This window comes from Haemaphysalis longicornis, unplaced genomic scaffold, assembly GCF_048455015.1.
Source record: "Haemaphysalis longicornis isolate Haplotype H1 unplaced genomic scaffold, Haemaphysalis longicornis Haplotype H1 scaffold_9, whole genome shotgun sequence".
NCBI lineage: Eukaryota > Metazoa > Arthropoda > Arachnida > Ixodida > Ixodidae > Haemaphysalis > Haemaphysalis longicornis.
Genome location: NW_027526460.1, coordinates 82,101,977 through 82,246,155, shown reverse-complemented (window position 1 = coordinate 82,246,155; position 144,179 = coordinate 82,101,977). Strand labels below are relative to the sequence as shown.

The window sequence follows — 144,179 nt, the reverse complement described above, 5'->3', positions numbered from 1 at the left end:
TCAATCCTCAATGGCATTTAGGAGTGGCGTGTTCGGATCAGCCAAGTAGCAACTCCTGTCAGTCGGCAGGTATATTACTTTTTCTCTACGTGTTATCCGCAAGGAATGTATCCGTGATTCTATATGATTTTCAGAATTTCCGTGATATGTTTCACCACTTGAACCATGGAAGCGTAGATTTTGTTGCAGCTCCTACAACTGTTTCAAATGTCGCCTTGGCATTACTTGACTTTCCAGACACTGAAATTGCTTACGAAAATATCTATGGTAGAGAAGGTGACCTTCAGAGTATTTCTCTCGTAGCCGCAATTGTGAGTTCTGGGAAAATTGTGACCGGTGTACTTATTTCTCTTCTATTTGTCACTGGCGCCCTTGTTTTAACGAGACGGAAGAGGTTCCGCTGTAAGCATCTTGCCGACGAGATCATCTCCCTTGTAGCGGTGTTCTTATCAACTTCGGTGAACCTTCCAAAACAACGTCGATTTCTGTTTGTTCGAAGGGTGCTTTACGCAGCGTGGTTGTTAGGCATCCTTCCCCTGTCGGTCTACTTCCGTGGAGAGCTGAGCTCTAGGCTGACAGTAAGGCGTCCTGGACATTCTGTACACACCGTGGAAGAACTGGAACATGAGTTAGATGCTCAGAGAATCGCACCCTGCGTAATCAGATACACGGGCCTTTGTGATGTCCTTGAGAAGCAATTATATGAAGAAGGGTCTTTAATGAAAAAACTGCGAACTGCATACCATCGACACAAAACCGAAGGACTTGTCCAGATGTCTACTGAAGGCTGTATTGAGTGCGCAAAAAGAAGAGACCGCGTCTGCTTGGCTATAAAAATGCACCACACGCAGGCGTTTTCACGCCAATCACATGTTCTGGAATTCAAAGAGCACATGAATTTGCAGCTTTGGGGACTCGCTGCGCGGAAGTTTTGGCCCCACTTAAAGACCCTCAGAAAAATATGGCATGACCTTCGCGAAAGTGGGTTGTATAGCAACTATGTTGCATTTACCCACGATGGACAGAAAAATGCGCCAGAAGAGGATGAACGTGATGTACTTAGCTTTTGTGTTCAGTACGCGATATTGCTTTCCTGGACTATTTTAGTTCTAATCGGAGAAATATTGTTTTTTCGGCGATCCACCTCCAATCCCTAAAGTAGATTTCCTTCAAAGAGCGTGGTTAATTGACGACATCGAAAAACTGTAACAGTGAATCGCCTGTGGGGTAGAAATTGATTGCTGAGTGATAACTGCGTCGCAAAGGCTTCGCGGCAGGAGTTATGACCACTTCTTCAAAAACAAAATTACACCATCTTCCCGTAGGGAACCCTGAGTAGTATGAGAAACAGGCATGGGGTCGATTGAAGTGCGCATTAGTTTTCAGTTCGTCGTTTCCGTGAGGTTGAGGTGCGTAGCTACCGTTATATTTACCGTTTTCTTTCCATGGTAACTGCCACACTTTTCACTTACCGGAATTACGAAATGGGAAATTGGGTTGACCTCGCGGCTGTTTAGCATACTACTGAGGGTTCCCCTACGGGAAGATGGTGTAATTTTTTGGAGGGTGGTGGGGGTGTTAGAGTGGAAGGCATTAAAGAGAGAGAGAGAGAGAGAGAGAGAGAGAGAGAGGTAGACGTTGCACGTGGTATGAGTTTGTCTTTATTTACACATTATCATCATCATGAACAGCGTAGGTAACGTCGAGCTGTAGTTCGCATTCCGCTTTGATTATGACCGCATTATGGTCTGTGAAATGTAAAGTCAAGGGTTGTTGTAGTGCATGAACCCTAAAGTTGCTGAAGATGAGGGCGATGCACGTTCCCGGGATGGTTGTGGGCTGTTTGTAATCACGGCCTGCCGAGACTCGCCGGCGCACGCGGCAGGACGATGAAACGTTGAAGGCGCGTGAAGCGTGCTCGTCTCGTGCCGGCCGAGGAAGACACCGGCATCACTGTCGCTCCAGGAGCCCTTAAAGGGTAAGCGTGCTCGTCTCGTGCCGGCCCAGGAAGACACCAGCAACACTGTCGCTCCAGGAGCCATCGAATAACCGGGCGTTCAGCAAGCCGAGCATGCGCAGTGGGGGTGTGGAGGGCGCAACAACGACAACGACAAGGGAGGGACATAGCCCAAGCCATGAGATGCTTCGCATCTAAAAGATGCTCGAAAGGTTTGCAATGAGGGTTTACCTTGACGTTGTCTGCTGCCATTGCGGTTTCTGTGATCAGTGAATTTTTGAAGCGAGAAAATAAATGGCTTTTTCATATGGTAAACAGTGTCTTCTTTTCTTTAAAGCTACGACTGAGGTAAGAGGGGTGACGTGGTGACCGGGAGGAATTGGGTTTCGGGTTTCTTTTGGCTCCATAAAAACCGGCAGGACGGATGCCGCGTTCATGTGCTCAGGAGCTCGGTAGCTATCGCCTCAAAGCCACAGAAAGTGTACTTTTAAATACCGTATTTTTTCAGTTGTTTACGAAGTAGCACATAGCCGTTAGTTGCTTGAAGTTTTTTTAAGTGTCCCGAAGAATTCTGTTTTATTTTGCACGCGCAACTCTATTCGAATAGACTCCTGTTTTTTACGAGTAGCAAACTACCAAATCAACGCTGCTATAGGCTTTATGCACGAGAATTGAATGCAAAATTTGCATAAGTAATAGCTGCGTGTGAGCTTGAACGTTTCGTTGGGAAATTAAAGTTCAATATGACGCGTGTTTGCCAGACCGAGAAATTGGAAATGTTTTGTTTCTGGTCGAGTTAGTGCATGGAAGATGAAAGTCCTCCAATACTAAAACCAAAATTTGGTGCCTTTGAGTAGACATCAGAACAAATCGACCATCGAACACCAAGACGTAAAAATAAAGGGGACCCTTTCGGGTGTGCAAGTGGGCCATCGAAGCCCGCAGTGTGAAATGTTAAATGTATGGGGCGAACATGCTTTAAAAGAAGAGGATTTCAACCATTGCCCAACGAAGCAAGACTGGATGACCGGGGAAGTACGTTTAATGTAGCTAGGGAGAGGACGGTGTAAAGGAGTAATAACTTGACATTTCACTTCTTGCTGCAGACATGTGTGGTGACATGATATTGACGAGACATAGAATACGTAGTGGAATCTGCTAGTGAGAAAAATAATGACGAGTTTGCACATGCAGTGTAAAAGGCGTCCTGGGGAGACCACATATCAGTTCGCCCACACGTTTTGCTCTCTGTGGGGAGCGTCCCCCTACCCGAGTGTCCACCAAAAGTCGGGAAACGTGCACTCTATAGGTTTTGTCACAGCGACGATTGTTAGTGAGTACCTTGTGGGGCGACTCAATAGTTGACTTCTGGTTCTCTTTGTCTACGACGTATGGGCATAGAAAACAGCGCAGGAACTTCTCGCAGAGGTCGTGAACTCGAACGGAGAAAAATCATGCCAGTGGGTTTGAAACAAAAACGAGGGTGAGTTGCATGATAGTAACTTTAGGGGTCTTGTTGGCTACTTTCCGCACGAATCTTAGCAAGTCGGCAAGAGTTCTTGGAAGGGGACACGAATAATCCTGATTGGAATTAAAGGGTGTGATCTCGTAAGCAAGCAATGTGAAACATAAAAAAGGCTGCCGGCTGAAGAAAAAAAAAACGTATTGAATTCATGAGGTGTTGCATTGCCGTGTTGCAGGCAAGCGTGGCCAAAAAAAGAATTGTGTCTTATTTGCGTGCTTAGGCTTTACGCACAGTGATATGATGTCTTATAAAGGGCAACAAATGCGTTGAGTTCGTTCGTCTGAGTGTGATAACAGAATGTCATTTTCTTAAGTGTATGTGGTGGGCGAAGTACGTGTCCTAAAAGGCTACTGGGCGGGAAAGTCTCCGCAGGGTAACTAAATACTCGGGGCACCGTGTCGCAGAAGCATTATGACCAAACGTCAGCAAACGTTGCAGCGGAGCCCATAGAAAGGCGAGCCGTATCAGCATATTGCCGCACTAGACACTTGTATTTGCGGCATTACCGTGTGGGCCTACTCTACGACGTAAAAGGTGCAGGTGGCTGAGGCCTGCGCGGGCTCTGTCATGGAAGTCTTGCAAGCGCTTTAAATACATGTGTCGTCATTGTTAACCATTTTTTCTGCCCTGCGGCAACGAAACAATATCGCCTAAATGGTCGGCCGCAATAAGATTCCAGTTGCAACCGGAAGCATTTGGCGGCAGCGGCCTTTAAAGGAGCCATGAAGAGAAAACAAAAGTTTGTTTTATTCGAAAGATTAGGTGTTTCATAGTACCCCAAGCGCTTTCCCGGAAGCAAATGATGCTTTATTCACTGAGAAATACGGCAATTTAAGCCAAAATTTTAAATCTCCCGCTAAAATTGCACATTTGGTGACGTGAACAATTGCGTCATACGAGCCGGTCTATGGAACAGATACTTAGTATGTCGACTCCATATAGCACCTACCCGCGGGAGTCAGACAGGAACCGAAACTCGTGCCGAAACCGAGACGGCGGCCATTTTAAAAATACTAGTAAAACCTAGTGCACCCGCAGCCCTAGTCATGGAATCGCCTGATCCGGGGAACAAAACTCTCGCCGAGGAGCTAGGGCTTGCATTTAACAACCTCACACCACTTGAACTCTCAATGCTTCTAAGTGCACGAGCGGCAGGAGTTGTGGGATACGCGGTGGACGGGAAAGCGACCATTCCGCGATAGCCACAACAGACGAACGCCCTGCCGTCGGCACCGCTGCCTCGTCAGCCCCGTCGCGACGGACGAATACAGACTGGTACGTATGTGCCGTATTTTTATTACGGTTAATAATAGTTCAATTTCAGTAGCAGTATTGCTTATGCCAGTTGGCCGGTGTCGTGTATGGAAAGCCGTTCGCGCGAGCTCTCTGCTCCGACCAGAAAGATACGAGCGTCAATGCGCGGTGTGTACGGCATTTGTTTCCCCCAAGGTCAGAGCGCTTTGACGGCGATTTGACGAAGTCGGCGACGAGCGCCAGCCTGTCCCAGGAGTGAGCTAACGTAAGGGCCCCTGCCGTAATTACTTCGTCGGAAATGAAGCGAGCACGCTCGTACTTCCTTTAGCTCCCTTTCACCTCCGTTTGCAAAGTTCACAAAACGTAGCCACTTGCTTCGCCGCGGTTCGTCGTTTGGCAGCACATGAGAGGAGATCTCTTCACCGGCGGGGATGTCGCACTCCCTCGACGATTTGCCCATACTACATGGGCATTTCAAAACGCAGCAACGAAATTTCATTGTAAAGTACTCGAACAAACTGAAGTTTTCAGTGGTTGTAAACTAGAAACGAGCTCGTAACGACAGCAGCAAGCCAACACCATTCGAAACTTATGCGACGACTGGCACTATCTCGTCGCTTCTTGCTGTTCCTTACTCCCCTCGTTTCTATTTTTACCTTTGCTGGTTGGCGATATGACTGCCAACCTCCTGTCAAGGGATTAAGATACCAAGTAAGGTCGCGGCTGTACGTGCTGGAACGGTTCGTTGGCCCCTAAGAGCCTCGAACCCGAAAATTCGTCTGCGCGACGGCGAGATGTCGAGCTCGGCCGGCGGTAGTTTCGTACGCATTGGCGCACACGCTTGCGTGTTCGTTCGGAACTTCAACCGTTTACTCCACCGTTCTTTGTCATAAAAAGAATGTGCAGTATGTTTCACGGGCATATAGCTCGCTATGCAAACTGTAAGTCCTGCCTAACATGCGTTTGCTTTTGCCGGCCTCCGCCAATCGCAGAGCATTCTCGAGTGACATCATAGGTTCTGTTGCGGAAAATGAGCTGGTGGGTCGCATGGTCATTTCCTTTTTCCCTAATTATTTAGCTTATTTGAGCGAAGTTTGCGTTATAAGTGGTGTCGTCATGGTTCTCACGAGGCAACCTTTCGAATGAACCAAACTTGTGTTTTCTCTTCATGGCTCCTTTAAAAGTCGATGCCAAGAACTTACAACGACAAGTATAGGTGTGGTTGTGGCTACCGTACGCACTAACTTCTTTTACACCCTTTTTGGACAAAAAGGTTGTAGCATAAGCGGAAAAAAGGTGTTGAGAGGCCACTATACCCTATTTCCTGAATCTCAACACCCTTTTCGTAGCTCTACACTCTTTTTGTGGGAAAAATGGTGCTAACTTCAATAACCTTGTTTTTTCGTACGGTGTTGAAAGGGTGTAGAAAAGGTGTTCATCTTCTGATTGAATAACGCCATTCATGCAAGTGTAATTCCACTGAGAAGTACGTAATATCATTTATAGCCTCCTCTCCACCTCGTAAGAAATGCTAAAAAAAGATTGTTCCTCTGCAATGATCGCTCGTTTCCATACACGGTGTGCCTCATTGTCAAAGTTATGCTTTGGCACTTCAAAAATCAATTTGAACCTTTAAAAATAAAAAAAGGCTATATTTGTGCAGTGAAAAAGGTGTTGACTGACTGCAACATGCTTGGCTTTCTGTAGGTTGTTGAAAGGGTGTGAAATAGGTGTTCAGTCGCAAAAAAAAAAACAGTGGAGCTGGGGGTTGACCTCGCTTCTTCCAGTGCTGCTAAGTTTTGCTACGGTTTGCTAGGCTGTGCTAAGTTTTCTTATGTTTTTCGATGTTCTTGCTACCCGAGGCTTAGGGCTAAGGGGTGAGGCCAAGATTAGCCGGATATTACAAGGCTGTTCACGGTATCCCCCACACTGGTAGCGAATCCAAGGGAGAAACAAGCTAGGTCGACCCCTGCTCTGCTGTTTCTCCAGCCTTGCACCACCAGTGCAAGATAAGGCAATTTTTTTTACGTTTGAGAATCTCCCAAAAATAGTACACTTGAAAAGGTATAGACCATGTGCGCATACGCATGCGCCCCCTTGTGCGCACACTCGAACAGCATCGATAGCCGGCTTCACTGTCATAATAACTTTCTACGGAGGTGCACCTATTACGGGGGCGCAGTTCTTCTTGGTATTTTTTGCAAACGCCACCAAAAATACCTCAAACCTAAACGTCGTCACTGATAATAAACTATGCCAATTCCAAAATTATAACGAATAAAACCGAAACTACCTCAGTACAAAACGTCACTGATAATAAATTATGCCAATTCAATTGTTTCAAACATCGTGATGTACAAAACATCCCCCCGCTTCTAGAAAATGTTCAGTACACCCGTATAAATGGGTATAAAATACTGCAAAATTTGGAGTCTCCTACACCCTTTTTTTCAGTTGGCGGTCTTCTCTTGCACCCTTTTTGTTACTTCATTTTAAAAGCGAAGCTGTTTAGCAAATCGTAACTTTTTTGCGTCCGCAGGTAAAAAAAGAAAGAAAATGCGCAAACATGCGCACGTGCGGGCCTCGAGGGGACCGCCCGGCAATTATTAAAACAAATAAATGACTACCTCTCGTACGAGCGTGCTTTACGACGACCGCTCAGCGTTCGCTGCGCACGTTTGTCAAGCCAAGCATATTAACTCAGGAAGATTGGGCAAGATTAAGGTCACGGGACGGCAGTTAAAAAAACCAAGAAAATGTTGTTGTTCCTGTTCTTGTTGTTGTTGTTGTTGCTGCTGTTAACTTTATTAGAAAGGAAGGCCAAAGGCCGGGATGGGGGGAGGAATGGTATGGGAAGCGAGGAGCACAGTCCTTATGACGCCGTCTTCAAGGGATCTCTTCAGAAGTCGTGCAGACAACTGGTAAATTGCCCGTACTAGGCCGTTTTTTGAGGCATAAATGATGATTTCGAGGAGTCGGTCGTGTGGGAGGGATATTGGGTCGATGTAAGTTGAGGTGTCGTGGTGAGGGTGAGTGAATGTACGAAAGCGAGAAAACTTGGGACAGCGCCAAGGGAGGTGGTGGAGATCGGCTGCGATGGAGCGGTGGCAATAGGGACATTGGGGTGTGTGCTGTGGATAATATTATTGTCGAATGGTCTCTGGTGCCGTATAGGTGCTGGTCAGGAACTTTTTCAAGATTTTTTGTGCTCGGGTCAGGGTGGAGAAGGAATTTAAGTGGCCTGGAGGGGTGAGTGCCTTGGCGCGTTGTTGTTTCAGTTGCCTGAATCTACGGAGCCTGATTGCGGGAGCGAAAGCGGGGTAATCGTGAGGGCAGTTGGGCCGAGGTGGTCCCAAAAAGGCGGCGCCGGGGGTCCATCGGAGGCTATTGTGACAAGGGCCTCCTGTGAAGCAACGTGAGCTGCTTGGTTCCCAGGAGCGGCTGGTTTATGACCGGGGGTCCAGTTGATTCGAACTTGGCAGCCTGGTTTTTGATAGCAGTGATTTCATGAATAGTGTGGTGGACAGAAGGGTGGGTGGACTTGGGATGACAAAGTTTGGAGTGCTTCATATGAGTCCGTTATGGTACGAATGTTGGGGGAATGGGGAGATGGTAATCGTACATGAAGTAGTATTGAATTCCGTTGAAGAAATATTGGGAATACGGTGATATGGGTCTTCCATGATGGATAAATTGTCCGCGCTGATTGATTTGATTGATCGATCGATTGATTGATTGATTGATTGATTGACTGATTGATTGATTGATTGATTGATTGATTGATTGATTGATTGATTGATTGATTGATTGATTGATTGATTGATTGATTGATTGATTGATTGATTGATTGATTGATTGATTGTAGGGTTTAACGCGCCGACGCAACGCAGGCGATGAGGCGCGCCGTAGTGGAGGGCTCCGGATTAATTTTGACCACCTGGGGATATTTAACGTGCGCCGAAATATCGTACACACGGGCATTTTTGCTTTTCGCCTCCATCAGAAAAGCGACCGCCGCGGCCGGGAATCGAACCCGTGACCTCGTGCTCAGCAGCGCAACGCCCTAGCCACTGAGAAATTGTCCGCGCTGCTCCATGCTGTGCCGACGTATGGGTTTATGTGACTAGCGTCTGTGTAAACGTAAATTTCACCCGGTCGTTTAGTTGAGGCAAGGCGTCGGCAGCGTTGCTGTCAAAGCTTGGGCTTCCTGCGTGCGACGGGTTGCGATGTGACGGATTGAGTAAAGTGGGGCCTCTGCCAGGGGGGTGTTGGGGCTGTAAAATTAGGTAAGGGAATGTGACTTCGTTGATTCCATGCGGTAAGGAGCACGCTTTGGTGGGTGAGCTGTTTCAAATTGTATTGATCCGTTTGTTCCTGAATGATGCGGTCGACTGGTGGGAGGGTCGCTGCTTGTTGAAGGTTTGCAATTTTTGGATGACGTGGGAGGCGAGTGATGGTGCGTTGGGTGAAATTGTGTAGAACTTGTAGCGTGCGTCGTTGGGTGTGGTTGAGGTCATAATGTGTGGCTCCGTACGAAAGGATGCCCACCGCTACTGGTCTGCGGAGGGCGGTGATAGCCTTTTGTTTGGCTCCCCCATGTCCGTTTGAGAGCCATCGGATGGTGTGCTGCACGAAGTTCCATTTTTGCTTAATGCGATTAGACCATATTGTGCGGCTGCTCCTGGTTTTAATGTAGACTGGGAGGAGTGTAATTGGTTCCAGTCTGGCTGAGACAGAAATGGTGGCGACACTGACTTGAGGTGTAACGTAATCGGGGGGGGGGGTGACGGCCGAAGATGGCGAGGAATTTTGTTTTGTGAGGTGCGAGGGACAGGCCAAAAACGGTCCCAATATGCTGACCCGGGGAACGCCGCGACCAAAGTGTAAAAGCTCTGAAGTAATTCCGTTAATGTCAACATATTGGCAGCGATGAGACAAGTAAGACTGTATAAGATCTAATGCTTGACCTCTTACCCCGTACCTGTTCATTTTGGCTAGAAGAATTTTGTGGTTAATACAGTCAAATGCTTTTATAAGGTCGACAAACAGGGCAAGTGCTACGTTTTTATTTTCAAAGTTGCAAAGAATGAAATGTTTTTGGGCAAACAAAGCTGTTTCGGTGGAACGATTTTTCATAAATCCATGTTGAAAAGGAGTTATAATTTTATGTTTATTTGCGAAGTTGATTAGGCGTGTTAGAATTACTTTCTCGAGACCTTTACAAAAAACAGGGAGTAAAGATACGGGGCGGTAATTAAGGACATTGTTCTTATCGGCTTTTTTAACAACCGGTACAATTTTAGCGATTTGCATACGCGAGGGAAACGTGCCCCATGTTAGGGACAGGTTAAAAATATGTGTTAATACAGGGGCTATCAAATCAATGGCGTATTTGATGGGTGTGATTTGAAAGCCATTAGGATCAGAAGAAAAACTCTTGTTAAAGCTGGAAAATATCGAAACAACTTCCTCTGCACTAACGGTGGAAAGAAAAATACTTGACGAGTTATTGTAATCAAGATACTGTAGTGCGTCTGGGCTACTGTGTGGAAGGGGAACATCAAGAAAGGATCTATTAAACATGTCTGCCAGTGCCGAGCCGCTAAGTGTTTTGTCCTTCAAAGTGATGCTGTGAGTTCTAGTTCGAGAAGATGGATTCATAACTGCTGATAACTTTTTCCATAAGACATCGGTACGAGAACTGCAGCTCTCAAACATTTTGGCATGGTAACGAATCTTAACGGACCTAATGTCACTATTCAATTTATTCCTGAACTTCGTGTATTCTACAAAATCCGAACGGTCTCTCGAGAAAATGAATGCTTTGTAAAGCCTGCCTTTTTTCTTGATGCGACGGTACAGTGATGGACTAATCCATGGTTTTCTTATTTTTTTTCGTTGGCTTGCTTTTTTAGTGGGAAAATGCTGCTTATATACTTTGGAAAATTTCTCAATAAAAACACCGTAGGCCATGTTATGGTCATTAAGACAAAATACTTCACCCCAGCCGACATATTGCAAGTCATTGCGAAAACTATCCAAATGGCCTTGCGTTATTAATTGGTAGTAGTAATAGTGATCTGCAGATCGTTTCTTATTGTGTTTCAGTAGCGATATAAAAATACCTAAATGATCACTCAGGTCGCAGCAAACAGCACCTGACTTCACAAGTGACGGCTCAAAATTAGTAATGGAAAGGTCAAGAAGTGTAGCAGAGTGCGCTGTAATGCGAGTCGGTGCTGTGATTGTATTAAAGCATGCGTTTGTAAGAACGATGGTGTCAAAACTATGCTTTAGTGGCGTGTCGTACGACATATCAATATAAAGTCACCGCCACAGATAAACGTATATTTGTCGTCGATGATGTACTGAAGAAAACTGTCTAACCACGAAAGAAAAGCCCGTTCATCACCATTAGGAGGGTGATATATTACCTAATATATAGTGTTGCTACTAAGAACAGATAAAACCTCACCGTAATCAGATGTGAACGTAAAAGGCGAAAGCGGCTCACACTTGATAGCAGAATGAGCAAATAAGGACACACCTCCCCCTCTACGCCCGCCTTCACGATTAACAAAAAATGTTTCATACATGGGCAGCTGAAAAACATTGTCGTTTACATACCAAGTTTCTGATATCATGAGTACGTCAAAATCAACACAGAAGTTATTGATTAACACAGTGAACTCGTCCAATGTATTGCATATTGACCGAGCATTTATGTGGAAGCGTTTCCCACCTGTACAAGACAGAAACTGATAGCCGAGGTACGATTTTACGTCATTGGGATTTATGTGATTATAGCTACTTGTAACTGGCATGGAAAAAAAGCAATCCTTGACATCATTTGCTCAGCTTAGGTTGAAGGTGTCATTCGATCTACGTCAGTGAGCAATGCGATTCGAATGACGGGTGTTGATTCCGCTCGGCGTGCAAGAATTTTTCTATTACTGCTCCAGACAAATTTTCACTGAACCACTTTCTTGCGTGCAATAGCTGCGCGCAACAGTTGTTTTTTTTGCGTCAGATGTTCGTTGACAAACACAGGCTTTGAAGTATCCTGGAATTCTAGCGATTGCGTACTGAGTCGCGCTTTTCGTGCTTTGGCAAGAATCTCCTTCCGCTTTGAGCGGCGCGTGAACCGTACAAGCACATTTTTGACCGTCGAGTTTGGGGTATCAATCTTATGGAAAATGTCGATATCTGACTCGTCAATGACCTCATTCAGCTTTCTACCAATTTCTTTAACAGCCTGCAGCTCATCGCAGTCATTGGGCAGACCTTTGATTTTAAGATTGTTGAGCCTTTGATACTGCTCCAACTCGTCCACTCTAGTCTGTAGTCTGGTTTTTTCGCTCAAGTTCAACGTTTTTGACGATCAGTTCTTTCATGTCCCCCATCAGTTCCTTCTAGTCTTTCTGGATCTCCAGGATGCTATCAGTTGTGTCCGAGCAAAACTTTACACTCTCCCTAAGAGAGTTCATTTCTACGCGCAGTTCCGTACAGAGCATTTCTACGCGCAGTTCCCTCAGTTCCTTGAAGTCTTTCTGGATCTCCAGGATGCTATCACTTGTGTCGGAGCAAAACTTTACGCTCTCCCTAAGAGAGCACATTTCTGCGCGTAGCTCTCTCCGGAATTCATCTAGTTGCTTCGCCACTTCTTTGACGTCTTTATCCATGGTCAAGTTTCGTGCAGTCAGCAACGTTCAACAAGAACAGCAACGTCAACAACCCGAAAAAACACGTTTGCTGTGTTTGGAAGCAGTGCACATAAGTCCAGCAATATTTTATACAGAAGTATGCTCACCTGCAAAAAATGCAAGGCTGGGTTTAGACGGGCTCTTCGTGCACCGCTGCCGAACTGATCATCCAGAGACACGTTGCGTCCCTTTTGTAGGCCGGAGCAGATCCGTGGATGCGCTGTTGACGCAGACGATCGGATTGCGCAGACAGCCAACACGCAGTCGCAGTCGGTGTTCACTCTGGCATCTTCTTGCGGCGAATTACTGGAAAAAATGCAAAGCTGGGTTTAGACGGACTCTTCGTGCACCGCTGCCGAAAAAGTTCCGCTGAGGGAAATAGTTTAGTCACCACTCAGTGAACTAAATTTTTAACCTGTGCATTCATGTTTTTAATACGTAGGATGTTGATAAAGCTACAGGCGATTCTGTAGCACTACAGATTAAGTACATCGGGTGGATAAGCTGGGGAGCTGGTTACCAGAGAATATTTTGCAGTTTGCGCCATATCAAGCCAGCGGAAAGAGGAGGATCCCCATAGATATGTGAGACCCACAATCTGTAACTTGCGCACCGGGCTAACCCCCCCCCCCCCCCTTCTTTGCGCCACTGAGGAGTGAAGACGCATAAGCCGTGTGTGGAATAGGCATGTCGGAGATAACAATACATGATAACGCAATGTTGCTTCCTGCGAGCTAAGAGAAAATGGTGGGACGACACGTTGCAGGAAATCCAAGTCGGTAACACACATCAATAGAACGGCGTAATCCATTGGCACCTTCGTTATTCTGAATTACAGTTATTGAAGACTGCCACAATTTCCGCAAAATTATAGTAACGCTACTTAACATCTTGAAAACCTATGGATGTTGCTCGTTGAGAACGCACCAAACTAATTGTTGACACAGTTCCCTGCTATAACTGGATTTACCAGCTTAATACTCAAATAGCCGAAATAAAATTTAGTGTTCAGTGCGCCCCAGACTGGTGGATTTAGAGCCATTCAAAATTACACTAAAAATTGGAGCCCACCAGAGTATCATATGCTAGTCCTTCATCATTGGACATCATCTTGTCCTTTATCTTGTGCTGGTACGAGTGGGGCTTGCTTGACGACTTGCAGATAGTTTAGGGTTCATGTACCCCTCACCCCACCAGATGTAACGAAGCCAAAGACGACGCAGTTGTTTAAAAAAAACAGGTTTATTGGAGCGATCTTGTGCTTCCCTAACAACTCAAAGAATACAGTCGTCGAATCAGCAGTCCACAAAGTGACGTCCGAAGGCGAGCGTCGACGATTCGAATGCAGCGGCGTCTGCTCTGCAGGCTTTTATCTTTTGGCGCGAGTGTATCTGGAACCATCGATTTACATGCAGAAAATTGTAGATCAAAGAAGATCATTCTGGGCGAGTGACCTGAGGGCGAAACAGTCTGCTTTTCTCAATGACATAGCACCTGCGGCATAAAAATAAAGAATGAAAGACCCGCTTCGCTTGGGACACAGATAACAGAGCCGAGCGTAACCGGCCAGTAAACAAACAATAAATAAAGAAACGCATACATGGTTTGCGGCAATATAAATCGCAACAGGTGAAGGCCGCTGTTCAGTTTACTTAACGCTGTTTCGTTAACCTAACGCGATATAAATGGTAAAATGGCACTTCAATAAAATGAAAGTTCCTTAATGGCAACAAGCAGGCAATTCATCAGCACAAAAGCTTCCGCTAATCTGCTCATTAAAATGTCATCGAAAGACGATAGTCTTCTATAGGCCCTGCCACGTAACGCTCCTAACGAGGCGCACGCGATCGTGCGCCTCGTGAAGAGCGCCGGGCATCATCCAGAAGCGCGCGGCATCGACGGAAAAAATACAAAGAAAAATAACGAGTGCACTTGAGCTTGCGCCTCGTCAGGAGCGCCCCACGTCGGCCAGATCGACCTTCGGGAACAGTCCAGCGTTCGTGGGGTCATCTGTCGCGTGCTGTTCTCTTCACCAGTTCACGCGCGTTCAAGCCTGAAGTGGGGACCACAGACGCGGAGTTCGGTCTACAAACTCCGTGTTCTCGAAGCCGGTTTGCGTGGGTGCTAGCGCGTGCTAACGCGTTCCACTTTGCGAGAGATGTGAAAGGCTGTTACAAAACGGTCCGAGCCTGCCAGCCACAGAAAACTTTCTGCGGCAAGTTCTAAAATCTTTGTGAGGTGCAACACCCGGGCCTCCAACGAAGGGAGAGGGGACGCCAGCTGTGCTATTTCTCCAACCTTGCGCCACTACTGCTAAGTGAGGTAATTTTTTGTGTTTGTGGTTATACTATATTTTTTATTGTGTTTTTTTTTGCGCTCGCAAAAATTACACCCCCGTCTATTCCTCATCAGAGGAACAGTGCCAATATCACTTTCGTATTTATGTTTGGGTTCAAATATCCCCAATGTTATATATTTATTGATCACCGCTCATAAATAGGAAGCATGGTACCAGCTTAGTAGCTAGGGAATATTTTGACACAATGAAGCTCTCGATGAAGGTTCTTTTAACTTTTGGCCGAGCGGCTGAATCGCGGAGCAGTTGGCCAGCTGTAGAGAGGGCACATTTTGTACATAAAGCTACTTAACGGCGACCCCTGTAGCTCCCATGTATAGAGCGCGGCGTGATATTAAGTTGCAATAATAATTTATCTTTATGACGGACACAGACAGAAAGGCTGACTGACAGGCCAACATTGGCGCGCTCAAGTGGCCAAAGAAAAGCTATCTATTGTGTTTAAAACTAGCTGGAAAGAGACGCTTCCGCCACTGTTGCGCATTATGAGAACATTGCGCAATCGTACCCCTCACCACCACCGTCAGCCCGCACAGTAAGAGACAAGCAGAAAGACGAAAACCGGCTAGCGCGCGAAAAGCCAAAGGGGGATGTCCCGCCGCGAGAAAGGGACAGGACAGGGGCGCTACGCGTCATTGTGTTTATTTCCGCTACAGCACGGGCAAAACCCACACGGGTCTGACTTAATCACTAATATTTGTATGCGTGTGTGTGTGGTTAACCAGACCACCGGACCCAAATTTGCTGCACCTGGCGACGCGCCGACGGTGGGCCGGATTCGCGCCCCGGTCAAACAGCCGGCGGCAGACGTTCCGCAACTTGGCGGCACACGGCGCCGCTGAGTGTACTCTCCTTGTCCCATCGAGACGGCCGCACCAAATCATGCCTGGGACGAACGGCCCACATAAGGCACGCAGCGAGTAGAGCCTGGAGGCAGCGCCGCTGAGTTCCCTTCCCTTTCCAGTCGTGGCGGCTTGGCTGACGCAATCACTTTGCCTCGATTCGCCGGATTAAAACTACGGTCAGTGATAGTCCTGATTGAAAAGACTCGAACTGCATGCGGATGCGACGAAACCACAGGGGTGTAAAACCAGCCCTGAAGCAGCGGCTGTGCGGCGGCATCTCACTGGAGGCAGTGAGTTGAGAAGTGCTATCGCCTTTGTGCGAGCCGTGTAACGCTCTTGCTGCCTTTGTATATATTGTATATAAATGCAGCTTAAAATCACTGTCGGCTCGACAACTTCATCGCTCTGCTCTGCGCCGCGTCGATGATGGACTGAGCAGGGCAACTTCGCAACAGTGGTGACTGACCTGAAATGGCCCAGTCCCAACAGTGTGTGTGTGTGTTTTGGGGGGGGGGGGGGTGCGGTGGCGTGGACCGGGTATCGCTCGCATTCGAGGCCCGCAGTGCGCCGAGTTGCTGCCGGTGCTTGTCAGCCTTTACAGAACTGTCCAACTGCTCTGCCGTGCTTTGTGTACTCGAAAACTAAATTTGCAGACGCATTTCTCGGAGGCGGGATCGCTTGCACTCACGTCAATGTATTGCCGTGTTGGTGGGTTGGTTGCACAGGGAAAATCTGCAGCTCTTATCTCGAGCATCGCGGCTGGAGATGACAGCAATCGATCAAAAAGTGCGGTGGGGTCATTATGTGCAAGCCACATGTTTTACGACACGTTCGAAGACGCGAGCTTAAGCGACAAACCCGGCGTTTGGTGTTGCGTTCATCAATTCAAAACGACCCCTTCACGAGGCCTCCGACACTGCGAGCTTAAACTCGGCAGTAGTTGATAGCGAGGGGTGGTCGCCCGGCCACTAAAGAGCAGTGAAGGTAGGGGAATAACAACCACCGAAATTCACCGTCATCATCAATGGCCTCATTAAACGGTGGCATAAACGAGAAGCGGCGAATGGGGTTGCCACTCGAAAGTAGAGCCATTCGAAAGCAAAACGCTTCTCCAGCGGCAAGATGGCAAACCTCTTCGACAAACTATGCGAGGCTAAACAAAGCGTCGCAAGCATTCAACTGGATATTATGATGTCCGATTCACAGCTCACAAACGTGCATAGGTGTAGTCGGATATTTCATTTCCATTGCTGGGGCAAATTCCACCCCCGCGCCTGCACGGTGGAGCTATATGCTCCCTTGTAAATTGCACTACACGAAACCTCAGAACCTGAGCAAAATGTTTCAAAACGGGAGCCTAAGAAAACCATATGGGCGCACGTACATCTGCCAAATTGTCGCTTGAATACATGCTGCGGAATGGTGCGGACAATTGCGGTGGTTGTTCCGAGGTCCACATCGCCTGCGCCGAAGACGAACTGAAAAAAATTCCCCCGCATTTCCCCGAGGGGGAGAATGTGAAAGTGCGAATGCACGGTTGTCGGCCCGCTTGCGGCGCTTGCGCTCGGCCCCCGCAGCCCACCGCCTCGCCGCCTTCTCTTCCATCTCTTCCATCGGGTTTGTAGTATCACGTGTACACCACGCAGTTATCAAGCCGCTATAACGCCGCTGAGTCGCCAACGCACGCCGCTGACGACGTAGTTTGAATGCGTTAAAGATATAAGGCGCGTTACTGACACCGATATCAGCGTCGCGTCCGTGGCTTATTCGGTAGAGCGTCGGGCTGCGGCCGCAAAGTCCTCGGATCGAAACCTGGCGCCGGATGCTGTTTCTTTTTTAAATATAGAGGAGCACTGCGGACGCCGCCGCCGCCGCCGGCGGTGGATGGTTTGGGGTCGCTTATAAAGTGCATTCGCACTTAAAATGTACACGAACTGGCAATTTGTGAGGGAAGATTGGAAGCTAGCTGGAGCGAGGCTGTTGAAAGGGAAGGAGAGAGGGTCAACGGCTGCTTACAGGGAGCAAAATTGTGAAAGAGAAACGGAGGTATATATATATATATATATATATATATATATATATATATATATATATATATATATATATATATATATATATATATATATATATATATATATATATATATATATATATATATAGTCTATTTTTCAATCACTAGACATAACCGTTCCTCTTGTGCTGGTGATCGTAATTGAAACTGCCACGTATTCTGCTTCTCCAGGCCCGCTGGCATAAACAGACGCTGCGGTGATTTGCTCGAGTTTGTTATCAACGGTTGCTATGGTAAAAGGCAGTCGTACATTTTATTTAGTTATCTAAATTTCTTTTTGAGCACTTTGACTCTCCTTCTATGCCTCCTGTCAATGTGATGAATATGGTGCATGCTTAAGTGATTGCCACACTTTTATAGTAAATGTACGTGTAGAAATTAGGTTCTCCTTGCTTTATGCTTCAAGATAAGATATATTGAACACTCTTAGGAGGTACCGTTCTTCCGGCGCCCTGCAGAATCTTTTAAACCGAGCGATCCCACACGCTTCTATGTTTCTTCAGTAGCTTTGCTGATGACGATTTTTAGGAATTATCGGTCGGTGTACACCTCTTTGTGTGCAAAGTTGGTAGAAAAGATTTTCTGATTAGACAGCCGACTTTCTTCTTCTCCGACTTGTGTTAACTGGGACCAATTTGTGTTAGGTGGGCCAGGAGCATTGACCTTCTGCTCCGGGGGGAGTATTAGGAGTTGGCGTACACTCCCCCCTGCCTGCACCCGCCTCCATCTGGTGGCCCCCGGGCAACGTCGGCGCTCACGAGCCCGACGGCTAAAGGTGTGCGTGGCAACCGGCCTAAGCGGCCGTGTGGTGGAAACAAGGGTTTCAATATGTCAGGAGCACCGGGCTAACTCAGCCCGGCGTCCAACCACCACACACCCGGGGTGCGGGTAATCCCGGACTTGACATCCACTTCGGCCTAGACGGGGTGGCCACGGACTCGACCTACCCACCTAGCGGCTCATGCACAAACTGTGTCAGGGCTGACCTCTACCCCATCCGGGATCCCGGTGAGCAATCGGCCAGAAGTCTCCGTTCGGGGGAATGTCCCCCTAGACCAGTTGCTCGTCTGATATGATTGAGTTCGCGAGTGGTTTTACTTGGCCCTGAGCACTACGTGCGTGTATGAATAGGCACCATGCGGGGACGCGTCAGGTGTCTGGGTACTACCGCGTGCGCACTGGGAACTCTGCTGGAGGCTAGTCTTCAACTGCTAGTCGCACTTGGCGCAGACATACAGGGATCGCGTTCCATCTTGCGTGTCCATAGTAAGAGACGATGGGTTCGCCCTGTCACTGTGATTCGGCAGGTGGGATTCTGGTGGACAGTGCTGGCCCTTCGGGCAGTCCCAACCTCCACGATTTTGACCCCCGCACCCAAAACAACGAACAACGATGTTGGCAGTGAGGTTTCCACCCACTTTCATTCGGGTGAGCGTATCTCTTTCCCGAGAGTCTTGTGCTCCCGCCTTACTCATCCCAAATGACCGGTACATGGCATCTGGTTGGGCAGACCGGTCTCGTGGTTCCTCCTCGAGCCGGATTCGTTGTCATGGCGGGTGGTCTCCGCATAAGCAGCAGCAGCTTGCGGCGCAAAGAAGCCAGAATTAGGCATCTATTTTTATCATACAGATTCCTCGCCTGGTTGGATCCGCCATTGGCGTTGTACCCCTCTGCGCCTGCGTGGTGGAGCAGCTGCCCATATCACCAAGACGCAGGAGATCCACTGCGCATCGAGAAGTGAACCCAGGAATCGACACCGGCTATAAAAGGAGCAGCAGTGCCGTCGGCTTGCCACTTAGCAGCAGCAACTTGCAGCGCAAAGAACCCCGAATTAGGCATCTATTTTCATCATACAGGTGCGAAACCTTCGATTTTTTTCCACTTACGTACATTTTGCACCACCGCTTTGGCTGCTGCTGCTGATCTGTGCTTGAATTCTGTCATGGACACTAACGCCGAGCTGTGTAAGTGAGTTGAGCTTCTTGAAAGCGCGTTTGAAGAAAAATTGATTGAGGTTGTTGACAAGGTCGCGTCAGCTGTTCGGGAGAGGATTACCGGTGAAGCACGTTCGGAAGACACAGACATAAAAACAGAAATTGAGGAATTCCTTCGTAGACTCTCTTTCATGAATGAAATGATCGAAAATCTGAAAAAAGAAAATGACGCCCTCAAAGCAACTAACCAATCCCTTACTTCACAAATCTCTGTACTAGAAAAACGACTCTCTGAAATGGAGCAGTATTCGCGCAAGAACAATGTCGAGATAAAGGGTGTTCCGTCAACAAAGGGCCAATGCTGTGTTGCATTAGTGCAAACTATAGGCGACAAGATCGAATGTCCCGTGAGCGAGAGTAATCTCGACATTGTTCACCGCGTACCATCCAAGGCTGACACACCACACACCATCGTTCGGTTCTGTTCACGTGCCAAAAAGGCCGAGTTCCTGAGCAAGGCTCGAAAAGCCCACCTTCAAACAAAAGACCTGGGTATGCACGAAGTTGACCCCCGCCCCGTCTACATCAATAAGCATCTTACGCCTGAAAACAAAAGGTTGTTCGCAAAAGCACTGAAACTGAAAAAGGAAAACGAATGGCAGTTCTTTTGAAATTACGACTGCTTAATCAAGGCAAGAAAACACCAGGACAGCAAAGTGCTGCGGATTCGAGATGAGGCAGACCTCGGAATATTCAGCAACTGAAATTACATGCCCTGAAATCGGCAATGGCGTACATCGACACTAATCAACTTCAATCATTGACTTCATCTATCAATTGTGCTGTTGCTCTTTTCAACGCACGAATTCATCGAAAGCATCATGACAAGTTCTATTCCCTTTTAACATCCATTCCCCATCCATTCGTAGCTATCTGTGTTTCCGAAACGTCGCTGAACGCGTCCGACAAGAACTTGTTCTCGTTTCCATCATATTGTCCTGAATGCTGTCACCGACTTCATCTAGTTACAGAGGATCCGAAATATTCGTTTTATCAATCATCAAGTACAAGCGAAGGGATGACATGAATTTAAACGTAATAGATTGATTCCGTATGGGTAGAATTAGGCCGCGGTAGTTTTAGTGTCAATGATAAACACACAATAGTAGGTAGTATCTACCGCTCTCCAAGTTCTTCGGTTTCTAATTTTTGCTCCGAACTAGAAAGGATTCTTCATTAAATCTCTCTTGAAAACAAAAACGGGATAATAATGGGCGATATTAACATTATTCTCTTATATGACACATGTTCGCAATTTAAAGAATACATTAACTGCTTTAACGGGTATGGGTTGGGTTTGAACAACTGATTAACAAACCAACTCGTTGTGTAAACAATACAGGAACTATTATTGATCATGCCGTAACGAACATGCCGTACCAACCCGATGCTTGCATTATACGCGCAGACATCACTGACCACTACCCTATTGCACTCCGCTTTAATTGCCCTACGTCATATCGTAATAATAGATTCACCAAAACCGTCTTTAACAAAGCGCAAATTTTGGACCTAATAGCTAACTGTGACTGGTCGTCTATAATGTCAATTAAGGACGCCGAGGTAGCGTGCACCATGTTTTATCCATTATTACCACATGTTTATCCCCCTCTACATCAGTCGTATCATGCCGAAAAAAATATTCCCCGCCACAGAACTCTTGGTTAACACAATCTCTGCTAAATAGCATGCGTAAGAAGGATAAACTGTACAGAAAAACGAAAAAACAGCCATTTGATGTTACCCTTAAAGCTCGCTACGAAAAATACTGCTACGTGCTTGGCGTACTCCTGAAAAAAGGCAAACGTGAGTACTACAAGAAACAAATAGCGCAAACTGGTATTAATGTTGGGAAGCAATGGCACATAATAAGTTCTTTCTTGAATAATAACACAAATAAAAGCGCTATTACTGAAATACGTTACAATGAAGATACTTTTATCAACTCTGCCGATATTGCAGATGCCTTCGGCATATTCTTTTCTGTTCATCCTAACCTATCACCAACCCGTCGCCTTGATAACAATCATCACATTTCGCAGTTTGTTTGTATCTTCCCCACGTCACCAATTGAAGTGCGCAGCACAATTCTAAATATCAAAACAATACTCCTGGTCTCGATAACATTTCATCGTTTTATATAAAAAAAATACTTGACTACATAGTCGATGCTTTCGCGCACATTATAAACTTAGTTTTCAAGAACGGAGTCTTTCCAAAAGAACTAAAAAGAAGTAAAATTGTTCCGGGTTTTAAAAAGGGCAATAAGACAATAATAACCAACTACCGACCGATCTCCATTATGCCTTTTTTCAGTAGAGTCCCAGAAAAGTTATTAGAAAAGCGTCTTTCCAGTTACCTTCAAAAATTAACCTACTATCCCCGCGACAGTTTGGGTTCCGACCAGGATATTCAACTAACCTTGTTTTAATTGCTTTAGCAGACATGATAAAATCTAAAATTGACGAGGGAAAATTTGTTGGGTCAGTATTTATTGATTTCACTAAAGCATTTGATAGCATTGACTACAACATACTTTTCAGAAATTAACATTTTATGGCATTACTGGACCTCCATTACAGTTACTTCGCAGTTACTTATTTGATTGGGAGCAAGCAGTTAGTATTCCGGGAGTGCTTTGACCTACAACAGTTAATAACATTGGCGCTCCGCAAGGATCTATTTCGGGGCCAATTTTATTTCTTCTTTATATTAATGATCTTCCCAACTGTTTATCATCGATCAATAATTGCCTCTTATATGCTGACGAGACCACTGTTTTCGATTCTGATGTAATCCTAGATATACTAACCTCACAGCTCGATACTGACGTTAAAAATATAATCGACTGGTGCGAAGAAAACAAATTATGCATTAATCCACGGAAAACACATTATAAGGTATTTAGCTCCCCCAACAGAGCGCGGTGTACCCTTTCTCCTGTTTACGTTAACACACATGCCATCTACCCATCACAACACTGCAGCTTTTTAGGTGTTGAGTTAGACCAGTTCCTCAAATTCACTTTTCACATTAACTCGCTAAAAAACAAGGCTGCATATGGTATCAGAGCTGTAATAAAAGCCCGCCATCACTTTTCACCACAAACTCTCATCACTCTGTACTGCGCCTTCATGCACAGTCACTTCAATTACAGTATGGTGTCCTGGGGATTAACTTACCGCTCTCATGTAACTCCTGTGCAGCATCTACATAATCAAGCTGTCAGAATCATCACACGCAGTTCCTACAGTGCTCACGTTACACACCTTTTCTTGCAGCTGAATCTTTTACGCATAGACGAACTCATCAAGTACAACTTGGGAATCACTGCATATCGCCAAATTATAACTCCTAGTTTCTTAATGTGATTGGCATCGATCATTTAACTAATCCAAACGTTACGCGGTTTTCACTGCAGAATAACGTCTTGCTGCAAAAAGTGCGCACAAATTACGGCTTACAGACTGTGCGATTCGCTATCATAAAATTTTCGAACACTTTACCCGACACTGCAAAAACTGCGCTATCGCTTCCACGCTTCAAACCATTACTACGGTTATACTTATCTGAGCAATCATACGCCAGTTAACTTTCTCTCTACATTTTGAAGTGTTAGAGTTCTAGGCATTCATTTACATCGGTGTATGCAGTATGTTTTGTATTGAAATGCTTTCCCACTGTATTCCCAGTGTTTGGTGATGTTCATGTGTATTAAATGTGAGTTTACCGCTAACTATTGTATACAATGTTTTACTGTAACTTTCTCTGTTATTTTTCTTGTATAATTTTTGTTCTAATAATTTACTGCGTTTTCAGAATAACACTGTTCGTAGCTTTTGCTACTGCTAAGTTTTTTTTCTTCTACTCGTTAACTTCCAAGGGGTCCCATTACAGTGCTAAACTCGGGGACCCCTTTCTGTATAATATTTTTTTACACATTGTACAATTTGTTAGGAATAATAAACTGAAACTGAAACTCAAACTAAGGTACGGAAGGAACTAGAACAAGCGAATCATAAGAAATGATTGAACCAGTCTTCTGAAATATTTTTTTTTCATCATATGTATTGGATCACTATACGGTGAATTAGAAAATTCTTCCGACACACCTGCGTTGGCAGTTTATTCGACATCTTAGTGTTTGTGTATTGGTCTGGAAGTACACTCCCGGTATGCTGATCGCTTGGATTTCGTGTGTTATTTGTGTGAATTTCTATAGGGACTGTTGTATCTTTGGTGAGTTTCCTTGGTGCATAAAGCATTACCAGGAGCCCTCACATTTTGGGAGACCAACAGAGGCGTACAGTCTTGACCTGTTGTGAGGCAATTTGACCTGCTCTCTGCAGAGTTTATTTTGTTTCTCGGTCACAACCCTTCATTGTCTACGAAGCAACAACGTCAGCAGATGAGCGTGGGACCAATTATATATATTCGCAGTAGCCGAGTAATGAGGGCGAGTTGGACAATAAATAATATGGGGGTGAGCACTGAGTCATGCGGCGTTACATCGCTGCATCGGGCGAGAGTGTCTACCTTTCGCGGCTCCAAGTACAGACTTGAGAATTAAAGGAACGTCGTAGCGCTCGGCTGTCCTGTAGGACAGGAAAGGTATATTTTAGCAATGGGTTATTTCAACGATACTTAAAGCTGATGGAGCAGCTGCCATCGCTACATTTTGAATATTGTCAAAGGCTTTGGATAAATTTAAATCGAAGTTTCACTATTGCGTTTTCAAGAAAATTGGTTTTATATGTTCCGATATACTGAGCATGATGTCCGCGTCGATAGGAGGGATGTGAAGCGTATGAAGTGTTTGAGAAGAAATAGTGTTTCTCTTTGCGTGTTAGAAACCTGTAAACGATGACATGCTTCAAAACCATGATGTGTTGTGGACGAGTGGGAGATGTTGAATCTGCATTCCTTTACCTGGATTAGGAATAAAAGTGACTTGCATGTCTTAATTTACGTGAGAAGTTAGTTTTTCCAGTATTTCTTGAAATGATTAGTGATTCCTGCAACTGAGCTCTTATCTTGTTTTTCAGTGTTATTACTGTAACTATGTCTGCTGTTGGGGCAAATGGGACGGAGTTTGTGCCTTACAGCTCTAACGTCCTTCGCGGAGGTCTCATCTATTTCTTCATTTTGTTAACCCGTGTGCTCTGGAAGTTCAGTAGAACTGGGATTTTTTATGAGAAACTGTAGGAACTCTAAGTAAGGTAGCTGCTTGGGCAAGTTGGTATGGATTAATTATATAACTGCAGCGCGAAGAACAAGGTACAGTGTAAGAAAAGGTAGATACTGTGTATTTTAACTTCGTCTTTTGTTCTTATCGCTGTAGCTATACCATGTAGTAAGTTCATACTTCCCTGCGTATGATTGTGTATGGCCCAGGCAATATTGTTGTTATGTTCGGAATTGCAATAACGCGTATCGAAGAGAAATCTAAAAGGATGTTACGCGAATGTGAAATGTAGTTTTCCGACTCATCTGATCGTAAATTTGCCCAAATCGCTGCTGTAGCAGTTTTTTCGGATACAAATTAGTCGTTTTAACTGACGTGTGATTTTGATTTGACTGTTCTTATTCTGTTTCTCCTTACGCCACCTTTGTTGCAGCGTTTCAAGTGCCGCAAAAATTCACAATACTGTGTTAACTGCACTGCTTCATCAAGGTATCCGTGACTAACTCACTTACGGGTTCGAAATACTTCACTACCGGTTGAGTCCAGTGTGGAGATTCTCTATTATTTGGAAAATTTGTGACCGTAGTGCTGGCGGCGCACTGTTGCCTATTCGGGTGGGTCGCAGCGTGCTTTATGTAGAAATCGACCGTCGTCTTGGATATAAATCCAAAACGTAGTTCCACGTTTGCCCTTTTTTCTGTACCCCAACTCATGTTGAAATTACTAAAATCCCCCGCCTGTTACTAGCGGTTTACTTTAGCTGATTTTTATACTTCTGCTTAAGGCTTATATGATTTGGAGTGCGACACATTTGGCGAGCCACATATGTTTCGTACGAATAAACTGCAACCCCTTGTTTGGCGTATGATCTCCCGAGCAGGCAGTATACGAAAATATACCGATGTTTGGTTAAATTGTGTGTGCGTGCGAAGATCATTCCGGAGTGCCCGAAGTTCACGAGTTTCATTATACATTCATTGAAGCTATTGTCGTCAGCGCTGAAGGGATTGCGAATCTTATTGGAAAACGTAAATTATCACCTTCTTCAGGCATTGATAACATTATTTCTAAGGTGCTCAAAAACACGTCATTATGCTGAAGTAAAATCCTGTACCATATGTTCACGCAATCTTTATCAACAGGACAACTGCCAGCTGATTGGAAAATAGGTAAAGTAGTTCCCTTATTTAAAAGTGGCAATAGATATTCACCAGAAAATTATCGCCCCATATCACTAACATGCATTTGCTGCAAGATGCTTGAGCATATAATTTCTTCGCACATTTATTGTCATTTAGAAACCAATGACTTCTTTTTTGAGAATCGGCATGGATTTAGGCGAGGTTTTTCATGCGACACCCAGTTACTCGAATTTACCACGGATCTTCAGTTCAATATGCATAATAATTTACAAACTGAATGCATTTTCCTGGAAGTTTCTAAAGCATTCGACCGCGTACCTCATTTCCGTCTGATTTCAAAATTAACAGAGCTTCGTTTAGATTCGCTAACCTTATCGTGGATCCGTACCTTTTTGTCTTTTCGACAGCAGTTCAATCTGGACCCGGCGCGGTGGCTCAGTGGCTAAGGCGTTGCGCTGCTGAGCACGAGGTCGCGGGTTCGATTCCCGGCCGCGGCGGCCGCTTTTCTGATGGAGGCGAAAAGCAAAAACGCCCGTGTGTACGAGATTTCGGTGCACGTTAAAGATCCCCAGGTGGTCAAAATTAATCCGGAGCCCTCCACTACGGCGCGCCTCATCGCCTGCGTTGCGTCGGCGCGTTAAACCTCACAATCAATCAGTTCAATCTGCTTAATAACTCTTTCTCTCCAATTTCCAATGTCACCTCCGGAGTGCCTCAGGGTAGCGTCTTGGGGCCACTACGTTTTCTACATTACTACATTAATTACAATAATTAATTACTACAATAATTATATATTTACTAATTATTACTACATTAATTATTTACTACATTTCTACATTACTACTTTCTAAACTACATTAATGATATTCCAACTAATATTCCTTCGTCAATACGGCTTTTTGCTGATGATTGCATTCTATAACTACCACCCATGACCACATTGCTCTCCAGAAAGACCTTAATCTCATTAATTACTGCTGTGGTGCATGGCAAATGACTTTAAATGTATCTAAATGTAAAGTAATTACCTTTAGTCAAAAAACATTAACTGTTGCATTTGATTGCTACATAAATAATTCCAACGTGTCACGGTCATCTTCGTATAAATACCTCGGCGCCCATCTCACTTCTAATCTTCCTTGGGCAGCACATGTAACCTATATATCTGCAAACGCATCGAGAACACCAGGATACTTACGTCGAAACCTACGAAACGCGCCAAATACCGTCCGCAAAGAAGCCTACTTAACCTTTTTTCGCCCAGAGCTGCAATTCGCATCACATATATGGTCCCCCTTCCAAGCCTATCTAATTACCCAGCTAGAAGTGTGCAAAACAGAGCGTCACGGTTCATTTCACGCATTTACAGTCGCCCTTACAGCGTCACACAAATAAAACACGACCTTTCATTACAGCATCTAAATATACGGTGCACAGTTGCCCTTCTGTCTTTGCTTGATAAATATATTCACGCGTCCAGGCCACCGCCCTTCCCACTAACGGCACCATTGCGCATGTATAAACTACTACACAATCAGCGAAGCGTCACACGTATCTTTGGAAAAACAAATTCATTTATTCATCAGCTTTGCTTTGTGTTATAGCACACTGGAATGGCCTACCCGACGTCATTGTCAATTTAACTAATCACAAAAATGTTCGCCAGCAATTAATGATACATCTACCTCAATAGCATTGTATAACCTCCTTTAATTCTGTTTTAGATGCAGAGCATCTGATTCACTCGCCTTGTCCCTCCGGCGTCGTCGTCGTTGTCGGCGTTGTCCACCCCTCCCCCATTATCCTCGCCGCGCCAGCTGCGCTCTCTGCCGCTCACCCCCTCTCCTCTCCGATAGCGAACACTCTCTCGCGAGGGGCATTGGATTGGATCCGATTCGATTGGATTGGATGGGATTGGCTTGGCTTGGTTTAAATTGGATTGGATTTGGATTGGATTGGATTAAAGTGGATTGTGTTGGATTGTGTTGCGTCATAGCCGCGGCACGTTGCGTCATAGCCGCGGCACGTTGCGTCATAGCCGTGGCAGACGCGCTGGGGCCGGCGCACGTGCAGTACTCTCTCTTCCGCGGTTTCCTCTCCTTCGGGCGCGCTGCGCAAATAACCAGTGCGCCGTTCTCCGACGAAGCAACATATACCCTTGGCTCAAACACCTAGAGTCCACGCCGCTTTACAAGTACGCCAACGTCGTCATCGACTGGGACCGGCTTACGCAGTCCCCACAACGTTATGCCCGTTATAAAACGCGGTTCCTTCGCCGCTCCGCCTATGCGTCGCATCTACACAGGGGTTCCCGCAAGGGGAGGTGGGAGTTTTTTGTTCTTTGTGCTTTTTTTGCGACTGTGAAATTCTGGCTGTTGCTTGAAACCCCTCCTTGTCATTTGTGCAACCACTGTTATTAGTTCCAGTGTATTGATTTGTATTGTGGCAGAAGTGTCACCCACTAGCATTCTTTCCTATGTACTCCCTTACTCTATGCTCGGTAATGGAGCCTGTAAGGTATTTTTAAATAAATAAATAACTAAATAGCTCTGAGATTTCTGATTACGAAAATGGCCTGGCGTGGATTTTTTAGTCCTATTTGTCCGAATGTTTAGGGTTTTTTTTGTTTGACTGGCTCGAGTTTTTCGCTGAGGATAATATCTAGGGCCCCGCAGCTGTCAGACCTGTTGATATGGAGCTGCAATTTCTCCCACTTAGGGGAAAACGTCAGCAGTGCTACTGCCATATGATTCCCTTTATGATTTCCTTTATGATTCACTTTATGATTCCCTTCAATGATGAATTACTGTGCGTACTTGATTTTTTACGGCGGTGGGCTAGAAGAATCTGCCAGCGTCTCAGGGGGTTTTGTGTCTTGTTTCAGCAGATTTAAATTGTGCTAGAGATATTGCATTACTTCCAATTGAATAAACAAGAAAATTGCCTTTGTTTTTGAGCTTTATTTCCTCGTTCCCAACGTTCGAAGCCAGCAAGTTTGGTGATCTCAAGAACCACACTTCAAAAGAAAGCCTTGAAGGCAAGAGTAAGGTGGAAAATTCTTTGCTTCAATATTCATGGCTTTTGCAGTGTTCATTGTAAACACTGTACTCCGTTTTGCAGATCTTGGAGTATTCTGATTTACACTTGGTCAATGAACTTGTAGTGTAGCTATTCCATACACGCATTTCACAACGAAAAGCATCTGAAAAAAAAAACATGTTTAATGTAGACTCTCAAACATTGGCAGGAACATTTGCGCGAGATGTATTTGGTGAGTGCTATAGTCAAACGCCCGATTCTACGAGACGTTCTTTCGTGACGAGAAAGGATAAATAATGTGGGGGCGGCTGTAATTAAAATAAATGAGCAATGAAAGGAAAATAAGAAGAGTGCTAGGTAGTTGTCAGAGCTGCACTGGCTACCTCCTCAAATACTCATTCAAGTATTCGACAAAGTAAATGTTACCCCTTTTTCCCCATGAACCGAGTTAAGTGCTACATTCCGTTTCCAAGTCAGCGGTCGAGTGCAATTCCTGTGCGATACGTGACGGTAACTAAAGGTGGTAATAGGCTCTCCTCCGCTACTAAGCCAGTAGAATAAGAGGACCAAGGGCATAGACGTCCCGGTGATGCGGTGGAGTTCTATTTTACGAGATGGCGACTGAACGAAGACGAAGGAGGTAGGGTGAGAGCTGCTCCCGCGTGATCACAGGCACCGATGAGACCATCATCATCTGTGCAGTCCATAACGTTTCATCTTCCCCGGCCCCAAAGTAGCGGTGGCTAGTCCTCGTCCTGTCTGTACATCAAGTTCGGTCAGGTCAATCCGGTGAGGCCGTAATACAGGAAAAAATTCCCCAGGTGCCGTATTTTAAACCCAAGCATACAACGTCGGCGCAGTCCAACTAGCCAGGTTAAATTTCCCTTGTTGTCCCCGGCGCATTTGAATTCTGGTGCGGATTCAGGCATGTTTAGTGGGGCTTGATATAACTGCCTTGTAGGTTTCCGCTTCTGTCGCGAACGCTGTACTCTTGTAATCCGGCTGGCGTAGCAAGATGTATCCTGGTTGTTAGAACGGTGCCTGCCAAGCGCTTCCTTCGTTCGAGTGCGTTCTCGGGTGCGTGCCGCAACAATCTCCTTTGAACATCTTGCAGGTGGAAGCGCTTGCAAAACAGGTACGAAAGTAGAAAAAACGTAGACGACACGGCGCTAAATATATATATATATATATATATATATATATATATATATATATATATATATATATATATATATATATATTTGTTTTTTCTACTTTCGTCCCTGTGTTGCGGGCGCTTCCACAGTCAAGGTGAACAGCTACCACCACCCCAATTGTCCATTCTACTGCAGTAAATCTCGTTTGAACGACTTACAGAACAACACAGGTCCGGTTCTTTAGATTCCTGCGTCGCTTGGTTCTTCGTTAGGAACAGTGGTATGCCGTCTTTCTGGCCTTTCAAATTTTCACAAGAAGCGTGTGTGTCTTCATTCTTGAGCGATGCGGTATACGTAGTTTCTGCCAGCGTTACGGCATCCTATGAGCAGCATCTTTATTTCTCGGCCACATGGGAAAATGTTTTAAACGAACAAGATAATAAGAATCTTCACATTGGAAGTCGGGTGTTGCCAAAAAGCGAGTCTGGCGCTACCACTCTGGCGCTACTGCGTTACGTCTTTTTCAACATGGCGCCGATTACACAGCAGTTGTTAGCAAAGGCAGAGGCTCTTCAGGCCCACAATGAGCTTATTATCGTCTACGCGCTAAACCGGCCGAGACGCAAGCGTCGTAATGTGGGGTCGTCAAATCTTCCTCGATAGAACCGTTCAGGGAGATTTCCACAATCTTTTAGCGAAGCTAAAAACAGGCAATGATGCGTTGTTCTACAACGTTGCATCGGCGGAAGCCTACGATGGCGGTCACGGGATGCAAAACAATCTCGGGAGAATGGGAGGCCTGTCACCGGAATCTGAAAACCAGAACTGCTCTGCCCATTGGCCCCTGCGCGACATATGTGGTGCAGGCTGGGAACGTCTTTCCCTCTCACAGTCACATCTCTGCCCATTGGCTGTGCCGGAACAGTCGCATCTGTGCTTGTCGTAAAAGTTGCGGTACCTCTAATATTTACGCCCCTTGTTGGGGCCAAGCCTCTCCAATCGCGGCGAGGAGGCGCTTACGACGTCCTCCTCCTTGGCGGGCCGAGGGCGATCCTCGCGCGACTCCCTCCTCTCCCTACGAGGCGAGGGGGGATGCGCGCAGGAGACTCACCAGAGAGACCGCCCTTGGGACGCGCACCGATCGTACTGTACGTAAATGCCTTTCGGCCACTTTTGGCCGTTTCTTGCATAGGCCGTTGTTTCCCACTCCCGTGGGTCACGGTACCCGCACATGCCTTGATTTGCGTCAGTGCGTTTATCTAGGATGTCCGGCGAGTCTCCACGGGCATATTCCACTCCTTGGTGGGTTGCCCGCGTCCGCGCTGTGACGGCTGTACTATAAACCCTGTACTATACAAGGTATTACTTCTCTGTGAAGTGACTGACAAAGGACACGCGCGGCGAGAGTCGTGGCTCGCTCTCGAACCCGTTGTGGGTAGGGTCTCTCGGCAGGGCAGTTCCGTGGTGCGCGAGAGCCGCGAGAATAACGACGGCGCGCTATTCTATTCTATTCTATTCTATTCTTTATTGGCAAGAATTAAGGATAGGATAATGCCCAGATTTCTGGCGCCCAACGTGGGTCAGCGTTGGATTGTTCATTTGCTGCCATACCGTAGCGAGCTTTGCTTGTGCAATCGGCTGGCCACGGCAGTCGCGCTAGTTGCGTGCAGTGTACGCTCCGGTGAGAGCCCGCATTCGGGCAGCCGGCCGGACCGGCTCCACGTTTTGTGAATGCCTGCGGAGCTCTAGAGGGCGAGGTTTTCCTTGCTTCGAGCATCAGAACTTTGGGCTTTTGTGCTGTGTTGGATTTTAGGGTTGATTTTTACGCAACCCACGCTCGGGTGCTAAAGGAGATGCTTGAATTCGAGTAACCTCATTCCACAACGCAGAGTATTCAAGGTAGTGATTGATCTCGTATCTATACGAATTAATGCTCCTGGTTTCCTCTGTGGGGATGTCATGTATTGTAGGTATTCACCCCGAAGAGCTAGCCACAGTTTTGGCGAAACTATTCCTTTTTCCGAGCAGTTTCTCGGCCACGTTTGGTAGGCGGAGCGCCGTGACGTTGACTTGCTTTGCAACGGGCGCTGGGGACAGGGACCAGTTTGAATTGCTGGTGGTCCCGGGGATGAGGGCTTATCCGCCACCTTAATGAGTATGAACGGTTAAAGGCGGAAGTCGCGAAATTCAGATATGCGCATGTTTGCGTTGTTGTCTTGGCTCGCGTTGGCCATACAGTCTGGTAGGCTGAAATGTCTTTTAAATGAGCAGCCGCAGTTTCACTGGCAGGTGCGAAGTGGGAGGCTTTAGTTTTTTTGCAGTTGGGTTTCCCATTGTTGGGAGACACCTGGACTATGATGACCTTAGTTATGTGCCGCCAGCATAGCGTGGAAATTGTGCACTTGGATTATTCCTAGAGCACTTCGCAATACAGCACCGGGCTTATCCGTGCCGCAGAACGAGCACCTTCGGTACGTGCGACCGTTTTGGGCGGTTACATTGTACCGTTTCCGCCGATATCACCTTTGTGGAGTCGCCTGGTCTGTTATAGCCGACTGATGACCCCGCACGCGCACACCAGCCTGTCAACAATCCTCCAAGATTCCTGGTGAGCCAGTTGACCCTTTCTCCAGCCCGCTATGTGAGTGAGAGTACGCATGTTTCTTATTGTGAATTCTTTGCTCTGTTTTGTTAATGTTAGCACGTTGTGTACATGCGAGAAGCTGTTCGTATTGCTGTTCGTAACTTTGTTTTAGGAATTGTGCATTTCTTTGTCTATAGTGACGAACATCCTGTCCACAGTAGTGTAAAAAAATTAGTTTTGAAATCGAAAAAAAGAACGAGGCATGCCTGTTCCCTTGGACGTAGAGGGGGGAACTCTGGGCCGTTGCTAGGCCGCCCCTGTCCCCTCCTTCGCTTCTTGGAAATTCCGAGGGTGGTTTATATTGTCTTTTGTTTTGGACTTCTCCGCGGCAGAGAGACGCGGGTTACAGCACTAACGTGTGGTTAGACAGGGTGATGTCCCCATTGCTTGGGCGAGTCTGTACTCTGGTTTCCCTAAGCCCCTCGCTTCTTGTCGCCGCCGTTATCTGGCTCGTCCTTGCGTGGACGAAAGAGGGAGTTAGGTTTTTTCGGCATTTTGCATGGGTAAGCGGTGTCTCCTGGTGTGCCATCTCCATTTTGTGTGTGTGTTCATTTTGTGTGCGGGATGAGTGAGTTATCCGTCGGTTCGTTCGCCGCGCTCTCTCTGCCGTTAGGACGATTTTCGCGGGCCAGGCGTGCGGGCGACCGCATACGTTGTTTTGTTGCGTGTTTTCGGCACTAGCAGTAGGGTGTGCGTGCGCGCGCTTACTTCTGCTGTGAGCGAACTTTTGTCTGAGGCGTCGCCCGTTCGCCGCGGCGATCCCTGTGCTTCTGCGTCCTTGATGAATGTGACGTGTGTGCGCGCCTGCCGATGTGGGCAAGTGTGCTTCCGGTGGTTGTTTCCGCCCCCGTGTTCCGTTCTCACGTACAACACCGCAGACCTACGTGTATGGGTGTGCGCGTGTGTGTGCCAGCTTCATTCGGCCGAACAGTACGTGTTTGTGGAGCGTGCGCGATGGCTTGTGGTGGGCCGGCATCGCGGCCTCTGTGGCTGGCTTCCTGCGGCCAGGAACGCCGACAACCGAGCGCAGTGGTGCCCTTCGACTCCAGGAATGCGCGCGCCTTGAATGGCCGTGCTGACTTTAGATCGCCTTCGATACCCCTCCCGCACCCCTTTCGCCGGGCTGAAGCTCGGGCTGCTGCTCTTCTGGCGGGACACCGTTAATCAGGGCACACCCGGACCCCCCCTTCCTCCCGCAGGCGTCGGCTCTCGCCTTGCTGGCCCATTCTTGCACAGCCACACGGCTCGACAGAACGGTGAAATGGCTCCTGCGCGTCCGCCCATTATCTGCGTGCCTCGAGAACTCTGCATTGAGAGACTCGATGCAGAAGGTGGCTCCCCGACGTGACGCCAACGAATGCTGACTGCCGGAAAAACTTTTCACTCCTTTATGGTCTCCAAGTGCCGAACAATGCGGGAACCTCCGTGAAGATTATTTCTATCTTGTGTAGTCTGTGTATTCTTTCCATCCCGGTGTATGTAGCGTAATATCATTACGGGTACGTAATGTAATGTAATTAAGTGTACCTAGTGTATTATAAGTACCCGTACGTTGTGCAATATAAGTAACAGCTGTGTTGATGTAGCAGAGTGTACGTAGGGAAACCTTAGTTGACCTCGTGTGCATAGCGTAACATTACTTCCCTCACCAAGTGAGTAGAGTAGACTTATTATAGTGTACAGTGCTTGTCTCACACCTTGTTCATAGTGTGTTGCGTAGTGAATGAAGTGCTTGTTTAAGGGATGGAGTAGAGGCTGGTGGGCCCTAGCTTCGTTTCACTTACATTAAGGTTGTTCTTTTTGGATGAGTACCGGAGGGCCGGCATTCCGACCGTCAGGGGGGCATTTAACGGGAGAGGGATGTGGGGGCCAAGCCCCTCCAATCGGGGCGAGAAGGCGCTAGCGACGTCCTGCTCCTTCTTGGGGCGAGGGCGATCCTCGCGCGACTCCCTCCTCTCCTTCGAGGCGACGGGAGATGCACGCAGGAGACTCCCCGGAGAGATCGCCCTTGGGATGCGCAGCGATCGCACGGTACGTAAATGCCTTTCGGCCAGTTTTGGCCGTTTCTTACATTGGGCGTTGTTTCCCACTTCCGTGGGTCACGGTACCCTCCTTGTCGATTTGCGCATGCCTTGATTTGCGTCAGCGCGTTTATCTAGGATGTCTGGCGAGTATCCGCGGGCATATTCCAGTCCTTGGTGGGTTGCCCCGCGTCCGCGCTGTGACTGCTTGCGCCGTCTAAGATCAGCGGACGAACACCGATGCCGCCCGGTCAAATCCAGTGGCTTGAAATGTGTCGCGTCTACAGAGAGCCCCCTTCCTCTATGTCAGCGAGCGTTGCGGCCGGCCAACGCCGGTGGACGCTAACTACTGCCCGACTACGGGCTGGGCACACGCTGACGGGTGTATGCCCCAGGGGCTAGGTGCGTAGTGCAGTGTTGTGTTTGTAACGTGGTTGTCCGCATAATAAACCCCTGTACTATAAAAGGTATCGTTTCCCTGTGAAGTGACTGGCAACGTACACGCGCGGCGGAAGTCGTGGCTCGCTCTCGAACCCGTTGTGGGTAGAGCCTCTCGGCAGGGCAGTTCGGTGCTGTGCGAGAGCAGCCAGAATAACGGCGGCGCGTTATTCTATTATTTTCTATTCCTTAATGGCAAGGATTAAGGATACGGTATGCTCACACCCTGCCCGAAGCAAACGTTGCGCACTTTACTCTGAATACAATGATAGCCTGGCGAAACCTATTGCGTTTTTGCGTTTACGCTTACGATGCGCATGACCGATGCATCCGTAGCGCACGTAGTTTGAACGCGGACTAATGGTAGAGTTATTGACGGTGCGTAATTTCGGTGTTTTTTTTGGTTATTTCGCTGTTAGAAACACCGATGCCGTATGACATCAAAAAGCCGACGTTCGGCAAAACACCCGCATAGAAAGAGAACGTCTCCGGCAATGGAACGTTCCGATGGTGTCTTTTTTTGTGTTACGAACTACGCGATAATTTTTTGCTCAATGTGCCATTTAAACAGAGCGACAGGCAGATCGCAAGTACAACAAACATGCGACAATTAGTGGTAATTGTGCACTGTGGGCTTCTGAACGCTTGTTGCCATGTTTTAGGTGAAGGCTATATGTCTATTGTGCCTGGTAATATTTTTCGTATTTGAAAGACAAATTCACGTGGCTTTCAAGCGACAGGTTTCTAACCTATATACTGCCACCACCACCCATTTATCTCCCCCAACTGCCGCAACTGCAGACCCAAGGACATTCTGTTTCACTGTCTATGCTGAGTTCCGAAACAATCAGTGCGCTGCTCTGACCTCCCATTCCTTCTGGGAGCAGGTGATGTGCTCCTCCGAGGTGTCAGGACACGTCCATGCTACATCAAGAACCCGGAACGTCGCGGCGGCCCTTTAGGCGTCCACTTATCCTACATCCGAGCTCTCTCTCTCTCTCTCTCTCTCTCTCTGTCTCTGTGTGTGTGTGTGTGTGTGTGTGTGTGTGTGTGTGTGTGTGTGTTTTGATCCTCTCCACTTTCTTTTATTTCAACCATCTTAAGCACAGCTCTACTAACGTAGTCCAGCGGGGTTTCGCAGTCGCCAGCAATTTGACTTTCATGTGACTGCAGCTGTGCCATAGCTTTGGCAACGCATTACGCGGTTCGCGCCAGCCGCTGCCGCCGTCTTGGCGCATGCGCTCTACGAAGCTGTGCCTGACCACGGGAATCGCCGCTTGTTTATCCAAGAGGGGCACCGCGCTCGCCTACTTCATACAAAAACAGTACTCAAGACGGGGCAAAAAACGGAGTCTACACACACACAGCGCCTTGTCCTGAATTGAGCGCTGTTTTTTGTATGAAGTACGAACCAACAAGCCCAAACACTTACATTGCGCTCACCTAGTCAGTGCGAGCTTGGCCTAGGCTCAGAGCTAGACCGGGCCGCCATCTCTGAGCGTTACGCGGCAACCGCAAGCTTTGAGCCGTCATCGGCAAGCGGCGTCTCACTATCCAGCGGATATTGCCCGGCGATCTACTTCACTGGAGAGGGTCAGAATGCCAAACGGGCAATGATAGGGTGAGAAATTGACGAAGAGCGAACCATTCGCTTTGGATTTCATGTCCACGGTTAACTGAGCCATGTCATAGCCATTGTTGTCTCATCTTTTAGATGCGAAGCATCTCTTAGTTGGGGGAATGTCCCACGTCTGGGCCCCGTCCGCAGCGCCTCTGATGATGATTGTGGCAGGATGCCCCTAGGGATTGGCCAACCAAAGAATCCATCACGAGATAGCTTCCCGTTCAACCACCGTCGTCACCTTCCCGTAGGGGAACCGCTGAAGAAGGAGAAGACAAAGCTGCGAAGAGGAGGGCGTGTACGTTGCTCTCAGCCGGTGCACCAACGTCAAAAACTTTTACCTCACCAAATGCTGACGGAGGCTACCGATTCTACAACAGAGACGACAACATCGACAATAACATGATCGACGAGTTTCGGCACCTCGAGAACCACCGCCTACTCCCCGTAATACAACAGTACTTGCGTGCCTTTGCCACCGGTGTGGACCCGGACGCGGAATTCCCTCTGGCGCTACTAAACACCGGATCACACAACCTAACGGCAGCAAAATGGAAACACACGGAACCCCCATGATGCTTCGCATCCTCATCAGGGTTCTCCACGGGAAGATGATGTAATTATTTTTCAAATCTTTTTTTAGTCACTATTTTACCTGTTCACTTTTTACCTTTAGCCTTTGTTTTTCTTCTTACCGGTTATGCCTGAGATGTACCGGCTGGCGCGAGTGCATCTTTACTTAAGGCCCTTCAATAGCCGGAGGCTTTCGGAAACGAATGGACCCACGTCTGGGGTTTAGAGAGCGGGGCCCCTTAAATGTTCATTGTTTAGAACATCACATCTTCCTAAAGATACGTCATCATTGGGTATAAATGTGTACACTATTCACAAATAGACACGACTTTGAAAATTAGCAGAATCAAAATATTAAGTGTGTGTGTGGGAATGTGTGTGCGCGAATGCGCGTTTGTGTGGCGTAATGGCATTTCTTAGGGATAACCGACTTTAATGCCAAAAAGTCCCCAATAATTCGACGTAACTTTTCAGTACGTGGTTAGCCGCCTGGCAAACGTTTCACTGGTAATTCACCGTTGCAGGACAGAAAGGCTTTTGTTACTTTAAACGAAGCCTATATTGCTAGGATTTGGTATACTTCTCGTGTCCAAAAGCAAAACTTCCCGCTTCTATGTGTCTTTGCAGAGCTCTGCGTTCTAATACGTGTGGCATTGGTAACCCGAATTCCCCCTGTGTATGTTGCTTGTGCAAGTGGTGTGCGCCCGTGGTCGATATCACAGTCGCACCCCCTTCAAAAGCATATTTCTAACCGGAATTCTAGATGTCTCATGGCGTGGATACGCATTTCGATTAGATTAGTCATAACAGCCGCAGTTTGTTATGTTAAACGGGACTTACAGAGTAAGCTTATAAGAATTTGCCCTGTATTTGCGTTGAAATAATTTAGAAATAAATGAATCAGTCGCCAGAAAAACGGTATGTGCGTGCATGTACGTGACTTTCTTATGAATGATTTTTTTAACACTCATGCGTAACAAACTCAGCTCACATCGTTCTTCTAATTTGGGTCGCGTTTATGTCGGGGGATAAAAAAACTTAGCTGGTCATACCCCCTCCCAAGTGTGGAAAACCTCATATGTTTCTGAAGCCTAAAGACCAATCAAAATGCCTCCTAATTAGAAATTAGACATAGCAAATAGCCAAAGACTAAACAGCTCTCTTAAGCACTTTCAGAAATATCTGCTCTACTGTGTTCGCCATAAGCTGTCTTTCGCACATGATGAATGACGTTACGCGGCCACGCGTCATGGAAAAGGCAAGGTGCTCAGTGCTGGCACGTTGATAATACACTTTTATAGAACCTAGCGTGCCCTATTTTTTGCCTAAACTGATAAAACCTCTAGCCGCAAGCCCTTAGACCCACACACTAAGTGACGCAAGCGTAGAAGACCTCTATTTCAGTGTTTAAAAACCGTTGTTTCTAGTTTTGCCTTCTAAGCAAATTGATGACCCTTATGAGAGAATCGACCAAAGTAGCGTCATCCTGCAGGAGTTTGATGGCTCGGGTATCTACACTGCGGGACCCTAACTCAGAGATTCTCGCGAGCTGTTGCAAAGCCACCTTGGCCGGACCACAATTGGACATCTTCATGTGGTTAGCATTCCTCCGACTGATCTAGAAAACATACTTAATTGCATTTTGTAAAGTGTTATTTTTTTACAGTTTCAGGCCGTGCACTTTTAAAAGTTTAATTCTTCGTGTATGCTTCGTCTTTGGTTTGTTTTTCTCTCCAGTAGATAGCCACACACATGTATCTTATTCTGTGTTGAAAGCACTTCTTCGTTTCGGCGTCGGCCTGGAGAGGGGAAGGGTGCAACTAAGGAGAAGGTAAACTGTTCCTTTATCCCGCGGAATGTTCCAGTATAATCAAAATTCTCTTGAAGTCATTGGATGTTTGTGGAGACGGTTTCGCACAAGGGGTAAAAACAGAAAGAGCGAACGTAGGGGCAGTGTTTTGTAGAAACTACATGGTTTGAGCCTGATAGAGATGCGCAATGACCCATATAGTGGTAAACATACAAGGAAATCAAAACAAAACTAAAGCGCTCGTGGTGTTACTTCTAGTTTCTTTATTATTTGTTTATTCAGAACCATGGTTTTATTTGGCATTTGATTCGCTGAATCGTCATGGCGCACTTTGGTCTGGTGGTTGGTTTTGTAGACTATTGGAATTTGCACTCTATATTACCCAGCCCAGTCTAATTCAAATAAACTCCGAAAAAAATTGAGCTTGTATGATGAATTACTTCATGGTAATAAGCATCATGCGGTCAATCATCTTGCACCTTATCTGCATTTAGCTATTATACCTTGCATCTAAAACAACCCTGGTCATTATATGTAAATGAGGAATGACTCATAAAGGCATCGCTACACGGTGCCTTCACAGCACGAAGCCGACTCATAAAAAATTCGGGGAAGCTTGCTGTCCCTCTGATGACGTGAATGGCAAAGCTTTTGTAGGTGATCACTGACTAACACAAAGTTGTAGGTGATCACTGACGATCACTGACGAACACACAGTACTGATGAACAGTATTTTTGTGGTGTCGTGGTTGGCGTCGGTGGCATGGCATTTTAACGAACTTAGGTTGAACAAGGCTAGAGGGAGCTAGGGAGCTCGTTGTATTGGTCGACCTTTTCGTGCGCCACTCTGCAACTGCGACGTATCGCCTCTAGCGGATGCTCTGGACGTCGAGCCTCTCGAAGCGTGGCCTCGTCCTCGGCCGTGCGAAATATCCGCCACCAGGTCATGTGCAGTCAATGATCACCTGCAGCAGCTTAGACTTTGAAGTCGCCGCTCGTCTACAACAGAGAGCTCATGCGCAGGACAAGAGGACGAACGAACTACGGGCGTACGCTATGACGTGGCTTCCTCCTTCCGAGCAATTGTTGCTACAATACCGGGAACGCTGGAGTTTTTGCTTGGCTAATATTGGTCAAACTCCTTAAGTGGGTATGCTTTGTTAGTCGAACGCGCGCTCGAGGCACACGTTCAGGAGGTATCGGCATTTTCTTTCTATTTTTAACAGTGTGCACCATACAAAAACGATTTGCTCTACAACTTTGGCTAACGCTTCTTAAATCTTCTTTAATATATACTGCGGACATACGGAGCCAAACCCGACAGGCTACCAATAGAAAACACGTACACCGCACTCCAATCTATGTGACAATTTAAGCGAAAGCTTTCTACCTTTACCAGCCAGCGATTATGTCGTGGCGTGTGGGACAATAAACTCCGAACGCGGATTGGAATGGGGAGGGCGGTTATCACTCCCGAAGCAGAGTATAGGTGACGCAAATATAGGGCGCTTTTACCTGCGTCCCCCTCGCGAAGCTACCTGCTCGAACCAGCGTGCACGTTAGAGGAACGGTTTTGTCGTCTGCTATAGCGACGATTTTATTGGCCTATTCTGGAGTGCTTCGCGTCAATTGAGGGTTTCATTCGCACCGATTGATTAACTTGTTTGACAGAACCACCTGGGTACCCCGAACCCGACGAAATTAAGTGGTCGTACGGCAAAGATACGCTAAGGATTGGTTTGCAAGGCGGGAAAACAAACTTTCTAAAGCGCATACACATTTCTGGCCGCTAGAGAAACTCTACCTTTTGCGCTCTGCTTGCGACGAATGGGACCCAGTTTTATAAATTGGTGAATACTCATTCAGCATCGTTTTAAGAAGTATTAAAAAGGCTAAAAGAGCAACTGGATCTGACAAATAGCGGTTTTAAATGTACCCTGAGCTTTCTCACAAATCTAAAACTTACGACAATATTTCATTTAACTCTGTATAAATGAGGATCACTAAGGTTACAGGCCGCATTGTTTCGGTGTCTGCACTTGTGCGGTGGTGTAGCTCCGAGCTAGCACATCAGGATGGCTAGGTTCTGCTGTCTCATCTTTCGAAACATGCTCCTCTCCGTTTTTTTTCTGCCGACACTTTTCGCCGGGCTTCAGCGGCGTTGTCGGCCGCTCTTGCCCGCCCGTGGCCGACGCTCCTGCGCTCAGGACCCTGCCACCGTGATTTCCTGGTAACCACTGCTACAATCTTTTGTTTCGCCTTTGTAGAGCGACGTGTGTAGGTTAAAGTGACGTCGCATGAGCAATTGTTGTGGGCGTCGTTTATAGCTTCGCTTTCCAACCACCTTCACAGCTTGGATTCGAGCCAATTTTTATCTACAGGCTGGCAGTTGATATCAAAAGAATTACCGTTTCCTCACAAGCACAACAAAGAGTCTCGTGTCTCATTACCACGAAGTTTTTGTTAGTATGGCATCAGTTAAATAAAGGAGCGAAAGTAGCTTTCAATTTAACCGTGTATTTTCGAGTTTTGTTCGGATTACCAGGCTTCGTCGCAGCACTGTCTTTCATTGAACTGCCTCATGTGCTTCCCGTGGTCAGAACTGTATGGGATGCAGAGTGCAAGATCTAGGCTCGAATAAGGTGCCAAATGATTTATTTCTCCACGCATTTACCCGAGGTCAGCCACCACTTCTAGCTTACTTACTTGTAACTATATTTGAGACAGACTGCTTTGCAAGAAGCAGTGTAATTTATAGTCGGCGTAGCTCAACATTAAACCATGTATTCGAGAGGCAGAATTTCAAAAAAGCAAAAGGGTATCATTTAACTCTCGATAGTAGAGAAGCACAGCCCCTACCTTAACACATTTAGCTAATGCTGCGTCTGATATGTGCACCCTAGACGCAGAATATGGTTCAAGTATCTTGCTCATTTTGCAGCCGGACTGGCTTACACCTAGCCACTTGGTATCTCATGTATTTGTATTGGGCAAATTTCATCCTTTATCACACTGTATCTTCTGGATATTTTTGAACTGTTATGCTGCAGAAATTGCCATCTTTACAGCAAACGTTTGGGTTCAATATTTGTAATTTCATTATTAACAGCTCGTAATATAAAACTTACCTCCTGTAAGAGGCGCCAATTCAAAAATGCCACAGTGTTCATCGTGGTCAACAAACTTTAACGTGTATATGCTCCACGGGGTTCCTGGAATGAACGGAATTTTCACACCTCTATGAGACACGCACGGACTTTTTCATGTAAAGGGATTCTATAACAACTTCACTGCAGCGGACATTCGGTTGCCATGTGAGTGGTACAAGTCCAGCGCATCCAGTAACACCTAAAGCCAGCTACCAGCTTACTTTCACCCCGAGCGTTCTACTTTTCATACCTGCTGAAGGTACTCGCTGTTCACCCTCGTGGGTTCGTTGTAAAGTCGCCGTTTAAGAACGTGCCGGCCAGCGTTTCAGCCTAAGCTGCAATTACGAGTTTTTATGAGTCCCACATTTTTTGTGAGGAAACGTGGTGCTCCTAAATTGCTCCTAAACCATGTTTATGGAAATAAAATGTAGCTGGTACCTTCGCAGGCCATTATGTCAGGTGCGTAAATATATCTTCATTTTACCTACGTTCTGAATTACGTCAGCAGTGCGCGCGTTGTAGGTACATAATTGTAGAAAGACACCTCTTCAAGAGAAAATTTTACTACGCAATACAAATACTGAGTAAGGTTACACATGTAATCCTTATAAGTCCCAAAAATACTTACTTCAACTGCTGAAACAGATTACAACCATTCACTACAATGCGCTAATACGTTATGTTGTTTCTTCACAAAATGGCCCAAACAGCCGCAAATTCACACTCGTTTAGAGACGAGCGGACGAAAAAGTTTTACCTAATACTGCCCAACACATTAGCATCGTTGGCCTCACTCAGGTACCTGAAATATGTGATAATCTAAGTTTCCATCTTTTGACAGGCATACGCTTTGGCAATGTCGGTAGCCAGCACGGCTCCAGGCCGTACATAACGCAATCAAAGCTGGAAGTGCACTCCCTAATATAAAAGAGGCGCATATATACATAGACCCGCTGAAAGCTGTGAACCACCTGAAGCAAGTGAAAAAGACTTCTCTGATCTGCCAGTACATTCACAGCCTCCACATGACAGCACAGCTCATGTAGAAACCCCCCCACTTCGGCTTCTTTCTTCTAGCAATCTGGCAACATTGTATATCCGCCTCGAGCTCACTGAGTAGGCAGCAGCACTATAAAAAAAATCAGTCGTTGTTTGTTCCTCAAGAGGGTGTGGTGTCGCTCTGTCTGGCGTCTTTCAAAGTTTTGTTATTTTGGTGCCGAAAACACGGGAAAGTAACAACGCTTACCGTGAAGCAACGAGGCTACCGGGCGGCGACGATACGACAAATCCGAGGACCTGGTGAACGCACACAGACTTGGAAGTGAAACGCGAGTTGACTTTGTCGCGTCTACGCAGGAAGCCTAAAGACGCCAACCTAACGAAGCCGAAGAACCAAACGAAGCCTACCACGCCACAACGAGGCTATGGACCGGCTGAAACAGAAAAGAGCAGCATTGCGAACTCAGGTGAGCGACGAAACGGATTTCCGAAGCGAATTCAGCGCTTGAATGTCACGCAGAAGAAAAGGCCGTAACAGTTCTAACGGCTAGGCTTAGCGCCCTGAAAATACAACTAAACGAAGCGGATGCCGTCATTGAGCCACTTGTGTTGGAACACGAAGCCGAGCAGAACTACGCCCGCACCATAGAATACGACGACTCGGTTGTCACGTGCATAGCGAGGCTCGGACAGGAGGCCCAAAAAGCGCAAAGAGCAAAAAGAAAACGGAGAGCGAAGCAACGCCGCCGCCTTTCGACGGTAACCGGAGCTCTGCGAGTTCGAAGGTGAAGTTGCCGAAGCTCGCGCTTCAACGATTTAGCGGCGCTGCCACGGATTGGCAGCTGTTCTGGGAGCAGTTTCGGCAGGCTATTCACGACAACGAAGCTTTTTCTAACGCGGAGAAGTTCTTGAACTTACACACAACGCTCACGGGAAAACCTGCATCGGCGGTAGCTGGGATACAAGTGACAGGAGCGATCTACGCTAACGTCATCGAGCTTTTGAAGGAGCGTTTTGGCCACTCAGATGTGCTTATACAGGAATATCTCACCCAGTTACTGGACGTGCTTACCATACGAAGTGAAAATGTGGTTAACAGCCTACGTCGCCTCTACGACCACTTGCAGAGCAACACGTTGGTGCTCACTGCTCTGGGTGTGAAGAGCGAAGGCTACAGAGCGATGCTTTGCTCCGCGCTGCTGCGAACACTGCCAAGCGAAATTGTAATCGAATATCACAGGCGTCGTTCCGCAGTCAAGAAAGCCAACGAATTGCGCATAGAGAGCTTGCTTGATTTCTTAAAAACCGAAGTGGAAAGTAGAGAACAAGCATTGCAAGTTGGCCGACAAGAACGCCAGAACCCCAGTATGCAACCTCGTTTCGAAAATGAAAAGACGAAAGAGTCGAAAGCGTCAGCGGCCTCACTGTATTTAGGAAGTGGGTCGCGGCATATCCATCCATGTGCATTCCGTGCTGCGAAGAATCACGGAACGAAGGAGTGTGAAGCACCACTTTGTCTGGAATTAAAGAAGAAGACCGCCCGGTATTCCGGCAGATGCTTCTGCTGCGCTGTCAAAGGCCACAATTCGAGACAGTGTCACAAGAAAAGCGTCACGTGCAAGAATTGCTGCAAAAGGCACCTGATTCAGATGTGCGAACATGGGTGGAAGAAAAGTGAGAACATAGCAACAGAGCTGCACTCTGCAACGGGCAAGAAGAACGACAAGGCGTTTTCTGTGCTTCTCCGAACAGCCAAAGTCTGTGCAGAAGGACGTCAGCGAAGAGCACTGACCCGTCTCCTGTTTGATGGAGGTAGCCAGCGTACCATTGTGACCGAACAACGTTCTCGCAAACTGCCGCTGGAGGTTCTTGGGGAAAAGGACGTCCCAATATACGCCTTCGGAGGAGCCGGGCACATCATCAAGGAAAAACGCAAGCGGGTGCGACTTTGGCTCAGGAGCCAATACAATCGAAAGGAGCGTTCCATCGAAGCTCTAGAAATACCAGAAATCTGCACGCACCATCTCATTCTTCCTGAGCATATCGTTCATGAAGCCAAGGCGAAGATAAGGGCACTGGCGGATGTCACCGTGCCCCGAGCCCACTTGACGAGAACTAGCATCTCTATTCTCGCTGGAAATGAGTACTACTGGACACTCGTGTCTGGAGACATGCAAAAACTGCAGGGAGCTATGGTTGCGGTCAACACTGAGTTTGGGTGGACACTTCAGGGACCAATTTCCCGCAGCAGCTCAACTGCCTGCCGTTCGACCGCTGTTGTTCTCCAGACACACGTATGTGGAAAAACGCAGAGCCTGTCAGCCAAACTCAGGTCCTTTTGTAAGCTTGAGAGTCTGGGCATCACCGAACCAGTCGCCGAACAAAACGAAGAGGACCGTGTGTCCAGCAATTAACATCCTCTATCAGGCTCGCTGACGGACGCTACGAGGTTGGACTGCCTTGGAAGCAAGTGAATTTCGAATTAGCTGACAACGAAGCTGTAGCAAAGAAGCGTTTGTTCAACCTAACTAAGAAGCTGGTGAATGATGAACGGATGATGACTGAGTACGATGAGTCGATTCATCAGTACCTGCATCAAGGATTTGCGTAACGAGTACCTGCAGAGGCTTACGGCAAGCCCGAACAACGAATTTACTACATGCCACATCCAGCACTCTTCAAACCTGACAGTCTTACGACAAAAATAAAGTCGTATTCCATGCATCGTCCAGTGATGCAGGGTGTGCTTCGCTAAATGAGAGTCTGAAAGCAGAACGCAATTTGAACCCGGGCCTCCTGAAGGTACTACTGAACTTCAGGATTCATCGCATCTACCTCACTGCTGACATTGAAAAAACGTTCCTGTAGATTTGGGTGCGCCATGAAGATCGCGGTGCTCTGCGACTCCTTTGAACAGAACGACCCAAGCTCACCGATCTAGAGAATGACAAGGGTGCCTTTGGAGTGACACGAAGCCCGTTCATTCTCGCCGCGACTTTGCGTCATCACTTGTCGAAGGCGGACGGCCACCCCTAGACGACAAAATAGATCGCGGAATGCCTCTACGCGGACGATCTAATCACTGGAACGGAGTTTGAACAAGAGGCGGAAGATTTCTACTGTCAAGTTCTCGAATCATGAATCTTGCGAGCATGACGCTACGGAAGTGGAGCACGAATTCGAAGACATTGCAACGATTGCTGGGCAATGACAGGGCAGGATGTGGCGGGAGCCACACTGAATGCCCCACGGCCAGCTGCTCACGGGTCTTGGGACTCGTGGGGAACAAGGAGCAAGACTGCTTGGCCTTTTCTTTAAATGCAGTTCTGGACTTCCTTTATCAGAATAGCAATACAAAACCCTTCATCCTTCAGGAATCGGCGCGCATTTATGACCCGCTTAGACTCATTTCCCCAGTAACAGTGGCCGCAAAGTTACTGTTCCACACACTCTGGAAACGGGGACTCGAATAGGATGCCCCTATACCTTAAGACGTACAGACAGCTTGGAAGCAGTAGAACACTCAGCTGCATCATTCATTGGAGGTCACAGTACCCAGAACATACCGTGGTCTCAAGGATGGCCACATTGACGTCCACATTTTCACAGATGCAAGCCCCAAGGCACACGGAGCTGTAGCGTGCTTGTGCGCAACAGGAACAAGCAAATCGACCGTGACTTCGATTGTATTAAAGCCACGTGTGGTGCAAATCAAGAAGCTTTCTCTTCCAAGACTGGAATTGATGGCAGTGCTGGTGAGTGCCAGAATGAAGGAATATTTGTCCCAAATTTGGAGCCTACCAGTTGCGAGGTGGTTACATATGGACAGATTCTAACGTTCCACTACGCTGTGTCCGAGGGTCAGCGCGACTCTGGAAACCCTTTGTAGCCAATCGAGTGCTGGAGTTACAATAGCCAACTGATCCGGATGCGTGGAATCACTACCCCGGAGCAGGGAACCCAGCTTATTTACTAAGAAAGGAGTGAGCCCTAAGGCCCTCAAGGAAAACATAATTTAGTGCAATGGACTAAGCTAGCTTGCTGAACCACCAGCGGCCTGGCCCATACATGAGGATGTCGAACTGACCCAAGCAGAGGAAGAAAGAAGACTAGTTCGCGCTCACAACGTCAGTCGAAGAAACAATCTTGCCAGTGAAGCAGTACAGCTCCCTTTTTAAGCTTGTTCGAGTGGTCGCGTGAGTGCAGCGTTTCTTGCATAACTCAAGAAACCGAAATGAGAAGCACACAGAACATCTGACAGCAGACGAGATCGCACGAGCTCAGATGCTTGTGATAGCGCAGGTGCAACGCGAGGGCTTCCCCGAAGAGCTGCAATGTATTCAAAGGTCAACCCGCTTGGCAAGCGGGTTGATGCGTGACCTTCGCGTGATCCTTTGCGCGACATGGATGTCTACTGCGACCAAGACGGAATGTTAAGTGTAGGAGGACGTCTTGATGACTCCGCCCTCTCCTACAACACGAAGAATCCGATCGTTCTACCTGCGGGCCATCATTTCACCGAGTTCCTGATATGCGCCACCCATCGCCGACGTTTACATACTGGCGCACTTGAAACGCGTACGGAGGTCAGGAAACAGTACTGGGTGTATCGTGGACGACAGATGGTTAAAAAGGCCTTGAAGAAATGCTTTACGTGCAACCGTTTCCACAGCCGCGCTGCCACCGAACCAGTAGCTCCTTTGCCACGTGACAGGGTGACTCAGGCTACACCGTTTGAGGTGACCGGCCTTGAATTCGTAGGACCATTGAATACAACGGATCAGGTTAGTAAAAAACGTCATACATACTGGTTTTCACGTGTGCTGTTACACGCGCTGTTCTCTTGGAGCTAGTGGGTAACATGACTGCTTCCAGCTTTCTCATGGCATTCAAAAGGTTAATAGCAAGACGAGGAGTTTGTCGAACCATCTTTTCGGACAACGCAAAAACGCTCAAGCGAGCATCAAAGGATTTGAAGCGACTGTGGGAAACACTGCATGGAGAAGAGGTCTAGAACTATTTCACGGATCATCCGATTCAGTGGAAAGTGATCGTTGAAAGAGCCGCCTGGTGGGGCGGATTCTGGGAAAGGATGGTCCGGTCTGTAAAGGCATCTCCCAAGAAGGTGTTGGGCAACTGCTACTGCAATTTTGAGGAGCTCACTACGCTTCTGACCGAAATCGAAGCCTTCATAAACTCAAGACCGCGAACCTACGTGTATGCAGAATCAAACGAACCAGAACCACTGACCCCCTCACATTTTCTTGTTGACAGACGTTTGACTTGCCTTCCCTGTGGGTCTGGTCAGAAAACACACTCATCAGCGTAGTATCAGTTGACCCTTCGTTGGCGATACCGGCAAAGGTTGACTGATCACTTCTGGCGAAGATTGCGACAGGAGTACCTGACTTCTTTGCGCTACGCGCATTTTGCCGTGCCAAGTGCATCCAGTACATTGAAGAAAGGAACTCCTGTGTTAGTTGATGAGCATCATCTGCCAAGACAGCTGTGGAAAACTGGAGTGGCAGACGATGTGCTGGTCGGACGAGATGAACATGTTAGAGCATGTATGGTGCTTCTACCAAGTGGAACCATCATCAGAACACCGATTCAGTTATTGTATCCTATAGAATGTACCTTAGAATGATGTAAAGCTAATTCCGGGGGGAGCATGTAGAAACCCCAACTTCGGCTTCTTCTTCTAACTATCTGGCAGCACTGTATATCCGCATCAAGCACGCTGAGTTCGCAGCAGCACTATCGAAACAAATTGAGTCATTGTCTGGTCCTCGCAAGGGTGTGGTGTCGCTCTGTCTGGCGTCTTTAAAAGTTTCATTACACGTGAAGCAAGTTAAAAAGACTCCTCTGATCTGCCAGTACATTCACAGCCTCCGCATGACAGCACAGCTATTGGTACACGTGCTATGGGTACAGGGGCACGGTCACAATTTTTCCAACCAACTAGAGGACCACCTTTCGCACTCTACTGCGCCACATGAATCTGAATGCACTCCTAGCTCTCTCACTAGCCGTCAACGCTCTATTCTTTTAGCCATGAAATCTTTCCTGAGAAGGGGCAAACGTGCCTTGATACCGCCGTGTGTCGGCTTCCCCCCCTAATCTTTCCCGGGTGGAGGAAGTTTCTCATAGGAGGGTTCGGGCTGGGGTGGCTCTCACACCTTCAGTCACGTGTTCTTGGGGAATTGCACCAGAAGACCCAGGAACATGTCCCAAGTTTCCGGCTCCAGCTACTGAAGCGGATGTTAGTCCTCGTTTGTGGACATTTACAGGAACCAGAACAACTCGGGACAGTGTGCTACGAGTGCTTGGTCTTCGGTGGGATAAACCGGGGGACTGCAACCAGTGGGTGCACGAAGACTGCTGAACGTTTTACACGTGACTGGTGAACGTTGCTGCTGAACATTTTACACGTCACTGGACTCCATGCCTACCTTTAGACATGTACAGTGTCTTTTTTTCCTGTCTACCTGCACTGTTGTACCGCTTCTCTTTCTTCTACCTGATGTCTGATATTTTCTTCATATGCCGCACGGCAAAAAATGCGAATTAAAAGAATCTTTTGATAGGCTTGCAGCAGTCTGTATAGGTTTGCAGCCGATGGGCACTTGTTCAGCCCACATTGGTTCAAGGACATGTTAAATTTTGAAATGAGGTACTTTAGGATAGCGGCTTACATACGCTACTGTATGTGCGGCGGGTACAGGTACCCGACTGGGCTCGGGCCTAGAGTTCCCCGTGGACGTCGGGAGGTCCGCCGCGCCTTAAAGCGCGCACAAGTGCAGTCGGGACACGGTGCCCGCTTCCCCTAACATGGCGTAAACCAGCTGCTACACTAAAACTCTATTACCAATTGACAGCCACGGGTGAGGGGATGAAACCCAAATGCTGTTCTAGGTCTCTCCATTTGTTGAGTTATTTGACTCTTATGATTTTTTTGCAGTGCCAACGAGTGATGGATACTTAGGTGGCGATTGTTGGAATTCGTCATACCACTTGGGCATGCTGACATTGAACACTCTCATCTTCTACTTCCGTCAAGGGTGTAGTAACCTGTCATTTTTAGCATCGATAAAGTCGAAAGTCCTTGAGATTGCGTTTGGTAGGTCGGAGAATTGAAATTTTGTCGCTAGACCGAAGTTTCTTTCCGGTAGGCATTTTCGGTGCTAATGTGGTTTCACGTTGTGAGAGCGTTTTGGAGATGCTCTTGAGCAAGCTTGCAACTTACTTAAAGCCATATCTGCAGATCCACGCAATAACCGTACGTCTCTTGGGCTTTAAAATACATCGTTTCTTTCGACTAAAGATCCCTGAGCTCGACAGAGGAGCTCTAACAAGCCGGCCATATATCTTAACGAAGAGAAAAACCAAGGATTCTTTGGGGGGCGTCTCGGTGAACCAAAAAAAGCCGTTGAATTGCATTCCTATACCCGGGGATTCTCTTGGCGCATGCTCCCCAATTTGCTTTCAGCATGGAGTTGAACTTCTCAAGGAGTTTGTTCGCCATCCCGTCAAAAAGGTGACACACAAGAGCGTAATGAAGAGAAGTCAGTCGTCTTTTGTGTTTGCTCTGACGAAAGTGTTGAGACGCTATCACTGAACATGTCTTCAGTGATGTAAACCCAAGACAATACTTCCGCCAGTATCTCGGCGACAGGTACAGCGTGGGTAGGTAGGCACAGGTAGGTACGTCGGTACAGCGTCGGTACGTAGGTAGCGGTTCCCGTTACTGAATTTTTGGCGATTGGTCCAATTTGGTCTGTTGGATCTTGTTGGAATGGCGTCCGATTAAGGTGCGTCTTGCCTAAAAACGCGATAGCAACCTTTCCCGTTGAAATGGCCTTGTGACAGTTATTAAAGGAGTTGTCATAACGAGGTGCAGCATGAAGCAAATTTCGCTAGTAGAACTCCCAATGAACCTTGACCATGTTTAGCGTATTTCTTCCGACCAGCCGTGATGGTGTGGTGTGAGATTCGTACTGCAGGGTTTCGAAATGGTTTTGGAATATTTGTGTTAAGGAACGTTCAGCGTGTCACCAAATAGCTCCTTCTGTACACAATACCGTCGATTGTGAATAAAAATATGGTGTGCGCAGGCCGGTGGAGATAGTGATAGAAGCGCAAGTCGAAGATGGGCTCTCTGCCTCGATCAGTGCGTTGAAAGTTCTCCAGAAGGGTCGGTCGTGTGGCTCCTGCTTCAGTGCTTGATATGCGCTCGCTGGTACCGAAAACCCGCTCAGGTTCCCGGTTCCTCCAATCATGGAGCACGAATGTAGACCAACAGGTGATTGCGTGCTGCCATCACAAACACGATCGTTGCCCGTCATGTCCTACTTCAGGATCCCGCTGCCACCGAACGCAGTCTTCAGGGCTTCATAGCCGAGAAGCAGCCAGAGGTACGCGCCCAAGCGCCTAGATCCAGGTAGAACTCGCTGGCAAGGCCCTTGAAGCCGATTACGCCCAAGCCTGAAACTACGAGGACAGGATGTTCTATATTTGGGCCTGCGCGTGGCCACCACCAGATTATCACCTTCCGTGGTAACCCCTACATAGAAATCCGCTGCTGGTGAGCATAGTCATGCATTAATCCTGTTCGACTGCACGGGTAATCGTGAGGAGCTAAATCCACTTTTCCCCTACCCAAGCCGCAGAAATCTCCATTCCCTGGAAACCGTCAATATTGGCAGGAATTTTGGGAAGTTTACGCAGCCATGCACATGAGACGATTTGAAAATGAATACATTCAAGTACCTCCGCTACAATGTGACCGCTCGGTAAAACATTGATCGAGTGAATGCGGCTTGCGAGAAATAGGTATGACGCTGCGTTCATTATCATGAATGACAGTTTTACCACAGAAAGTAGCTCATGGCCAATCGCGTTTACGCCCTCCTCACCAATACACTGGTTAAAAGATCTGGGGAAGTAGAGAGGCTGCGAATCCTGTACGACGAGTCCGCCGTTCGCATCAACACCCTTTAGGGATAGGCGTTGCATCGGACGACTATCTTGCCGCCACGACTAACCTTGATGACTATCTTGCCGCCATAACGACGGTTCCTTGACCTGAATAGGTTCTAGAACAACGACGGGATGACAACCTTCAACCGATGCTTGATTCTGCGCGTGCCTGTCCGGCAGGGAGGCAGTTCTGCATTTGCAGTGCTTTTCTACAAACACAAAACTACTCGTCCACCACCCCGTGACGACTGCGTGTGTTTCCCTAAAATTTGCACTCGTTATTTCTTCACGTCATGCAGGATGACGTCACTGCCAGACACATAGAATTTGCTAGGACGCTTCACCGCACGCGCCAATGCTTCTACTGGCCGTATATGCGTCATGTGATGGAGCTGTACGTTGCGAGTTGCCCCCAATGTCAGCGGTAAAAGCGACCTACGTCCGGTGCGTCCGGTCAACTCCAACCGATCACTCCTTCGCAATCTCCATTTGAGAAAGTTGGTACCGACCTCATTGGCCGGTTTTCAGGATCCATGACTGGTAACCATTAGACTATTGACTGCGTCGACTACCTACCCCGCTACACAAAGACAGCTTCGATAATATCTGCCACTGCCATTAAGGTCTAACATTTTACTGAGGCGCATTCAGCTTCGAAATGGACCGCGTCTCCTCAGTATTAGTGACAGCGGGCAGTAATTCGCCGCTGGTGTCGTGAGGAGCTACGTCGCCCTGCTGCTTCATAGTCTCACCATTCAACACCCACAGACGAATGGTCTGACTGAGCGCACCAACAGGATCCTTATTAACATGATCGCTCTGTATATCAGTCGCCCCGCTTTCTCGCCACTATATTATTCTTCTTTGCTCACAACAACCACCGCACCACCGGGACACCTTAACCGGTCTAGAATGCCCGCCGCCTTACTTGGTTTTGTATACTCGCCTCACAATACCGTTCCAAGTGGCGCAAAGACAGCCGGCATTGGGACACTGAGAATGAAAAAAGGTTTGGAGTTGCCTTCGGCCCCTTTTCCCCACCATGGCCGGTGCGATAAGCTGGTGGCGCATTACATCGGGCAATTTTCAGTTCTGAACCGCGTGAACGACGTCAACTACGTCATATCCCGGCTTTCCACGAAAGGCCGACGCGGTCGGAAGACGCAAGTGGCTCATGCCGCTCTTCGCATGCCTTTTTATCGTTGCGACATACCCTCACTCGCCTGGAGGGCTACGTGTGAACCAGGTGAGTTTTTAAGTTTTCTGTGTACTGTGGGAATCATGGACTGAACTGGGGAAGAGAAAAAGACAAAGACATCTCGGGGTGTTTCGAAAACTGGCTGGGTAAAGTAGACGAGGACGAGGACTTTCGTTTCGGGAGGCAGTCAGCCATCTTGAAAGACCATCCACCCGCCCAAAAGTAAACCTTCGCGTCTTACACGTAACAAAATCATTCCAAAAAGCAGAAAACAAGGATGTGCTCGCCATAGTCAATGCAGTTGCAATGAAACATCAAGTGAGCAAACTGGTTGCAGCGGAGGTTGTTCTTGCTGTATCTTTTCATTTTAGGCGTCTTACACGTAACAAAATCATTCCAAAAAGCAGAAAACAAGGATGTGCTCGCCATAGTCAATGCAGTTGCAATGAAACATCAAGTGAGCAAACTGGTTGCAGCGGAGGTTGTTCTTGCTGTATCTTTTCATTTTAGGCAATTCAATGCAAACGGTCTTGGATGGCGTGCCTAAAGGCAAAGAAAACTGCCTCACAGGGCCTTGCGACCCGTAACAACAATGCGCCAGTATACTTCTAATCAAACATTGCGAGAGTTCAATTATCATGTTCATAGAAGCCCGTATAAACTGAGAACGTGCTTCGTAGAAAAGTTTTGTTCTCGGAGAGACTATGGCGATCAAAGCTTAAAATCACAGATGCCTCACCTCCTCTACAGTACCCTGATATTTGGGACATCATTCGATGTCGTAGCTCAAACAAAATATCTTGTTATGAAAGAAAAATTGTTGAGTCAAATAAAAATTGACGGTGACCGCAGTTACCGCTCTAATTTTTGCCGGCATTGATATTTCTTAGTTTCTTCTTTTTTTGGTTCTGATATCACATGTGTGTTCACCTATTTGTTCTGAAAGGATTGCGGTAGCCCGCGCTTCCGCGTCGACTAACGCAAAGTCCACAAACAAACCCATAGGATGTCTACCCGCTGCCGCGCATTGATGACTCCCTGGACAGGTTGCGACACGCGCAATATTTCTCGTCGACGGATCTCCGAAGCGGGTACTGCCAGATCGTGGTCGATGAGCGGGATCGAGGAAAGACTACCTTCAGAACACCTGATCAGCTTTGCAAATACACAGGAGTCACTTTTTGCATGTGTTCAGCTCCCACCACAATTCAGAGACTCACAACACCATGTTGACCGGTTTACAAAGGCAAACACGCTTTGTTGACCTCGATGACGCTCTGGTGTTCTTTACAACTTCTGAAGAACACATGTAAAGGCTGCTGGGTTTTGAGGCCACACATTCGGTGGGACTTTCAGTCAAGCTAGAAAAGTGTCATTTTCGATAGGGGAAGCTTCGTTTTTTTAAACCATGTTTTGACCAAATTTTTGGCCTAATATATAAGAGTTTGGTTTTTGCCTACTTCTGAAGAACACATGTAAAGACTGCTTGGTTTTTCAGGCCATACATTCCGTTGGTCTTTCACTGAAGCTAGAAAAGGGACTATTTGGATAGAAGAAGCTTCGCTTGTTTAGACCGTGTTTAGACCAAACGTTTGGGCTAAAAATCCAAGCGTTTGGTTCAGCTAAGTCGAGGCCCGTTTTCAGCTCCCTCACATCCCGTCGCAGTCAGCGAAATACCTTCACGTCGTCGTAGCCCTGCCCCCAGAAATCGCTTACGCTATCGACGACATTTTCGTTTTATCCCGCAAACACGGGGAATACGACACCCTCAAAAAGACGGTACTGGACCACCGCGAGGCGCCTGAAGACAAGAGACTTCAGCAGCTGTTATGTCGGGAAGAGCTGGGCGACCAACGAACTTCCCAACTGCTGCATTGGATGCGGACATACTCGCTGTGCACGCGCGTCAAGACGGCCAGCTCCCACTTCTTCGTGAACATTTTCTGCAACAGCTGCCCCAGTCGGTGTGCGTGGCTCTTGCGGGTTCAGCTTAGACGTTCCTTGAGCGAATGGCGCAACTTGCCGTCCGCATCACAGAATACTCTACTCCAAACTTCGCGGCCATAGTTCCTGCACGAACGCACGACCAACCAGATCAACTGTCGCGCCTCGAGGAGAAAGTGCAAGAACTTACCGAGACCATGTAGCAACTTTTGCTGTCTGGCGCTCCGCAACCAGTGAGCAATAACGCAACTTTCAAGGTAGCCCTTCAAGATAGCCAAGCTCTTCCCAGAGAAGCCAGTCACGAGATTGACAGGAGGGAGTTTGCTGGTACCACCGTCGTTTCGGCACGTGTGCTACCCGCTGCACTCAACTTTGCTCGTTTCCAGGATAAACTCCGGCCAGTCTTTAAGGGTGGCTTACGACATCGGCCCTCCACCCAGCCGCCTGTTCTTCGTAGTCGATCGTCGCGCCTGCTAGTAGACACGGAACCAAAATCTATATTGTCACGGCAACCCACGAGGACCGCCGACGTAGCAAGAACATATCGTAGCTGCACGTGGTGAACAAAACTGCCATTGCTACGTGCGGTTTCCGCTCGCTGACAATAGACGTCGGGCTCAGGCGCCTGTTTCGCTGGGTCTTTCTGGTTGCGGACGTTAATTTCACCCTACGCGGAGCAGACTTTCTTTGCCACTTCAACCTGGGTGTGAGCGTACGTGACCGTTGCCTCAAGAATAAAAACACATCTATAAAATTACGTGGTTTGGAGTCAAACATCTGCTTATCTGGCAACTGCGCCTTCCAGCCAGTATCTGCCTACTACCACGTCCTGGCCGAACTCCCTTCTCTCACCAAGCCCTGCAACACGGAACAGCCGGTGAAACATAAGGTGACTCACCGCGTCATCTCCACCGGCCCGCCGGTCACCGCCCGGCCACGACGACTGTCCAGCAACAGGCTTCAAGCTGCACGCCGTGAGTTCGAACACATGCCGCAGCAGGGAATTATTCGCTCTTCGTCTAGGAACCATACATCGCCATTGCACATGGCGCCTAAAGAAGATGGGGACGACTGGCGTCCGTGCGGTGATTACAGAGCCTTTAACGCATCGAAAACGCTGCACTAGTATCGCCTGCCACACATTCACAATGTTAGTGCGCGGCTGGCATGTACAAAAATATATACCAAGATCGAGCTCGTAGCGGCATACCATCACAATCCTGTCGAACCGGAGGACATACCAAAAACAGCCATAACAACTCCATTCGGCCTGTTTGAGTTTGTCCGTATGCCCTCAGGCTTGAAAAATGTAGCCACAGACCTTTCAAAGGTTCATGAATAAGGTTACCCGGGGTTTTCCTTTTGTGTTTGTCTCCCTGGATCACAGTTAGGTGGCCAGCAGAACTCCTACCGAGCACGAACAGCACCTCCGCCGGCTATTTAAGCGTGTGGATGAGCACGGTCTGGTGTTGAAACATGAAAAGTGCTTGTTTGGTGTCGAGACTCTCAACTTCCTCGGCCACAACATCACTGGTGAAGGCATTATGCCGCTGGAATCGAGGGTGGAATCCGTCAGGAAGTTTCCTGCTCCAACGTCTTTCCGCAAGCTGAGAGAGTTACTCGGGCTCTTAATGTTCCACCGGCGGTTCATTAGGTCTTGCGCTCGACTACTCCAGCCATTGACCGACCTGCTGCGCCGAGACGGCCAAAAGGGACCAGAATTTTGTTGGTCTGACGAACAATCGAACGCTTTGCAGAAAGCTAAGGACGAGCTGGCCTCGGCTACCCTTCTCATTCATCCACTGCCTGACGCCCCTACACGCGTCATGGTTGACGCCTCCTCCACATCGGTCGGAGCAGTGCTACACCAATAGGAGGGTGCACAGCGGAAGCTACTGGGCTTCTTTTCGAATCGCCTGAAGCCTGCAGAAGTACGGTACAGCACTTTTGGAAAAGGAGATGCTCGCATTCTATTGTTACATTAGGTATTTCCGCTAAATCTCCGAACGTAGTGAGTTGTACATCTTCACAGACCACAAGCCTCACACCTACGTATTCAACAACAGTTCTTCCCATTGAGAACGGGACATCCGTCAGTCCTCATTCATCTCTGAGTTTACCACAGACATCCGCCACGTTTCCGGGGTCGAAAACTAAGCAGCCGACGCCTTGTCTCGCGTAAACAGTTCCGGCACAAAAGTCCTGGACTTCGAGGCGAAGGCCACGGTTCAGCAACAGGACATTGAGCTGACAATACTGAAAGGGGGATTTCTTCACTCGTTCTTTCGGAGGTTGCACTTCCCTACGTCCGGGGCGCGATAACCTGCGATACCTACCAGGCATCCCTGCAACGTTTCGTCCCGCTAAATTTTCATCGAGTAGTATTCAACACTTTCCAGTCCATGAGCCACCCACGTGTCCTCGCCACCCAGCGGCTGATAACAGAACGCTTCGTTTGGGCGGGCGTCAACGCGGACGTGCGAAGCTGGGCTCGAAAAAGCGAAACTTGTCAGCAAGTGAAGGTGACTTGCCACACTCGGGCTGCACTACAGGAATTTCAGACATCCGAGTCGCGGTTTGACCACGTTGACCTCTACCTGGTGGGGCCTTGCACCTGATACCCTGCCATGGTTTCAGGTACCTGCTCACATGCATCGATAGATACAGCCGCTATCCCGAAGCTATAGCAATTGTGTACATATCAGATGAGACGGACGCGCAGGCCTTTATTCAAACATGAGTGTCCCGCTTCGGCTGCCCCGCCCGCACAACAACTGAGCGGTAACGGCAATTCTAGAGTAAACTATTTCCCACGCTTTCGACCCCCCTCGGCATGAGGCTGCAGCACACCACCGCCTACCACCCCGCCACGAACGTGATGGTATCACGCTTGCACAGGCAACTCAAACTAGCTGCATTTACAGTGAAACGTGATTGCCAACACTGGGTGGAAAAGCTCCCGCTCGTTCCTCTTGGCGTACTTTCAATGGCCAACAAAGACCTCGGTTTCAGCGCAGCCAAAATGGTGTACGGCTCAACAGTGTGCCTCACGAAGAATTCTTCTTCGACCAGACACTTTCCGCCCCAGCAGCCTCCGACTACACCCAGAAGCTGCGCGCATGGCTTGGGCAACTCAGGCAAACAGCACCTCGCATCGCCCGCACCGGAAAGGTTTTTACTTTTCCCGATGTGGCCTCAGCTACAGATGTGTTCGTGCAACACGAATCAACGAAGCCGCTCCTGACTCCTCCGTACGACGATCCTCTCAAAGTTTTTGGACGCATTGACAAGACCATAACAATCCACGTGTGGGGCAAAGGAGAAGTCGTCGCCGTCGACCGCGCCAAGCCTGCTCACATTAGGGTTTCTGTTCATGCAGCCTCTCACGTACGTTTTCAGTGATAACCAGTGGACTCGGACCATTTGCCATTCACCCGGTAACTGCAGCCTTTCTTTAAAAGATCCGCAGTCTACCGGGGGGGAGCCTCTGTAGCGGAAGCCGCTCTGCACCGCCGCACAAGCGGCCCCCACCGAAGGGGACTTTTCCTTTCTTTCCGGTCTGCGGCCGGATTGTCGACAGTGCACCTTTTCTGGAAGACGCGTATTGGCGCCGCTGCCGCCTCATCACTACAGGGGTCATTCCCCGCATTCTTGAAAGGTCGCCTTTCGGGGGAACTCTTAACTTGTTGTCCTGCCGACTTCTGGCAATAGTCCTGGCGCCGTTGCTTCTGCTTGCTTGGGGGGCCTTTTTCCTTTCTCTTTTAAAGGACGCGGTGGTTCCCTTTCTTTCCCTCGTCGGGACTACTCTCGGCGTACGCATCTTTTGAAAATAAACAGTCTTGTCTTTAAACTGCTAAACAGCTCTATGTCCACTTTCACGCCTCCTTCAGTAGCCGCTAATCCGGGCTGCTACAAGTTCAATATTTCCTCGAACCATGTACGGGTTTGTTTGTTTATTTTTTTTAACGCCCGGCCGCGCCCGGCTCTGTTACCTCTGTTCCAAGCGAAGCGCGTGTTCCATTCTTTATTTTTATGTCGCAGGGGCTGTCTCATTCAGATGAGAAAACTGTTTCGCCCTAACGTCACTGGCGTAGAATAGTCTTCCTTGATCTTCAGGGTTCTGGATGTGAATCGACGGTTCGAGAACCACGCACGCCGAAAGACAAAAAGCCTGCAGAGCAGACGTCGCGGTATTACTATCGCGGACGCTCGTTAGCGCATGTCACTTTCTTGACTGCTGCTTCACCGCCTGTGTATTCTTTGAGTTGTTAGGGGAGCACAATTTCGGTCTAATAAACGTCTTTTCTTGAAGACACCTGCATCCTCTTCGGCTTCATGACATCTGGTTGAGGTGCTGGGTAAGGCGAAGGCGAACGGCCAAAACGTGCTGTCCCACGGTGGTGTGGGACAGGTATTCCTAGATCTGAGACCGGCGGTGGCCGGGTCAGGGGTGAGGTGCGTCTACGGAGAACCCTCGCAAACCGAGCCTCTTGTAATGGCAGCGGCGTTAGATGTGGAAGGCCTCTCCGCAGTGGTAGCACAGCAGAAGATTATCGGCGGTTCGCTATACGCCCTTCTTCCTCGGCGTCTGGTTTTGAGCTGCAAGGAGTGGTGCGGGCGACAGTGGACGGCGGTACGGCGGGACATCTTGACGACGGCTTAGAGCAGGGCGGGGTCGAAGAACAGCCGCGGAGTAGGTCGTAGCTTGTGGTTTGCGTGGTACTTCGGATGGCGTACAAGTCCAAAAAGCGAGTTGAATATCTTCTCGGATCACGTCGCTCATAGAGTTCACTTGGGGTTGCGGCGTTGTTGGGAAGAGTTTCCGGAGTTCTTCCCTGATGACAGCGCGGAACGCCGCACGTAGTGTGTCAGAGCTAATAGCCGCGGCATTGAATGTTTCCGAAATTATCGCATTGATGGGACGGTCGTACTGCCTCTTACCAATTTCCAACGTCTTCTCCATGGCAGCCGCATAAGACGCGAATCCGGCAACCGTACTAGGGGGGTTGCAGACAAGGCAAGCAAAACGTTCTTGCTTAGTTCTTCCAATCAAAAACATCAATTTTTTTTCTGTCATTTACGAATCCGCGCGAAAAAACAGTCGCTTAATTTCCCCGACAAAGATTACGACAACTTCGTTGTGGTGTTGCGTTCGAGTTTCCAGCAAAAGCGCAGCTGCTTCTTTTCACACGACGGTCGAGAAGGTCTTAAGGAACTCGCTTTTGAATTGCGTCCATTTGGTCAAGGACCTCTGGTGGTTCTCAAACCAAGTACGAGCTGCATCCTCCAAGTAAAAGAATACATGCCGAAGGTTTCTTCACCATTCAACCTGTTGAAGATGCGTACGCGCTGCAGCTTCTCCAACCAATCATTCGGTTTGTCAGCGGGGTCTCCTCGGAATGATGGTGGTTCCCGGGGCTGCTGCAGCACGATTGGCGACGTTGTTTCTTGCACTATGGTGGTGGTTGCAGAGGTCGTTGTCTTGGGTCTTTCTGGAAGGAGGCCGAACTCGGGCGGGAAACCTTGCATTCAGCGGCTGCCTCTAGTTGGACAGACCTGGCGGCTTCCAGAGGTCGTAGGGAGCATAAAGGATGCGTACCCCGCTGCGACATGGCGCCCCTGAAGTACTAATCACGGACAGCAGAACGGCCTTTACTGCGGAGCTGATACAAGGGATCTTACGGTACAGCAACACAGATCACCGAAGAAGGACGGCGTAGATCCCCCAAACGACGGACTAACGGAACATCTGAACAAGGCAATCGCAGATATGCTGTCTATGTACGTCGACGTAGAACACAAGGCTTGGGACGAAGTCCTCCTGTATGTCACGTTTGCGTACCACTCAGCGTTTCGGGAAACTACGCAGATGACGCCGTTCGAGCTTGTTTACGAAAGACGGCCGACCACGATGCTTGAGTCTTCACGCAATGTTTCGGCACGTAAAAGACGATGACCTCAACGCCGACGTTCAAGAATACCTTCAACGTGTGGAGGAGGCCCGCCAGCTCACTCGAGTTCGTAGAACGGACCAGAAGCTGGTAGATGCCAGCCGCTACAACCTCCGGTGCCGAGATGCCGAGTACTAACCAGGGGATCGTGTGTGAGCTTGGACTCCCATCCGACGACGGGTACCAGTGAGAAGCTTCTGCGACGGTATTTTGGACACTACCAGATTCTACGACGTGTTGGCCAACTAACAAACGAGGTGATCCCCGACGGTGATTCCGGCACATCACGAGGATGCATGCGACCCGAAGTCATCCACGTAATTCGTCTCAAACCGTACTTCGCAAGATGACGGACGTTTTTGATATTTTGTTTTTGCTGTTTGTTCCAGCTGCCGTTTTATTTTAGCATCGTGTCGATGCACTTTTGGAGGAAGGTAATGCTGCGAACCAAGTACAGGTTTGTTTATTTATTGTTTGATTTTATAGCCCGGCCGCACCTGGCCCTGTTATCTGTGTCCCAAGCGAAGCGCCTGTTCCATTCTTTATTTGTATGCCGCACGGGCTATCCCATTCAGATAAGAAGAATGCTTCGCCATAACGTCCCTAGCGCAGAATATTCTGCCTTGATATACAATGTTCTGTATGTGAGTCGACGCTTCGAGAACCACACGCGCCGAAAGATAAAAAAGCGCGCAGAGCAGACGCCGTGGTATCACTAAAGCCCAAGCTCGTTAGCGCAAATCACTTTTTTGACTGCTGCTTCACCACCTGTGTATTATTTAAGTTGTTAGGGTAACACCAGTTCGCTTCAATAAATTTCTTTCCCTTGAAGACAACTGCATCGTCTTTGGTTTCGTGATAATATACCATCATGTATAATTACGGGCGGCAGAACTTGGATGCTGACTGCTCTCCCGGGCTCCTGTGGCATCTGTAGACGACGTATAAGACGAATCATTCGTCGAAGCAATGGACACGTCTGGTATTACTGAGAAGCACAGCGAAGACCCAGAACTGCAACCACTTGTTGACTTCTTGGTATGACGTACGCTCATCTTTCCAAAAGCATTCGCAAGAGCATTGTCATCTTTCTTGTTGCAGAACATAGTATTGTTCAAGACGAACTCCACACCCAAGTTACAAGTAACCTCCCAGTCATCCCCCAAACTCTCAACCATGAAATATTACTAGCTCCTCATAACGCCCCAACCGCTCGCCACTTAGGCTTCAGGCATTCGTTGGCCAGCGTTAAACAGAAGTATTACTGGCCACGGCACTCTGCAACTTTGAGGCACTATGCACGCACATGCCGCAATTTTCAGCTACGTAAAATGCCACCCGGACGACCTTCCTGCCTCCTGCAGCCGCATTAAATTCCCTACAAATCTTCAGAACAAGTTGGAGTGGACTTTTTTGGACTTTTTCGCTTTCGTCCACGGGAAACAGATGGGAGAGTCGCGGCCGACTATCTAACCCGCTGCCCTTAGACAAAGGCTCTGCCAGAGGAACAGTGGAAGAAGTGTCCCAGTTCTTCTTGGAAAATATCGTCCTGGGACAGGGGCGCCCACTATTGGTATTGTAGACCACGGAACCACCTTGACGTCCTGGAAACCGTAATGGCACTCAGTGGTACTTCAAAGAAGAACACAAAGGCCTACCTCCCGCGAACCAGCGGGCTAACTGAGTGCCTCAACAAAACTATCGGATATTCTCTCCGTGTACGTGGATGTTGCCCACAAGAAGTGGGATACCATCATACCTAGGTCACATTCGCATGCAGCACGGTGCAACAGGAGACAACGCGAATGACGTCCTTCAGACTTGATTTTGGCCGCGATGTTCTCACTATGCTGGACGCTATGTTTCTTCACGCAAGTGATGACACAAACGGCTCCGCAGAGTTCACACAGTGAGCAGAAGAAGCATGGAAACTTGCTCGCTTGCGCATCAGAACTCGGCAGTGCAACGACGCCAGCTGCTGGAATCTGCACCGCAGATGAGTCGGCTACCAAAATAGTCACATATTGTGGGTGTGGACAAGCGTTCGTAGACGCGGGCTCTCCGAAAACCGCTTCGACGGTACTTTGGGACGTACAATTTGTTGCGTAAGTTCAGCGTCGTGGCATACGTGCCATTCCCAATGGCGCCGCCCTAACGTCACGGCATAAGCCTCAGAGTGAAGTCCTCCATGTGGTCCGCATGAAGTCCTCTTACTCAAAATAATGCGACGTCATGCACACATCCAACAAAGACTGCTCAGGCGCTTTCCCTACAGTACTGAGCATCGGGCGATGCCCATTAGAGGGGGCGGGAGGCAACTGGCACGATAGCGTCGGTACACATCAGTGCTACGAAGACGACGACTAAGAAAATAGTTCAGACTAGCGCGCAGACGAAAGCCCGTGAAGACACGAGCTTGAGACTGATGATTCGGCTCAGTGGCGTTTCGCCTCATGCCACGTTTTTGGTTTTATCCTTTAGTAGTACGCAAAAAGTTCAAACTAACAAACTCTCTTTCCTTTTACTCTCCCCTTCGGCTGTTGCCGTTCTGGCAATGCCACCATTTCTTTAGGCTGTTCCTCCCCTTTCTTTAATTGATCTGCCCCTATACCTGGCTGACTGATCTTCGGCTACCAACATATGTTCATTACACAAACGTGTTGGATAATAAGCTGCACAAAATGCTGCTCGTGACAAGAAGGGTTCCTTAAAAGCTATTCTTACACTGGGCAAATTATTTTGCCAAATACACAGGGAGAAGGCATGGTATTTTAGTTGTACTCACCACTGGTTGCTGGAACGTAAAGCACTGGCTCATACATACGTGAAAACACAGCAGACACTGTGTCCGTTTTCCTGCAAGATGTGCAAAATATTCAGTAATGAGCCCTGTCATTTTTACTTAGCAGAATAGAGCACAAAACATTGGCCGTTTATTTCCTCCTTTTGTTGGAAATATCGACAAAATCTGATAGTATTTCGTCCACATTTGCACACTAAATGCTTCACTTCTCTTCCTCACTCACCTCCCATGCTGTTCCTCTGCCGTACCGCTCCTCACAAGATAAACACGCAAGAGGTTTGCTAAATTCACCTAAATTTACCGCGTTCTACAGCTCGAGGCCGCGTGCCTCGATGCCCGAGCTGCCGTACGGGGGGAGAAGCGCCTGTATCGAGAGCACCCTCCTTCACCTTTTCTAAAACCACGTTGCCCTAGTCCATGTCCGTTCCAAGCGCCATGTGTGGGCACACACATGACCACTACACAGTGTGCCACTAGCACGGCTTCCGACTACTACGTAAATATAAAGGGTAACTTTAACTGTGACTCCGCTAATGTCGTATACCTTCTCGAGTGCACTGTTTGTAAGCAACCATACATCGAACAAACTGAAACGCCCTTCTGAATACGGTTCAAAATTCACCGCTATCATGCAAAACGTTGCCCCTTTTAGGCCCTGTCAAGACATGTGAACGGTTACGGTCATCCATTTGAAATATCTTAAAGCATCAATCATAGAAACCGTTTTTAAAACCTACCACGACCGCGAGGTTCGGGAATCTTATTTCAATTTTAAGTTTGGGTCAGTGACGCTTGCCATTATTGAAAGTTACGGAACAGTAACGTGCGTGTCTCCCGATTAAAATTGGTGCCCTCATAATTTTTATCACATTGTTCATTATTCCTACCCTTAAGCTTCTCATGAAATTTCGTTGAAACGCTTGAATACAGCATTTTATTTGCGTAGTGCGGCTGAACAATGCGATTTTTGCTTCTGAAGGAGGCCGCTCTCCCCCACCACCTAGAAAGGTTTAATCCTTCGTAATCTATGGACCCTACCTATTTTCTGCTGAGTTGCTAGCTCCTGTGCAATGCTCTCTTGTGCACTTTTATCTATTCTTTCCATCGGCGGGAGGCACACCCAAAACACGATCCTCGTCCATGGCTGTATAGATCCCTCCGAACGAGTCTCCCCACCCACTGAATACCTTATTGTATACTTTTTACTTCCTTTTGAAGCCGCGATTGTCCAGTCTTCCGCACTCTGTGAACTTTCAGCCCATGCCCCGTACGCTACCCTGTCGTGGTGCAACCTTGAGAGCTGCCTTGTTAATACGATCCCTTTTTCTCCCTCTCCCTTTCTCCTTTCTGTTTTTTGCAGTTGTGTTTCAATGACCTCCAGAATCCCGGTGTGGAGGGTACAATAGCCCCTCCGGTAGCGTAGTGGTCATCGCACCAGACTGGTATTCTGGAGGTCGTGGGTTCGGATCCCACCTGGCGGGCTTCTTTTCTCCACTTTCTTTCTTTCCAAATTCTTTATCTGTTTCATTGACCTACCACAACATCTCCTTTGCTTTCCGAGGTTTTCTTTACTGCCAACTCTTATTTCTGTCTTATTTCAATGAGCCCCTTATTTCCTACTGTGATTTGCTATATATATATATATATATATATATATATATATATATATATATATATATATATTTATTTGTTATTTATTTATTTCATTATTGCCGCGAACCTTGTATGTTTATTGTTTGTTTTTGCTGCCCGGCCCTGCCCGGTTGTGTTATCTGCGTCCCAAGCGAAGCGCGTCTCCCATTCTTTATTTTTATGCCGCACGGGCTATCATATTCAGATAAGCAGACTGTCTCGCCCTAACGTCACTAGCCCAGAATGATCTTCTTTGATCTACAATGTTCTGGATGTAAATCGACGGTTCAGAAACACTCGCGCCAAGAGATAAAATCCTGCAGAACAGACGCCTAGGCATTCGAATCGCCGACACCAGTTTACGCACGTCACGCCGTTGATTGCTGTATCGCCGCCTTGTGTTCTTTGAGTTGTTAGGGGAGCACAAGTTTGCTCCACTAAACGTGCTTTCCTTCAAGACAACTGTGTCGTCTCTGGCTTCGTGACATCTGGTCGAGGTGAGGTGTACGCACCATTTATGCTCCCTACGACCTCTGGAAGCCGTAAGCCCAGTCCAAATAGAGCCTGCAGCCGACGGCAAAGATTGCCGCCCGAGTTCGGCCTCCTGCCAGAAAGACCCAAGACAAAGACTGCTGCAACCACTACCATGGTGCAAGAACCAACGTCACCAATCGTGCCGGGAAACGCCAACATTTCGAGGAGCCCCCGCTGAAGACCCAGAGGAATGGTTGCAGAAGATGGAGCGCATCCGCATCTTCAACAGGTGGAACTGTGAAGAAACCTTCCGGCATCTTTTCTTTTACGTGGAGGATGCAGCTCGAACTTGGTTTGAGAACCACGAGAGCGCCTTGACCGACTGGACGCAATTCAAAAGCGTGTTCTTTAAGACCTTCACGACCGTGGCGAGAAAAGAACGAGCTGCGCTTTTACGGGAAACTCGGACGGAACACCCGAACGAAGGAGTCGTAATCTTCGTTGAGGAAATGAAGCGACTATATCGTCGCGCGGACCCGGATATGACGGAAGAAAAGAAACTGAGGTTTCTGATGCGAGGATTAAAGCCAGAACTTTTTGCTTGCCTTGGCCGCAACCCCTCAAATTGGTGGCCGAAGTCGCGTCCGAAGCGAACGCCATGGAGAAGACGTTGAAAATTCGCACGAGGCAGTACGACCGTCCTACCAATGCGCTAGTTGCGGACACGATCGATAGCGGGGCTCTTAGCTCTGACACACTACGTGAGACAATCGGCGCTGTCGTCAGGGAAGAACTGCGGAAACTCTTCCTAACAACGCCGCAACCCCAAGTTACCACTATGGACGACGTGATCCGGGAAGAAATTCAACTTTCTTTTGGGGACTTCTACGCCTTGCGAAGTACCAGGTGAGCCTCAAGCTATGACCTACTGCGCGGCTGTTCGACGACCCCGCCCTCCTTCACCCCGTCATCAAGAAGTCCCGCCGGACCGCCGTCCACTGTCGCCCGCCCGACGCCCTGCAGGCCAAATCCAGGCGCTGCGGAAAACGGACGTATGGCGAACCGCCGATAATCGTGAGCTCTGCTACCACTGCGGAGAGGCCAATCACATCTATCGTCGCTGCCCGTATAGGAGACTCAGATTGCGTGGTTTCTCCATCGACGCCCCACGCCCCCGACTCGGCCAGCGCCCTACTGAGATCGACAAATACCAGTCCAACACCAACCGAGGACCAGCCCGCTTCAACCGATCGCCGTCGCCCTACCCATACCCGTTGCCCAACCGCCGTAGCAATGCTGATTTTGCACGTGGAATGTCCCCCAGCCGACGGGGGGGAAACTAAAAGCAGCAACGTCGGGAGGTAATGTAGGACAACGGCAGAAAAATTTAAACCCTCCAACGATGCAACGACTCGCGGAAGAGGATGATTCCCCACATGCCCTCATCACGACGACCCGCCCTAACCCTGACGAGACACCCGAACCCGACGACAGCCACATGGCGCGATGCATACACGACATCACCGAATCTGCCACTGAGAAGACGACGACAACAACGACGTACAGTGCGCGACCGTCAACACGCACAAGCCTTCAAGATGGCATGCTGCTCTTAAAAACATGTCTGCGCCTGTATCCTCTGCCTTCCGCTGCCGAATCTTGTTTCTTTAATTTTCTTATGTACTTTTCACGATTGTCCTTCGGTCTATCCTTTCCTTATTCATTTGTGTTGATTTTGTAGTTGTTTTTCCTCTTCTCTCAGTTAGCGCCCATTTCCTGACCAATCCCCCTGAGTGGGTACGAGCCATTTTTTTTGGAACCAACCAACCAACACACAAGCCGAGATGCGACGCCCCGACGCACCCGGAACTCGAGGAAGGCGGCATCTCATGTCAAGGCGTCCATCGACGGCTTTGAAGTAGTCGCCCTCATAGACACTTGAGTCGACTACTCAGTAATGAGCGGCCATTTGCGTCTAAGCTGAGGAAAGTTATGACCAGATGGGAAGGTCCGCACATTTGCACAGCAGGATGCCACCTCGTGACGCCAAGTGGAACGCGCACATCTCACGTCACCATAGACGGCACAACGTACCCTACGGCGTTCGTCATTTTTCCTAACTGCTCCCGGGACGTCTTCCTTGGAAAGGACTTTTGGGCGGACAACGGTGCAATAATTGATGTACAGGCCAAGTCGATAACTTTTTCCTCCGATCACTCCATGACGCCGGAGCCGAACCCAAAACAGAGTGCTGCTTTAAGGATCGCCGATGATCATGTCACCCTGCCACCCCGCGCAAGCTTGATGATGACGGTTTACTGTGAAGATGCTTTTCCTGACGTCGACGCTGTCGCAGAGAGTGACCAAAGGTTGCTCCGCGACAGCGGTGTCTCCGTCGCAAGAGGCATTTCGCGCTTTGGGCAACGATAATACCAAGTTTTGTTCACTTATTTCGGCGAGGAATTCCAGCATTTAAACAGGGGCGCTGCAATTGTGTTCCTCGAAAACACGCAAGAAACAAGTGACGTGATCGCGGTCGCCGAATTTGAACGCTCACCCGAAGATACCTTGAAGCTTCTGAATCCCTTTGACGTGAATCCGGCGTTACTGCAAGAAGAACGGAAGAAATTATTGGATTTGCTGCGTCGCTACAGCGAGTGCTTTTCGTCGAACTCAAATTTAAGGCAGACACCTCTGGCGAAGACCGGATAATAACCGAAGATGGAGCCCGACCTACCCGACAGTCACCGTACCGCGTATCTTCACACGAGCGCGAAGCCATCCGGACTCAAGTCGACAGCATGCTCGCCGACGACATTATACAGCCATCGAAAAGTCCGTGGGCTGCGTCGGTCGTACTCGGAAAGAAAAAAGACGGCATTTTAAGGTTCTGCGTTGGCTACCAGTGACTAAGCAAAAACACCAAAAAGGACGTGTACCCCCTGCCATGAATCGACGACCTCTCGACCACCTCTGCTATGCGAAGTACTTCTTATCTATGGATCTGAAGACCGGCTACTGGCAAATTGAAGTGGACGAGAGAGACAGAGAGATGACTGCATTAATAACCCCGGATGGTCTATACGAATTCAATGTGATGCCGCTTGGGCTGTGCACGGCGCGAGCAACGTTTCAAAGAGCAATGGACACTGTGTTAGCTGGCCTGAAGTGGCACACCTGTCTCGTATCCCTCAACGACGTTGTAGTATTCGCCCGAAATTTCGACGATCACCTCGCGAAATTGGAGTCTGTACTCGAGGCTATTCGCATGTCGGGGTTGACGCTGAAGTCTGAAAAGGGCCGCTTCGCTTACGAGGAAAGCAAGTTTTTGGGACACGTCATCAACGCCGCAGAAGTCCGGCCTGACCCGGCGTAAACATCAGCCATAGCAAACTTCCCCAGACCGAAAGACAAAAAGGCCGTGCGAAGATTTCTCGGACTGCGCGCATACTACCAGCGCTTCGTCGCAAACTTCTTACGCATTCCAGAGCCACTCACGCGCCTGACAAAAGATAGCACCCCTTTCGCCTGGGAAAGCGCCCAAGAAAAAGTATTCTGCGACCTGCAACAACGCCTGCAAAATCCTCACGTGTTCGCTGATTTCGAGGAAAACGCCGAAACCGAAACGCACACCGACGCTAGTGATATAGGCTTGGGAGCGGTTCTCGTCCAAAAGCAAAGCGGATGCGAAAAACTAATCGCCTTTGCCAGCCGTGGTCAGTCGAAGGAAAAGAAAAATGACTCAGCATCTGAAAAACAGTGCCTCGCAATTATATGGGCCATTTCAAAATTTCGCCCATACGTGTATGGTAGACCATTCAAGGTTGTGAAAGACCACCATGCACTGTGTTGGCTCGCCAATCTGAAGGACCCCTCTGGCTTTCTTGGGCGGTAGAGCTTGCGCCTGCAAGAGTTAGACGTTACAATCGTCTACAAATCCGGCAGGAAGCACTCCGACGCCGACTGCCTGTCCCGCGCCCCCGTCGACCCACCACCACAAGACTCCGATGAAGACAGCGCGTTCTTCCGATTCATGACTGAGAGCGACCTAGCCGCCCAGCAGCGCGCCGACCCCAACTTGCGCGTCATGATAGACTACCTCGAAGGACGCAATGTCCCCGTGCCTAGGGCGTTAAAGCGTAACTTACCAGCATTCAGCCTCAAAACCTCCGTCCTCGTAAAGAAGAATTTGAGCTCGGAACGAGAACGAATTATCTACTTGTCGTCCCCGCTGACTTCAGTGACGAAATTTTGGAAGCGTGCCACGACGACCCGACTTCCGGACATCTCGGACAGCTCGAACTAAAGGAAAAATCAAGGCGAAGTACTTCTGGCCCCGCCTCACATCCGACGTCACCCAGTACTTTTGGAGTTACCGTGACTGCCAGCGAAAACAAACGCCGACGACAAGACCCGCCGGACTTCTGCAACCGATCGCCTTCCCGTCGAGGCCCTTTTAACAGACTGAAATGGACCTCCTAGGCCCGTTCCCTACGTCACGATCACAGAACAAGTGCATTGTAGCGACAGACTGGTTGACGCGCTACGCAGACACCGCCGCTCTTCCGAAGGGGACTGCACAAGAAGTCGCGAAGTTCTTCATAAACCAAGTTGCGCTGCGAAATATAGCCTCTGAAGTACTTTTCACGGACCGCGGAACGGCCTTCACTGCGGAGCTTATGCAATGAATCTTACGCTACAGCAACACGGATCACTGAAGAACGACGCCGTACCACCCCTAAACGAACGGACTAACAGAACGTCTGAACAAGACGATCACGGATATGCTGTCAATGTACGTCGACGTTGAACATCAGATTTGGGACGAAAGGCTCCCGTATGTCACGTTTGCGTACAACACGGATATCCAGGAAACTACGCAGACGACGCCATTTAAGCTTGTCTACGCAAGAGTGCCGACTACGATGCTTGACGCCATGCGTCCTCCTGGAGAAGACGACGACCTCAACCCCGACGTCCAAGAATACCTTCACCGTGCGGAGGAGGCCCGCCAGCTCACTCGAGTTTGTACAATGGATCAGCAGCTTGTGGGTGTCGGGCGCTACAACGGCCAACGCGGAGACGTCGAGTACCACCCAGGGGATCGTGTTTGCGTTTCGACACTGCCATCCGACGACGCGGACTAAGTGAGAAGCTTCTGCGACGATAGTTTGCACCCTACCAGATTCTATTACGTGTCGGCCAACTTACCTTCCCCGATCCCCGAAGGTGATTCCGGAATATCAAGAAGACGGACGCGGCCTGAAGTCGTCCACGTGGTTCGCTTGAAACTTTACTATGGAAGAGGATGGGCTTTTTTGTTATCGTTGTTTGGACTGTCTTTTATTTTAGCATTGGGTCGATGCGCTCTTAAAGAGTTGGTAATGCCGCGAACCATATATATGTTTATTGTTTCTTTTTGCTGCCCGGCCATGCCCGAATGTGTTATCTGTGTCCCAAGCGGAGCGCGTCTTCCATTCCTAAATTTTTATGCCGCACGGGCTATCACATTCAGATAAGCAGACTGTCCCGCTCTAACTTCACTAGCTCGGGATGATCTTCTTTGATCTACAATGTTCTGGATGTAAATCAACGGTTCCAGAAACACTCGCGCCAAGAGATAAAAGCCTGCAGAACGGACGCCACTGCATTCGAATCACCGACACCAGTTTACGCACGCCACTTTGTTGATTGCTGTGTCGCCGCTTTGTATTCTTTGAGTTGGTAGGGGAGCATAAGTTTGCTCCACTAAACGTGCTTTCCTTCAAGACAACTACGTCGCCTCTGGCTTCGTGAAAAGATATATACAATATATATCATCATCATCATCATCACCAGCATATCTACGCCCACTGCAGGGCAAAGGCCTCTCCCATTATTCTCCAATTGCCTCGGTCCTTCCTCTGCTCGGCGAGGCAGTGGAAGTGGTAAGCGAATATATCTACTTAGGCCAAGTTGTGACCCCAGATCCAAACCATGAGGCAGAGATAATTAGAAGGATCAGAATGGGGTGGGGTGCATATGGCAGACAATATATATATATATATATATATATATATATATATATATATATATATATATATATATATATATATATATATATATATATATATATATATATATATATATATATATATATATATATATATATATATATATATATACACATACATGGTGGTCATTAGTAGTGTACTGCTGTGATATTTATTCGTGGAAGCGACATGATCATTGTTATATCTAGTGTGGAACATGGCGGGTCAATCCAGCTGTTCTTTCTACCCATCCAAAACCATCGCCACTGTCATCTGTGTATAACCATCATCATCCCCGGGCAGTTCCGTCGCTGGTGGCCTGTGCTCGGCAGCCTAATTAAAAGTGGTCCTTCAGCATCTCGGAGCTCTGTCTCTCAAGTGGTGGAGGGTGCGGTCGATTCCTCCGTCTACCTCTCTCGGTTGCACCACTGGAGCTTCGATCAGGTCGGCGACTGCCGGTGGCAGACTTCCCCATGCAGCACGAAAGCAGCCGTGGTGCTTCCAACGCAGCAGCTCCTGCTCAGCCTGCCTTCACTATCACCACTCCCCAGCGTGATCCTCCAGACTTCGCTGGCCTATGGGGCGATGATGTGGAAGACTAGCTCGACCACTTCAATCGAGTGGGTTAGTACTACCTGTGGAATGACACATTCAAACTCCACAACGTTGCTTTTTCCCTAACCGAAGTAGCGAAGACATGGTTCTTCAACAATCGGGACACCTTCGACGAATGGCCTAGTTTCACCCAAGAGTTACGCAAGGTTTTTGGTACATCGTCTGGTCGCTCGGCAGCCAAGAAGAAACTTGACGCTCGGGTGCAGCACGCGGAGGAGACACATGCTTCCTACATTGAGGATGTCCTCGCGCTGTGCCGTCGAGTTGATAAAGATATGCCCGAAACGGACAAGGTGCGGCACATCATTAAAGGGATCTCCTCTTTTACTTTCAACGCTATGGCAATCCAAAATCCCACTACCGTTGCCGATGTGCGAAGCATTTGTCAGCGCCTTGACAATCTTCAGGCTATCCTACTCCAACCCAATCCCTGAACCCTTGGCTCCTCTGGGAGTACAGAGCTGCGTTCTTTGATTCGGGCCATCATTCGCGAGGAGTTACAGCACCGCGATGCACCCTGTCATCACAGCAATCCGGTCAATGACGTCCACGCACAAGGGTTGCGTTACGTAATTAGAGAGGAGCTCGCAGCTGTGACAGCCGTTCCGAAGCCCTTCCAGTCTGCTTCACTTCACGTGCCTACATACTCGGAAGCTGCATCAAGGCAACCTGTGTCCCCAGAGCACATTGCACCTCCAACTCCTCACGGCCACTTGACCACCATTTCTACGCCTTCCGCTCCACCATTTTGTCGTTCAACGTGGCGAGCACCGCGTCCTATAAATGACCGGCCTGTCTGCTACTACTGCGGCATCTGGGGCACCTTTCTCGCTTTTGCCGCCGACGGCAGCCCGACAAGAGGCGCGGCTACGCCCGTTACGAGCGGGACTACTACAGCTACCCTCCGCGTCAGCATGCGCATTCACCATCTCCTCGCCGCCGATCGCCGCCGATCGCCGCCTCCTGACACCAAGGACCTTCCTCGGGTCTCCCGGCCCTCTCGCCATCGTTCCCCTTCGCCCTTCCAGCGTGCTTTGTCTCCTATTCGTGCCGTTTCCAATACTTCCAACCAGCACCCGGAAAATTAGATGCTGCAGTTTTTGGAGGTAAAACTGCATCACCTGGAACGTCCAGAAGTCCTCCCGAACTTCCGTCTAATATGTTGTCTGTCTTCGTCGAAGGAATTCAAGTGGAAGCGTTAGTTGATACCGGAGCCAGTATTTCTGTAATTCATGCTGATTTGTGCTCACGTCTCCGCGAGGTAAAGACACCGTATACTGGTCATTGCTTACGTGATGCTAATGGGAATGACATCACACCTTTGGGCTATTGTACCGTGCGTGTTTTAATCGGAGAAGTCCGTCATCACATTCAGTGTGCTGTTCTGTTTCCCTGCGCCCATGAACTAATCCTTGGTTGGGACTCTCTTTCTTCTGCCTCGGCTGTTATCTCCTGCCGTCAACCAGTTATCGACATCGCCGACACAGAACAACCAAATTATCAGGACGCACCACGGCAAACACTAAAATTGAATGCCGATCACGTTTTGGCAGCCGGTTGCGGAGAGATTCTGTCGGTCACATCTGACGAAATTGTCGACGTGGTTGCAATTCCGTGCAGTTGACTTTTGCCGCAACGGATTGCCATTGCCACCTGCCTTGTTCGGTTCGTGAGTGGGTCCGCAGCCTTGGTTGCCCGTAACACCACACATTTACCAATACCATTGTCGCATGGAACTACTAGAGCTTCAGTGGCCGACAGCAGCCCTGCAGCAGTCGCTTCCACTGGCAAGCGTTCTTCGAACAAGCCGTCGTCTGCTTCGCCTGCTGATTTGTCAGCTCTTGCGGCCACTCTCAGTCCCGACCTAACACCAAAACAGACCAAATTATTGCTTGATCTTCTGTCCAAACACTGAGCTTCGTATGACGTGCATTCGCCTGGCCTCATACAGACCACTGCCACAGAGAATCGCATTGAAACAGATTGATCGGCTGTGATCCAACGCAGACCGTATCGTGTCTCCTCGTCTGAGCGCAAGATAATTGAAGATAATGTGGCTGATATGCTAAAGCGCAAAGTCATTCGCCCATCTACCAGTTCCTGGTCATCCCCCGTTGTGCTTGTGGAGAAAAAAAGATGGGTCTGTGCGTTTCTGCGTCGATTATCGGGCGCTTAATAAATTTACGCGAAAGGATGTAAAATCCTATGCCCCGGATAGACGACGCTTTAGACTGTTTACAAGGGGCTGAGTGCTTCTCCAGCTTGGATCTTCGATCGGGGTACTGGCAAATCCCGATGCACGAAGCGGACAAAGAAAAGACGGCATTTATCACCCCAGATGGCGTTTAGGAATTTAATGTGATGCCGTTCGGCCTGTGTAATGGCACGGCTACATTCGAACGCGTGATGGACACTGTGCTTCGTGGCCTCAAAGGGAAAACGTTTCTATGTTATCTAGACGACGTGGTAATCTTTTCGTCCACGTTTTTGCAGCATCTCGAGCATCTTGATCAGGTGCTAACTTGCCTTTCTAATGCCGGCCTGCAAATGAATACTAAAAATGCCATTTCGCTAGTAAGAGCATCAAAGTGCTGGGACATGTAGTTTCCAAGGATGGCATACGGCCGGACCCGGATAAGACTGCTTCTGTTATCAGTTTCCCTCGGCCACTACAACAGAAAGGTTTGCGAAGCTTTCTTGGTCTTGCATCGTACTTCCGGCGTTTTATCCGCAATTTTGCAACGCTAGCTTCCCCTCTGCACAAGCTTTTACGAGCCAACGTGCCCTTTGTCTGGGCGAACGAGGGCCAGGAAGCATTTCAAGCACTCAAAGTCACTCTTACGTCCGATCCCGTCCTGCGTCATTTCGAAGAGACAGCACCGACTATACTGCACACTGACGCCAGCGGCTGCGGCATTGGTTCTGTTCTCCTGCAGCAAGATTCTGATAATCGTGAAAGGGTGGTCGGGTATGGCAGTCGCGCCTTGACACCAGCAGAGCAGAACTACAGTATCACCGAGCGAGAATGCCTCGCAGTTGTTTGGTCAATTCAGAAGTTTCGTCCCTACCTATACGGCCGTCATTTTACCATCGTAAGAGGCCACCATGCCCTTATCTGGCTATCGACAATGAAGAATTTGTCTGGGCGCCTAGGCCGCTGGATGCTGCGTCTGCAACAGTACGACTTCACCATCACGTACAAATCCGGTAAAAAGCATCTGGATGCCGACGCACTGTCGCGGTGCCCCCTATTCTTCTCGTCGCGGCCGGCCGTGCCTCAAGCCTCCACCGACTCCAGTCAGCCGTGTTTACCCATGGCACCCCTCAACCACGCTTCTGTACCCGACTATACCGAACTGCCGACGCTACAGCGCGCAGAATCTTATTGCTGCATCTTAATCGACCACCTTGATGGATCCGTCCGGCCACCCAATAGCCGCTTGCGACGTCAACTTCATCTATTTAAGATCATTGATGAAGTTCTCTGCCGCGCAAAACACCACCCTGCCGGCTACAAATGGGTTCCTGTGGTTCCCCGTCGACTGCGGCGGCGCATACTCGAGGCGCTTCACGATGATGCCACTTCTGGACATCTCGGGTTTCAGAAAACATATGATCGCGCTCGCAGTCGATTTTCCTGGCCCAGCCTCTCTCCCAGTGTCGCACAATAAGTGGCCTCTTGAGATTCGTGCCAGCACCGCAAGCGATCGACGTCACCACCTGCCGTTTTGCTTCAACCAGTTCCATGCCCCCACACTCCCTTTAAAGCCGTAGGCATACACTTGTACGGGCCCTTACCTCCAACAACTGATGGTTTCCGCTGGATTGTGACGGCTGTGGATCATTTGCCAGATGCGCTGACACCGCTCCCCTTCAATGTGGAAGCGCTCAAGAAGTCGCTGAATTTGTATTACGCAGTATCATCTTGCGACATGGTGCACCTCGGGTTCGGCTGAGTGACCATGGCAAAACATTTCTTTCCCACGTCCTTGCGGAAGTGCTTCGGGGTGCCGACACCGTCCATAAAACGTCTTCTAGTTACCATCCCCATACGAACGGACTCACCGAGCGTTTCCACGGCACCCTGTCCGACATGATCTCGATGTACGTCAGCTCGGACCACAGCAACTGGGATATCATCCTACCTTTCGTGACGTTCGCATATAATTCAGCTGTCCAGCGCACTACCGGTTACTCGCTTTTCTTTCTTGTTTACGGACGTCCCCCCTCTTTTGCTTTGGACACCACCTTTTTCTCAGCTCCGATCCCCGCTAATTCGCCTTTTCACGATCAGTTCACCCAACGGAACGCTCACTGTCGACGTGTGGCAATAGACCGCACCGAATCCAGCCAGCAACAACGGAAGGCCCGGTACGACTCATCACACCGCTCCATTCAATTCTCCACAGGGGACGAGGTCCTTCTTTGGACCCCTGTTTGAACTCCAGGACTCGGCGAAATGTTTCTTCACAGCTACCTGGGCCCCTACGGTATCATCGTACAGACCTCAGCAGTTAATTATCACGTGTCTCCAGTAGATACTTCACCGGACAGTCGGCGACGTGGAACTGAAATAGTGCACGTTTCACGGTTAAAACCGTTCACCCGTCGCCAGCTCTAACCCGATACGGCCAGGCGGCCGCCTTCAGCAGCGGGGGGGGGGATGTGTGGGGATTGGGAGTATACTGCTGTGAAGCGACATGATCATTGTCACGTCCAGTGTGGAACACGGCGGGTCAATCCCTCTGTTCCTTCTACCCACCCACACCCATCGCCACTGTCATCTGTGTATAATCACCATCATCTCCGGGCAGTTCCGTCTTTCGGTGGCCTGTGCTCGGCAGCCTAATTAAAAGTGGTCCTTCAGCATCTCGGAGCTCTGTCTCTCAATTATGTATATATATATATATATATATATATATATATATATATATATGTGCGTGTGTGTGTTGGTGTGTGTGTATGTAAATTGTAATGTAAAAATACTGTGTAGATAAAAACTCTCATTTGGTAAAACATTCCTGTTGCTAACCCCAGCACTTCTATTTGTATACAGCCATAACACGTTAGGTAATTGTAGAATAATGGGAGAGGCCCTTGCGCTGCAGTGGACGTAGATAGGCTGATGATGATGATTATGATGTTGGTGATGGTGATTGTAGTGAAGGGCCAGTGCAGTGTGGTGGCCAATCCGCCAAACTAGGGGTGTAGCGCTGGCCGAAGGCAACGAGCCAGCAGGAAAGAAAGAGGAGGAAGGAGCTCGGAAGCGGTCGGCAAGACGACGACAGGACGGCGCCCTCGCGGTGTAGGCCCGAGGTCCGTCGCCGACGCTTCCTTCGAAGTTTCCGTTCGTCGCGGTGTAGGCCCGAAGACAGCCCTGGACGCCGCCAGGAGAAACCGGGATCCGGCACAAGAGTGAGCGGTGTGCCGGCGACGCAGAGCGCGGGCAGCGAGGCCTCGTTTCGAGCCCAAGCTAACTCCTCCCGCGGCTAATCATCGGCACCGCCACGTTCTTCGCCGGGTTAAAGCACCTCGGCGTACACATCCCAGCAGCTCTGCGGACAGACCGCCACCTCGCGTCGACTCACCGGAGTCACCGGCCCGTCCCCGCTCCATTCATCGTGCAAGCCCCAGCGGACTGTAGTGGACCAGTTCCTCGACAGTATTGTAAATATTGTCTTCCTCCTTTCGTACCTGCCCGTTTACATGGCCTCTTGAATATAACGCGTGTGTTTGTGTCGACAGTAGTACGGCTCATTGCTCTGCACGCGGTCCGGCCCAACATTCATGACAATGATAAAACGTTAGGATTAAGTAGCCGATATTGCTGTTATGCGGGAATTTAGAAAACAAGAATAACCGGATACGTGAGCTTTGTGTTGGACCAAGAATCTAGGTGCACCGGTTGGCTAATAGTATTAGAATATATTTAGACTAGCATTAGATACAATACAATTCGTATCGTATCGGTATAATTATCGTATCGGTATAATTAACAATATCGTATCGGTATAATTATGCTGGAAAACAGGTACAGCAAATTCTTCTTTATGTGCGGCGATGGCGGAAAGATCACTTCAGTTGGCGAAGCCGTCTATCGATTATTAGGATTGCCTATTTTCTTACCAGATTTCTATTCTTCTCTAGGGTACTACGATTGGACACAAACGCGTTTGCATCGCCGAGAAAGCAGGTAATAGCAGAAACTGAATTCCCTTCACCCTAACAGCTCGTCCTGTAATAAGCAACCGCAAAATACATGCGGGAGCGGTACCCCAACATGCATTTGTGTGATTGGTACCTGTGTTAGATGAATTTTATGATCAATATTGCTTTTTAGTGTCATCATTCTGTTGTGATTACAGCTAAAACAGTGTTTTCCGGTTTACTTTGAATATGGGCGTGGATGAAGTACTGCAGTGTAGATAACATACAACCTGAGAAATTTTGCTTTTTGTTGTGTTCAGTCGGGGATGTCAGCAATCGGTTCCCCTGCGTTGTGTCATCGTGCAGAGGAGAATATTTTTCGCGTGCCATGCTCCAGCGGTATCCCTAAGACGTGGTCTCAAGTCACATGCTGTTGCGCTTGGGGTCCTGATCATACATGCACGTTTTGAGAGCTGCCGTCAGTCTCTCCTCGCTTCCTTGACTCTCCAAATAGGCGCCCAGCCAAAAAATTGGCTGTGGCTTAACTCCGTTATGCCGGGGTGCGCGGCGTAGCGAGAAGTATGGTTAATGTTCTTGTTTAGCTTGGTTGTATGTAAATTTACGATGTTTCTTGACGCGTGCGGCTCGTTCTTCCTCGGTCTTCTCGGCTGGCTGTCTCCTCTTGTTTTCGTTCCGACGACGAAGCCTCACGATGAATCCCACCGAGCCCCCCTCCTATATTTACAATTTTTAACAATTTTAAATTTTTATTTTATTCTCTATGTTATTATTTTCTAATTTAATTTTTTACGTTTTCATTACTTTTCTGAAGCGGCGAGTGCCGCTTCCAGCTGCGTTGGCTAGGAAATCGCTAGGTTCCCTAGCCGCCGCAGCATCTCTAGGAACCACTGCCAGCTTGGGAACCCAGGTGCGGAGACTGGCCACAGCGAAACGACGAGAATACGGCCATTGTAGCTCTGGCTACAAAAATCAGGTACTCTCCCGTCGAATGACGGCGATGGTTGAACGCGCAGCATTCTTGTGATGGATTCTTTGGTTGGCCAATCCCACACTTCGGGTATGTGCCGCTGGATGTACGCACCACTTCTCTGCAATAGCGACAGCAACTCTCTGGTGTGCATTCCGTTGTTCTAACGTTTGGGTTTGGGTTGTAGGGCACAAATCGATGACTGGTGCAAGGCGTTCGCTTCCACCATGTCCAAATTGTGCAGTCGGACAGACACGGCTTCATAACGCGAGGAACGGAGATTCTATTTCGGTGACGGGAAGCATTTTCTCTCGTACTTTCCCACCATCACTCCTCGACATCCTCAAAGAAAGTTGGCTTTTTTACAGGTTGTACTAGCGGACAACGGCATAGTTGAGGACGTCAAAGCACTGCTTTTATTATACGATTCCAACCTTTCTGAATGGTCCCAATGCGCGATGTAGGGAGCAAAAACAGGATAATTATGTTTTTTTTTACAGTCTGGCACGATAACTTAGATCCGAATAAACATGCGTGGTAGCGGTACGAGACGAACGCCAAATTGTAACAGTTATTTTTTTCTACATGCCAGTCGAACTATAAACGTGAACCAGTGTTAGATGAAACCTCCCGTTGTGACTCAGTAGATAAGCCATCGGGCTGCTGAGCCCGAGGATACTCGTGCGATACCGCCGCAGTGCCTGCTTTTTGGATTGGTGTGAAAAGCGAAAACGCCCATTTGTGAAGACTTGGGCGCGCGTTCACATCCACAGGTTGTCGCAATAAATCCAGAGCCCTCCACTACGGCGTGCCTCACGGGCCAGATGTCGCTCTGGCACGTTAAACCCTACAAACAAATCGGTCAAACAGGAGCGAAGTAGCAAACAACTCCCGGTGGCTGCCGAGAGGACGTAGGCGTTTGTAAAACAGCTGTTCCTTGGTGATCCGGAGGAGTTCGAGCTTTCCGACGACAAGAGTACCTAAAAGCTGAGCCAATCACTCTTTTTACTAAACTCTTGGATGTGTTCGTGTGTGCGTAGCATACGAGTAGTAGCGGTGAAATTCTGTGTTTGTCTCATGCCTGCTTCAAAGTGTCCCATCCAAAGCAGCTCCAAATATTTAGGCGAAAGAAGATGCCATATAGGTTGAGAGGGGAAGCAAGACGGACGTTCTTTCATGCAGTGGTACAATAAAAAGGCCTCTACAGTTCATATACATTTCGTAGTAAATCGAACAGGAACGGAATATCAAAGGAATCACAACAATCGAAATTTCGCTGGTGCCCGTTCTATCGCCCCTCTTCCTGGGCGACCTTATTTTTTTGTCATGCACACCAGTCCCACCATAATGAACCGGAATTTTGTATTTTGCATCATAGATGCAAGCGATTGGTGCAAGGTTGGATTTGCAGAAAATAATGCGACGGCGCGTCAACCTACGGCGGTCGCAGCGCCATTCTCGTCGTGTGGAGGTTGCCTTATCAGCCCGTCATAAATTTAACATTCATTTTATGACATCTCGTTATAACAATTTTCTCTCATGTTTTCTAGTCCTCGTAATTGTGGTTTTGATTTACAAAAAATTTATCTGCAAAAACGCCTCAATGCTTTCGACACGTTTTGTAAATAGGGTTCTTTTGCGTTTGCACAAACTCGCATTAATTTTGAGTAAAACAACAGGTAGTGTAATTTAAAGCTGCTTGTTGAGTGATATGGGATGCCACCACATTTCGACTCCTTGGTATAAACGTAAGTAATAAAATATCTTGCGCGCATGCTTCCCGTCTTGCTCAAAACATATACAGAGGTGCGTGTACGAATGTCGGAACAGGGAGCAAGGTTTCAGTCAACGAGCCGGTGAAATTTTCCTCGCATATCGAAGTAATACGTTTGCATTTTCTTGCCCCTTTTACGGAACACTAGACAGCAAAATGACTTCATTTGCGTGTTTTACATCGTGAAATACGTAGCGTTGTTGCGATGACGCAATTTACTCTAGTTTACCTTTTACAACAAAATAAACGCCTTACTGCTGCTCTGTTCCTTAAACTCAGTCAATCAGTCGTCGCTGAAGTGACAGCGAGCGTTAAAATATACAACACAAAATGGCGCATTTTTAGCGGTAGAAACATATCGTTTGATGTAGTCAACACAAACAATTTATTCATTTTTTTAGAAGCCTTCGAGTACGTTGGAGCGCATCCTTCTTTATGTAGATCTGCCATTGTTGTTGACTTTCAATCAGCGGTTACGGCGTAGTTACCTTAAGTGTATATCCTCATGTTTGCGTAATGATTTTTAACGCTTTGCGCTAAAACATATGATGCCCTCTTTTTTCACGCAACTTCTAAGCTGTGCAAAAACAGAAGACTCAAGTGAACAGCACAATTTTTAACCTAACCGGGATGTTAGTCCAAAAATTCACGAAGTATTGTGAGGCTCACTTCTACCTGTTCAGAGCATTGTGGGAACTGCAAAATTTCACTTACGATTGGTCTCCATAAAGAAATGTTTGGTTATACCAATAGTCGGTTTCCGTCAAATCATCCATCACAGTGCTAAGGCACGTTATATTTTTCCCCAAATATTTAAAATTAGGGCTATTTTGTTTGTACAACCAAATTCGCTCACTGGTGTTCAAGAACTGAAAAAAATGTAAGGGAGGTTTGAGTTAACTTGTTTGTTTCAAAAGTAATGCGCTTTAAAATATATATATATATATATATATATATATATATATATATATATATATATAGACTCTTTAAATGGTAGACGCATGATTAAAAACAAAAACAGTGGTTTACTGACGTTTCGACTGGAGGTCCAGTTTCACCTTGACGAAGACTGGTCCTCCAGTCGAAACGTCAGTAAACCACTGTTTTTGTTTTTATTCGTGCGTCTGCCATTTTCTCAAGTATTTCTTCTGGCTCCTCGAGAAGTTTTCTTTTACTGCTTATGTATATATATATATATATATATATATATATATATATATATATATATATATATATATATATATATATATATATATATATATATATATATATATATATATATATATATATATTTTATTTTCGTTACCTCAAAGGCCCCATGGAAAAGGGGCATTACATGAGGGGTGGGTAAGGTACACACAAAAAAGAAACAGTAGTACAGTGCATAAAAGACAAAAATACAAGGCATGAGTTTCAAATCAATACACAAGTTGTAAAATTTATAGATAACATAGCACCAGAGTCAATATAGCAGTTTCATATAAACTAGAACGAAGTCATGGCAAGCAGTGCTAATTTAAATAGTTCAGGGTCGCTTGTTTGTACAACATGGTCAGGCAGATTATTCCAAAGTTTTGCACAGGTTATAAAAAATGAGTTTGCATGTGGTTCGAGGGCGAGGATATGATAGCTGAATTGAATTATTACTGCGGCAAGGAGTTTGTGGGCGGGGGGTGACGTACTTACTGGGTGAGAGGGAATGATAGTATCTATGAAATAGGGCCATTTTGGCGAGTTTACGGCGGTGACTAAGGGGAGGAAGGTTGGCGCGTTGTTTTAATTCTGTGACACTTGTGAATGAAGAGAAGTCAGAATATGTAAACCTAACGGTGCGATTTTGAATGGCTTCCAGTTGATCGATGAGATAAGTTTGGTAAGGGTCCCAGATTGCTGAAGCGTACTCTAATTTGGGGCGGACGAGCGTGGTATAAGCCTGTAATTTGAGGTATTGTATATATTGTAAATATATATATGTATATATATGTATATATTGTAAAACGATGGAAGACCCCACACAAGTCGGCAGCAGTACCAGCAGTCTGGGTTTTAATCCGCCCGTCGGTGACTCGACAGAACAAGCCACTCGTGACGATGATTATCTACAGCAGATGATTATAATGGGTATGCACAGATGAGAGGTTGGCCCTACCAACTGACGGCGATTGGCCAGAGCATATATAAGGGTCCTACAGCGAAGCAAGTGCTCATTAACGTTGAATGCACTAACCCACGCCCACACTATATATAAATCTAGAGAAAGATAAAACTCCCAAAGCGTGCAGAAATAATATAAGTAAAGAGTCGGATACACAGCAAGAACAATAGCAAAGAATGTTTACTTACGTAGCGGCAACGGAACTTGCCTTCATCAGAGTACAGTTTTGCTGTCACAGACATTTCGAACACATTTCCTATATAGCTTTGCAGAAAACTGTCAGAAGGACCGGAGGATGTTTCGGAAACGGAGAGGGTGCATGCAGTCGGGCTAAGCCTGTGTAACAACACCAACAACAACAAAAGAAGAGAGACAGAAGATAGGAGGAGAGAGAGGAAGGGGTCGTATTTACAAGGCCGCGGTCAAGGTTGCCCCTCGACGGGGCAACGTACGTGGCATGGGCTGCAAGTGCGGAAGACTAGACAAGCGTGGTTTCAAACGGAAGGGAAAAGTATACAATATGGTATTCAGTGGTTTGGGAGACTGGTTCGGAGGGATTCATACAGGCATGAACGAATAATGTGTTTTGGGTGTGCCCCCCATGGATGGACAGATTAGACACAGTAAACAAAAGAGCATTGCACAAGAGCTAGCAACTTAGTAGGAAATAGGTAGGGTCAATAGATAACAAAAGGATAAACATTTCTAAGCGGTGGGGGGAACGTGGCCTCCTTCCCAAGGACAAATCACATTGTTAAGTCGCATTAGGCTAATAAAGTGCTGTATTTGGGGAGTTTCTGCGAATTCTCATGGGAAACTGAAGGGTAGGGTTAATGAAGAATGTGATAAAGTTAGTAAGAAAGTCGCCTAAATTCTTATTACGCCGGTAGACAACCCGTGGTGGTTCGGGGAATATGCCTTTTAAGCGTTCGCTTTGAATTAGAATATTGTGATGTTTTCTTAGTACGGTTGACACTCTTGGAGCAGAGGCCTAGTGGGTTAGAACTGAGTTTGTTTCCGGGTTAACGTTCGGACATTTTTTCTTACAGATTTTGTTACGGTATAATTGGTTGGCTCGCACAATAGCATCGTCAATAACTTGTTCCAGGTATTTCTTATTCAGGAGAGCGCTCTTGAGTTCTCGACAGTTTGAGTCAGATCGGCTTGGTTCGTTTAAATTCTCATAAAACGGTGTGCTTGGCTGTACGGTATTGCTGTCTTACAGTGTCTGACATGGCTCCTTTGGAAGTGCAAATACTACCGCGTGTCGGTCGGTTTTCTATAGAGTTCAGTGTGAAGTCGACCTTGTGAAGTAGTAACGGTGTCGTCCAGAAAGGTTACACTGTGTTCCGAATAGGAATGAGCAAGGGAAATAGTAGGATGGGCTAGTTTAATTGCCTCAAATGAAGGTGAGGAGCTCCGCGTCAGCATGCTGCCAGATCAAGAATATCTCGCCAATATACCTTTTATAGTACATTGGCTTTAGGTTTTAAGTAACAAGAAAGTTTGATTCCAGGTGAGCCAAAAAGATATTGGCGTAGTTGGGTCCGATTCGAGTTCCAAAACTGCTAGAACAGAGGCCCTCGCTATACATGTAGCGAATCAGAATAGGAAATGAGGGGGTCGTTGAAATAACACAGAAAATAAGAGTTCGCAGTCAAGAACACCTCGGAAAGCAATGGGGAGGATGTGGTAGGTCATGGAAACAGATAAAGAATTTGGAAAGAACGAAAGTGGAGAAAAAATGCCTGCCAGGTGGGATCCGAACCCACAACCTCCAGAATACCGGTCTGGTGCGATAACTACTACGCTACCGGCGGGGCGATTTTCCCCTCCACTTTCTGGGGTATTTATATTAACGTATTTTTGTTTCCTATTCTTGGGAGTGGTAGCCAGCCCCACTCGGACTACTGGGGGTGAAGGAGACCCTCTTTTTAACCCCCGGGCCGTGACTCGAGTGTCTATGACATGTAAAAAGTGGTCGACCAGCGTTGAACCCTCTTAAGGTTTCTATGGCACCAAGACTGCTAGAACAGAGGCCCTCGCTATGCATGACCCGAATCAGAATAGGAAATTAGGGGCTCGTTAAAAGAGCACACAAAATAAGAGTTGGCAGACAAAAACAACTCGGAAAGCAAAGGGGAGGATGTGGTAGGTCATTGAAACAGATAAAGAATTTGGAAAGAAAGAATGTGGAGAAAAAATGCGTGCCAGGTATATATATATATATATATATATAGATATTTATATAGAAATAATACTTTGGAGAAGGTAGTGGCCTCAGACCTCTGCCAACGTTTCGACAAGGAGACTTGTCTTTTTCAAGGCATCAGGGTTCATCTGATGCCTTGAATTCTGATGAACCCTGATGCCTTGAAAACGACAAGGCTCCTTGTTGAAACACTGGCAGAGGTCTGAGGCCACAACCTCACTACCTTCTCCAAAGTATTATTTCTATCTGTTTCTATCTGGTGACTATCTTCAAAGCCCTCTCGTCCCCTGTATATATATATATATATATATATATATATATATATATATATATATATATATATATATATATATATATATATATATATACCTGCCACGTTGGAACCGAACCCACGACCTCCAGAATACCGGTCTGGTGCGGTAAATACCTTAACATAAATACCCCAGAAAGTGGAGGGGAAAATCAGCCCACCGGTAGCGTAGTGGTTATCGCCCCAGACCAGTATTCTGGAGGTCATGGGTTCGGATCCCACCTGGCAGGCATTTTTTCTCCACTTTCTTTCTTTCTTTCCCAATTCTTGATCTGTTTCAATGACCTACCACATCCTCCCCTTTGCTTTCCGAGGTTTTCTCGACTGCCAACTCTTATTTCTGTCTTATTTTTAACGAGCCCCTCATTTTCTATTCTGATTCGCTACATGCACAGCGAGGGACTCTGTTCTGGCAGTCTTGGTGACATATGGAGTTTACGAGGGTTCAACGATGGTCGACCACTCTTCACATGTCGTAGACACTCGAGTCACGGCCCGGGGGTTAAAAAGAAGGTCCCCTTCACCCCGACTAGTCCGAGTGGCGCTGGCTACCACCCCTAACCACAGGAAACAAAAATACCTTAACATAAATACTCCAGAAAGCGGAGTGGAAAATCGCCCGCCGGTAGCGTAGTGGTTATCGCACCAGACCGATATTCTGGAGATCGTGGGTTCGGATCCCACCTGGCAGGCAATTTTTGTCCACTTTCTTTCTTTCTTTCCACATTCTTTATCTGTTTCAATGACCTACCACATCCTCCCCTTTGCTTTGCGAGGTTTTCTCGACTGCCAACTCTTATTTCTGTCTTATATATATATATATATATATATATATATATATATATATATATATATATATATATATATAGTTATATATCCTTATATCATTTATATATATAGATATCTGCGAAATGTCAAGAATGGTAGACCAGCGTTGAAACCTCTTGGCTTAAGATTGTTATGGCCCCAAGACCAACAGGCCGGGAGTACGACAAACATACGTTAAGGATTGGTTTTTGCGTGCGGGAAAAGAAATTGTAGTGCCGACATATAGACATCTACCGGTTAGAGAAACGCTACCTTTTGCGCACTGCTTGCCACGAATGGAACTCCGTTTTCTTAATTGGTGGTGGAAAACTAAGACCAGTTTGTTCTTTTATTTATAAATTAAGAACGGTTTGTGATGTCCGCCTACAAAAGATGCTGTACAAATCTTTGGGTGAATCGATATTGAGGTACGGGATAACGATTTATGGGTGGGCTTGAAAAGTGAAATAAAATATTTTAAATAACATTATTCGTAAAATTCCAAGAAACGTTCTTTATGGATCAACATGCATTACGGCAGCCAATGGAGATATACTGGGTATTAACTCTATGATGACAGTACAAGAACTTCTGGTGGCTATATTGCTCACAAAACACCTTTTTATTGATAAATACAAAATAAAGAACAAGAAAACGCGGGACGTACGTCATATAGAACCTTTTATCAGAGCTAGAGTTTACACAGGCTATGGTAAAACAACATGGGCCTTCTATGTACCTTTTTATTTTAATAAATTGCTTTCAGACTCTTCAGTGGCTTCAGCTAGAACACTGAAAAAACGTATAAATGATTGGGTGCAATCAGAGTAGAGTGTATTGTCCCTCTGTAATGTTATTTCAACAGTGTTGTATGAAATTGCCCGTTCTTTTATGTGAGCTCGCTTCTTGGTTGACAATCATGAAAATAATGGTACTAGTTATTCAGTTCTCCTATATGTTTAGTTGTTGTTGCGCCTTTAGTAATGTATGTGCTTTTTCTTCGTTATGTATGTGCTTTACTGCTCTTATTTTTATGTGCACAGTTCATGCACAGTCTTGTTATTCAATTGCACAGTCAGTTGCTTTCTGTCTATTGTTGTAAGCTGATTGTGGGATTGATGTTTGTGTGATCACTAAGCTACCCCGTCCGCATACAAGCTCCTTCGAGTGCTTCTGCGCTAAGTCAAGAAAGCATATTGTATCATAAGAGAAATAAACGAAAACTTCAAACTTCAAACTTCAAAACAATTCTGTTTTGTTTCAAGAGGTATTACAAAAGGCGAAAGTGCAACTGGTTCTGATAAATAGCGATTATAGAAGTTCCCCCAGCTTTTTTGGAATTCTAAAAGCTTACTGAACTCACTAGATTAAATCGATATAAATGGCAATCACTGAGCTCACATGCCGAATTGTTTCGGTGTCTGCGCTTGTGTCCCGCGGTGGTGTAGTCGCGAGCAAGCGCATCAGGATAGCTAGGTTGCGCTGTCTCACACTTCGAATGCCGCTCCTCGCCGTTTTGTTTCTGTCGACGCACGTCCCGACTACAGCGGCGGGGTCGGCAGGTCTAGGCCGGCCGTGGCCGACGCTTTTCTTTCGGGACGCAGCCCCAGCGAATTCTGGGTAACAGCATGCAGAATCTCTCGTGTTACTTTTTGTAGAGCCACTTGAGCGAATTCATGTGACGTCGCATGGGCAGTTCTTGTGGCTGTCGTTTACAGCTTTGCCCTCCAACCACCTTCACAGCGTGGACTGGAGCCAATTTTTTTCTATAGCCACTGCGCGAAGGTCAACGCGCCAGGGACGCCGTGCGTTCTCCTCGAGGCAGGCGCTCACATACGCTCAGGGTTTTCTGTTTGCGTCATCAGGGATTTGTGCCCGCATAAACAGCTCTGCTGCTAAAAGCTACTGGCGAAAAATGCAGGTTAGATAGTTTTAGCTCACCGTTTCTGACGGTACCCTCCGCTCCGCTCGCAAGCGGTAGCACCATTGCGCATGTGTGGCGCGCAAGGCGCTAGCGGTGATACCGGAGCGGGGAGCTGCTCCTCTAGCTGTGACCTCTTAGCGGACCATAGCGGTAGCTCGCGCTATTACGCGGTATTCGCCCCGAGCGCGAACAGAGTCGGCCCCTGGCGGCGGCGGGACGAACCGCTCCTAGTGTGGATGGCGCTCTCGCGTCGTCTGCTTTTTCACGTTGCGTGCGGCGCAAGACGCGTGCTGCACACGACGAAACAACCAATATGTGTGCTCGTTTGGCAGTAAGCAATGACATAGTTACCTCTGCTTGTGCATTTCCTCTAGAAACGCAATAATCAGCGGCCGTTGCGGGTTAATGCGCTGGTTTAATTCCGCGAAACATCTTCGCCGTGGTCACCGCGGCTTGAGTGTGAACATCAATTGCTTCCACACATTGCACTTTTCCTATTGCAGAGTGCAGTCGTCTGCCGTTTCGGGAACGTCGAAGGGTGCTTTTTGAAGGTGGCGTGGTGATTATTTAAAGGATAAAAGTTTAGTACGCGAAACGGGTAAGAAGCGACAAGACCTGTGCATACGCGTGCAAATTCCACACCCTTGTAAAACTGCGCTGTGTCCTTATAGAAAGAAGAAACAAACAAACACATTTACACTGCACACGACCCCTGAGCTATCGCCCATACATTACCGGACACGTATTTTACACCAGCAAACGCCTGTGTGATCGTGTCCTTCCCGTATATTTCTAAAATAAATACCATTAGTCGTGTTTATACTGAGGAGGAGGAATAAACATTTATTCAACTGTATCGAGTTGCTAATTTTACGTATTATTTAAAATACGTTTCTATGGATGCGCTAGAGTATTTAGGGGGGATTTTTGGTAAAATTAAGCAGTTGTGAGTTTGCGTCTGTCATGTGGCATTTCGTGTGTCATTTTCATATATATCATTTTCAAATCCGACATGAATCACCTTGTCCAGAAACGTGTCTCACTCAGCATAACCAAATGCCTAATATGGTCACGTCTTAACCTCTTAAGGTGGACCTAAGTTTAAAGAAAGAGGAGAAAACGTGTAATATAATGCACGTTGTTGCCCACATGTGTGAGGGGTGTGTGCCTTGACTCGCTGATTTTTTCTTAATTTTTTCCCACAATGCTTGCTTTCAATACATTTTTGAAAAAGGCGAACCACAATTTCTGGACAATCTCGGACCAAAGGGGGGTTAATTAATTTTGAAAATACGTGTTAAAGTACTGCTTTTTCACCGCTACAGAACACAACTCCTAGTGTAGTTTCGATTGTAAGTATTGATAACCATAGTTTGGCTTTTCGCGTTACATGCGTTCTCTTCTCTCTGTTCTTGCAACGTTGGCAGGACCCCCCCCCCCTCTTCCCGAAAAAAAAAACAAAAAAAAAGAAATGCACATAATTTCATTTTTTAACCAATCCTCAAGAATTAAATGCCAAGACAAAGGCGATATTCAGTTTACAAAACAAAGTAGTCACCGGGAACCCGTTGCGCTGATTCGCAACGAGAAATAAAAAGGAAATGTTTTACTACATCTGCAAAAGCGCAACTTCGATCATTTATTGCCATCTTTAGGGTTCGTAAGTGACCTTATACGCAAGAATGCAAACACATGTCGCTGTTGCAGGCACCTGTTAGATTTTAAAAGGAACGATGGTCAACAGAGCAGCCGTAACAGAAAATTTGTGCTCACTGTGAGGTCCCAGAAGCTTGGTTTGCACACTGTAAACCTGCTTGTCACTTTGCTAAAACCTAGCTAAACATGAGATGTTGATTGTACTGCGTGCGTTGGCAATTAATTTCGCAAGTTCACTTGCGACGAAAGCCGTAAATAAGTGATCTGAAACCGTTATTCATCAATTTGATTGATGATTGTAGGTTTTAACGCGCCGACGCAACGCAGGCGATGAGGCGCGCCGTAGTGGAGGGCTCCGGATTAATTTTGACCACCTTGGGATCTTTAACGTGCGCCGAAATCTCGTACACACGGGCGTTTTTGCTTTTCGCCTCCATCAGAAAAGCGGCCGCCGCGGCCGGGAATCGAACCTGTTATTCATCAAACCTTCAGAGTCGCTAAAATTTAATTTAAAAGACCCGTTAGAGCGGTTACATTTATATCTCTGCGTTGATCAAAATTCAGTAATTTTATGTTGCCTTTTGAACCCACAAAAAATATCGTAAGCTCTTAGAAAGAATTTCGGGGCAGTTAAGTAGTGTTACCATTTCAGGGCATCCCACAAATGCAAGAATGCGTCACGCTACCAGTGAAAGCGATTGAGATTGCCGTTGTAAACTGAATTTCAGAGATCGAGGATTCCTGATTTGTTTCTAATTATGCTTTTATTGAAGGCTCAAAGCCATAGTCTGGAAAGATCTAGGTTGCTACGAGCCACAGCGTACAAGTTCATTGTCACAATTACGGCAATTCTGAGATTCCCGATGAGCCGTCGCTTTTTTTGGCGTAGCAATGAAAACTGACTGCCGCTTCCATGCTATACATTGAACGTTGAGGAACCGAACTACAGCATACCACTCTTGTTTGCACCTTTCGTGCGCACACACTGCGAGAAAAAAGCACGAAGCGCGCCCACAGTGTGCATTCTTACGGGCCGCTCAGCGGAGCATCCACACTAGCAGCGCGACGGTGTCGCCACCTACATGTCGAGCTCGCGGCGAATAGTGAGGTGAGCGCGTTGCGGTGAACTCCGTTTCTTCAGTTAAAACACGAGCTAGGAAAGCGCGAAAGCGCTTCCGATTAGGCAACGGTGCACACATGTTAACGACATTTGGAACGCAAGCGAAAAGCGGCGACCGAAGAGCGGGGTCTTCTTTTATGCACCTCCGAGAGAGGCAGACTTGCCTTGGCTAATCAGAAGTTGAGCTGCTACTTTGAATAAATTTTCTTGCCATTATAAAGTGTCAGCGACTAAATAAATAATAAGGTTAAGTAAGACAATTAACGCGGCAATTTGCTTCATTTGAGTGCCTAAACTACAAATTCTCACATTTCCTGTGGATGACGTTTTGGTTTGTCCAGCCACAGGAAACGAGCAGTGATGCGAATGATTCCCCGCTCGCTGAGGGCGATTGCGTAGCAAAAAGCGTCCTGCTGCTGACGCTCCAGTCGCGCTGAGCGGGCCGCCGCCAGCAGAGAGGAGCGTCACAAATGGTCACCTGAAATTCTCTATTAACAGCCACCACGTCATAGTAGCCGAAGACCTAGCCAAGTCCTGTTACCTCGCCTCCCTTCGACCCAGCCAGGGCTCCCCCGCTTAATCAGTGGTGCCAGGGTATTTCCAAGCTGCACTTTTCAAAAAATATCACGTGGGCACAAGAAAAGTATCCGCATCAAAGAAGGTAGCACTGTAGCGAGCGACACGGCAAGATTTTGCCGCCCGGACAACTACGATCAGCAAGGAGGGAGCTGATCATAGCCCAAGCAGAGGACTGGACGACGCCGGACGCTTCTTACGAGGCGCAAGGTCACGCGCACCTCTGCTGGCAATATAAATCATTTCGAGCCCCAGCGCTCTCGTGAATGGTTGCCTCTGTACCATTGCTGACTAGGGTTTAATGTGCCCGCTTTACAGAATGAACAAATCTATGTATGAGAAACGCAAAACTTGTGAAAATGTGCAGTGTCACGAGAGATCTCAGCATTGTGGCCAGTGAGTAGAAAAAAATCCGGCCATCGTAATGCGTGCCAAAAAACAAACACTCACAAGCGACAACTGATATAGAAAGATGGTGTAGCAGTATAGAAGATATTATCAGTGCCGTCGCGCTTTCAGCATCAATTACATAACATACTTAAGTTGCTCAAGGAATTTCTTCACCCAATTATTTATTTATTTATATCGCCACGATTTTCAGCATAGTGGTATTGCAGAAGCGTGATACACGCTAAAATCACTGCGCAACAAAACTACAAAGGGTCATAAAACTCGTAGCTATATCGGCGAGATGCTCCGAATACAAAATAAACGCACAATTTTTTTTTGCAACGCACATTTTTTTCGACTTTGTTAATACAATTAAACAAAGCCAACTCTTCCTTTAAATTTTAGGTAATAACTTGTATTTCTTATGCTGAGGGTAAATGCAAACGCAGTCTAGCCAGTATATGAAAATTGATGTCAGTTTCCCAACAGAACGTCAGGGCATTTGTTAGGGCGCTTCAATAATTCCTTCCTCTATCCCAGATCTCTTGTTTGAATGTTTTCGAACAAAATTGATGTTCCTTCCCGTTTGCAATAACGGAGACGATTCGAGGCTACTTTCTTGAGTGGAGGTGTTTCTGCGGAATCCTTTTTATGCTCCAAGGATATCCTTTTTTTTTAATTCCGAAAGGCACCATGTTGTTGTATATGCACATTCGCGGACAACGGCCGCTACCCAGAGCAGCGGCACAAAACTAGACACGTGTGATTTTAAAAGTGCAATCTATCAGGCCGGAATTACGTAAATGCGATGCGCAAGACCACAGAATTTCATACAATTATATATACAGAAAAATCTGGAGCTGTCATCGTCCACCGCGATTGACGTAATGGGTAGAATTGGATTCACTTTGGCAATATGTGGCTCGCGCAAAATACTATTGATTGGATCGTGCAGCCAGTTCTGTTTTTGTTGTACCGTACTTACCCGATTCTAACGCGCAGTTTTTTCCGGAAAAATAGGTCGAAAAATCGTATGCGCGTTACAATCGGATACGAAACCGAAACTGCCGAAACAGCGGAAATTTCGCCCCACCCATCGCCATCGCCATCTCAAGATGGCGCCAAAGCTTTTAGCAACGATTTTTCGGTAGCAGGAAGCATAGGCGCCTAGGCTTTTCTATCGGCGTTCACATAAATCGTCAAATCGTTCCACTTGCGCGCTTGATAACAGCAATGGCAGCAGCGGCTCTCACACGTTCAAAACGAGCGGTCGGCTGAAGCGTGCGCCTCTGGAGAAGGTCGCGAGATGGTCGTGCGAGGCATGTGCCACGATCCCGTCGACCATGGTTGAACGTTCTTTCAGAAGTGTGGCATCGCGAACACGCTTGACGGCACCGAGGACGAGATGTTGTGGTCAGCAGAAAGCGATGAGGAGTGAGATGAGTGAGAATACTTCGGGAATCAATTCGCCCGTTTCTCTCGCACTCGTTTTTCTTCCCCACAAAGTTCCGTGCGCGTTACAATCGGAGGTGCAAGTTTTTTCGGTTTTTTTGCCAAGAAAATCAGGTGCGCGTTAGAATCGGGGGCACGTTAGAATCGGGTAATTACGGTAGTTTTGCTCGCTCGCGTTTGCTAGGGCAGGTAATATAAGGCGCGTTAGAAAGAAGCTTTGGCAATGTGTTTGCGTTTGAACTCGTTGTCACACGCACGCTGGCACTGCGCTGAATCAACATGATCTATAGCCACACTTCAGTCCGGCGTGTTGTCACGCATTTGTTGCCGCAAGAAGAAGCACGAAATTTCAAATACGGCGGTGAATTTTCCTGCGTATTAAGTGTTGCGGCGCCGCGCAGTAGGCAGAGCGTTATATATGCGTGGCTTAGGCAAACTACAAAATGTTTGTTACAGCCAACCGTGTAGCCTGTCGGAACACACCAACTTGGGCCGCACACCTGTGAGTCCCGAGATAAGTGAATGTCCCGTGCTCCGGCTTTTAAAACACTTCTTTACAATTAAAATGTTTCCTATTTTAAGAACGAAATATTCTCAATAATAAAAACGGCCAGATTTGAGACTTTTAGAAATAGTTTGTGAAGACTTCCTTGTTCCGCTATTCCTGGCAGCAAGAGGCGGACGTGCTCCGCAAACCCCCATTTTTAAAGTTCTGCTTTTTACTAAATACGCCTTCTTATTTTGTCCCATGCGAGTTGGTAAGAACTCAATTTTCTCTTCACAGAGTAATTTTAAATAGTGAACCCCGCAGCAAATGTTTTCTGGAAGAACAACAATATTCGCAGTCGTAGCCACATGTCAATCCTGCGCAATCCGGTTCCACTAGTACCCAGCGTTCCCATTAAAGCGTAAAAATACATACATAATATTCGCTAGCTGCTGTGCTGGCAAGCCGTCCGCGGACAGCTGCATGCTGGCTACGATGCTGGCACACCGTAAGTGCAAGCCACACTAAATCGCCACCACGGTGATCATGTGGTTTTCTCGTGCTGCAAGAGTGCTCTGGTGCAAGATCTCTCCCGCGCTTTTTTTGGTAGCCGCCAGGGAAATGCATTCTTTCAAGGCGTCTTGATTCTCGCCGAGACGGCGTGCGCTAGCGGAAGTTGCGGTGGGGAAGCGGGAATAGGTTGGCGCAAAACGTCAACAGCGCGTTATCACACCCTCCACCTCTCATTGTCCTTTGCGCTCTGCGGCACTCAAGAAACGCGGTTCGGAGCCATTTGCTCTACGACAAGAAAAACAAGCCGACCCTGCAGAAAAGGTGTTCAGCTGCTGCCGACGTCGGCTAACGGCGAGGGGAATGACAGGGCGCCGCTAGTTTGCACGAACTATAAGGGCCGCCTCTGAGTTCGCATTTACGCTAGCGGCGAACTCCTCTCCACATATTATTGTAATAAACTCTATGCGCACAACCACGGGTGACCAGAAGAAAAATAACTACCCTCTTACGTGCTTGTACGACGGCAAAGCGTAGGTGGAGCTGGCGTAGACAGGGCTGGCGCCGATCGCAACGGGACAGTGTTTTAAAATAGTCGAATCCAGCAAAGACACAAAGGTGAACTGGTGCTATAGAACACTTCGCGCTTCAAGCACAAGTGGGGCATTGGGATGTTTTGCGTATGCACATAAACTGTACATAACTCGGGTCATTAACAGCATCACTGGAACAGCCAGCGTGGGTCTCGGAGTCAGCATCAGTAACCGGGAAACGCGTCCTAAGCAACGTGTCTTTGAAACTCCCCTATGCACGAAGCGTTTCATAGCACGTGCTTTAACTAGGCCGTAGCGCAACTCTACCGCTTACGGTTGTATACCGCAGATGAAATAACGAGCGCAAAAACACAACTAAGCGATCGCACAGGCCGGCAAAAAAACGATCCCACTCGCGCTCTCCTAATACATGGAGGCAGAAAGGAGCAGGGGTGCATCGCATATTGTACATATTGAAGCTATTCGAAAGCACATAGCAGAAGCGAATGCCGGAGCAAATCTTCAAAAGCTGCACGAGTACCAAACTCTTAGAGGAAGAGGCGTGGAAGAAAATTGCTCAGGCATTCAATTGGGCAATAATGCGTTTTCATTCTGAACTATAATAAAGAAGGGTTTTTGTGTCTTTTAACTTTTTTTGTATAACGCTGGGGCTCATAAAACTTCGGTTAAACCGCGAAAACGTCTTATAATGTCCTCCCCCCCACCCCGTCAATAGATTTTAATGGTTGCAGTGCAATTCGATGCAATCACTACATACTTTTAAAATTATTTTACCTTCATGGACACAGCAATCGCAATAATGTAACAGTTAACAAATACTTATCGGGGTTGTGTCTTATTTCGCGAATTAGCTGACTCCAACAACTGGTCACGCGTTTTAAAAGAGCATGCGCTCTAAAGTGAGCATCGATTGTTCAATCCACAAATTGTTGTTTTCTACCTTAAATTTGTCAACGTTAGCAGTGTATTCAATCCGCATGAGCGAAACACTCTGCAGTTAGAAAGGAAAACTTCGCATAGTGTAACATGCAAGTCCACGTTTCAAACAAAATGCTGCGTAACAACTTGTACATTTTAACTGAAACTTTTAGAATCTGAGAAAAGCAATGCCAAAGAAAATGTCTTACTTTAGCTATGTCAAAAAAATGCACTTTCTGAACATCCCGTGAGTTAGCATTTGTAATAACAGTGAATGCATAGATGAAAAATAGTTTATAGCACCACATTTTCGTTCCTTTACAGTCGCCGTATTCATACCACCTCATGGCGCTGGTATTTATATCCGTCCGGCCATACAACGTGTATACGAGGGTAAAATGTCTACATACCCAAACGCGACATCTGTAGGCATAAAAAAACGGAATTATTTTTGTTTGCCTTTGGTGCCTTAATCTCAAAAACATGCTCGAAAATTTTATTAAAGGTCAAAGAAAAGGTTTCAGCGAAAGCGTCTCGTAAAACACCCTTATAAAAATAAAAGCATTCTTGGGGTGGCTATAGTCTAAGCGTCATGCAGTTTCGACCATAGCTAGCTCTAAAGGTTAGCAATGACGTGAAAAGGCACTCGAAGTTTTTTGTACGCGATTAAGGCCGAAGTTCGAAGTGAACGGGCAGAAGTTCGAAGTAAAAAACCGATTCACCGAATCGCACCAAGCCTGTTTACTGAAATACCATCTACCCCGTATTTTCAATGGTAACTGACACACAAACATCAACAGTTTTATAAAGCACTCTTAAAGACCACCTGCATGAGTAAATGGAGCGGTATCAAGAAAAACGTTTCGTGAAGCGCTATGTGATTCCATTAGGTGCAGGGGTACTCTGATATTCCGAAATTTGTGTCGAATCTGCTCCAACTGAACGGAGAAAAATAGCATAAAGATTTTTATGTGTACTGTAAAGGACCAAGAACTGGTAGGCTTACCAAATGAAAACATCAGGCACAGTGGGAAGCAATCGGTCCGGAGACCGAGCTATACTATCGTCTGGTGCCCAGTAAGAAACCTCTCCCATGGTTTTCTACAGAGCTGCCTCTGAACAATACTTGCTGTGGCATTGGTTGTTGTTTAAATAAATTAAGCATGTTTTTGGTAAGTCCGTAACGCTCTCATTTATTTTGGTCCGTCCAATTGAGGCACTAGATTCAGGAATTTGTTTAGGCTAATACTGTAAGCTTTATTAAATAAATACATCCGGAACAGCCATGCTTGGAATAAGGCAATTTGGTAAATGGGAACCCCAATTTTGGGTTGCAATGAATACGCGGCGTTTCATTCTAGGTATACTCATTTAACGAACCACAAATATATGTCAGCAGGCGGGAACTCCTATTTTAAAATTATTAATAAATAAAGCAACTGAATATTTGAAAACATCAGTAAAGAGGAAAGAAAGAAAATTTTAAATTACCATTGTTGTAAAAATTGCCGTATTCGACGAATAAAAAATAGAAATCAAAAAGTGGGGATTTCAGTTGTTCTAAACGTAGCAACTCCTTAAATAGGCGCAATTTGTAAGCGATGCGCCAAGTTAAATGTATCTTGATTGTAAAATAGTGAAGGTGTATTGAATCGCGTTTATTCCATTTGAGACGTTGCCCTAAAACAGACCCGGTTCTCACTACAGATTTTGTTCATTCCTTAATTCATTGTTGAGGACCGGTGCAAGGCACAAAAACACGGTGACAATTTGTCACTCTTGTTGATGGTCACCTCATTTGTAACTCGCGAATACGCTTCCGAATCTTGCGGTGAGCGGGGGGGGGGGGGGGGGGAAATGCCATAGGCTGCCACGTAACATTCTTCTGGTTGAGGATTCGGTTCCGATGCCAATAACTCTCGACCGAGCAACTTTTAACTATACGGAGCATCAGAGTGTACGACATATATGCCGCCGAACGACGCCTGCTACCAATGAGGGTGTTTCCAAAGCACTGCTTATGGTTACGCCTGTTGTCGTCGTGCCAGGCTGTTTCTCCAGTACAGACAGCATCAATAAGGAAAGGTGGCTACGAACGTTTCAAACGGCCAGATATCGTAAAACGCTGAAGCTGGAAAGTGCCGATTTCTTTCTTAAAAGGCGCGCTCGGGTTGATTAGAATCCTATGGAAAAGAATTCAGCAGTTCGGGTGTCTAAAATGGGAAGCTCTAAGATTTGTTTGGCAAGCCGGTTGGCCGCTAGGTCAACAAAAAAGCTCGGATCATGTTCCCAGACATCTACCGAGTCTTACGTAACGTACATTCAGGATGTCTTCCTCCAAGACGCGAAGGTAGTCCCAATAATGCCAGACGCCCACAAGGTTAAACACAAACTGAAGGGAATTGCAGATAATGCTTTCTACAACTCTTTTCTAAAGGCTGAAGCACGGTGAAAACCCTCCCTCAAGGAATCTTACGCTTGGAGAAAGGGAAATGTCGCCGCATACCAAACCGGTTCATGTGACGGCGGCAAACAGCCGCGGCTTCATCGTGCGTTGATGTCGCATTGCCCCCATCTCCTTGAGAAATCGTGCGCGGAGAATCCGCCTGACAGCCTGACGAAAATAGTGCACAGTGAAATTGAGGCAATTACCCTAGTTCATGTTCCTTATTTCATTCAGAACAGGGGCCTCCCAACCATTTCCTGGCCTTTACTCGGTGTGTGCCTTTGGACGCCACAATCTTCGTGAAGGGTTCCCTACCACATTCGCCTGGACTGACCGAGCTTCACGCTACGAGGAGCCCCGGCGTTACGACCGCCACACCCTTACATACTGGAGAACACCCGAAAATCCTCCCATCTAATACAACCGATTTCGTGTTGGGTACTTCTCCGTTACTAACGTAGTATCTGGCCGTTAACTTACCTCGGGAGTCCCTTCGACAACCTCTATTTCGACAGCTTGCCACGACCAGTGCGCTTGATGCTTGTAAGCACTTTGTACCAGATAACGCACAACATAATTGTTCTTGTCGCTCACCGCCAACTTAACGTCACAAGTCGCGTGTGCAGCAGCCCCGTCGCTAATTTCCTCCAAACACTTTTCACAACGAACCATCGGAAAATTTTCGAGCGCTCCCATGATAATGTTGGAATTACTGCCGGGCCTGCAGCTCCTATGCTGACAACAATCACGAGATCCATTTTAATAGATGTTCCCGTTGACAGTGCTCATCTTAACGCAGTATTCGAAACAGGCACCCATGAGTTTGAACGTTGACCGCACAATCTCGAAGACAGCGAAAAAAGACAAGGACCGAGATAAGCCGATGAAGACCACTTTGAACTTACAACTGGTGTTTATTTTGAACTAAATTAAAATAACTAGATAAGCCCTGCAACTGATGGGTCCCATCACCGCATGCGTAGATATTTCAATTCTTTTTCAGGAAGCTTAATATACGTGATACTGCCGCATGTCTTACACGTGTTAAAATTCGTTCATCTTCAATCATTTCACTCAGCAGCAGCAGTGTTTCGCACTTCCTCATGAGGGAGGTATTTTTCAAATCTGGCGAACAGTTTTTGCAAGTCAAAAAATGGCTTCGCAAGGATACATCTGCATGTTTTCCGTACTGTGCTCTGTTAGTGCCAAGCCGTATGTCTTACAGCCCCAGTTTACATTCCTGCGAATCCGCTTTACACGAATTCATTGGGGCGTATTTTTCCAGGCAATTTAATGTGCTGGCAATTTGTAGCTGCCGGTGTCTTTCAAGTTGAAGCACGCGCATATCAGCGGTTTTCGGTTTATGCGTGCAAGTTGGGCGACTGGAGTGACTAGTAGGGGGGGGGGGGGGGGCGTGCACACAAGGCTATAGTTTTCATGCCTCACTGATGACATGTCCGTGTTGCTCGCAGCAGGTTTTTATGTGGACATCAAACAGCCGACCCCAACCTGTCTGGTGTTTTCCCTAGTCGAGCAGATTCGGCTATGTGTTACAGACAGGTTGCCAAACGGCGAGTCCTGAAGGAAACAGAGAGCCCCATATTTGTTCACTAGTATAAATCTCGAATCTTTCCAAGTATCGCTCACCGAAGTGGCTATTAAGTGTGCTTCAGCTCAAATTACTAAAAAATGTGGTTTGTTTCATGCACTCTGTCGACTGTGTCCAGTTTCGCAGGTCATCTACCTTCACAAAATGAAAGTGCACTAAATTTTATATCGTTTGCGTGCGCCGCCAACCAATTTCTGACGCATCTCTCTGTTTGGCTACGTACACGTTTCCCTAGCCTTAGGAAAATAATACACAGCCCTCCTGCGCATTTAAAACAAGGTCGCCAGTTTTATATGCCGAAACCACTTTGCTGTTTTTCCTCAAGTTCGTCATCCTTCATAGAATAGATAGCTTGTGGCTTGCAGAGTATACGACTTCCGCATTGTACCTGTGGGCCACATTTGTGGTGTGCGATAGGGCGTCAACGCAAGGTACCACAGCTGCGTTTAGGCGAAGCTGTTGGCGGGGATTGATACGTTTGGGGCTTGGTGCGCATTTTGGTGCGAAGCACTTTAGCGTCTGCTGCTTTGGTTTGGTAGACTTCTCCGCCTATAACCTAGCGAACGAAGGAAACCTCGAATACACAAAGAACACCGAGGAGGAAACTATAGAGAAAGTGTAGGTGGGAAGGCAGTATGTCGAGGTGGGGCCACAGAAGCAAAAAACGCGCTGCGTCATCCATGTACACAAGCTCTTCGGCGCCCTCCTCGTTGCTCCTTTTCCTCGCAATGCAGCAACTCTCGCTGTCCTGCAGGTTCCGGTCCTCCTCGTAAGCACATGACATGTGAGCGGAAGGTTCAAACACTATTTCCAACATGCTCGTCGGCGGCGACCCGATCCGAGCTAACGGCCGAGTGAAGCGCGCCACCGTGTGGTCGCTGACCACGCGATCACTCCCTGAGACGTAGCAACTATGCGCCGTAGCATAGAAGACTGCAGTTCGCGCTGCGATGAAATTTCGTATTACGAGTATTGTACTTGTCAGACATTTTTTTCAAACGCTTCGTTACCAAAACCAGCAAAGCTAAGGATATTCGGAAGTCAGGAGTCTTCTGGCTTTGTGGCTGAACGCCACCGTAATTTCGTGCGGGAAATATTTTCCTATATTCAATATTAAGGCCACTTCACCCTAATTCCGGCAGTTCGGCCTCTAGAAGGACGGTAGGAAGATGCGCCATAGTGATCTCTATAGTAACAACAGCGACTGAACTTTCGCATGGCCCTTAGCGATGCGAAGGTTGAGTGCGCTCTTAATATTTAAAATTCACATACACACAAAGATAACATACATATGGAGCGGAAGGAAACCAGAGGAGCTGTTAGGTTTATTTAAGAGAAAAATGTAGACTTTACACTCATTTTATCGTATTGAAACTACATGCCATCTGTACAGTAGAAGGCCTAAGAAAGTTCAGTCGCCTTACATTCATTTTTAATAGAATGTGTCTTAAAGCAAATTCCATCTCCCTAAAGGAGTCAAGCACCTATCAGCATGACGAAGACGTCATGGTCATGTATTTTCAATCTTCACAGAGTGTGTAGGTCAGATGCTTTCGCATTAGGTTTTTTTAGAATAGTGAAAGTTTCGAAGTCTTAGGCGTCCCACAATGTTACCCCAACGATCTTCATGCGAGTTGCAGTGCCACCTTATTTCCTAAATTTGTCGTGCTCGATTTTTCTATCGGTTTGTTTTATAGTGCGTGGTGTATCCACTCGTCTTTGGACAGACGTATTAGACGGCGGTATTGAGATGTAAAAAACTGCAACCATCTATTATTTTGACGCTTTTCTTGCTCATGCCGTCTTAGAGAGGCTTCATATTATTGTTTGTTTTAATAAATGATGCCGCCGTCTCTAAAATTCTTTCTCGTTTCTTTAAGCAGACGATTGTGCACAGCACGTAGGCGGGTCGAGGTAGGAAGTAACAAAACAACAAATTGGAGATCCAAAAAGGAATCGGTAAAACGAGTGAACTATGCGTCCTTTTTTCTACAACTTGAGTCTAGGTCTTATGCGCGGTCCTTCCTCCGGGTTCGAAATTCTCCAAAAGGGTGTTTCTCCAACGCTCCTCGTACAGGGTGCAAACGATGCCCTGTGTATTAAACATCTTATAGGGAAAGGGATTTGTAAATATAGCGTCATTACTAGCGCAAATTGCAGTCCAGAGTCTATGGGCCATGTTTCGACCACTCTGAGAGTGTCTACCCCGATTTATGTATTCGAGAATGCTGTCTTCTCTGCATCTGTACCCATTTACTGTGGCGTTTTCGTGTGACGGTAGGAAGAAATCATTTGGTTTGAGTGTGCTACTGCACGGCCGCCGAAGGGCCGCCGCAATTCGTTCGCTCAATAGAAACGAAGCCACGACACGTTTGGGAATTGAAGAATGTGCCTTTCTTTAGTTTGTTAGTTTGTACACTGTATCAAGCTCCAAGTCCACCTCGCTCCACACAAGCGCTGCACAAGGGCACATGCCACTCTTGGCTGACTGGTACGCTAGACGGAAAGCTTAAGGCCGATTATACGCGCGAGATAAGTAAGCGAACTTTCTATACGTACTAAGGAAATAAAATCAACTAAAACTTTTACCGTACAGCGTAAACGTACGGAGCAGGAAGCACTTTTTTGCGCTGGGTAAACAAGCGCAGCGGCCAGCAGCACGACTACATATCTGCGAACGCTTTTCAGTCTACGAAATGCAATTATTAGACGTGAGATCGCACGACCGCTGTACAACAAATATTCATCTAAACTGCTTGAAATGCTAAAATTAAATAGAAGTGTAAACTGGTTATACATTATTTTCCCTATAATTCTATGGCCGGGAGCGCCAGCCCGAGGCCGAGTGGTCAGGCGCAGAAGGTATGTTATTATGCAAGTCACGTGTTAGAATCCCCGAGGATACGTTTTTTTTTGTAAGATAATTGTTTCGTTTTAAGCAGACGTTTTCTATACTGAGTTCACCGTTTTCGGGCCGTAACGTTCATTCCTCCAGGAGGGAATTCGAAGAACGCGCGCAGACTAACTCTGACGCGCTAGAGAGTTCTCGTTCGTGTGCTGTTTCCGTAAGCACCGACTGCGTGCTGTTAATGGGCACAGACCAGAATCAGCAGAACCTTGGCCTGGTGTGAACACACTTTTTACGATACAGGCATGAGTGAGGCAATCTCCAAGGATGGGGAAAAACTCATGGAATTTGAGAATCTGCGGTGACGCGGAGGGCGTTCATCCAGTGCGTGCGCCTCGGCCAATGATTTCTACAATTCCAAGCCGTCCTGGGAGGCTGATCTCAGACATTTTACCGCCTATAACATCACAGAAGCGCGATATGGCGATTATTCAGATATCGAGAATGCGCATCCAACGATAACGTCGGATGTAAACCATGTTGTTTTACAAAACCGAAACAGAAACTTTGTTTGAATGGTAATCTTAGACATCGTCCAATCACGGTGCACCTCCTCCCGACGTAACAGCCATTAGTTCGCGTTCCGCCAGAGACCGCACATCGTAGTTTTTTCTTCGTTCGGGATTTATAAAATAATTACCCACTTATCTACCGGATAAACAATGATAATTGGGTTTATTCGAGTTAGTCTACGCAGTGCAGAAAAAAAACGGGAGCTTGACCAATTCACTTCAGTGTCCCTTTCAATGTAACTTTTGCTCGCTGTAGAAGGAGCGCTGCCTGCCTATCGCTTCATTAGCTTTCCCCCAGTAACAGATTTTTTTAGCCCGCGTGCTCATGCGTGTATTTATCGCTGGCCCGCGCTTGTAGGGATATCCAGCTTATAATACATACAACCTAAGAAACAAATTACGAGACCTGTGAATAAAGAGTTCGACGGCATCATCGGCTAAGACATCAGGACAAGCGGGCTTTGAATTAATGTGTACCCAGCATCCTCGGACGCAGAGCGAAACCACCGCAATCACATGCTGTTACGTTCACTGTTGTATGGCATGAATGGTTGCCGCCATGCTATGCTTGTTGCTTTTCAAGATAGCAGCTTCCACACATTATAAGTACAGTGTCAACAGTCACAACACTAAAGGGGAAGCCGCACCTGTAGTCATAGTGTGTTGGTTTAGGTGTGGCTGTATTTTAAAGGATGATGGGGTATGAGGGAAGGTCAAGAGCACTGATTCAGAAATGGTGAGAGGCTCAATATATGTGATAAACGTAGCGACTAAACCACTTAAAAAGCAAACGAAAACAGTAAGTAATAGAGAGGGTGGAGGATTTTGGCTAACACTTTAGAGAACTAGATGCTCAGAAGGCTGCGCAGTAAAAATGCGTATGCACATTGAATGCAACCTAACTTGCATAATCAGAGTTTGAGGTAACCGTACTACTGAAAGATTTAGAAAAAAGTTGCTAGACTTATATTACCGGCTAGAAATTCCGGCGTTTTGGACATATGCACGACGCGTATATATTGGTTGAATGTATTTTTGTGCGTACCATTCCTTTTGATAGTGCCCACGCACCCGGCTACCCCACTGCATGGTTTCCAGGAAGAAGGAGGGGAGCGGGGTTGTATTTTTTCCCTAGGGTCCTGCTAGGACATAAGGTGAGGTGACTATCGACCGCCTAAACCTGACGACGAACACCTTTTATATTTATTTAAACTTTTCGCGACGTTTTTCTATAGTGTCTCCGTGCTTCTGTAAAGTACACAAAGTTGAAATTTGAGATCTTAATCCGGCGAATCAAGTGGTGTGAAAATGTAGTAATTTTTTCACCATGCATGTTCGAACACAGGTGGCACCCCGCTGGTTTTCATAGCAGTGGACGGATGCGACAGAAGTACCAAACTACTATGAAGCAGGCAGCGTTACCCCTTATCGTGGATTATTCATGTTGAACACGCGTTACCTAACCTGTTGTAATCACTCCCACTATGGAGTTCCAAAAGGTAATTCAGTGTGTTGTTTTTACCTTCAAACACGGCTTTAAATTTAAGAACTATTTTATCGCTGTGGCCATGTGCTAAAGAAAGCGGCTGTTATGTCGAGGAAGCTCCTTTAGTTCTTCGGTTACACAGCACGACACCTGATAGTGAAATGTGGGCGCTAGTGTTTGGCTTTTTTCGCATTGGGTGTATGCACAAACTACGATGAAGAAAACTTTCCCATTTTACTTTTGCGCGAGTATTATAAAAATGTTCAGTATCTTCTAAAATTATAATAAGCCCCGATATTATCCAGTATTTTTCTGAACCTGTGGTGGCTGAGCGTAACTGGCTTATATAGTATAATAAAATATACCTACAAAATTTGGATGACAGGCTTGTACTCCAGTTGCACGACCTGGACTAAGGAGCAGGAGAAGATTTCAAGAGTCCAGCCCAAAAGTTTCTGAAGCACTTTTTTCTTGCCAAGTTTTTTATTGATGCACAAGGTTTTTTTATATTGTTCATTCAGTATTAGTATTGTGCAGTTGAGCATCCTGTGTCCTTTGGAGGTAAGTGTCTACCAAAGCATTACATATAGTATGAAGTAAAGCAAACAGTTTTTATGGCTCATGAATTTAATCAATCGTTCTAATTTTTCCAGGCAGATGGGTCCATTCACCCAACCATAGGTGCAAGGCAAGGGGCACAGAGAGAGAGAGCGAGAGAGAGAAAGAGAGAGAGAGAGAGAAGCTCTTTAATAAAGAAGGAAAGGCAGAGAGGTTTGCCAACATGCGTACGTCGACGTGCTACTCTGCAGGAAGGGGAATGGGGGAAAATAGATGAGTAACAAAAGAAGTAGTAGATGAGAGGAGAAAAAAAAGGTTAAAGTCATATAGAGGGACATGTGGCGTAGCATGTAGAGGGACATGTGGCATAGCATAGACAAGGGGCAGAACATTTACATCACCCCTAGGTTGCTAAGATTCCATAAAGCCATTTATCTTTCTAGGTTGAGCCACCCCTGTAATCATTGCACGCATATGGTAAAACTGCGAAAAAGGTATGGTGTAAACTTAAAGGAATTATAATGCGAGTTCTAGAACATGTATGCGATGTTCCGGTACTTTGATATGAATTCTATTTATTGGCCACAAGAACGGTCAGGTTTTAACACCCAATGGAATTGACTTTAATTGCTGTGGCAACTAAGGAATTGTTCAGCACGTAGAGATAGGGCAGATACGGTGCAGTGATGTCGTAGCAGTGATCATAGACTCGGCACATTCAAAGTAAGGCTGAATTTAAAAAGAAAATGAAGAAAACTTCTAAATAGAAGGAAACAGAGAATGACTTCTATGAGGGAAAGTTTGACATCCACCTGAGTGCAGCCATACGGCTACAAAGGAAAGCTATACAGCTTTCTCAGAAACTTTGCAATTGAAGAAAAATTTGTCCTTGTTCAGGATTTGAATCCGGGACCACCGCTTAACCGGAGCAGTCGCTCTACCAACTGACCTAACCAGGAGGCTAGCAGATTATAGCGTGAGAGCGAATTGATCAACAACTCGAAGTGAAGGAGATGTGTTAATCGACTCAGATTTTGGGGGAAATCACCAACGTGGAGTACGTTTCGACGATAGAAAGTTCGACATTCACCTGAGTGCAGCCGTACGGCTACAAAGGACCGGGACGACTTTTTCTTCAACTGCGAAATTTCTGAGAAACTGCATAGCTTTCATTTGTAGCCGTACGGCTGCACTGCACTCAGGTGGATGCCAAACTTTCCTTAATAGAAACGTACTCTACCTTGGGGATTTCCCCGAAATCTGTTCGAGAAGCTGGAGGTACACCAACCTATAGAAAACACTAAAAAACGAAGACATTAAACTAAGAATAAAATTGCCAAAACTAAAAACGTGAAAGTGAAGGCGGATCACACTGGATTAGCATAGCTCTGAAAATTTATTAACATGAATACAAGGTGCTACATTTGTTCGTACTATACGGCAGGGATCAGGGAAACACTGCAAACAAGAGGGAGAATAAAACGGAAAGCCACACCTTCACAACGAAATAATTTACGCACTCAGAGACGAAAATGTTAGAGAACGCGAAACAGGGACCATACTATAAAAGTATCTGAACAATTCTACACCAGGCAAATCTCAAGTGACGTTAGACCAGGGGCAACTACGGAGTATACGCGCTTAGCTTGCGAAGTCCCACTAATAAGCACAACACTGATAAGCACTGATAAGCACTAATGAACATAAAATTTCGAAGTCCATCGTATATGCACTTTCGTTGAGCGTTGTGCGCGCATTGGCATCACACAACCCATGCAAAAACAGAATCGTTTATATGGTTCTCAACACTATCATGTACATACGCCCAAAAAGTTGTTCTGGTCTTGCGCTGGGTGCACGCGACCCTGGGCTCGCTGGTGATGAGGTTGGTGTTGAGAGGGCCGCTGCTGCCGCACTCAGACACACTGAAGACATCACAGCTCTACCACACACTGACCGCATGCCATATATCCGAGAACACCTTCGTAATAAATGGCATGCACAGTGGAGTACTTCATGTAACAACAACACACTTTGGAATATAAACTACTGAATCAAACAACATATTCACTGAGGCTGGCTTATCCTGATTGCGCATCGGACAGACACATCAACGGACTTGCACCTCCTCACTGGATCTCCAAGAGCTGTGTGCAGCAGGCGTGGGGAACACTTATCCGTGATTCACATACTAATACGATGTAAGGCAGTCAACACATAACCACATGAACACTTTGCACAGTTATACAGAGAAAACATTCTTCTACACACCTCGTACGTTTTAGGTGATGTTCCCATGATACCTCACAAGCGCACCGTCCACTTTCTCAACCACGTAAAATTTTTACACCTCATCTCTTGTCAAGCACACTTATGACATGGCCGTCCACTACAGCCATCTTAATTTCCTTTTAATTCATATGACGCACATTTTAACACGAATATTTTAGTATTTGTTTCACATCAATCTCATGAAGTGCTTTGTTTTTCGCGCTCTCTGCTCTTAGCGTGCGTGCGCGCGTTCATGGCTGGCCAACCGCCATTCAAGGGAGGATACCCGCTTGGCAGAATATTCAGGCGAGGATGGGTGAATTCTAGAGAGGGCCGTCTCCGGCTGGCCAGCAGTGGAGGGGGGAAGGGTCAACGGCGGTACTGGTGAGCCAGCGACTCACCTAGAGGGTTGCTGTTGCCATGATTCCTGCTTCCAGACGATTGCGGCGAGGATTAGTTATTTGGAAATGCTGTGCCGCACGTCGCTGGGCGGCGAGTAGAGTGTGACACCGCGGCGGATATGTACAAAAGGAGAAGTATACACTCCTTGCAGGAGAGCCACTGTTGATTTCTTAAATAAACCAACTATACGGTATGAAGCTGCAGGTTTATGATCCAAACCAAAATATAGGTATATTAAGAACAACTATAAAATATTAGAAATAAACTATCGGCCATTAAGGGTAATGCTTTGGTGTTGACGTCCATGCGGCTTAACTGGATTGTACAATTAAGCTGAGGAGGCCACAACAATGGCAAAATTGATTCTTCACTGCGAATTTCTTTTTAACCGACTTGGCGGAGAAACCTAAGCGCAACAATAACCCAAAAACACAGGTTATTTTTTCTCCGAACCGGATTCAACTCGTTTGAACCGGCTCGAACCGTTACGGATGGTTCTCTGGAAGCAAACGGGGATCCGAACTCAAAATTCGTGAACCGGAACCCGAACCGAACCCGAAAATGTTCCTGTTCGGCACGCATTTCGCAACACATTGTAGCGGCCTCATCAACATCACTTACGCTCCGTGATCATCATTATCGAACACGGGTGCTGGCGTGGGCAGTCAGAGCCACGCGCACAGAATAAATTCAGGTTCCTGTTGGACCAGACGTCTGGTGCCGTCTCTCTATAGCCTGATCGCAACTCTACAATTGGTGACCCGGGCGTGAGTCGATTACCGTTGCCCGTCACCGGGCACGAAGGGGGGCCATGACTGACGGCGACCAGACCAGCCTTTGCCGCCGGTTGCTGACGGTGACCAGACCCAGCCTACGCTGCCGGTTACAATCGCCACATCCACCGCCACGACCCTGCTGCCGCCATACTGTGATCAAAATCCTAATGCCTGGTTCCTGTAGGTAGAGTGCTGTTTTGAGCTGTCCAAGATTACGTCGCAGACGACGAAGTACCGCCGCGTCACCGCGTCTTTTCCGGCAACTTTGCTGAATGAGGTCGCGGACATTGTAGCTGAGTTCAGCGCCGCTCTACCGGCCAGACCATACGACCAGATTATAGAGGCCCTGCTCGAACGCGCTGCCCTGTCTTAGCGCTCGCGTATGCGGCATGTGTTGTCCATGGAAGAGCTCGGCGACCGGCATCCGAGTCAGTTGTTACGACACACGCGGCAACTTCTTGGCCGTAATGCACACACACGGGAAGGCGCTTTGGTGCGCGAGCTCTTTCTTCAGCGCCTTCCGGCTAACGTGCAAATGGTTTTGGCAGCTTCTTCCACAAGAGAATTGAATGCGCTCGCTGCCCTGGTTAACAAGGTGATGTACATTGTGATCCCACCCAATTAAGTTGCCTCCACCGCCGCGCTTTCATCCTCGTCCAGCCATGCTACAAAACAGCGATACCCTCCATCCGATGTGGACCGGCCGTGTGACCGCCTCGACCAGCTCATCGTGGCCGGTACGCGCGGGAGAATCTCGACACCGGGCGGCCATCGACGTCACCGTTCGCCCTCTCGCCGCCGATCACCTTCGACCGAGAGTTTCCGGCGTAACTCTCCAGGAACAGGCGTTTGCTATTACCACCGTAACTTTGGCGACCAGGCTCGCCACTGTCGGCTTCCGTGCTCCTGGTTGGGAAACCGCGTGGCCGACCACTAACCGCGACCGGTGGTCAAGGCCTCAGTGAGTGTCGCCTTTTCTATGTCGTTGACCGTACAACAGGACAAAGGTTCCTGGTCGATAAGAGAGCCCAGGTCACCATCTTGCCCGGTACATGGTCGGAGCGCTTGTCCACCTCGGCGATCATGTACCTCCAAGCTGTCAATGGTACTAGGATCCCCGTGTACAAGCAACGCTCACTCACATTGAACCTGGGACTCCGCAGAGCTTTTCGATGAATTTTCATGGTGACTAACGTCGGCTGTGCGATCATCGGAACCGAATTTCTCACGTATGACGGCCTCCTTGTCGATGTCAATTGGTGTCGTCTCCTCGATGCCACCACATTCATTTCCATCCAAGGCATTGCTGCGCCGGCGACTACAGATGTCGCACGTTTTTTGCCACTGTTTCCGAAGGGCCATTCACGGCCTTGCTGCAGGAATTTCCGGAGTTGACATCGCCACCCGACTGGAATAAGCCTGTCAAGCATGACGTTCGTCACCACATACCCACGAAAGGCCCCCCTGTCTCCTTTCGGCCCCGACGACTTGCCCCCGACAAAGACAAAGTCGCCCGTGGAGAGTTCGATCACATGTTAGAGCTCGGTATCATACGCCCATCATCAACCAGCTGGGCCTCACCACTGCACATGGTTCCCAAGAAGTCAGGTGATTGGCGACCCAGTGGGGACTATCGGTGCCTTATCACCAGGACTGTGCCCGACGGATATCCACTCCCCAACATTCAAAGCTTCACGGCTTTCCTTTACGTGCTACCATTTTCTCCAAAAAAGACCTCGTTCGGGCATATCATCAAATTCCCGTCGAAAAGAAGATGTCCCAAAAACGGCCATCACGATCACGACTCCTTTTGGCCTTTTTGAATTTGTCCGCATGCCATTTGGACTACACAATGCAGCGCAGTCGTTTCAGAGATTCATCGACAGCGTCACGCACGGGCTACCCTTCGTCTTTGCGTACGTCGATCACATACTCGTAGCAGCTAATCCCTGCAGGAACACCTGCAGAATCTTCGCCTCCTTCTTGAACGGCTGTCTGCACACGCCATTGTCATCAATATGGCGAAACGTGAGTTCGGAGTATCGTCACTCGAATTCATTGGGCATCATCTCTACTCCACTGGCCTCAAACCTCTGTGTACGAAAGTTTAGGCCGTAAGAGATTTCTCGAAGCCCACCTCCGTGACAAAACGTCGTCAGTTCCTCGCCTTGGTGAATTTTTACCGCCGTTTTATACCGAAATATGCCACCCTACTCGCGCCATTAGACCGCCTTCTTGGTCCTAAATCTGGTGATTCTGCGCTACCTTAGGACCAAGCGGTTGAAGAGGCGTTCTCGGGCATCAAGAGTGCCTTAGCAGACGCCGCTCTCTTGGTCCATCCAAAAGCGGACGCCCCGCTCGCGCTGACGACCGACGCATCCAGTACCGCGGTTGGCGCCGTACATCACAATGAATCAACGACAGCATGCAGCCTCTCGCCTTCTTCTCTAGGCGTTTCACTGCTACACAGACACACTACTGTGTGTTCGGCCGAGAGCTGCTCGCTATCTATCTCGCTGTGCGCCACTTCCGCCATCTCGTCGAGGGCTTACCCTTCACAATCTTCACGGATCACAAGCCCCTGACTTATGCCGTGGAGCGTAGTCACTCTCTTTATACCCCTCGTGAGGTGCAACAACTTTCGTTTGTGTCTGAGTTTACAATGGACACATCAGCGGCAGCACCAACATCCCCGCAGACACTCTTAGCCGCGTCGGCGTGGTCGTGTCACCATCGTCCCATCAGCCACTTGACCTTTCGACGCTCACTAGACTTCAGGCTGAGGACCCACAGCTGGCCCCCTTCCGGGCATCTCCTACCTCCCTGAAGCTCGAAGAAGGCAGCCTTGAGAGGGTGACTGTCGTGTGCGACGTGTCCACTTCTGTTCCCCGTCCTTTTTTCCCCTCGGATATGCGGAGGCCGATTTTCCACATGCTGCACAACATGGCCCACGCTGGTATTCGTACCACCCAACGCCTCGTCTCAATGCGCTTCGTATGGCCACGCATGAACGCCAGCATTACGGACTGGGTGCGTGCCTGTGCCTCTTGTGAACGACCCAAGATCACGCGATATCCGGTTCCTCCGGCTCAACGCTTCCTCCAAGCCAGCGAGCGTTTTGCGGTGGTCCACATCGACGTAGTTGGACCGCTGCCACCCTGTCAAGGCTTCCGCTACCTGTTAACATGCGTCGACAGGTACACGCGATGGCCCGAAGCGACTCCAATCCCTGACATCACCGCTACCACAGTTGGTGCAGCGTTCGTCTCCACGTGGGTCTCACGGTTTGTCTCACGGTTTGTCTCACCATCATCCCGTATCGTGGCCGCCAATTCGAATCACCCCTCTTTACCGAGCTCCTCCACCTCCTTGGGACGACTCGACCCCGGACGGCCGCATATCCCCCCCAGACCAACGGGCTGGTGGATATCCCCCCATATCCCCCAGACCAACGCGCTGGTGGACGCTTTCATTGCCACCTCAAGGTAGCTCTTACTGCTCACGAGACGCCATCCGAGTGGGTCCAGCGCCTTCCGCTCACTCTTCTGGGTATTCGATGTGCCCTGAAGATAGACTTGGCCTGTTCCAGTGCAGAACTCGCTTATGGTTCGACACTCCGGTTCCCTGGACATTTCTTCGACCCGCCAGCACAATCATGAGCTACCACCGACTATGCGCAAAAACTACGCATGCTCCTTCGGCCACTTCAACCTCAGCCTATACGACCTTCCCCGCCGAGAGACGTTTACATCACGTCGGGCCTCGCGATGCCACCCACGTTTATGTGCGCAACGACGCTGTTTGCAGGCCACTCCAACCTCACTACGCCGGCCCGTTCCCGCTACTACAGCAAAACTCGTCAACGTACCTTGTGTCGATGAACGGCCGCATTGACACCATTTCCCTCGAGAGGCTCAAGCCCGCCTACCTGGCTAACGCCGCTCTGGATCCTCCACAAGAACCTCTATGCACAGGTGCGCCTGCAGCGCCCCATGTGCACTCCGCCGCCCGAAATGTTCACTGGTGTGTGCCGCCCGTCAAGGAACACCGCAGACAATCAACTGCGGCGGAAATTACCATGTACTCTACGACCTTTTGCCGCTCTCCTCTGCTACGTCCCGAATTCATCTACCGCGCTCCGCGCTAGGGGGAGACCCCTGTAGCGGCATCATCATCATTACTACAGTAGCGGCCATTATCAACATCACCTACGCTCTGTGATCATCATCATCTAACACGGGTGCTGGCGTGGGCAGTCAGAGCCACGCGCACAGACTAAATTCAGGTTCCTGCTGCGGCCAGACGTGTGGTGCCGTCTCTCTCTCGTCTGATCGGCGCTCTACAACACCATGGCTCGGGTTCCGCAATGTCGCCAGTCTCCGTCAGCCTGAGTACCCGCGAATAAATACTCAGGGTGCTCCGTGATGGGCGTGCTCTCGAAATATACAATACAAGCGTTTTCAGGGGATTCACCTTTAAACAGAATGTTATTATGTACTATCTCAAACTGCAAGCTCTTTGATCTGCACAGGTTTTATTATCATCTTCATCGTTCCCTTCGGCGTACTCAAGTCCACTGCAGGACGAAGACCCTTCCCATTGACTTCCAACCGCTCCTATCCTACACTGTTAAAATTCACAGTTTACCCCCGAATTCCTTCATTTTATACCTCAGCCAGGTTAATGTTTGACCTTCTTTTAGACCCTGCTGAGCCCAAGGATGCGGGTTCAATCCCAGTTGCGCTAGCCGCTTTTCTGTTAGAGGCTTAAATTCAAAACGCCCCGGTGCTCGAGCTTTCGGCGCACGTAAAAGATCTACAGGTGGTCACATTTACTCCGGAAGCCTCCACTACGGTGCGCCCAGTCGCCTGTGTAACGTCCGTGCGTTAACCCTCACGATCAATGAATTAATTGTAATCCTATCTCTTTCTATCAACTCTGTTGCCATATTTGTCGACTTATCGTCGGTTGATTTCTCTGCAAGGCTGGCCAGCGTTCATTTTTTTATTGATTTAAACTATCGCATTATTCTACTATTGTGTGTTCTCTGGCCCAGGTAGCTCGTTTCATGTGCATAGTAGTTTTCCGAGAATTATTCGTTCAGTTGCCCGTTCAGCCTATCTGAGTTTTATTTCTAGTGGTTTAGTCATTTGCCAAGCTTTAGCTCCGTATTTCATCACCGGCAGTATAGACTTGATGTAAATTGTTCTTTTGAGTGACACAGGTAGCTTACGTTTTTATTATTTGTCAGTGGTTGCCGAATGCTCCCCAGCCCATACCAATTCGGCGCCAGATTTCCCTCTCGTGTTAAGGGCAGCAATAACCATGTGTACGACGTTATAATCTTTTACTTCTTGCGTTTCGTTCCCTAACCTGAAGAGGACATTCTTGCCATGCTTATTCCACATTACCTTACAATTATTCACATTTATGCTTAACCTCAAGGCCTTGCTTTTGATTGTAATTGCTCAAGCATTGTTTGCATGTGTTCTGCTGCCTCACTCAGCAAGACAATGTCGTGCGCATACCTCAAACGGCTCAAGTATTCCCCGTTTGCATTTAATCGTCTGTTTTCCAACTCAAGCTTTTTAAATATCCTCCCCAAGACATAGTGTGTATAGCGGTGGTGAAATGGTACCTCCCTGTCTTAATCCCATTCTGATGGGAAATAGATTTCTTTGCTTGTGGAGGGTTATCCTGCCCGTGCTTCCGTATATATGTCTTGCAGAATTCGTATGTAGGTTTCCTCTATTCCCTGCTCTTTTATTTCTTCAAGCATGGCTGCGGTTAGAGAGGAATCAACCGCTTTCTCGTTACCTATAAATGCCACTGATCATACGATGAGCGGCCAGCATTCGGCAACCCGCACTTCGGTATTTCTCCGGCCGCCGGTGTTCAGACGCACAAGGGCAGCTACCCGGCTCGATATGGGCGATTCCATAGCGAGGATTGCGATTTCAACACAAAAGGAAAGGGCAGAAAATATATCCCACCGTCATATTTCATGGCGGTGGCTTTATGAATAGTCACTAGGACAACCTAAAGTCTGGGCGAGAAAGTAGGTGGTAAATCGTCGCCACTTCATCTGTTTTTCTAATATCTCGTAATTGTTTAAAGTTCGCTTTGCAATTGCACCACTGCCCTTGGGGAACACAGCAGAATCTTGAATTTTTGTTTACATTTTGATTTGACTGTCGTTTTAAACTACTAATGTTTTTTTCTAATTTCAGTGATAATTCAGCTCATCGAACCGGTTCGCGAACCGGTTCAAGCTCCCGAACCGGTTCGCGAACCGGTTCGGTGCGTGATTTTGTCGAACCGGAACTGAACCGGAACGAAATGATTTCGCCTGAACCGGAACCGTAACCGAACCGGTATTTTTTTCGGTTCGACACACTGATATATATATATATATATATATATATATATATATATATATATATATATATATATATATATATATATATATATATATATCATAGCCTGGTTGTGTTCACTGCAGAAGGAAATGCTCTCCATCCACGCCTATCTAGTCCGAGTTGAGTCCATGCCATGTTTTCTCCCCGCATTTTCGCAACTCGTCTCGCCATCTTGTCCTCGGCCGACCCTTATTGCATTTGGTGTTATTTGGAAGTCAATCTGTTAAACGGATGGTCTACCTGTTGTGGGTCATACGCATTATATCAGCCTCCCATGGCCATTTCCTTCACTTAATTTCAACTAAAATGTCGTAAACTCTAGTCTGTTCGCTAATCCACCCGGCTTGTTTCTTGTCCCTTAGCGTGAACCTTAGCCTTCTCTTTTCCATAGCCCGTTGTGCACATCTAACTTTCCGATCAAGTCGTTTAGTGGGACTCCATGTTTCTGCCCCGTACGTCACTAATGGAAGAACGCGCTGATGAAAGCCAAGCTTTTTGAGGGATAGCAGAAATTTGCTAGTTTGTATATCTGAATTCTTATCGAAAGCGGCTCTTACGATGCAAATTGGGCGGGTAATATCCGTTTATTGGTATGAATTAGGATATATGATTTGTTCAAGATACACGTACTGGTGTGCTGTTTCAAAGACGTGGTTCTCTACCTTAAAGTCTCCTGTTGTTGCATGCTGATTCAACGTTACCTTCGATTTGTTTGTGTTCATTTTTAGGCCTGCTGCCATACTGTTCATGCACGGTGGCAGGGCATGCTCTTGAAAGCCGTGCTGCATGGTCTGAGCAGGACAATCTCGTCTGGAAACATTAGGTGACTGAGATGTTCCCCATGAATTTTTACCCCAGTACTTCTCCATTTAAGGTTTCTGAACACATTCTCTAGACAGGCTGTGGATAATTGGTGGGATATTGTATCCCCTTGCCGGACACCCTTTTGTATAGGAATCTGTCTGGCAAGGGAGCTGCCAAGCGTGAGACATGGCTTTGCCGGGACTGTCGTTCCTCGAATCATACCGCAGTCGCGGTAGATGCTGTCCCAAATTCCCACTCTCTTTCAGAACTGTCGTCTAAAATTGAAACTCTTTTGCCGATAAAGGACGTCATCAGCTCCCTTGTTCTCAAAGTTGATGAGCTTCTGCAACTCAAATCGACTGTAGAGATCCTTCAAAAATCAGTTGACTCTGTTCATGAAACGGTTAACTTTGTGTCGGGAAAGTACGATGAAGTCATTGCTACTGCTGCTACGCAACATGCCACTATAGGTCAACTGCAAAGTGAGGTCCATGCCTTGAAAGCCACTGTGTCGGATCAAGCGGAGGAACTCGCGAGCCTGCGCAAAGAGTTAAATAACGTTGAGCAATACAGCAGGAGGCCAAATTTGGAAATTCATGGTCTGCCTCAACAGAAAGGCGAAAAACTTCTTCCTATCATTTCTGATATGGCGCAGAAGCTAGAGTTGAACTTCGTTGAGTCTGACATTGAAGTGATACATCGCCTGCCTGCTAACCGGAATCGTCCGCCAGTTCTGCTGGTTAGATTTGCCTCGGTATCGCTGAAAGAAATGTGGTGGAACAGGAAAGACTCTTTGAGGGCACTTGCGGAACAGGGCACGATTTCTCAGCTGTACTTCTCCGAAAACTTGACCAACTACAACAGAGAACTATTCTGGGCAGCCCGCCAAACAGGAAAAGAAAAACTGTACAAATTCATCTGGGCGAAACAGGACAAAATTTTCGCAAGGAAAGCTGAGAATTCGTCTCTTGTCCGCATATCAGATCACGCTGATCTGAACAAGCTTGTTTAAAAGTTCACAATGCTAGAGAGCTAGACCGTTCCCATAATGAACGTCTTTCACAATTGTGACAGCTTCACCGACTTTACTGTTTTGGCTGATCAGGGTTGCAAGTCCTTCACAATTGTGCACGTTAACATCCGCAGTATCCGTCGGCACTGGGACGAATTCCTTGGTATCGTACAAAATACTGATTCTATTATCGATGCATTTGTACTAACTGAAATTAACATTCATGATGACCTTGTTTCATCTTTCGAACTTCCGCACTATTCTTCTTTCGCGCTGACGCGCCGTGTTATCAGGGGCGGGGGCATTATGGCCTTAATACATGAACGATATGTGTCGTCATTTTTGTCACCAAGGTTCACCTCTGCCAAATGCCTGGCACTGCGCATCGCGTTGTTTGACATAGATATAACGCTCCTGGCTATCTACAGACCACCCTCCGAAAATGCCAACCTTTTCGTAAGCGAACTGGATGAATTCTTACTTTCCTTTCCCTCAACTTCACTCTTTTGTCTGGCTGGTGATATCAACATAAATACTTTATGTCCGGCGCGCCCGACTGCTTGCGAATATTTAAACGTGTTGGCCAAATCAGGGGTTATTCCAACCATTTGCTCCGCTACAAGGGAAGAATACCTTGGTACGAAATTAGTAACTTCATGTATTGACCATATCAATGTTAGGGCACCATTTTTTGGCATCGATTCGGCAATTATCAAACAGAAACTTGCCGACCACTACTTTGTGGGTTGCCATGTTTATTTTCCCGTGCTGAAAAATGTTTCACCCCAGCACTTGCAGGTGTCTATTCTTGACGTAGCTAAATTCGATAATTTAGTCAATAATTTTGACTGGGAAGCATTCATGGCAGGGGCAACTGCACGAAATATTTATACTAAATTTGTTACCATTATTGACACATTAAAAAGCACTGCACAAAAACCCATCAAAATTAAAAATCGCAATATGGACTTGCCTTGGCTTACCTCTACCGTTCTTAGGGCTATTAAAGAAAAAGACAAACTTTGGGAGAAGTGTAGGCGCTCTCCTAATAACACTGCTCTGAGGAACCTATACAAAGTTCATAGAAATAAGGTAACTGCGTTACTTCGGTCAGAGAAGCGCTCATTTTACAGTAAAACCTTCCATGACAACAGACACAACCCTAGGAAAACTTGGTCAACAATTAATCAAATATTCGGTCGACATCCTGCCCAATCAGTTGACGTCTTTGGCAAACACTTCACCAATTTGGAATCCGCAGTTACTGATTTCAATGTTCACTTCGCTAAAACATCATTGGCTACGCATTCAGCTGATATCTAAGGTTGCGACAACATTAGCAGTTTAGAATCCTCTGCATTCCTTCCTTTCATGACTTCGTATGACTTACACAACATACTATTTAGTTTTAAGCAAAAGAAGGCGCCTGGTTTGGATGGTATATCTGTCTACGAGTTGCAACGTAACCTTCCCGTTTTAGAAAAGGTACTTCTATTTATGCTGAACAGTTACATTGAACTTGGTTTTCTTCCAGGTGAATTAAAAACTGCAGTTGTGAAGCCATTACATAAAAATGGCTCTTTCAAACAGGTTGACAACTACAGGCCGATTTCGATTTTACCTGCGATTAGCCAAATTTTAGAAAAACACTTAGCCAGAGTAATAACCAACTTCCTGGAAAAACACAACTTATTGTCGAGTTCACAATTTGGTTTTGTTCCTGGGAAGGGGACTGATGTACTTTTGGAAAAATTGTCGGATTTAATCTTCTCCGCTTTCGATAACAACGAAGTAGTAACGGGTCTTTTTTTGGATGCAAGCAAAGCATTTGATTCTGTTATACCCACAATACTACTGCGAAAACTATATCTACTAGGATTTCGAGGTCCATTCAGCAAACTGTTAGCTAACTATTTTTGCAATCGCTCACAGGTAGTCAAGATTGGTGATAACGTTAGTTCGAAAGTTCTCCTAAAATCTGGTGTCCCACAAGGGTCCGTGCTATATCCCATATTATTCAATGTCTATGTAAACGACTTACTTAATCATATAACCCACTGCCAAATATTTCAGTATGCCGATGACACTGTTCTTCTTGCCAAGCACTCCGTTTACAGCAAATCAGTTGCAGTGTTACAAGGGGATAGTCAATCTGTTATGGACTGGTTTTCCAGAAATTTTATTACAATAAATAAGCAAAAAACAAAACTGGTTTGTTTTCACAATCCACACAAGCAAATTGATCATACTGTACCCCTCGTTCTTCATGGTTCACGATGTAATAATTGTCAATGCTCTCCTCTTCTATTATCGCCGAATGTAAAGTATTTAGGAATTATCTTCGACTCGGATATGACATGGAACACTCACCTATCTATGCTCTGCAATAAGCTTCGGGGCTTGTCATGTACTCTTTATAACAATCGTTTCCTCCTCCCCTTTCCAGTGCGTAAGATTATCCTACATGCACTTGGCTACAGTATCTTGAGATACGGAATCACTGTATTTTTTCACTGTTCTTTCACTTGGCGTACGAAAATAAACTGCATTATAAAAACGCTGCTAAGAAATGTAGCCTACAATATCAACATTCCCGAAAATACCAGTTTGTTCTCTGCTTTACAATTGCCGTCTTTTGGCGCTTTGTTTTCGCACACTGTTGTCTCTCGCAATTTTTGGAATAGCGATTTTTTGTTTCGTTTTGTCCCTACAAGACCACTGAGACGTCATCCTTTGTTTATCACGCCCCGATGTTATACGCGATTTGGACGTTTTGTACGCAATTATTACGTTACCGATATATTTAATTCTATGCCCACTGCTATTTACTCCATTTCATCTAAAAGTGCTCTGAAAATGTATTTAAGAAAAAACTTCTCTGAAGTTGCGTAACCCTATGGCATATTGTATGTATGCATCACATATTGCTTACTTCCTTAATTTTTTTCCTTTTGGTTTCATTGTACTACCGTTTCTTTTCCCTCTCCCTTTTCTTTTCTTTTCTTTCTTCTTCTACCCCTGCAGTATTTTATAGTGTCCTGACACTGGCTGCCGAGTACAGCCCGACAAGCCTGTCAGGCTTGGGCTGACCCGTCATGTATTTTGTTCCTCTAAGAAAAATAAAAATATTATAATTATTATTATTACTTCACGTTTTTTGATGGAGCTGCAAGGTTACCATGCACCATTGTATATTTCCTTGAAGAGCGCAATGTACTGCTCTCTGTGTTCATGTAACACCGTCAGTACCGCTGTTGTGGGCACTGATTCAAATACTTTGTAATAATCTATGAATGTCATATACAGAGGATTATTATACTCTGAGAACTTTTCGATTAGCTGTTTAATAGCTTGGAAATAATCTGATGTTGAGAAACCTTTCCTGAAACCAGCTTGTTCTCGGGGATGTTGAAATCTCAAAGTGGCACTTATGCGATTGTGAATCTTCAGATACCTATGGAACCAATACTGCCAGAACAGAAACTGTTGCTGTGACCTATGACCTACGGCATTCTCCCCTTTGCTTTCCTTCGCTTTGTTGAGCGGTCGACTAGCGTTCACTGCTTGTCGACCGCTCTCGGAATGTTGTACACGCTCGAGTCGAGGCCCGGTAATTAAAAAAATGACTCCAATCACCGCTTTGAAGGTGGGTGAACTAGGAAGCTGTAAACGACACCCATAACCATAACCCATGCGGCGGCATTTGAATTCACACACGTGGTATCCGCTAACTGCTACAACCCATCATGCGCTTCGCCTCTCCGTCTCACTCCTCTCCTGATAAATTTAACGTGTGTTTGTCCAATGCAATTGGCCGTCTTCGCAGTGCTCACGCGAACAGCGTGAACAGTGAACAGCGCGAGCGGAAGTTCTGTTAATTTTAGATGCAAAGCATTCCTTAGTCGACCCTCCGTCATCCGGCGTCCGCTCCTCCTCGCCGCTCGACTCGTCTCGTGCCTCCTAAGACAAGGCTGCACAGAGGAGAGCTCACGACGCCGAACGTAAACGGCAGCGTCGAGCAGTGCATTCCTCGCTTCGAGAACCAGAAGCCGCTTTGAAACGCCAGCGGTGAGTAGCTCATCCAGATGGCGTTCGGCAACGTGACAGCGCTTCGAAACGCCACCGTAGAACAGCGGATTCCTCGCTTCGAGAACGAGGAGCCGCAAAACGTTCCCGACTACTCGATAAATAGCGAAGACATTTAATACGCTACTACTCCACGGCTTTGCATCCCCTCTTTGTTCCCACGTGGGAAGATTGTGTAATTTTTTTGCTTGCTTTCATGCCACAAGTGCCGGCACCTTAACGCGGAGTTTGGAACGCGCCGTTTCTGCAGTGTCTTTTGAAGCGCGAAGAGGAGGGTGACACCATGCCTTTGGCGTCATCTCTAACTGCTACCCCATCACTCTAGTTTTATGGTTCCCGCCAAAAACCACATTCCCCTTCCCCGAACGCTGAATACAAACAACCGTCTGTCTCCTCCTTCTGCACGTCTGGGCGTAGCTCAGTCTTGAAGACGACGGTCTCTCACTCCTCATCACTACGCTGGCCCAGATTCTAGCTCAGGCAGTGTGAGCAGTTTATTTGTGTAGCCATAGCGTAGCCAGTGGCAAGTAGCAGCCTGGGATGTATGTTTGCGTAGCCAGTGGAAGCCTCGGAGTTTTCTGCTGACGCGGAGACGAAACTTTTCTTGACGGGTTAACGGTATTGGTTAGATAGAGTTATAAGTTTGAATTATACTGCTTCGCAATAAAAAGAGGTCGTCTTCACCACGAGTAGTCGGAGTAGCCATCACCCCCATGTGCAAAAAACACTACTTAGCGTAAATACCCGGCCATTTGGTGGGACCCCGCCGGTAGCGTAGAGGTCACGGCACCAGACGCGTATACTGGAGGTTGTGGGTAAGGATCACACCTTGTGGGTATGGTTTTAACGCGATGGCTTTATTACCCCTAATTTTGGGATTTTCCTGTGGCTGCTAGCCATCCGCTATCAGCCGTGCACATGAAGTGTCCGCGCAAAGAGGTCATCGCTGTCACCCAGAAGCTACCACTCAGACCGCGATATGGGAGGACTGGCATAAATTTGAAATATGGCGCAGAGGCAACTGAAGTGTCGAAAGGCCGACAATGATACTACAGCCTTGACGAAAGAAGGACACTTGTTTGAATCAGGCCCCACGCCTGCGCCGTAAAGTTCGCTCAATTGTGTTCGCCATACACGGTTGCTAGCCGTGTCCGCAACTAACGCCATCAGAATATAGCGCCTCTCCACCGGCGGATAAAAATTCAAATCTTCGGAAATTCAGTAGCGGGAGCCGCACCTGGACTATGGGGCACGCAGTACGGGATGGCTCCAGTATAATTTCAACAATCTGGGCCTATTTAACTAGCCCTGAATTAACGAGTGAAAGGTGTTTTCGTGTTCCGCTCCGAACAGGTAAACAAATGCCGCGGCCGGGAATCGAACCAGCGTCCCGGGGGTAGCAGCCAACGCCTTGCCCACTAAGCCAACGCATTGCTGTTTACCTCCGGAATGAATGCCGGCACCAGGGTTGAGGGGCCGAAGTAAAACGGAGCAAAGTATTAACTCCGGTCTCTCAAAAATGAAAGCAGACATACATTTTGAAGCAAAATATAGTTTGAGCAGAAACAAACTAACACACCAATGAAGTATACTGCTAATTAAAATGAATTTTTGAACTGGTTTTCAATTTTTCTCCGGTGCTGGTTGTCCGGAAGCTGTGTTTGCAAAACTACGGATGGTGGGATGCGGCAAAGTTAAAAGTCACCCTAAAAATAGGTACATAGGTCCTCCCACAAAACTGTCATGTAAAGCCTTCTGCGCGGGTCTAATTCTGACTGACAGTATTTTCTTAATAAACGTTCTCGTCTTGGCCATAGATTCAAGTGGCAGAGCATTTATCAGAATTGCCAAGAAGCGCAAAATCTTTACCCAGTCGCTAACATAAGGAAATGACTAACCGAGAGAAGAGGAGCAAAGACAGAAGGAATGAAGATGCTTATGCAGCCACTGGTCAGGAGGCGAACATAGCAGATCCTGCCGTACCACAAACTTACCAGCGTTAAAAAATTAAATGAATACCATTATCAGGGCAGCAGGTAAGGCAGCCCTCCACCTCGAAATTTCGCCTTGATATGCATGAGAAGCAGTTGACTACCAGGGTACACAATTGACACCCAGGGAATGGTTTAGAAATGAGAGAAAGCCTTTCCCTCAATGGAGGGGCGAAAAAACCAAATGCCGAGGCGAAGAATAAACGTTGGTCACACAACACAGGTACAGGTGAACGTCAATGCGGAGGCCTTCGTGCAGCAGTGGACCTAAATCGGCGCCTCACGATAATGACGGGGAATACGTCCACAAATGGTGTCTTTATAACGCTTTCGAAGAAATTATAGAAACCGCTCTCTGGTAACCGTGGGACTCTCCATCGAATTGAAGACAGCTTCCCCTCCTCGGAAACGAATCGACTGCAAGCCATCATGGACGTTCCACTGATCTAGCGACTCGACAAAAATCTTCCACTGATCTAGCGACTCGACTTCCAACACCATGAGTCTAGATCTACAGAAGGACAGGCGACCTAAAAAGATCAAGGTCTTTATATGAACGCTTCAATATCACGAGAACACAGTATATACCGACTCCGGGATATACGAAAGTATAAGGCAGAATTATCAAGCAGAAATTTTGAGCCTGCATTACCCTTCTACAAACACGAACGGAGATGCGGAAATGGCAGCTATCAACTTGGAAACCTGATTAGCGGAAGTATCAAATTGAAAGAAGCTTAAATACCACGACAGTCGGTTGACTGCAGGGAGGGTATCTTAACGCTTAGGTAAGTTACTTCTATCCACACTGAAGAGGGTTAACAACGCCACATGGATAGTCGGAAAGAGTTTATCAAAGAGTGCAAGGCACCAACCAAGAAGCACGCCAACCCACATGCCATGCACTGTGCGGCCACGGCTACCGCCCTACGCTTTGCGAATAACGGTAAGAACGTCTCGTAATCCTGCGCTTGCGAATACGATCTTCCCTCGTGCTACAAGGGGGTCTCAATGCCGAAGAATTGCAACCTCTGTGGAGGATAAACTAACAACAATTCTTACAAATAAATGTGGGCGAAAGCTTTCGGTGGGGACATTAGCTTGAAACTGCGGTGAATTCGGGGAACATTCACCCTCTCCCACACAACCTAGCCGTGTACAAGGGTGTGATTAGGGTACAAAAATTCCACTTACATCGAAAGCTGGGGGCTAGCTTTGGCTAGCTTTGACCATCTCCTTAGCTCAGGATTAGCGCGAGCTAATTGAAATGGCAAGGGAAGACGCTTTTCCTTCGGGGGTCCTACACTTCAAATTCCACCCTTGCGCTCAGTAATGCCTGTTCACCCCACTTTTCTAATCCCAAACTATTTCTTTCTCGACAAATATTTTCCCCTTCTCTTTATCTTTGTAAAAATCGCGATCAAAGACGTTTAGTACGGCATAGGCTTGAGACTAAACACATCGAAGTTATAACACGACCACCCGTTGTATCAAACTGACCCACACGCCGCATCCGCAACCTCTCACGCTCACGTCTTAAGCCACACAAGCGTAAATAGCTTCAGTAGTGCCTTGTCACGTTGATTAAACACGCTTGCTCCTAGTGTTCCTGTATTAGCCGACCTTTTGTGCTAAAAAGAGATCGTAAATGCGGCAATTCCGTTCCAAAACGCACCCTACGAATTCAATATCGCTATATCCTCGTACATCTCATGACCCCGACGTAGATGTCATATGTAAGATTTATGCCCCTTTGTTTTGTTTTTTTCCTTCATCTCATTATCTCTTTAAAAGATTGTAATTGACCTACCACGCTCTCCCCATTGCTTTCCTTGTCTTTCGGGACTGACTACCTCTGTTTCTGTTTTAGATAAACAAGCCCCCCATTTCCCATTCCGAATAACTACATGCATAGCGAGGGTACGTTTTGTGGCAGTTTTTGTGCTTAAGAGGGTTAAACGATGCTCGACCGCTCTGTATGTGTCGCAGACACTCGTGGTAACTCGCGGGCGTAAAACAGAAGGTCCGCTTCGCCCCGATTCTCGGAGTGGCGCTGGCCACAACCACAAGTGCAGGAAACAATTACATTCACATAAATACCAAGAGAGCGGAGTGAATCAGGAAACAAAACCGTGTGAAGGACATATAAGTAAAAATATAAGAAGAAGAAATGGCTGTGGGTGGATCATGTAATGGGAAGGCAACATAAACGTTGGCCATTAAGAGTGACAGAGTGGATCCCTAGAGAAAGCAAGCGTGGCAGGGGGCGCCAATTAGTTAGAAGGGCAGATGAGATAAGAAAGTTTGTGGGGATTAGTTAGTAGCAATTAACACAGGACCGGGGTAATTGGCGTATAATGAAGAGGTATTTTCCCTGCAGTTGGCGTAGATATGACTGATGATGATGATGGTGAAATACCACAGACAGTAGAGAGGAGCACAGCCCCGCCGGTGGCGTGTTGGTCATCGCACCTGACGCCTCTTCTGGAGTACGTGGGTTCTGGATCCCACGTGGCTGGGATGTTTTTCTCCGCCTTCTTTCAAGAACTGTATCTGTTTCGAATATAATAAAGAAAAACCACATTCTCCCATTTGCTTTCATTGGCTTACTCTACTACGTACGCTTATTTATTTTCTTAGTTCAACGAGCCACTCATTTCCCACTCTTAATTACAACATGCCTAGCGAGCGCCTGTGTTCTGGCAGTGTTGTTGCTATAAGTAGCTTAAGAGGGTTAAACGCTGGTCGACCGCTCTCGACATATCGTAGACACTGGAGTTAATGCCCGTGGGTTAGAAAGATTCCCTTCACCGCGAGTATATCGGAGTGACGCTAGCTACCAACCCCAAACGCAGGAAACAGTCCCTTTGATATAAATAACCATGAAATTACAGGCGAATTCTTGAGGTCGTGGGTTAGGATCCCACTCGGCGAGTCTTTTTCACCTCCTTTCCTTCAAGTAATTGTATCTGCTACACTGATACTAACCTGCCACAATATCTTCTTTGATTTCCTTTGCCGTCCTGGCTGCCTGCCCTCTTCCGGCCTATATATATATATATATATATATATATATATATATATATATATATATATATATATATATATATATATATATATATATATATATATATATATATATATATATATATATATATATATATATATACATATATATATATATACATATGTGTGTGTGTGTATATACACACTTTGTTTGCGGGCAGGAATGTCTTAGGTCGCCGAAAATGTAGTAAAAAAGGGTATATGCTTCTAACAAATATGTTTATTTCTCGACCTTTCCGTCTTCGGTCGTATTTCGACCTTCCTCAAGACAAAATTCCGCATTTCTCCGCACGTATATAAATGATAGTCGTCCAACGTCCCCTGGAAAAAGAGGGAGGGGATTGTGGAGGAAAGTGAGAACCTCTGCACAAGCGGCTGAAAGTAAAAGGTTACAAAAAAACTAAACATAAGCAGAAGGAAGCATAGAGCAGAGTACTCTTAAAAATGCTGTCCCCTACTTCTTTCGACAGTTTAACGGCTTTCGGAAAGGGTGACAGAGGGACCACCGGCAGCGGAAGGGCGCAAGGAAGGAAAGTGCGAAGCACTACGAGAGGGGCGTCGACAAAGCCTCTGCGGTGGCAGATAATTCCAATGGGCGATGACATTATGGGAAGGCCGCACAGGGAGCAGTCGCCGCCGTACACACGTTTCAGTGACGCCAACCTTACAAGTAAACAGGAAGGCTCGTTAAGTTTCAGGTAGAATCTCCGCTTCGTGGCTGAAAACATGCAAAATACTACCAATTCTACGGACTAGCCGGACGGACGGGCGGCATTCGTCATTCTTGGGTTTAATCATCCGCCGCATGTTCGGGCAGCTGAAGGGGTCTTCCCTAACTATAGACCCGAGAAAGGAGGCTTAACTTCAAAAACAATCATGTCCCCGCACCTGGAAGTCACGCGGGTTCTTTCTTGAAGTGAACGTGAGTGGGGGCCTTGATTTTCGTATTTGGTATATGCCACCTGTGCGCGAACCCGAGTAAAGTGGATAAATAAAGTATTTACCCTAATTATAAACTCTCCTAGGAATCCTTGATAGTGCCTTTCTGGCAACTCTAGATGTAACTTCTCTGTACACAAATATGTCTCGTCGAGGTGGGATTGCAGCCTTGGTTGAGACCTATAGCATACATCGAGATGACGATTTATCTAAGCCAACCAGTTATTGAAACCTTAACCAAGCCAGTGCTCTAGTGAGAGAGCTGTGAATTCCACAACCAATATCCCGTACAAATAAACGGCACTGCAAAGGTAATTCGAAAAACACCCTACTATGGTAATATATTCAGCAACAATCTCGAAACAAAAATTCTCTTTACCCTTGAAATTATGCCATTTCTTTACAAAAGCTTTAGAGACGATGTAACTTTTAATATGACAGGTACGGAGTAGTACCTAATCAACTTCACCGAGTGTTTCAACAAAGCTCATCTAAGCATCGCATTCACCTACACCTATTCAACCACAAAAATCAATTTTTTGATGTGCACATAATGCAGGCCAAGGGGAATTGTTCAATACTCTATACAAGACCTTACCGATAGGCAGCAATACTTGCACATTGACAGTTGTCATCCGCTCCACTGCAAAACGGGTGTCCCATACGCGCAGGCCCACCGTTTTAGGAGAATTTGTTGCCGCAACACGAACATAGAAGCAAACGCAGAAAACGTGCGCAATATACTCGTGAAGCAACAATACCCCTCACCCATAGTCAACGACGCTATGTGCAGGGCGGAAAGCTTGACCGCCAAGATTTGCTACATAAACAAGAAGAACTAAACGTTAAGAATATAAGCAACCTACTCATAACTTTCGGCGGTAATTTTCCGAACATAAACAATATTTTGAAAAAGCCCTTCAACATGCTACAACAGAGTGAACGGCTTTCGAAGACTTCCCCACCCCTCCTCTAGTCGTATTCAGGCCACCCAGAAATATTAAAGATTACCATGTCCACCCGAAAACTTCGAGGACATTCAAAAGTGGGTGTTGACTATACGAAAAGGGTTGGTGCCACCTATGTAAACATAGGTGCCCTATAGCATTAACGAAAGGGCAGCAGGTCTTGTAATTAGGCTCAATAAGAGGTACAAGCTCAAGGTGGTGCAGGGCTACGCGCCCACATCCAGCCACGACGACCAAGTAGTGGAACGCTTCTATGAAGATGTGGAATCGGCAATGGATAAAGCAAAAACACAGTATACCGTAGTTATGGGGGACTTCAATGCTAAAGTAGGCAAGAATCAGGCTGGAGACAAGGCTGTTGGTAACTATGGTCTGGGCTGTAGAAATAGCAGGGGGGACCTACTAGTTGAATTTGCAGAACGGAATAACCTACGCATAATGAATACCTTCTTCTGTAAACGGGAAAGTCGGAAGTGGACCTGGAGGAGCCCGAATGGGGAGCACAAAAATGAAATCGACTTCATATTATGCGATAACCCTGGCGTCGTGCAGGATGTGGAAGTGCACCGAAGGGTAAGGTGTAGTGACCACCGTATGGTAAGATCTCGAATTAGGCTAGATCTGAGGAGGGACCGCATTAAGCTAGTACGAAAGAAGCCGATAAATGAGCTAACATTAAGACGTAAAGTAGAAGAATTCAGGATCGCGCTGCAGAACCGATATTCCGCTCTTAACGAGGAAGCCGAGCTTACGACACAGGAAGCCAGCGACAACCTTACACGCATTATCACGGAGTGTGCAGTAGAAGTCGGGGGCACTATGGCTAGACAGGATACCGGTAAACTTTCACAGGAGACGAAAGATCTAATCAGGAAACGGCAAACCATGAAAATCTCTATCGCAGCTGACAGAATAGAACTAGCGGAGCTCTCGAAGTTAATCAATAAGCGTAAGACAGCTGACATACGGAAGTATAATATGGAGAGGATCGCATACGCTGTAAAGAACGGAGGTAGCCTGAAAGCAGTGAAGAGACGTCTTGGCGTGGGGAAAAATCAGATGTATGCACTTAAGGATAAGCAAGGCAATGTCATCACAAATAGGGATAAAATAGTCACAGTGGCCGAGGAATGCTATAGGGATCTGTACAGTAGCCGGGACATACAGGATAATGCTGAACGAGACAGTAGTTCAGAGGAGATAGACATCCCACCAGTAACGACCGAAGAAGTAAGGAAGGCTTTGAAAGAAATGAAAGGGGGCAAAGCACCTGGTGAGGATCAGATAACAGCAGACCTCTTAAAGGATGGCGGAGAAATTATCCTTGAAAAACTGGCAAACCTGTATACGCAATGCCTAATGACCGCAATGGTACCGGAATCTTGGAGAACGCGAACATCATCCTAATCCATAAGAAAGGCGACATGAAGGACTTGAAAAATTACAGGCCGATCAGCTTACTGTCAGTCGTCTACAAGGTATTTACCAAGGTAATCGCTAACCGAATTTCTGCAACCTTAGATTTCAGTCAACCTAAAGAACAAGCAGGGTTCCGTAAAGGTTATTCAACAATGGACCATATTCACACGATCAATCAGGTGATAGAGAACTGTGATTTGGGCGAGTTGGTGAAAGTTCATGATTGACAATCCAGCCTTTGCATCTGAGGCGTCATCTGAGTGACGCCTTTGCATGACCAAGTAAACCAAAGACTACACATGTGCAAACCGATTAATGATTGCGTTTTTTTGTTTGTGGTTATCGGGTGCAATAAGTTACCGCCACGTGGGAGACTGATCTGTATATATGACCAATGTTTTCTTCGAAATAAATCAGTTGTGAGTGCAGCGCTGTCCTGTCTAACTCTCGTTCTTTTTGTGCCGTGTTTTCGCGCGCTGGATTGTCAATCATGAGGTGATAGAGAGGAGCGCTGAGTATACTGAACCCCTATATATAGCCTTCATAGATTATGAGAAAGCATTTGACTCGGTCGAAACCCTAGCAGTCATTCAGGCATTACGGAACCAGGGGGTAGATGAGCATTATGTAAGAATACTAGAGGATATCTACAATGGGTCTACAGCTACCATCATCCTCCAAAAGGACAGCAGTAAAATACCTATAAGGAAGGGTGTCAGACAAGGCGACACAATCTCTCCAATGCTATTCACAGCATGTTTACAAGAAGTATTCAGAACGTTGGATTGGGAACAGGTGGGAGTAAGGGTTAATGGAGAATACCTCAGTAACCTCAGATTTGCTAATGACGTTGCCTTGCTAAGTAACTCGGGGGACGAATTGCAAAGCATGCTTTCCTCACTTGGCGAACAGCGCAGAACCGTGGGCCTGAAAATTAATATGCAGAAAACTAAAGTAATGATAAATAACCTCGGGACAGCACAGCGGTTTGAGATAGGTGGCGAGGCAGTGGAAGTGGTAAGCGAATATATCTACTTAGGCCAAGTTGTGACCCCAGATCCCAACCATGAGGCAGAGATAATTAGAAGGATCAGAATGGGGTGGGGTGCATATGGCAGACATTCTCAGATAATGAATAGCAGCCTACCATTGTCGCTGAAGAAGAGAGTGTATGACAGCTGCATCTTACCGGTACTCACTTACGGGGCAGAAACTTGGAGGCTCACAAAGAGGGTTCAACTAAAATTGAGAACGACTCAGCGGGAAATGGAGCGGAAAATGATAGGTGTAACATTAAGGGACAAGAAGAGAGCGGAGTGGGTCAGGGAGCAAACTGGTGTTAAAGACATTTTAGTAGAAATTAAGAAGAAGAAATGGACGTGGGCAGGGCATGTAATGCGAAGGCAAGATAACCGTTGGTCATTAAGGGTAACAGAGTGGATCCCTAGAGAAGGCAAGCGTTGCAGGGGGCGGCAGAAAGTTAGATGGGCAGATGAGATCAAGAAGTTTGCGGGGATAAATTGGTCACAGTTGGCACAGGACCGAGGCAATTGGAGAATAATGGGAGAGGCCTTTGCCCTGCAGTGGGCGTAGATAGGCTGATGATGATGATGATGATGATGATGATGATGATGTAAACATATGGAGACAACCACCATGGCAGAAAGCAGCAACTCTCATTTCAAACATCTCATTCCTGCGACAATCGATTGCGACTTTTCGGATGTCGTTTACCGTATAAATTGTGGTGTGCGGCATTCAATACATTGGTAACACGGACATGACTTACTGCAAGTGCTTCAACAATCATCGTTCACATGTTCTTTCGCGCCCAGAACTATCTTTATCGCCTTAAATTAACTCCAAAAACCAGCCGCTCGATTCCATGAAAGTTGCAGTTCTACCGAGTGGATTTTCTAGTACAAGAGAAGGGGATCAAGGCCAATCGTACATTATTCACAGGTTCAATATTGTAAAGGCTGGAATGAATGCTAGCCGGGCATATTGTCGTCCATACGTGCTCTTAAAAACCTGTCTGCGGAAAAATCACCTTTATAACTTGTCTCTGTGCTGTTTAAACATGTAATGTAGTCATTCCTATTTTATTTATTCACTTTTTGGGGTCTCCGCGTACGCGGTATACACCACAAACAAACATGAACCCGTACACCCACGTTCACTCATACAATGAACCCCTCCGTATTACCGTTGCGGGGAGATAATTGTCCTTAAAATTAGGCCTCTTTCCCCGGGTTCATGTTAAGGAACGACCCTTCGGCTGCCCGGACACCCGGCGGAAGAATAGACCTAAGAATGATGACGGAAGCCCGTTAGGACGACTGGTCGGCCGAATTGTGTCTATTTCGAGCCACAGTGCGAAGATTGTACCTACACTTTCAGTGAGCCTTCCTATTCACTTGTACGGTTGGCGTCACTGAAACATGTGTGCGGCTACGACCACTTCCTGTACACTCTTCTGGTATTGTCATACACCGTTGTAATACTCTGCCCCCGCCGAGACTTTGTGGAGGCTCCTTTTGTACTGCTTCGCACTTTCCTTCCTTGAGCATAACGGTGCTTTTCTGAAGCACGTGGTCCTTCTGAAAAGAACTAAAGGAAGCACTGAAGAACTGAAGCACGATGAAAAGAACTAAAGGATAGCGTTTTAAAAGAATTATGCTCTCTTCTCTCCCCTTTGCGTCTTTGAGGTTTTTTTTTCGCTAAACCTTTTCCTGGCATTGCTGGGTGTGTGCGTTTTTGCTTTCCTCCGAAACCCGATCCCCCTCCCTTTTCCTCGGCGTCCTTGGGCGACTTTCTTAGAGATACCTGCACCGAAATACGTAATTTCCAGTTCAAGAAAACCGGCAACCGACCGAAACGCCGGCATACATAAACAGTTTTGTTAATAGCATATTCCCCACTTTGACAAGGTATTCATTTATATTCATATATATATATATATATATATATATATATATATATATATATATATATATAGTAAAAAATGGGTATAGCTTCTAACAAAACTGTTTATTGGTCGACGTTTCGATCGGATGCCGATCTTTCTCAAGACAACATTTCGCATTTCTGTGCACGTATTTATAAGCTCGTCGTCCAACGACGCCGAAAAAAGAGAGAGGGGGGATTTGGGGAGAAAGGTAGCAACAAACACGCTGTCGGCGAGGTGAGGTGAAGGTTTGCAAAAAAGAGAGAGAGAAAAAAAAAAGGAAAAGAAATAAACGCAAAACAAAGACAAACCCAAACATGCAGAAAAGAGAGAGGAGTACACAACTCTTTCACAAACACTGTCCTGCGTCAGCTTGTAGAACGAGTGACAGGTAGCGCCCGCTTCAAGGGGGGCCGCTCTGCTTAAGAAACGAAAGCGCAAAGCAGTAACAGGGACGCTCTCACACCATCACTGGGAGGCACAGAATTCTAATGGTCACTGACCTTACGGGAAGAGTTTACAGGAAGCGGGCGCAGCCGCACACATATCTCAGTGACGCCAACCCCACAAAATAAACAGGAAGGCTCGTTAAGAGTGTAGCTACGATCTCCGCACTGTGGCTCAAAGCATGCATGATTCCGCCTACCGGCAGGACGGGCGAGCGAAATTCATCATTCTTAGCTCTATTCTTCTGGCCTGCCCGAGCAGTCGACAGGGTCGTCCCTGACCATGAACCAGGGAGAAGGAGCTTAACTAATCCTCTAACCGCACGCGGGAGTCGCGCGGGTCCTTTGTTGGAGTAAACGGCGGCGGGCGCCTCGATGTTGTTTGTGGCATATGCCGCCTGTGCGGACACCCCAGGAAGGGAATAAATAAAATAAGAATAGCTTGATTATTTGTTTAAACGACACAGAGACTTACAATTTAGATAGGGGATTATTCTGCAGCCAGATTATCAACAGCATGTATAGACGACATAATGCCCGGGCTAACATTCATTCCTGCCTTTACGGTGTTGAATTTGTAAATAATGTAAGATTCACGTTGTTCGCGTTCTCTTGTAGTAGAAAATCCACTCTGTAAAAGTGTGACCCTGATGGAGTCGAACGGGTGGTTTTCGGAGTTAATATGGCGTGATAAGGGTAGATCCGGGAGTGAACGAACATGTGCGCGATGGTTGTTGAAGCGCATGCGGAATGCCGTGTCCGTCTGGCCAATGTATTGGATGCCACAAACACCGCACTCCAGAAGGTACACCACATTAGAAGAGTCGCAGTCGAGTGTCGCGTGAATTAGATGCTTGAATTTTGAGTTGGTGCTTTCTGCCACCGTGGTTGTCTGCATGTGTTTACATACGCGGCACCGTGCCTTTCCGCATGGTCAACACCCATCCTTGGGTGCCCTCACAGTTTTGGCGTGTACAAGGTAATCTTTAATATTTTTGGGGCGCCTGTATACGACCCGAGGAGGGGTGGGGAAGATTTTCGAAAGCCGTTCACTCTGTTGTAGCATGTTGAAGTGCTTTTTCAAGATTTTGTTTATGTTTGGGGAGCTGCCCCCGAACGTCAAAACTAGGTTGCCTCTCCCCTTCTGGTTTAGTTCCTTTTCATGGTGCAGCAACTCTTGGCGATCAAGGTTGACCGCTTTGCAAATAGCGTCGTTGCCTATGGGTGGTGGGTATTGTTGCTTCGCGAGTACATTGCGCAAGTTTTCTGCGTTTGCCTCGAAGTCCTCGGTGCGGGAACAAATTCTCCTAAATCGGTGGGCTTGCGAGTATGGGATACTCGTTTCGCAGTGGCGCGGATGACAACTGTCGAAGTGCAGATACTGCTGCCTATCGGTAGGTTTTTTGTACACGGTAGTGATCAGTTCTCCGTTGTCTGTATTTATATGCACGTCAAGGAAATTGATTTCCGTGGTTGAATAGGTATAAGTGAATGCGATGCTTGGATGGGCCTTGTTGAAACACTCGATGAAGTCGATTAAGTCATCCTCCGTACCGGTCCAAATAAGGAATACATCGTCCAGAAAGCGTTTGTAAAAGAATGGCTTAATTTCACGGGTTGATAGAAATTTTGTTTCGAGATCGTTCATGAATATATTAGCGTAGTTGGGTGCCATTCGAGTACCCATCGCAGTGCCGTTTATTTGTAGGTAATACTGATTGTGGAATTCAAAGCTATTTAATTCCAGCACTAGCTTGGTCAAAGTTTCAATGACTTGTGGGCTTGGCGACTCATGGTCCCGATGTATGCTATAGGATTCAACCAGGGCTTCAATCCCATCTCGGTGAGGTATATTTGTGTACAGAGAAGTTACATCTAGAGTTACAAGGAAGGCGCCATCAGGGATTTTTATGTTGTCGATTTCTCGTAGGGAGTGGTTAGTATCACGAAGATACGACGAATAGGTAGCGGGTATTTGCTTAATCAGGGAGTCTATGTAGCTTGATATTGGTTCGGTGAGAGTGCCTCTTCCCGATATTATTGGCCTACCAGGGTTCCCTTCTTTATGAACTTTAGGCAGCATGTAAAACCTTCCTGGCGTTGCGTGTGTTGCTATAAGTGCTTTACAGAGGCGTGGCTCTATTTCCCCAATTTTGACAAGATTATTTAGTGTTGTTGTTATTATTTCCTGATGTTCAACAGTTGGATCCGCGTCAAGTTTTTGGTAGAAAAATTCGTTATTTAACTGACGGTGGCCTTCTTGAATGTAGTCTGGTTTGCTAAGTATTACAATACCTCCACCTTTATCGGCCGGTTTTATGACAATGTCTGTTCGATCACCCAGTGCCTTAAGTGACTCGCGCTCCTCTTTAGAAAGGTTCTGGGCCCCTGGTTCGCGAGCGTTATAAGCCCGCAGGACGTCTCTTTGAACGGCCTCAATGTACGAGTCCAAGTGTTTTTCCCGCTCTGATTTTGGTGTCCACTGCCGCCCTACATTGACGGAGGTTGGGGCAGTGCGCTCTTTGTCCGGCTTATCGAAAAAATATTCTTCTAGGCGTAAATTTTGTGAAAAATTGTCCAGATCTTTCAGCAAGCCAAACTCATTGTATCGGCCGGTACTTGGGCAAAATGTCAACCCGCGCGAGATTAACGACCGCTCATGAAGAGTAAGCTGTACCCCGGACAGGTTAATTATGTTTTCATCTATGTTCTTTTGAGTTTTTGACATTTCTTTCGACTTGCAGGGTGGAATTGGGGGTGTAATTTTGGAATTTCCAATGTCTGTGTGGTGCGGAGCTGAATTGATTTGAGAAAACTCGTTTGAGTATGGAACAGAAAACTCGTTTGAGTATGGAACTTTATCCCTTGACAATTTTTTAATTTTGATTCTCATTATTTCATCTGTCTTCTTTTTCTCGAAAAGTTCCAGTTCGCTGGCCTCCAGCGCAGAAAGGACAATATTATTCCTAGCACGAAGCTCCTCCGCCCTCAGAGACGCGAGTGTATTATCACAATGATCCACTACGATTTTAGTTAGCTGAAGTGATGCGGATTTAAGAGTTTCGTTCCAATTTCGTGTTTCACGTTTGTTAAACGTATGCATCGATGGTGTTAATGATAGAAGGCCCCGGGGGGCGATCCCAGCCTTTAGGTATATTTTGAGTGTACGCACATGTAGATCATGGCGCACCCGCTTGTCAATTGTTTTCCTTATCTTAAAAAAATTAGGCGTCAGCAGCTGATCACGCGTGTCATCTGAGGGAGAGGAGGTCGGAACATTTGCGCGGCCAGGATGTCAATTCATGCAAATGCGACGTGCAGAGCCACAGTGTTTTCGGAGATCGTACCTTTTGATGGCGGGGGTGGCAGGGCTTTTCTCGTTTTCTGGACTGGATTCCAGAATCTCGCAGTCTCTCGCGCTCGGCTGGGGGTCAGAAGGTTGTGGGCTCGTTGAAGTCCGTGGGTTGAGTTCTGATTTCCCGGGATTGGGCTCGATCGTCTGCAGGTTTTCCGACGGAGATGCGCTTGTGGCTGGGAGCCCTGGGTCCGGGCCTTGGGGTTGTTCAGGTGGTGCGCTGTTTGATCTGGCGATGGGTTTGGCTGGTTGCGGTGCTTTACGAGGCTTTTGGGGTTTTTTGTTGATAGCCCCAGAAAGAACGCTGCAAGGTGTTTCGCTGGGTTTCCACGTGGAGTCCGCAGACGCTGCGTCACCTTTCTGGGGGGTCACAGTTATACGCGCACTCCCAGCTGTAAGCCTTTGGTGGACGTTCGGACGAGCGACCGGGCTGGGTGGCGGTTCTCTACTGCTAGCAGAGGGACTGTTCGAGTTGACCACTTGGGCGAAGGATGGTATCACTGGCTGCAGCTGGCTAGTTGCACTGGGGCATGTGGGGTAGGCCGTATCTTCCATGTGAAGGCTGTTCATGCAGGGGACGTCCGGGCTCGTCGGCGGTGGTTGGACGGTGGCACGGGGGAGGGCGTGGTCTCTCCAATCTCCGATTTGGGGTTTCCGGGTTCGCAGCAGCAGGTTGTAAAAGTTCAAGGAAAGTAGTGATACTCCCGTGAAGTTCGGGTGCAACCCATCCGCCACCAACACCATCCGAGGGGAGAAGTGCTGCATAGCGTGATCGAGGTAGAATACTCCGGCCATTTCATTGCACAAATCTACGAGCCGGCAGTTGAATGTGTGCGCCTCCTGGTTGATGATCCCTACTCTTCTCATGTTGGGCTGGCGTAGTCTCTCGTTGGGGCCCCGGGGCAGCACCAATGACACAAAAATGGTTCCAATGTCCGGTCTTTCGGCCTTGATGTGGTGAAGGAGGGTACGGTACCTTTGAATTGCTGTCTCCGCGCTCGTCCTCGCGATGTCGTTAGTGCCCACGTGAAGGACGAGGAGAGACACCCCTCGTGGCACGAAGTCCAGCAGTCCCCCGACGTCGTCAATTCGGGCACCCGGCTGCGATATGAACGCTGGGGAGTCCGGGCTTGACGGGTCGAAGTGCGTGTGAAGGTGCTTCGTCTGGGAATCACCCACGACGGCACAGGTGGGTGCATGCTGAGGGAATTTCCAGATGATCCGTTTCGTAGAAGCGTTGACGGCAGCCATTGCAAGTGATACTTTGATTGCGAGAAGGGCTGTCTTTGGTTGCCGTAGCAAATAGTAAAAAATGGGTATAGCTTCTAACAAAACTGTTTATTGGTCGACGTTTCGATCGGATGCCGATCTTTCTCAATACAACATTTCGCATTTCTGTGCACGTATTTATAAGCTCGTCGTCCAACGACGCCGAAAAAAGGGATAGGGGGGATTTGGGGAGAAAGGTAGCAACAAACACGCTCTCGGCGAGGTGAGGTGAAGGTTTGCAAAAAAGAGAGAGAGAAAAAAAAAGGAAAAGAAAGAAAACGCAAAACAAAGACAAACCCAAACATGCAGAAAAGAGAGAGGAGTACACAACTCTTTCACAAACACTGTCCTGCGTCAGCTTGTAGAACGAGTGACAGGTAGCGCCCGCTTCAAGGGGGGCCGCTCTGCTTAAGAAACGAAAGCGCAAAGCAGTAACAGGGACGCTCTCACACCATCACTGGGAGGCACAGAATTCTAATGGTCACTGACCTTACGGGAAGAGTTTACAGGAAGCGGGCGCAGCCGCACACATATCTCAGTGACGCCAACCCCACAAAATAAACAGAAAGGATCGTTAAGAGTGTAGCTACGATCTCCGCACTGTGGCTCAAAGCATGCATGATTCCGCCTACCGGCAGGACGGGCGAGCGAAATTCATCATTCTTAGCTCTATTCTTCTGGCCTGCCCGAGCAGTCGACAGGGTCGTCCCTGACCATGAACCAGGGAGAAGGAGCTTAACTAATCCTCTAACCGCACGCGGGAGTCGCGCGGGTCCTTTGTTGGAGTAAACGGCGGCGGGCGCCTCGATGTTGTTTGTGGCATATGCCCCCTGTGCGGACACCCCAGGAAGGGAATAAATAAAATAAGAATAGCTTGATTATTTGTTTAAACGACACAGAGACTTACAATTTAGATAGGGGATTATTCTGCAGCCAGATTATCAACAGCATGTATAGACGACATAATGCCCGGGCTAACATTCATTCCTGCCTTTACGGTGTTGAATTTGTAAATAATGTAAGATTCACGTTGTTCGCGTTCTCTTGTAGTAGAAAATCCACTCTGTAAAAGTGTGACCCTGATGGAGTTGAACGGGTGGTTTTCGGAGTTAATATGGCGTGATAAGGGTAGATCCGGGAGTGAACGAACATGTGCGCGATGGTTGTTGAAGCGCATGCGGAATGCCGTGTCCGTCTGGCCAATGTATTGGATGCCACAAACACCGCACTCCAGAAGGTACACCACATTAGAAGAGTCGCAGTCGAGTGTCGCGTGAATTAGATGCTTGAAATTTGAGTTGGTGCTTTCTGCCACCGTGGTTGTCTGCATGTGTTTACATACGCGGCACCGTGCCTTTCCGCATGGTCAACACCCATCCTTGGGTGCCCTCTCAGTTTTGGCGTGTACAAGGTAATCTTTAATATTTTTGGGGCGCCTGTGTACGACCCGAGGAGGGGTGGGGAAGATTTTCGAAAGCCGTTCACTCTGTTGTAGCATGTTGAAGTGCTTTTTCAAGATTTTGTTTATGTTTGGGGAGTTGCCCCCGAACGTCAAAACTAGGTTGCCTCTCCCCTTCTGGTTTAGTTCCTTTTCATGGTGCAGCAACTCTTGGCGATCAAGGTTGACCGCTTTGCAAATAGCGTCGTTGACTATGGGTGGTGGGTATTGTTGTTTCGCGAGTACATTGCGCAAGTTTTCTGCGTTTGCCTCTAAGCATCTAATTCACGCGACACTCGACTGCGACTCTTCTAATGTGGTGTACCTTCTGGAGTGCGGTGTTTCTGGCATCCAATACATTGGCCAGACGGACACGGCATTCCGCATGCGCTTCAACAACCATCGCGCACATGTTCGTTCACTCCCGGATCTACCCTTATCACGCCATATTAACTCCGAAAACCACCCGTTCGACTCTATCAGGGTCACACTTTTACAAAGTGGATTTTCTACTACAAGAGAACGAGAACAACGTGAATCTTACATTATTTACAAATTCAACACCGTAAAGGCAGGAATGAATGTTAGCCCGGGCATTATGTCGTCTATACATGCTGTTGATAATCTGGCTGCAGAATATTCCCCTATCTAAATTGTAAGTCTCTGTGTCGTTTAAACAAATAATCAAGCTATTCTTATTTTATTTATTCCCTTCCTGGGGTGTCCGCACAGGCGGCATATGCCACAAACAATATAGAGGCGCCCGCCGCCGTTTACTCCAACAAAGGACCCGCGCGACTCCCGCGTGCGGTTAGAGGATTAGTTAAGCTCCTTCTCCCTGGTTCATGGTCAGGGACGACCCTGTCGACTGCTCGGGCAGGGCAGAAGAATAGAGCTAAGAATGATCACGGCCGGGCTAGAGAGGGAGCGGCGCGCGCTGTCATACGGCCTTCGCAAGAGGCCTAGTTCCTGCCTGCGGCCGCTGCTAGGAGCTGGCGCTGCGGGCCAACCCTGCGGACGCGCTCGTCTCCCACTCCGCGCGCGGGCAAGCTATGGGCGGCTTCTGCTCTTCTTTTCTTTATTTTTCACTACAATCACCGCTACTGGCGCACGCAGCAGGGGGGTTAAAGGGGGCCGGGTAGGAAGAACCAAACGAAGACTCCGTGCCCATCACCGAATAATGGTTTCTGATCTTCGGCTGATTATTTGTGTCGCACGCTACGCACCAGCCATACGCGACTTCGATGTATGTTCTCAAAGCGACGATGAGCCATTTTGCAATTTCTCTAAAGAAATTAATGAAATAATTACAAAATTCGACAGAACGTGGAATCGCCCTAAATTTTTAGTGTATCGTGAATAAATTACAAGCTTTGGCTTTTTTCTGTTGTGTGGTTTAATTTTTGTGTACTTTTTTGGTCTTTCACGCTGTCCTCCCTGCCCCCCCTCCCCCTTTTCTGAACTGAAATCCTAAGTACTCCGCTGTCGTGGGCGCCCGCCATCGGGTGCAACAAACAGAATTGCTGCAAAATTTTGCTCTCAGCGCAGCGTGATTGATTCGCCTTGGCTAGTTTCAATGTTTCGGTTTCATATGTAGGTTGAAGTACTTAGCGGCGTACTCTAATTGTCATAGGTTACGACTTAAAACTTGCAGAGCGTTAGTTAAGAAACCTTTAAAAACGCATGCCGAAGAAAAAGCATCGGGGATAATCTGTGAACTGAAAGGCACCAGGCAAACTGGAAACGAGTTTATTTGGAGAGAAGCAATGAGACCTTACTGTATTATGCACAACAGCACAGGAGCTTGTCAGAAGCTAGCAAGTAAACATTCGGTAATTACCCCTAAAAAGTTTGCAATACATTGAAGTAAACAGTAAAAAGCACAATTGCACCATTTGAACACATAAATAATGGCGTTCCCCAGTTCGAGCACCAGAAAAATCATCTTCGGCGTGACAAAACAGTCTTGCACAAAAGAAACGTTGTTTTGTCTTGCACAAAAGAAAAGACTTCTGACTTTGAGAACGGTGATAGGCGACTTGAGAACGCAGTCTTCCAACCATAGAAAGGTACCGACTTGCTCGCTGTGCATCATTGTTAGTGGTCTGGGTGGAAACATTTGCAGACGGCTTGTCGAAACTCTCCGGAGCATCCAAATCCGCAGGTAGTTCCTCTGGCTCTGCCTTCCGCTTAGTTGGTTTGCGAGGGTGCAAACATTGTCTTACGACTGGTTCTTTCCGGGGCTTCTTCGCAAGTGGCGCCAAGTATGCGGGATAATCTTCAAAGACAGTTGGCACGGCTCCGGGAAGCAGCTTTCTTATCCTGCAGTCAGGAGCGTAATCGATCTGACGGAAGTGCCTGCTGCATACGATACGACAGTCGATGGCGACTTGTCGTTTATTACGAGGTTCTGCCTTGAAATGTTCCGCTGCCATTTTGAGCACAGTTCTTGATCCACAGGGAACTGGTGGAACGAAACCCCCGCCTTTTCCCAGCACGCGATTTGCAGTGCGGGACACAACAGTACACCATCACGGCACCGGTCAAAGCATATACACTGAATTCACTTTACTGAACAAAATGCAGCGCACTGCGATGAATTTCTGAAAACTCACGCCTTCAGCCTCTTTCAGACCGAAGAAAAGTAAGACGATGTGATTGCTGTTAAATCACAGAAGCACAAACGCTGCGAAAACAGCCCGCACGCGCGTCGAAAGCAGCCTGCAAATGCAAGCGCGCAAGCGCCAGGCAAGGGTTGGCTCGCGTAGCCCCCGTGCGGAGAGCGGCGGAACTGTACGTCGAGACTCCTCCCCTTTGTTTTCGCCGCCGCTGCGGAGGCCGTATGAAAGCGCGCGCCGCTCGCTCTCTAGCCCGGCCGTGGAATGATGAATGGCGCTCGCCTGTCCTGCCGGTAGGCGGAATCATGCATGCTTTGAGCCACAGTGCGGAGATCGTACCTACACTATTAACGAGCCTTCCTGTTTATTTTGTGGGGTTGGCGTCACTGAGATATGTGTGCGGCTGCGCCCGCTTCCTGTAAACTCTTCCCGTAAGGTCAGTGACCATTAGAATTCTGTGCCTCCCAGTGATGGTGTGAGAGCGTCCCTGTTACTGCTTTGCGCTTTCGTTTCTTAAGCAGAGCGGCCCCCCTTGAAGCGGGCGCTACCTGTCACTCGTTCTACAAGCTGACGCAGGACAGTGTTTGTGAAAGAGTTGTGTACTCCTCTCTCTTTTCTGCATGTTTGGGTTTGTCTTTGTTTTGCGTTTTCTTTCTTTTCCTTTTTTTTTCTCTCTCTCTTTTTTGCAAACCTTCACCTCACCTCGCCGAGAGCGTGTTTGTTGCTACCTTTCTCCCCAAATCCCCCCTCTCTCTTTTTTCGGCGTCGTTGGACGACGAGCTTATAAATACGTGCCCAGAAATGCGAAATGTTGTCTTGAGAAAAATCGGCATCCGATCGAAACGTCGACCAATAAACAGTTTTGTTAGAAGCTATACCCATTTTTTACTATTTGCTACGGCAACCAAAGAGAGCCCTTCTCGCAATCTATATATATATATATATATATATATATATATATATATATATATATATATATATATATATATATATATATATATATATATATATATATTTATATATATATATATATATAAGCAGTAAACGAAACTTCTCGAGGAGCCATAAGAAATCCTTGACAAAATGGTAGACGCACGATTAAAAACAAAAAGAGTAATTACTGACGTTTCGACTGGAGGACCAGTCTTCATCTTGAGTAACATACAACGTTGGAGCACGCACGCTTATATAGGTGCAGAGGGTGTGCTGCAGTGTACCTTTTTTTTTTAAAACAACATTGGCGGGTTGGGGCGAGGGAACAGGGAAGGGAGGGCATTATACATGTGGCACTATACATGATGACAAACTCTTTCCAAAAAAGCAAAGCAATATTCAACTGTATCCATTAAAAAAAAAGACAGAGT

General features: G+C 47.2%; 1 long non-coding RNA gene and 1 other non-coding gene across 2 annotated transcripts; one reads left to right on the top strand and one right to left on the bottom strand.

Annotated features, from left to right (window-relative positions):
- Positions 1 to 28,995: 28,995 nt before the first annotated feature.
- On the bottom strand, positions 28,996 to 97,423 carry LOC144152621 (uncharacterized). Its single transcript, XR_013319197.1, has 5 exons — positions 97,280 to 97,423; positions 82,714 to 82,868; positions 64,320 to 64,390; positions 42,443 to 42,526; positions 28,996 to 29,234 (listed from the first exon to the last, which is right to left on the bottom strand). It is a non-coding gene; the product is annotated as an uncharacterized LOC144152621 (long non-coding RNA).
- Positions 87,296 to 87,368, top strand: Trnai-gau (transfer RNA isoleucine (anticodon GAU)). Its single transcript has one exon. It is a non-coding gene; the product is annotated as a tRNA-Ile (tRNA).
- Positions 97,424 to 144,179: the final 46,756 nt, after the last annotated feature.